General features: G+C 37.6%; 1 protein-coding gene across 1 annotated transcript; it reads left to right on the plus strand.

Annotated features, from left to right (window-relative positions):
• Positions 1-29,385: 29,385 nt before the first annotated feature.
• Positions 29,386-119,708, plus strand: SCN7A (sodium voltage-gated channel alpha subunit 7). Its single transcript, XM_070422816.1, has 25 exons — positions 29,386-29,659; positions 48,369-48,607; positions 51,804-51,915; positions 52,263-52,353; positions 55,030-55,158; positions 58,065-58,156; positions 62,848-63,054; positions 67,256-67,325; positions 69,064-69,205; positions 70,127-70,327; positions 78,461-78,557; positions 79,193-79,431; positions 80,532-80,705; positions 82,130-82,486; positions 87,433-87,870; positions 94,050-94,155; positions 96,065-96,219; positions 100,583-100,756; positions 103,838-103,942; positions 108,407-108,685; positions 109,439-109,492; positions 110,271-110,408; positions 111,457-111,561; positions 111,859-112,129; positions 116,654-119,708. Exons 1-25 carry the CDS (start codon positions 29,650-29,652, stop codon positions 117,673-117,675), a joined length of 5,007 nt encoding a protein of 1,668 aa, XP_070278917.1. The 5' UTR covers positions 29,386-29,649; the 3' UTR covers positions 117,676-119,708.
• Positions 119,709-133,489: the final 13,781 nt, after the last annotated feature.

Consider the following 133,489-nt stretch of genomic DNA (forward strand, 5'->3'; position numbering starts at 1 on the left):
GATATTTGTCCAATAATGTATTTGAAAGGTAGCAGTTTGAGATTTAAGGTCATGTCTGCGGAGTCCAAGTTCTAAGCAACTCCATAGAAATACTTGGAAGTCAGGGTGTCATACACCTGACACCAGGTTGTTTTTCCTGGTGCCGGGAGCTATTTCTCCAAGTCCATTTTCTATGAAGGCACTTCCACTCTATTTCTCAGGAACACTTCATCCCATTCTCCTTCCCACCGTGCTCCAGTATTGGGTCTTCCCCACCAGAGAAGTGGGCATTCCAATTAAGAGTGCACTGTTCCCTGAATTACATAGTCAAAAGGTTCGAGCCCAAGCCTAATTTAAGTAGCATGGACCCCGCTCTCTTTTGTCTTTTTGGAGAGAACTGTGACCAGGCAAGCAGAGTTTGCTCTTACAAACTGCATGGAGCAAGCTGAAGAATCAGCCTCCTTTTAGGAAGAGCTTGTCTATCTGCAATGTGATGGCAGGTCAGAGACCTGAGGGTCTCCATTTCTAGCTCCAGATAAACCCTTTACCAGTGAAAATTATGAGCCTACTTTAATACTTACTGGCTCCTGGTCTGACTTCAATTGGTTAATTCCCAAAGATGAGAAGAGTGATTCATTAGACTCACTCAAACCTGCTTGACTATAGGAATTACAATGCATGCCTGAGGCTACTTGAGAGCAAGTCCAGATTGTTTCTGGGACTTGATCATCTGCCTAAAGTATACCCAGAGGCAGAGCAACTCTAAAACCTGCTGAAATTCCCTCCTCTTTAAGAGAGCTTCTTAAAGGATTGCTGATAATGAAGTTAATGCAAGACTTACAAATTAACAGTCTGATCTTGATATGGGCTGGAACTGAACCTAATGAGACAATGTGAAATTGCAAAGGAATGTAGAATGAATTGCAAGAGTCAATGGTAGTCACCACTTAAATGAACTGTTTGACATGATGAAGTTCAACTACAAAGTGAGGATTGATGCAAGAACATGCACATAAAAGGGAGGATAAAAAAAACAAATGTCCCATGCACATTGTAGGCAACTGTTTATAACAATTTATGTTGGTCCCAGCTTTTAAGCAAATACTGTATTTTTTAAAGGGTATTACATATTCTAAAGTTTCCATTAAAAACCTTTAACTGTAAAAGCTGGAAAAGAAAATTATATTTTCAAATGAAAGTTATTTTTTATTTCTAAAAAAAAGGAAGGATAGTTATCAATTCTGTTTTCATTGATTTAGAATGTTTGTGTAAGAAGAATTTAATTCAAGCACAAAGATTCATTCTTTAATTGAAAAAAATGGTTGCTGACTAATATGTTACTGAGGTGAGGCAAAACCTCATTTGTCTGTATTTTAAATCAACATTTAAACTGGCTCCTTTTTTTTAGATTATAGATTCTAGAGGTCTTGCCTAAGCCTATGACTCAGGACAGTCATCAGAATTAGGTTTCCATGCAATCAGGCAGAAATAACAAATTCTCTTGGTATCATCCTAGTGAGATGACAGCCTGTTAGTTTGCGTTCTGCAGCTACTAGGAAAGCAAAACTTTGGGTTGTGGAAATTCTCCCCTAAGTGTAACAGACATGAGAGGGATGTCTTGCAGGTAGGAGTTTTTTTCTTAAGTTACTTTGAAAACAAAAACTTATTAATCACACATCATTTAACAAACACAGTCAGAAGGTGCTTTGGAATTATTTCCAGTTTATCTACATAGCATCAGTAATAATATATAAAGCATATAGGTTTTTTTCCCCCACATCAGGAGGATTTGAATATAAGATTATACTAAGGCATAAATCCTTTCCACTATTATTTAAGAATGTATTCAATCAGTCTTTGTTGACTAGTAAGATTCTGACCAGTAAGATAGATTAGCTGTACAACAGATGGGAAAGATAAACATCTATTAATTGGATACAAAGGAAAAATTAAGTATTTAGATTCTGGGTAAATCAATAGAAGACTATACTAGAGTGAAAAATATACAATTTGAAATGTAAATTTTAGCTTAGGATGTGGATAAAGGGAGTAATTAAGACAAATGAAAGTAAACATTGCTTTTAATTTGCTAGAAAAATTTGGTTGGAACAGTATAATTTCAGAATGTTTTATATGAAGTAAAGTTTGTATATTAAACTTATATATGCATGAATATATCATTATCTCTCAGGAGGTATTATTTTTCTCCTCTGATCATCTTAAACATTAGAATAAAAAATTGGTACTTTATAAATTAAGCACGCATCTAAATCAATAAGTCTACATGTATTTACATTGACATCACCTCTTCCTTCATTATCAATTACTTTTCTGGGGGTAATCCAGTTTTGAAAAACTAAGATTATTGAAGCCATTTAAAGCAATTCTGAAAAAACACACCAGGATATCTTTAACTTCAGAATGTTCCAATAATTGCTTTAATTGTTTCTGTCCTCAGCAACAGCAAAACAATTGACTCTTTGAGGTCAGCCAATACTAGTTCTTTGCTCCTTTGCCCATCTTAAAACAAAAAAAAGTAAAGTTATAGGCATGCCTTAAGGATATTAGATTCCTGTTGCTATTGTAACAAATTACCACAAATGTAGTGGCTTTAAGCAACACAAATGCATTATCTAACAATGTGGAGGTTAGAAATCCCAAAATCAAGGCATCAGAGGGCCTACATTCTTTCTGGAGGCTCTAGAACCTTTTCCAGCTTCTAAGAGGCCTCCTCCATTCTTTAGCTCCCGGCCCCTTCTCCATCTTCAAAAACAACAGCATAGCACCTTCAAAACTATCTCTGATTCTAACATCCCGACTCCCTCTTTTTTTTTCAAGTTTAATTTTTGACCATGAGTATATTAAATACTTTTAAAAATAGTTACAAAGAGACTTTATCATCAAAATATATAACAAAAAACCAAGTTGCTTTAAAATTAATAATTTGAAAGTGACCCAAAAAAGTCCACAACATTTTTTCATTCGTCAATTAGAGCAAATATACAGAGTTAAAATTATTTTTAACAACATATTGAGAAAGAAAAAAGTTGTGCAGAAATCCCAATGCTCCCCCAAAAAACTTATAGAATGTGCTTTATATATTTGTCTCCACCTGGTGATATTAAAAATGCACTTTTCAAGTAAAATAAAGTTCTGGCCACTTTCCAGTTTCTAAATCTGGAAACACAAATTCAGGCATATGAGTATAGTAAAGTCCCATAAAGTTACCAAAACCTAGTGAACTTAAATTAAAAAGCAGGGAAAATAATAGTGAAATATCACCACACAGTAATTTACTTCCAGAAGGCAGGAGATCCAATCCAGATGAAATGAATATTTGATATTGTCTAGTTGACCTGATCCTAAAGAAAATATTCTACATAAACTGATGGGCAACATCGGTCCATTTTATGCCAAGAAAAGTATGCATGCTGTAACCTGAAATATCTATTCAGACTCCTTGCAAAAAGGTGGCAAAACTCTTCCTGGTGGCTATGTGAGTTATCAGACATGTGAGTTGAAATTAGAACCTGTTTCCCTCTTATTTACTTACTAGAGGCCCAGTGCACAAAATTTGTGCAGGGGGGAGAAGGGGTCGCTCAGCCTGGCCTGCACCCTCTCCAATCCAAGCCCCCTCGGGGGTTGTCCTACTGCCGGTTTAGGCCCAATCCCGCTAAAACAGCAGTCAGACATCCCTCTCACAATCTGGGACTGCTAGCTCCTAACCACTTGCCTGCCTGCCTGCCTGCCTGATCGCCCCTAACCACCTCTGCCTGCCTGCCTGCCTGATGCCCCTAACTGCTCCCCTGCCAGCCTGATCTCCCCCTAACTGCACTTCCCTGTGGCCTGATCACCCCTAACTGCTCTCCCCTGCCGACCTGATGGCCCCGAACTGCCTCTGCCTCAGCCCCCACCACCATGGCTTTATCCAGAAGGACGTCCAGAAGATGTTGGTCTAATTAGCATATTACTTTTTTATTAGTATAGATTGTTAATCTTCACCCAAGGATATTTTTCCATTGCTTTTTTATTTGTAGTTTTTCAATATATTTTAATTGATTTCAGAGAAGAAGGGAGAGGGAGAGAGAAATAGAAACATCAATGATGAGAGAGAATCATTGATTGGCTGCCTCCTGTGCACCCCCTACTGGGGATCGAGCCTGAAACCTGGGCACATGCCCTAACCAGAAATAGAACTGTGACAGCCTGGTTCATAGGTTGATGCCTAACCACTGAGCAACACCGGCCAGGACCTGCTCTTTTAAGGACCCTTATGATTACATTGGACCCACTCAGATAATCCAGGATAGTCTCCCCATCATGCGATCCTTAGCTTAATCACATATACAAAGTCACTTTTGCTAGGTAAGGTAACATATTGATAGTTTCTGTGGATAAGGACATGGACCTCTTTGGTGGGAGGTGAGGGAGGACATTATTCTGTCTACTACTAGCACTTAGAAATTTGAGTTTAAATTTAATGAGAAAGAAAGCGATAAAGATGAGTAAAAGAGAAAGACCCATTTGGAAACAGTTTAAGTTTATTCCTTATTGCTAAAGCTATAGTGAAAGAGGTTAATATAATCCCTATTAAATATGAAGTGGGAAATACGTTCTGTTAAGGCAGAAGTCAGCCTTTTGGGGAGATTTTTTAATGTGGGCCATGAGATATTTAAACAATTTGTAAATTGCCTCCCCCTTCCTATTATTTGCCTGATCTGTCCTACAGATATGTAAATAGAAGCCACAGGAAAAAGATAGAAAAAGAACTTCACATTTAAGACATTTTCTAAAAGGTATTTATCTGACCAGCTTCATAATTATATTCTAGTTCAAACCCCACCACTTCATATGTAAATGACTATGTCTAGTTACTAGTGTTTTTTCAAGGCTATCACCTACAATCTATCCTACAGATTATTATTCTTAACACATGCTATTTATCAATCACTTTGTTGCTTCAACCCCTTAAATTATATACCTCTTGATAGATTGATTCATTGTTTAACCAATTATTTCATTAATTTGCTCACTCTACTGATATTTTATTGGTCATTTTCTATAGTTTGTGCTGGACACTGGGTGGAGTAGGGAGTGACAAGCATGATGAATACATAAATGCATGTGTTTTCACAGCCTTTCCAGGCTCACCACCACTGAGAGTGATTTTGCTGCTGTAGGGAGACACTGGGGTACGGCTTGTGATGAAGAGCATAGACAGTGGCTTCAGACTTTCTAGGCTCAGGTTTCTGTCTGCATTTAGTTTTGTTCAGGGAGATGAGCAAACATTGATTGAATACTCAGCTATGCATATGTTAAATTATTAATGTTACAATTGCTATTATTGTAAACACAGAGGAGTTTTATCTGCTCGGGATGGTCAGCAAAGCTTTCCCTGGGTTCGCAAGGATGATTAAGGGTGTTGGCATAACCCATTCTAGGAAATGAAGGGAGTGTGGCTGGGGTGAATTCGTGAGTTCTACTAGGAATGAAAGTGGCATGAGGGGTAGAAAGAGGTCAGACCGTATAGGGCCATGCAAGTTTTATTAGTGATTTTGATCTTTGGCTTTGAAGAAATGGGTTGATATAATCTATTTTATATTGTGAAAATGTTTTTTCCAAGACATCTTGGAATAGAAAAGAATATCTTGATAGACCAGTATGGTATGGGTGAAAGTATTGCATTAGTATGGCTGAGAGCTGATAGTAGCTAGGAATAGGGTAATGATATTGTAAATGAAGGTGAGTGTGTGGATTTGAAAACTGTTTAAGAGTGAATCAACAGGTTTCATTAATTATCCTATATAATAAAAGGCTAATATGCAAATTTTCCCCTCAGGAGTTCGACTGACCAGGAGTTTGACTGCTTGCTATGATGTGTGGTGACCACCAGGGGGTGGCGCGGAATGAAGGAAGGCCTCAGCCAGCAGCCTGCAGCCAGGGGAAGGAAGGCCCCAAACAGCCCTGATCACCCGCCAGGCCTACAAACCCTACCTATGCATGAATTTCGTGCACCAGGCCTCTAGTGATGGAATAAATGTGAGTATCAAGGAGAAGAAAGTGCCATGGATGACTCAGAACTTTCTGGTTTGAGTTGAACAGGTAGCAGCTATATTTGTGGGAAGACTAGAGAAGACTAGAAATTGGTATTGCATTTATTTGTTGGCTCTTTGGCAATTTTTTCCTCAACATGAAAGCACAATTTATCTAGGATTCAAATCATCACCTTTGCGATGAGCTGAGAATACTGATTAACTATGAACATATGGTATTAAAATTTACTATTGAAAGGCATGCACATTGATGAGACTGAAGTTGTGATTTTGGGGAAAAGGTTGTTTAACAAAGTAGAAGACAAAAAATACGCTGTGCAATATTTTGTTTGTTTGTTTTCATTGAACATACAAAGCCAAATTGCCAACTAAACAGTATTTTCAACCCAACCTGCAAGGAAACCCAAATTCTAAATCAGTGGAAGCTTTTCTTGGCTGAAAAGAGATGGTCAGTATTAGACATGACCGGATGAATTCAAAGCCATTATGCTGCTAGTTGAGGCTGGAGACTTGACTGCTGCTATAGAATTTGAAGGTAATAAGGGCTGTTTTCTACAAGAGATTGAAGAAATTTGTATGTAATTCTGTGCTAAGAAATTTGAGTTAAAAGAACAATAAACTTTTCTTATAGAAGAAAGATGAAAACCATGGAAGATACACAGAAATGCTGCCAATTGTGTGAAGGGCTACAGAGTCAGCCATTAGTAGATAATATTTCAGTGGAGGATGCCCTCTTTACTCTACAGATAGTACAGTAACTTGGATTCACGTGCAGAATTTATAACTTTCAATAGGAAGGGTAGAAATAATCTTCCTATGAGTTTAAAGAGAAAATACTTCTACTCTGAGTTGCAAGTCAAGAAGCCAATCAATATTTTGGAAGATCAATACTAGTTGAACCAAGATATGGAGGAATCTTTCTTCAGGGAGATATCTGCCTTAATCACATACCTAGCACACATATTGATTACTTGGCAAAATTAGTGAAGAATGAAGGAAGAGGAGAATTGAGGCAGAGTCTAGGACTAAGAAAAAAGCAGACAGATTTAGGGAACTAGATGCCATGCAGGTAAGCCTCAGTTTTTTTGTAGAAAGAATACAAGTTTCTAGTGAGCTGTTTTGCCATTCTGTGTCCCTAGGATCACCACAGCAAGCCTATGGCATAGCTGAAAAAACATTACTTACATTTTCCCCCCTGAAATAAAGGTTTATTACAAGATGGATTACTATGATTTTTAGGGACCTATGCCCTTGCTTTACACAGAAACTTTCTTAAAAAATGAATAACTTAATTGTGAATCTGCTGAGTAAACTGGCACATTTCAATACACCTATATGAGTGCTCAAAAAAGGCACACAACCACCCTAGCTGGTTTGGCTCAGTGGATAGAGTGTTGCCTGCAGACTAAAGGGCCCAGGGTTCAATTCTGGTCAAGGAGGCAGCCAATCAATGATTCTCTCTCATTATTGATGTTTCTATCTCTCTCTCCTTCTCCCTTGCTCTCTGAAATCAACAAAAAAGGTATTAAAAATAAAAATAAATATGTATATCTTTTAAAAGGCACACAATCAGTGTGGCATGAATAAAAGGGAGTGATTTACCCTCTCTGCACAACTTACAGAAGTTAGCCCAGAGGAGGTGTTAATAAACTAGATTTTTATTTTGTATCTATTAAAGATTAATATATACTTATATGATATACCTAGAGAAAAGTACATATGTAAGTGCACACCTCAATGAATTTACATTGGATATAGTCAACCAAACCACCACCATACAGACCAAAATGTACAAAATAGCCAGCACCCAAGAAATCCCATTTGTACTTCCTCTTTACCACCTTCCCCCAAAGAAATTACTATTCTGACTTTTATCACCATGAATTAGATTTATTGGTTGCAGTACTTTATAGAAAAAGAATCCTAAAACATGTGATTTTTTGTATATATCTTCTATAGCTAAATATTATGATTTAGAGATTCATACAAATTGTTGTATGTAGCAGTAATTTGACTATACCATGATTTATGTATCCATTTGTACTGACTGAAAAAGTAAAGTATTAATCTAAGGTAGACTCAATAAATTAAGGACCAATTGTGTCATCTCTAGGAAATTCATTCCTGCTTCTCCCAAAATAATAACAAAATCTATAGTTGAGATTACATAAGGAAAAATAGAAATATTTAAAAATGCATTTGATTAATTCATAATAAGTTTAATAGAAAGAAAGGGAAGCAAGAACAAAAGGGGAAAATAAAAATATACCAGTGATAACATTAAGAGATGAAGATTTTCAGTCTGAATGAGGTAGACCTATTTTCTGATTATAATAAATACACTTTAAGTGTAAGAAAGATTGAAGGTAAAAGAGTATGCCATGCAATATTAACAAAAAGAGTGTGAAGCTTTACTAAATTTGCATAAAATACCTTAAAGCAAGAATCATCTCTAGAAATAAAGATGATGTTTCATAATGACAAAAGGTTGAATATATTAGAAAATAACACAAAATCTCTGAATATACAAAGTATAGTTTTAAAATATAGAAATGAAATAATGACAAAATTGTATGAAATAACACATAAATCCACAATTAATATTAGGATATTTTGCCATATCTTGTTCAGTAACTCATAAAAGAAGGTGACAAAAAAAGGAAGCATATAAAATACTTGAACTTCACCATTAACAAAAACGACAAGCTGACATTCTACCCAAGGGCACATGGACCATGTCTTTGAGCATAAAGCCTAGGGTTTCAAAATCATACAAAATATTTATCTGACCACCATGGAACTAAACTAGTAGCAAATAACAACAACAAAAAGAAAATATCTACTTAATAATTAAATAATACATTTCTAAATAGTCCATTTGACAAACTGTACAGAAAATAAGATAATATTTTAGTTAAAATAAAAGAAACATAAATGTGTGGAATGTTGCTAAAACAGTGCTAAGTGAAACTTATAGCCTTAAATGCATATTGTGAAAAAGGAACAAAGCCTAGACAGTAATAATTAAAGAATCTGTCCTCGCCAGTTTGCTTAATGGTTAGTGCACCAGCCCATGGGCTGAAGGGTCACAGGTTTGATTCCAGTCAAGGGCAGGCACTCTGTTGCAGGCTTGATTTCTGATCAGGTCTAAGCAAGTGCGGGAGGCAACCAATTGATGTGTCTCTCTCACATCGATGTTTCTCTCTTTCTGTCTCTCCCCTCCTTTACCTCCCTTCCACTCTCTCTAAAAATTAATGGGAAAAATTTTTTAAAAAAATATTCTAGGATGAGGATTAACAAAAAAAATGAAAGAATCTATCTAAAGAAGCTGGAAAAAAAAATATTAGCAAACTAGAAGCCCATTGCACAAAGATTCACACAATAGGCCTTCTTTCCCCTGGCTTCTGGCACTGGTTTTCCTCCGGCACCTGGGACCCAGGCCTTTGGTCCAGCTGCAGTGGAGAAGCCAAGCCTCTTCAGTCTTCAGTCTTCACTCCACACCTGCATATGCAAGTTAACCGCCATCTTTGTTGGGTTAATTTGCATAGTCGCTCTGATTGGCTGGTGGGCATAGTGGAGTGACACCAATTTGCATGTTTCTCTTTTATTAGTGTAGATTAAGCCAAAATGAAAGAGAAGAAAATAAAGATAAGATACACAAGCAATGAAATATAAAACAAATGAACAATAAATGACTCGATAAAAACAAATTTAGTTCTTTTAAAAGACCAAAAAAATGTAAAAACTGATTAAGAAAAAAAGAAAATTAGCAAATCAAGAATTTACCCTGACTGGTTTGGCTCAATGGATAGAGCGTCAGCCTGCGGACTGAAGGGTCCCAGGTTCGATTCCAGTCAAGGGCATGTACCTTGGTTGCGGGCACATCAGGAGGCAGCTGATCGATGTTTCTAACTCTCTATCCCTCTCCCTTCCTCTCTGTAAAAAATCAATAAAATATATATATAAAAAAAATTTTAAATGCACATTACTACATATTATCTAGGTATAAGAAGATAAGGACAGAGCATAATGAACAACTTTATTTCAATAGGTTAAGCATTTAGATAAATGGACAAATTTCTTAACAATGTAAGTTTTCATACTTGTCATGGGAAGAAACGAAAAACATGAATAGCTCTGTAGATATTAAGACATTGAGTAAGACATTAAAATCATTATCCCAAACAAAATGCCAAAACCAGATAGTTTTATTTGTTAACTTTTCTAAACATATGCATAAAGTTTCTGAAAATAGAAAAACGACTCAAATTCTTTTATGAGGTCAACATAGCTATGCATCCACTATGTGACGAAGCTATTATAAGAAGGACAAATTACATGCAATGTCTCTCATAATCACAGATTCAAAACACTAAGAAAAATATTAGTAAATTAAACCCAGTAATATTTAAAAAAAAAAATCAAACCCAATTTTTTATTGGTGTTCTTGAAATAAGGTAAAATTGGTGTGACATTATAAAGCAGTTTATTCTAGATTCCTTTTCCAAGCCAGGATTACTTCTGTCAGCTGAATTCTGAACCCTTTGTCTCTTTAGTTTCTTGATTTTCCCAAACTTTATTTTTTATATTATCATATTTTTCTTTCCTTTGCTTTTCAGAGGTCTGCCTAGTCTTAAATTGAGGTGCCTATCAATTACAATCCCAAATCTCCTTCCCACAATACTCAAGCAGCCTTGAATAAAGAGTGGATCAATTTCTGAACTACTTAACTCAGGCTTCCCTGGTCAAGTATATGTCATGCTTCCTCTAGTGGGAGCTGAAAAAATTCTTACACCCATTGAAACTTGCATTAGGACTGAAATTATGTTATTAAACATTACCCAGCCTGCCATATTGTCTTAGATAGAATGTAAAATAGAATCTGAAGTAAAAGCTTAGGTGCCTGGTTTTTATTGGTGATCGTCACCTTATTAGTGCCAAGGTCTGAGGGACTGCAATCACCAATCTATCTATATATATAAAAGCTTAATATGCAAGTTGTCCCCTCGGGAGTTCAATCGTTCACTATGATGTGCGCTGACCACCACGGGGTGGTATGGAATGAAGGAAGGCCCTGATGAGCCCTGATCACTGGTCAGGCCTAGGGACCCTATCTGTGCATAAATTTTGTGCACCGGGCCTCTAGTAAAGCATAAGCAAATAGCTTTTGCTTCAGGTTCTGATGTCCATAAGAGAAGAGAGAACAGATTAAGTAGGGACACAAATTTGTAACAGAATGAGTTTTTTCTTTGTCTTGGTGGATACAAACATAGACGTAGGGAACTACTGCATCTCAAACAATCCAAATCAGGAGGATGTTGACAGATGATGTCTTCTGCATCACTCTGGACTCCTGTTCCTCATGGGTCAAAGTTTTCCCCCAATAAAAGATTAATTTGCCTTCATTTCCAGGTTTCTCACCTGATTGTTTCAGCTGCTGCCAGGAAACCCAATTCCTCTGCACACTGTATGGAGCTTCCTTTGAGTGAGAAGGGGTGGGAAGAATAAGCAATCACAAAATTGTGCATTATGTCATACTGCAATACTGGGACAGGGTCCACATTAAGGTGGTAGATAGAAAACCACTGGGAACAAAGAATTGGTTTAGGAAACAAGATGAGTTAGAGAAGATCTGTAGTGGCAATAAGTGATGCCAGGTGACCTCCTATAACCCGAGTCTGCCTATTAAACTCTGGAAATATTGATTTTTTACAGAGAGGAAGGGAGAGGGATAGAGAGTTAGAAACATTCATGAGAGAGAAACATTGATCAGCTGCCTCCTGCACAGCCCCACTGGGGATGTACCCGCAACCAAGGTACATGCCCTTGACCGGAATAGAATCTTGGACTCTTCAGTCCACAGGCCGATGCTCTAGCCACTGAACAAAACTGGTCAGGGCAATATAATCCATACTTTTATATTGTCTTTTTATTTTTTTAAATTTAAATATATTTTTACTAGAGGTCCGATGCACGAATTTGTGCATGGATGGGGTCCCTCTGGGTGGCCTGCAGGGATCAGGCCAAAACCCGCAGTCCAACACCGCCTGCAGCTCCTACCTGCTGCTCCCACTCATCTCGGCCCCACTGTGCCTGCTGTGGGCTCGTGCCCAATCAGTTCTGATCAGGAGAGGCTCGAGCTGCAGCGGCAGCACTCGCCAGCCATGAGCCCTGCTTCTGGCGCCCTCCCAAGGGGAGTGGCCTGTGGGATTGGGTTGCAACTGGCTCTCTGATATCCCCTGAGGGGTCCCGGATTGCAAGAGGGTGCAGGCCAGGCTGAGGGACCCCACCAGTGCACGATTAGGCCGGGGAGGGACCACGGGAGGGCTCTAGGGCATGTCTGGCCCATCTCACTCATTCCCGATCTGCTGGACCCCAGCAGCAAGCTAACCTACCGGTCAGAGCATCTGTCCCCTGGTGGTCAGTGCATGTCATAGCAACTGGTCGGCTGGTTGACTGACTGCCTCTAGTGATCAGTGCACATCATGTGAGCGATTGAGCAGCCTTAGCATATCATCAGCATATTACACTTTGATTGGTTGTTCTGCCATTCGGTCTATTTGCATACTACCCTTTTATTATATAGGATTGATTTAAGAGAGGAAGAGAGAGGGAGAGAGAGATAGAAACATCAACGATGAGAGAGAATCACTGATGGGCTGCCTCCTTCACACCCCACAATGGGGACCAAGCTCACAACCCGGGCATGTGGCCGGACTGGGAATTGCACTGTGACCTCCTGGTCCATAAGTGGACACACAACCACTGAGCCATGCCAGCTGGCCTAGTGTTGCCTTGTTAATGAATAAAATTATTTGCTGGTGTTCAACATCACTCTTTTTTAAAAATATATATTTTATTGCCGAAACCGGTTTGGCTCAGTGGATAGAGCGTCGACCTGCAGACTGAAAGGTCCCGAGTTTGATTCCGGTCAAGGGCATGTACCTTTTATTGATTTTTTACAGAGAGGAAGGGAGAGGAATAGAGAGTTAGAAACATCGATGAGAGAGAAACATCGATCAGCCGCCTCCTGCACACTCCCTACTGGGTACATGCCCTTGACCAGAATCAAACCCGGGACCCCTGAGTCTGCAGGAAGACACTCTATCCATTGAGCCAAACATGTTAGGGCTCAACATCATTCTTAAGAACACTGTTAGACTGTCTCCCAAACTGTTTGCAAAATCAGTATTACCACATTTTTTAAGGTCTGGGACAAACATCACATATCTTAGCAAAATATACCAAACTAATATACTAAAGTAATTTATCATTCAAAAAATGTAAGTCATTCATTGACATTCAGAATATATTAATAAGACCTGTGCTAATAGCAAGTTTTATCAAAATCAATAATTTTACCCAAATACATTTTTGTTTCTTATTTTTATAGGACTTCTTAGCATACACTTAGTGATTGTTATAACATTTCTTGAGTGCATAATGCAGTTCTCAGACATTATAAAACAGTGTGATGACAAAAACAGGATCACTTTTAGACAATTATAAGCAATATTCATAGTAAAATAAATTTAAAAACACATTTAGAAAACAGTGAACTGGATGGTTAGAACTAAGGAATAAAAATGGCCAATATGCTAATGGGTTTTATATCTAAGTTACAATAAAACTGAAAATTATGTTACTACCATAAGAGATGGTTACTTCCATCTTTCCATTCCTTTTAGCATATCCATTTATCGTGTTTAGAAAATGGATTTAAATTTAACTTGTCATTTATGGCTCTTAGTAAAGCTTGGAAAGAGTTGCTTTCAAGACTTTCCACTTGACAGTCCCAGTGGGCCTGAGAGGAATATTATGTTCTTCCAACTCTTGGCATTATGTTCTAAGATGCCAATGCTTAGCCAAAGCATTTACATTAGAAAAAGTGAATATCTGGAAGAAGCCAGTACTGTTCTTCCCAAGTAAACAGAGCAGACCTACCAGGGAGATTGGTTGGTGCTGGGTGGACAGTGATACACAGAGGTATGATACTGAATGAAGAAGCTGGCTCTTCCAACAGGTAGAAAGCAGATACCTGATGCTCACATGTGCAAAATGATACCATTATTGTATTTATGATCATTGCCAAACCAGTATAGCACAGTACTTTAGTGTGTCTAAATGTGTGATAGGGACTGCAGTTAAAATATAGTTCTCCAGACTCAACTCCATATCTACCAGATTTACAAAAGGTTCTTCAAGCTATTTGTATGCAAATTGAAGGCTGGGAACTAAGAGTTGGTTTAGCCAGGGGTGGGCAAACTTTTTGACTCGAGGGCCACAATGGGTTCTTAAACTGGACCGGAGGGCCGGAACAAAAGCATGGATGGAGTGTTTGTGTGAACTAATATAAATTCAAAGTAAACATCATTACATAAAAGGGTACGGTCTTTTTTTTTTTTTTTTTTAGTTTTATTCATTTCAAACGGGCTGGATCCGGCCCGCGGGCTGTAGTTTGCCCACGGCTGGTTTAGACTCTAAGGTTAAAAGTTATCCACTAGGGGTTAAGGACATGGACCTTGAAATAAGTCTATCTGCACTCATTATTTATGTTGGGGATGATAATTTTACTTCTTTATGAGCCTTTAGTTTGGCATATAATATGTGCTCAATGAATGGTGGATAAAATTATAATTTCAAAGGGAAAGATCCATATTTTCAATGCCTTTGCTCCTTGCATGTTGCTTTAAAAAACTATATATATATATATATATATATATATACACATATATATATGTGTGTATATATATATATATATATATATGAAAAAGGGAGAGAGATACAGAGATAGAAACATCAATGAAAGAGAAACATTATCGGTCAGCTGCCTCCTGCATACCCCTATGAGGATCAAGTCTGAAACCAGGGCAGGTGCCATGGCCAGAATCAAACCAGTGACCTCTTGGTTCCTGGGTTGCTGCTCAACTGCTGAGTCACATGGGCCTGGGCACACGTTGATATTAATGAATTTATTTCCCCTTTAAGAATTCTCTGAATGACAATTATTATTTCAAATCTGCATAATTACAGATGCTTTAAATTGAAAATAAAAAATATTATGAATCTTTCTGGAGTCAGGCATCTATTTATTATGGTCTAGTTACTTCTCTATACAAGAGGAAGCCTAGAGTTACCTAAATAGAAGCATCATCATTCTGCTGGGTTAAATGTCAGAGGGAAATAGGCTGAGTTGTCCCCAAATAACTGGGACCAAGGTAAGCAGTTCAGGATTTTTTGAAATTTTAAGACAAGTGAAAAATAACTAGATATTGGAAGGATAGGGAATGAAGGAACTGGGTGAGGAGTGAGGAACCCTACTCAAAGGAGAATCTAGGCTATTTTTCAAGCAAACAAATTATTGGGGCGCCCAATGTACAGCATTATTTACATACTCCATTATGCCTCAGACTTCAATAAAGAATTAATCCTCCATGAAATAAAGACCTACCATAAGTTTGTTTGAGCTGAAATATGTATTGTATTTAGTGTTATCAAAACATTTTAAACTATAAGTAATATTCTTAAAACAACTGATTTTAAGGAAAATCAAGTCATTCTATTTCAGACTCAATTGTGAGTTCTGAGATAATCACAATCTTCTTAAAGACTCAGAGCCTTGCATAAGCAGTAATACATTTTTTACATTATATTCACTCTCCAAATGCATTTTCAGTTTTCTTCCCTGCTCTTGTCCTATTGAAAATCATTACCATTGCAGCAAGACTAATTTTTGTGCTATTACAAATAATGGGGCATTTATTCTTAATGACTACAAGGGCAGAAGCCAAAAAGCAATTGCAATTGATTATATGCAGAAGGCTCTTTTAGTTACAATTATAGCATTTGTATAAGTTTTTAAATCTGCAGTTTTAGGTGTCTAAGATAGCAAATTCTCAATTGTCATTGAAATATGAAATATAATTTTCTAAAACAAGTGTTTTTCTAAAACAGTATCTGGAACTTGTAACTAATTCTGACCCTCAAAATGTTGTTCTTTTTTCCTAGTTCCCATATAAATGGTCACCTTTTTCACAACTACTCACCCCCCAACAATGGAGCAAAAATTTCCTGAAATTCTGAGTTCTTGAAACAAATTCTCTTATTAAAATAAAGTTTGAGAACTGTTTTCATACAAATTCCCTACGGTGTACCTAGAATTTCAAATGCAGTTCACTCTCTGAAGCCCTCTAGTGCTGTTATCTTTACTGAAGTAAATTTAAAACCTTCCAATATCCTTTCTACTAACTTGCTTCTCTCTTCTTCTTTCTTTAACTTTTCCCACAACTGGATTAAGGGAGGCTCAAGCATTTAATCAGGAAGTGGATGGGTTCTAAATTTGCTTCCATTTTTTTTTCATACATTAATCTCTGTTTCTAAACAACTATGGCTTTATAAATGTAAGCCCCTTACTCTTACACTTCATGACCAAATTTCTTGCAGCTACAACCAAACTCACTGTTGTAGGGATTATTGAAGTTGTTGCATAGGTCAAAGTTTAACCATCACTCCTAATGAGAAGGGTTTTTTTTTTCCATCTCTGCCATCTAAATCAAAATAATTTTTCTGGATCCTCTGTAGTACCTTCTATTTGTTCTTTTATTGCACTTAACACATTGTACTGTAAATCCTGTATTGCAATTTTACTAGACTATAATTTTCCTGAGGCAAAGAAGAGGTCTATCCCTTGTGCCTAACTCAATATCTAGCACACAGTAGGTATCCTACAAATATCTATAATAATAAAAACATAATGTGCTAATTAGACCAGATAGCCAAACAACCTTCTGGATGAAGCCAGGGCTGCCAGGGCTGAGCCCCTTGCACAAATTTCATGCACCAGGCCTCTAGTTTTTATATAAAATTAACAGTAAAAATTCCCTTTGTGTTTGTTTCTGTAGAATTAAGAAGGAAAAATGTCTGATTGGTGGGCAGGACATCTAACACTGTGTCACTGATACTCTGTTGTCCTAAATGCTGCTTATGAAATACATCTTAAATTCTAAAATGAGAAGTCAAACTAGATGCCATCTAGAGATCATTGCAAGCTATGAATATCTAATAATATATGATTTCTGATGTTCCTTACAGTTAATTTGAACAGGGGGGGCAGAAGGCAAATTAAATGAACGTGAATCCTTGAAAATATGCATGAATGTATATATAAACTGAGTAACTAATGAGAGGGAGAGAGCAGGAAATAAGCAAGGAAGGAAGAAGAGTGAGATAAAGAGAGAGCAAACGGATTCTGAAATTTAGTAGATTTGCACAGGAATTATGTCAGATATACCAATTGAATCAACTAAAAAGTACCAGGTATAATGGTTAATCTTTCAAAAATCACAGCTTGAATGAAAATGGATCTACTGGAATAAAAATTTTGCACAGCAACATATCTCCAATGAGAAAAAGCTTATTAAAATTATGGAGATGCAAGGTGGAAGTAGATTGTGTAGCAAATAAGACTTAATTTGAACACCAGGGGGCAGTAGAGTATTTTCTTATTTAAAATATAGTGCTATCAAAGTACAGCCTGTGAAATATAAGGTTCCTTGTATCACATAAAAGTGAAGTAAAATATAATGTATCAAAAAGAATTTGAAACATTTTTTAATCAGCCACATTTACTCCGTGCCCACTGTGTGCAGACTCTTGAAAAATACAGGAAGGGCAAAAGTAGATTTATAGTTGTGAGTACACAAAACACTTTATTTTTATATTGTTATTATTTATTAATTATTGTATTCTTTTCTATATGAACAACTATAAAAATACTTTGCCCAACCATGTATGTTGATGAAATTCCTGAAGAAGTAATGTACACAATTCATAGGTATTTAAAATGGAATAATTATTAAATCCATTATCCTCCAATGTTAACTTATGTAAGTCAATGCTTTCTAATTTAATTAAAACTAAAGTAGCTAGTGCATATGGCTCTTATAACAGCAAACTATAATTGCTTCTTAAAATTAAAATATAATTGACATATAACACTATAATAGTTTCAGGTTTGCAACATAGTGACATATATATATGTTGTGAAATGATAACCACAATAATATCCATCATCACACATAGCTACAATTTTTTTTTTGTTATAAGAATTTTTAAGATTTACTCTCTTAGAAACTAAAGTATAATTTCTTGAGTGGCTTTCTACCTTCTTTGCGCAAATGCTTTCTGAATAAATGCCAAAAACTGAGTGCTAATTCTCTTCTCCAATATTCAAACTGCTTCAAATCATAAAAAGGAAAATCTTTGGGGTTTATGTTTCCAGGAAATCTATTTTTTTTTCATGTGAAGAAACACAATCAAAATTTTAGAGCTAGAAGATAGAAAGAATAGTTGGGAACAACTATTCTGACTGCAATATCACACTGTTTTCTAACATGTCCAGTATTGTAGCCACTGGCTACATGTTGCTATTTGAATTTAAATCAATTAAAACAAATTAATCTTTTACAGTGCAGTTCCTCAACTTCACTAGTTATATTTCAAATGCTCAATAGCCACATATGGCTAATGGCTACTGTATTAGACAGGCAGATATGGAATGTTTCCATCGCAGCAGAAGGTTCTTTTGGATCACACTGAACTAGGAAAGAGCTGGAAGAAAACCAGATCTCTTGAGATGATGTGCCAGAGAAATTGAATCAGAAAAATGTGGTGTCAGCAAACACAAAGCAAAAGATAGTTTCAAGAAGGAAATAATAATACAACAGAGGTGTCAGGCAGATGGAAACTGAAAGGAGTCCATTGATTCTGGCATTTAGGGAATCTTTACCATAACAGTATGCAGTGCCTCCTCACCTCCCAGGCTCCTAACATAACATCATGATTTCCCAAAAAAGGAAAAACAATTGCAACAAATGAAATTACTGAATTATAAGACATATCAATTAATCAGCATTGCAACATGTCCAATTTTAATCTTTATAGTGTAAACTTTGTGAAATATTTGTGAAACTATACCCTGAAGAAAAGATAAACTAATATGGCTTCTTTGGAAGACCACCACCTGTGTGCCCTCTGGAAAGTTATTCATAGAAGATGCTCTTATTGGTGAAATGCATTTGCATTTCAGTGGGAGAGAAAGAGCCTAAAGCCAAGTTCCAAGAATGAAAGAACCAATGGGGACGATGCAAAAGCATCAAACTGTTCTTCTAAGAAGGTGACAGAGAAAAGAGAGGATGGCAGCATATGGAAGACCAGGAGTTTGTTTTACTGCACTGTCAACTTTATGATTAGTAAATGAGTTTCAGATTAGTTCATGAATCTTACAAAACTAAATGCAAAGCTTTCTAGGTTTGTGAATTTGTGTGTGTGTTTTTTTTCTGTAGATAGAATGTGCACCATATATAATCTAGGTTAGTCAGATGGGAGAATTTGAAGATACAGAAAACCAATCGAGCAAGGTCCCAGAGGACGAGGGTAAGAAAAGGAATCAGGGAGAGAGGGAGAAGTAAATCTTAGGAAAGAATACAAAAGCCTCAGTTTTGGTCATCATAGGAAGAAAGGCCCCATAAGCAGAGAGAGATAATCTTGAGTAATCGAATTGAGAAATTTTGTAACACTGTTCAAAGAGCTTCAAATTTCTTCTTGGTTTCATGCCAGCTTTCTCCAAATATTTTTGCCAAATATGACCTCTACATAGAAAGTTGTTTCTGTTAAACAATACATTTTGTGGAAAATATCTAAAAACACATATTATAAACTAATATATTGACATATACTAATTAAGCACTTAATTAAACTGATTATATTCAGTATTGTTTTAATATTCCTACATATGTTTACTTGTACCAAGACCAGAACTATGCAAAGAAAGACCTCATGCAGTATAACTTTAATATTTTTAATATATTTCATACATTTTGGACTCTTACTTTTCTCTCCTATTTCATCATACATAATTAATTTGTTTTCTGCCTTTCTTTCAGCTTGTCCAAAATCCTCATTGTACTTTACATTAAGTAGTTGCAGTACCTACTAGCCTACCTAATTGCAATGTGAAATGATTTCCTTTAATCTGTCTATATTTCACTCTAAAGTGGATGTTTAGAAATTTCATCATTGTTCTGTTATTGTTCTGATTGTTCCTTAATAATCTGTAGTAAGAAGTCCAACAACAATACAATATTTATTAAATGATATCTACATTAATGAAGCTTACATTCATTGAATCCCAATGATTTTGGACGTAGTATGTTATTATCTTGTTTTACAGATAATATTTGCAACAATTCTAAAATCTCCAGAACTCATACCGAGGCATAGTAGTAAGAACACTAAGTACTCTGACTCCTTGGATTCCAGGAAAAAGATATATAAATTAAGCAGTGACACATTAACTTAATTACAATAAGTAATATGGAAGTCCATAGCTAACTCTGTCTGGTAGGAGAAACAGCAAAAAGTTCCCTAAGGATTAAAAAAAAAAATGAATGAAAACATGTATTCACAGAGATACTAGTATATTTACCCTTACATTCATTGCAGCAGTGTTCACTGTGGTCAAGACATGGAAACAACCAAAATGTCCTTTGATAGATGATTGGATAAAGAAAATGTGGTGCCTATATACAACGTAATACTGCTCAGCCATAAGAAAAGATTAAATACTGCCATTTTGGACAACATGGATGGACCTTGAGAATATCGTGCTAAGCGAAATAAGTCAGACAAAAAAAGTTAAGAATCACATGATTTCACTTACATGTGGGACATGAAACTGAAAACAACTAATGAATAAACAAGAAAAATGAAAAAACAAAATCTCATAGACACAGACAACAGTATGGTGGTTCTCAGAGGCAGGGGGTAGGGAGATAGTAAAAGGTAAAGGGCGTCAAAAAAGGGGTTGCTGGAAGATGGGGTCTTTGGGTAGTGGGTGCACAATGCAATATACAGACCATGTATCATAAAAATGTGCACTTGAAAACTATATCATCTTATTAACCAATGTCATCCTAATAAATTTAATTTAAAAAAATGAAAAATTAAGGATAAACAATTGAAAGGAAAATAAAGCAAGACACAAAATGTCTTGAGATGCTGTTGGGGAAGAAGGTGACTCACAATAAACTGATAGTTCATTCTTCATTTTGTATCACATGCTGAAGGAAAAAAAATCTGATCCACCATTTTAAACACTTGAGAAGGCTGGCTTTAGATGAGTAGCTATTTTCCTGAGCTGATGTTTGTTGTGCAAATTGAGACACTGTTGACAGAATATGAACTCTCCTCAAGGGTTTCATTCCAAGTTCATTCAAGATTTGTTCCCTTCATCAGCTGTAATGTGGGGGTTCTGAAGGACAATTACATTGTTTCTGCAAGGGGTGGAATTACTTCTGGGAGGGAGCCGCCAATTAGAAAAGAGGTTACAAGATGGAGTCTGCAGGTAGGCTTCAGGGGATGTGGGGATGGAGTTTTGAAGGAGGTAGAGGTGAATTCCTCAGGCGATGGCTATAAATGCACGGTATTCACTTAATAAGAGAAGAGACAATTTAAGATTTGGTGGTTTTCTGGAAATTTCTCTCATATCTGGTGAAGTGAGATACCATCTCTTTGTAGAGTCATGTAGGATCATCTCTTGAATAGTTGTTTTGTGAAATCTATCACTACAAGGCTGTTTTTTCTTCTGGTGGAAAATAGGAGCAATCAAGGGGAGAGGCGGGACATTGTTGAAATCTTCATGTTGGTGTAATAACTTCCTGGGAAATTATGTATTAACTTTATTTCCAATAAATTTTATTTTATCAAGGTAAAGCATAAAGATGGTTTAAAACTATAAATATTCCTAAAAGGCTTATATCAACGTCCTCCCATCTTCTTGACTTTTCTTCACAATAGGCAATTCTTTAAATCATTTTAGCTGCTTCATCTGTAATCTACCAAATTTACAAATAATATATGGAACTGCTCTATTTTGATTCATCAATTTAGGTATTACATATTACATTTCTGCTATAGAAAATGAGTATTTTCCCTCTCTTTCATCTCCTTTCCATGCAAACATCCTGCAAATGTGGCTATATGACACTGATTAAATCCCCATTGTAGCTTTCATAATATGATTCTGGTAAGAAAGAATAGTATTGTAATTATATTTCTTTAAACGTGTGTTTTTGGCCCTAGCTGGTTTGGCTAAGTGGATAGAGTGTCAGCCTGCCAACTGAAGGGTCCCGGGTTCAATTCCAGTCAAGGGCACATGCCTGGGTTGCAGGCTCGATCCCCAGTGTGGGGCCTGCAGGAGGCAGCTGATCAATGATTCTCTCTCATTATTGTTGTTTCTATCTCTTTCTACTTCTCTGACATCAATAAAAATATATTTTTAAAAAACATGTGTTTTTGTTTTTACTAGATAATACTTTAATAACTTTTTTAGTTTCATATTTATCTTTTGACTAGGTTTACTCACACTCTTCAAACTTTCTGTAAAATACCACATGGACTTCCACCTCCAGTTTAGACTGGATGCTCTTGGGATCTATTGAGCAGCTCTCATTCTGGTCCTTTCATTTTCATCATTAGGAAATACTTCTTCTCATTTTTCATGTGTTGCAATCCTGGTATTTGGATGCCAGAAACATTTTTGTATTGCTTTCTCCTTGGATAAATCTTACATAACTTCTTATGTAAGAATGCATAGGAGTTGAAAAAAAGCATGGAAAATAAATTTTTGAGAATCTCCACATCTAAAAATTAATTATATTTTCTCTTATATTGACTGATGGCTTGGCTATATATAACATACTAAATTGGAGATAATTTTTTTACTAGAAATTTGAACATACCACTCATTGCCTTCTGGATTCCAATGATACTATTGCTGAATCCTATACCATTGTAGCCCAATCCCTTGTTGTTGTAGTTTTAAATCTACAGACTTTATTAAAATTTCACTAGTTTTCCTACCAATGTCATTTTGTTGGTTCAGAATCTAATACAAAATTCCACATTTTATCAACTTGAGATGTCTCCTTTGTCTCCTATAATTTATGACAGTTCCTTGGTTTTTCTTTGCCTTTAATGACTAACACCTTTGAAGAGTATTGACCAGTTTATCTTGTAGACTGTCCCTCAATTTGGGTTTGTCTTATGTGTCCTACTGATTAGATTAAGTTTAATACATATATGGTGAAATACCCAGAAGTAGTATGGATGTCTTCTTGGTGCATTGTATCAGGAGGAACATGATGTCTGCATGTCTTATTACTGCTAATTAGAGGCCCAGTACACGACATTGGTGCACTGGGGGGAGGGGAGTCCCCTCTGCCCGGCCGGCACCCTTTTGCAGTCCGGGAGTCCTCAGGGGATTCCAACTGATGGCTCAGGCAGGGAGCGGGCCTAAGCCATCAGTTGGACATCCTCAGCATTGCTGCAGAGGCTGGAGAGGCTCCTGCCACCACTGCTGAGCTCGCCAACCGTCAGCCCGGCTTCTGGCTGAATGGTGCTCCCCTTGTGGGAGCGCACTGACCACCAGGGGACAGCTCCTGCGTTGAGCGTCTGCCCCCTGATGGTCAGTGTGCATCATAGCAACCGGTCGTTCCACCATTTGGTCAATTTGCATATTACCCTTTTATTATATATCATGTTATCACCTTGTGGACAAGTAGTTTTATTGCTAGCTTTACCCAGTGGCCAGATAAGTTTCTATTGAACGAGTACAAAAAACATTTTACATAAATGTTAAAGGCATGCTTTAAAATTAAATACCCATTGCATTTTGAAGTTATTTATTACATGTTCTTACAAGCTAATATCTTTTTAAAGTATGATACTTTGTAAAACACTGTGTAATATGAAGCGAGAATTCTCATGATCTGTCTGCAATGTGTTAACTATGATTATTTTATTATATTGGCTTCTGCCAGGATATGTCACTGAAAAGTTGCTGTTTTCCACTTTGTAATTATTATTCTGAGGATTTGGGTGTTAGGAGGAAAATCAAAGAGGTAAATAGCCATTTTCATCCAGTCACATCAAGAGTACATACCATCAACATGACTTATGAGTGTGGATGTTGACCTTGACCACCAGGCTGAGGTAAAAATGTTTGTCAGATTTCTACACAATAGAGTTTCTCTTTTTCCTTATTTCCATATTGTACACCTTGGAAATAAGTCTCTATGTGCAGCCCGCATGTAAGAAGTGAGGAATTATGTTCCCTTTCCTTTAGTGTGGAGTAGCTACATCAATTATTTAGAATTCTTCTGCATGAAAAATGTGTCCCTTCTCCCACATTTATTAATTTATTCAATTACTTATTTATATCAGTATGGTCTCATGGATATTTTATACTTTGGGTTACAATCCAACACAACTTTATTTATTTTGTTGCTCAAATTGTTCCAGCGCTGGTCATTAGTAGCTTTTCCAGGTGGCTCCTATGCCCATTTGCTTTGCTATACCTACATTAATGTGAGGGTTTTTTGAACACTTCCTTAATTTCTGGAATTATAAGATGCTCCAGACTCTCCTTGTAAATTTCTTACCGCAATCCTAAAATCAGCCATTTCTCAAAGAAATCCTGGTTGATATTAATTGGAGAATTGCATTAGACCCAAAATTTGTGAAATAGGTATCCTCCTCATCCCTCTTTCTTTTTTTTTTAATATTTATTTATTTATATATTTTATTGATTTTTTACAGAGAGGAAAGGAGAGGGATAGAGAGTTAGAAACATCGATGAGAGAGAACATCGATCAGCTGCCTCCTGCACACTCCCCACTGGGGATGTACCTGCAACCAAGGTACATGCCCTTGATCGGAATCGAACCCGGGACCCTTTAGTCCGCAGGCCGATGCTCTATCCACTGAGCCAAACCGGTTAGGGCTCCCCATCCCTCTTTTTATCTAATCTTTTTTCTATCTGAAAGCTTTAAAATATGGTCTTTATCCCAAGATTCTAATATTTCATGATAATTTTCTTTGGTTGAGAAGCTATTTTCATTTAAACTGATTGACCTTCTGTAGGCTCATTCACTTAGGAGAATTGGGTCCTTCAATTTTGAGAAATTTTCTTGAATTATTTATTTGAGGATTTACTCTCCCTGTTCTCTGTTCTCTCTGAAATTCCTGTCAGCTGGAGGTTAAACCTTTGGAATTTATTCTCTATTCTTATCTTTACTATCCTATTGTCCATCTCTTAGTACATTCTTTGTGATTTTCACAATATTATTCTCTAAACTCTTCTCTTTCTTCCCTCCCCTCTCCCACTACGCCCCTCCCTCTCCCCTCCTTTTCGTACTCCACTTTTTCTCCTCTTCCTCCTCCTCTCCATCCTCTTCCTCCTCCTCCTCTTTCTTCTTCATAGATTAAGATTACAAAAGCTTTCATATATAGAGCATCCTACTCTTGTTCCATGGATGTATCACTCTTATTTCTTAAATTAATTCTGTTGCTCTGTCTTTACCTCCATAGAGTTACTGGTTTTGTTGGATTTGTTTCAGTTTCTCTCTGCCATAACAAAGGCATTCTCCAAATGTCCAATGGTTCTTGTTTAGTGAGTGTGGGAATTAATAAGTGAGGGGCAGTGGAGGAAAAGATCATCTATGAGGGAGGAAATCAGAAGCTTGTGTTTTATTCACAATGGTTATTGGCATTCAAATGGATAAAAAAGTCTATTCATAATTGTAATAAGAATTCGGACGAAGGGGAAGATTTTCAACCAGAAAAAAAACTCTTAATAATAATGTCCATAAAGTAAGAAGGTGGTTGTGACAGCAGAAGAAGAGAAGAGTGAGACAGCTAGAGGTCCTATCTTTGAAGGAAGAGTTTTGATTTGTTTGTATTTTGGGAGATTGTTGGTCATGTTTTACACAAGGTTTCACCAACTGAGAATATAGTGATGTGGAGTGGGAATAGAAACACTAGGCTTATCCCCACTCCTAACACTGACATCTTTGATGCTAGAATAAACAGGCCCCACTGTGGCATCCTGCAGGAAAGTAATTCCCCCAAGGGGCTTCTCTGGTTCAAGTGCAGTGTGATACAGCAGGTTTATCTTGACAAGGTAGGACATGTGGGTTGCAGCGGTTCTCAACCTGTGGGTCGCGAACAATGAAAATACATCCTGCATATCAGATATTTACATTACGATTCATAACAGTAGCAAAATTACAGTTATGAAGTAGCAACGAAAATAATTTTATGGTTGGGGGTCTCCACAACATGAGGAACTGTATTAAAGGGTCGCTGCATTAGGAAGGTTGAGAACCATTGGTAGAGCTTCCACCTTATGAATATACTAGAGTCCCAATACACAAAATTCGTGCAAGAGTAGGCCTTTCTTCCCCTGGCTGCCGGCACTGGCTTCCCTCCAGCACCCAGGACCCGGGCTTCCCTCTGGCTGCTGCTGGGCACCTGGGACCCCGGCTTCGTCCAGAAGGTCATCCAGAAGGACGTCCGGTCTAATTATCATATTACGCTTTTATTATTATAGATCCTTAGAAAACACAGCATAGAACAAGGGTGTTAAGGCAGAAGTGTGGGAAACAAATAGCAAATGACCCCTCCCACCACATACACCTCTGAGCAAATCAAAGAGATCTCATCAGCTTATTAGCAGCACGATAATTGCTAAAATTTATCAGATCCAACCTAGTAAAATGATCTAACAGCGGTGGCAAATATAATTTGCTCCAGAACAACAGAAAATGGATGTACCACTCAGAAGATACATCCAATATCATCAGTTTCCCTTCTATTTTGCCTCTTGTTTCTATTATAGCTCTGCAAAATGGTTTGAGATGAGTTGTGTGTTCATTACATATTACACAAAACCATACAGTAATCTCCCCTTATCCATGGTTATACACTCCAAGACCCCCAGTGGTTAGCATGAAACCGCAGACAGTGCTGAACCTTGTATATACTATATATTTTTCTATATGTACACATGCATGATACATTTTAATTTATAAATTAGGCAATGATTTTATAAATGTATCGAATATTAACAAAAATGCTAATAAAATTGAAAAATTATAATAATATGCTGTAACAAAATTATGTGAATGTGGTCTCTCCCCACACACACCTTGAGAATATACCCTATTGTAGTTCCTCACCCTTCTTCTTGTGATGTTGTGAGATGACAAAATACCAAACCTATTCCTCAATCTGTGTGACCACCCCTTACTTGCAGTAAACAAGAGGTGTGGTGCCACTTGTTTCCGGGTGTCCCTGGCTGAAGTTTTCTTGTAGGCTTGTTTTCTGGCATAACACGTGGTTCCCAATCAGAACAAGTTCCCATTCATGTTCTCCACCCACGAATTTAACGCCTTTTTCATTTTAACTAAGCACTTATCACACATGGTGGCCACTACTTTTGCAGTTTGAGGTGTAACAAACAGCGAAATGAACACAAATTTCTTTTCCTTCTATACAATTTTATGGGTAAAAAATTTGTTCTTACCGTCGATCTTAGAGACCTCAGGATACAATTTCTTTTTCTTTCTGATTAAGTAGAGACTATTCACCTTTCACTCAAAACTTTAAAATTTCTCTTTGGAGTATCCAAATTGCCAGCATAATGGCTTCTGCGCTTTGGGGCCATTATGAAGAACAATGGTGGTACTTGAACACGCATGAGCCTTGTGATGCCATGACAATCGCTCCAATAAGCACGATGGCTACTGATGGTCCAGGAGTGGACAAAGGGAAGATTCACAACTTGCGGAACAGAATGGGGCTCTCAAGATTTCCTAGTGCTACTTAGAATGGCACTTGAAAATGTCTGGATTGTTTATTTCTGGAATTTTCCAATTAATATTTTCAGACTGTAGTTGACAATAAGGTAACTAAAACCACAGAAAGATAATCTGCAGATAGAGGGGCCTACTCTACTTCTGTTTATGTCAAATATCTTATTTAAGCTATCAAATATTTGATATTAATAAATTTAAGTTTATATTATCTTTGAATGTACTGAGAGATGCATAGGATTTTACTAAGTGAGAAGGGATGTGTCATATTGCTCCAAGGAAAAGTTCTATGCACTGGAAAATTCACTTGTTACCACAAAGCATGCAGAAGAAAGCTGGTGATTCTTATGTTGTCTGTTAGAAAAAAATCAAGTGCATATTTGACACCACAAAACAATTATTGTTAATTTTTAGGTATGATAATGGTCTTGGGTTATATTTTTTTAAAATTCTTATCATTCAGAGACATATACTGATGTATTTTTGGATAAAATGATATGACATCTGAACCACTTTTACATTAATTTAAGGTGGGAAGGAGGATACAGAAAAACAAAATTGTCTATGTGTTCACAATAGTTGAGGCTGAGTACTAATACATAGGAGTTTATTGTACTTTCTTTGTATTTTTGTATATATTTGGAATTTTTCATAATAAATATGTAATTTAAACAAACAAAATACATGCAACAGACCCTCCCTTTCTGTGAATAGTGAATGAAATATGCTGTGCCTAAGATGGTTTTTGCACAGAAACAGTGTTAGCTGAATCCCACTTTACTCTTCTGTTCTATAACTGGCAATATACAATTTGAATCTCATAAATATACATGATTTCTTTTCCCCTTTCCTCAGTGTGTTGCAGGAATTTTTTTTTTAAGGAAACTTCACCCCTTCCAAACAAATTGGAATTATAAAATGAACGTGCTATGGCGTGGGAAAATGTCCAAACTCCCTTTGAGAAAGAAGGTTCCACAACTTTTCCCTTCACCATCCCCCAAATTTCCAAAATGCATAGTTTTTCCTGTGTCCTTGTGTTTCAAATCACCGGAGCTGGAAAGAAACCTAGAGTGAGGAGGTTGTAGCTCCAGGCCTTTGTTCCCTAGACACCTGCACACCTACACACACCTACACACACATCACACAGCCACACCACAGCCATGTCCAGATTTGAATGCCGCAGGCTCCACTGGGGCAGCAGGGCAAGGCGACAGAGAAAGCAGCTGGAGGTAAAGAACCTGTTCGCCGCCGTCCTCTCTCACTCTTCCCCGCCTCTCCCTCCCCATCACATCTCTTGGCCATCCTCTCCAACCTCCCACCTTAACTGCATCCCTGCTCTGAATCGCTGCTTCCCCATTTCTTCAAGTCCAAGTCTTCTCCCCGCTCCACCTCCTTACAGATCCCGCTCCCCTCGCCCCCTCCCTTCCCAAGGCAGCTGGGGCACAAGCCCTCGCAGCTGCCGGGGTCCTGCGGCAGCAGCAGCCTCCGCAGCCGGTTTCAGTCAACATCACCCCGCCCACGCCCGGGTGTTGAAGTCCAACACTGGCCTGGAGCGGAGGGCGGAGGAGCGGGGAGGGAGGAGTGGGAAGGACACAAAACAGCTTTCAGGCGGCGGGCGCGGCTCCACTGCGCATCTGGCTGGAGGGGTTCCCTGGGTTAGTGGCTGGGCAGCTGCCCCAGGGACTCGGGTTCTAGCTGGCAATTCAGTGGGGCCGTTTACTACCGAGCCTGGGTGGCATCAGCTGGTGAGGGCAGATGCTAATCTAGCAACACCATCTAAGCCACCGGAGCCCAGGAAGCCAGAGAGATCAGAAAGAAAGAGAAGCCCAGGAGGAGAGAAAGGGCTCCAGGGAGCCCAGCTCCAAGGGTTCCAAGGAGCCCAGGTGCTGGCGGAGACCCATCACATGGGAGCAAGTAAGTGTTTTTTCCTTGCTGTGTGCCCAGTCCCAGGAGGGTGTCATCTGCAGCCAGTCTTCCCCACCCAACCCCCACCGACCCCACCCCATACACACCCCAGGCGATTAATAGATTCTGGACATGAATGGAGAGAGCTGCTTTTGAGAGCACCAGTGGCCTGTGGGTGTTTGCTCTGCAAGGTATGTGTGGGCAGTTTGTCCATCCCACCAGGTAAGCTTCTGAAACCAAGAAGTTATGTTGGTGTAAAATATCTAGAAGCCCTACTTGTCAATGGTTTTTAGGTCACATGACACAATAATAGAAGAGAAGGAATGATACCCTATGCAGGCTGGAGCATATTTCTCCTAAGGAATCTTGTCTCACATTCTAAGTAATTTAGTGATTTCAAGATTGGTGCCTTTCATGTAAGAATGGACAGTATAAAATTAGAGGCATAGATGTGATGGGAACTGTTGTGCCTCGTTTAAACCACTAGACATTTTGGTATTGTCTGGATCAACAGGTTTTGGGTTGTGGTAGTTTTCTTTCATTGATTAGTTCTGTAAAATGCATATGTCCGGAGGTTTTCTTTTTGAAGCCATGATTATTCATTGTGACTCTGGCTATATGTTGCCTCCAACACTCAGGGTACCGTCAGAGCAGGATAAGTGATGAATGCGAGTGGGATGACAGTGACGGGCTCCCTTTACTTGTGGAAATGATGGATGCAGGTTTGGGTATTGGTCAGAAAAATCTCTTAAAATGTGAAGGAGTTTGGGTGGTGCTTTTTGTGGTTATTTTTTCTTCCTGGCTATTGTTCGGGAGAGTAGTTTATGGCAACAATAGAAGGAAGCAGGGCCCAATAAAAAAGAATCCTGGGTACCATACCTGCTAAATGGAGCCCTTATTAAAATTACAGGTCAAGCAGATAAGGCCCATAAGGAGTAATTTGTCAGTAATTACCTAGCTAGTGAATGAAGAGTTGAAGTCCAATAAAGAAGACTTTGAGGTTAAGAATAATGAAACATGATTTCCATTTTTGTGAAAAATGAAGCAAATTATTTAACTTTTGATTAAGCTTTATATTTCTTATTGTAAATCACACATCAAAAACTTATATTCTGGTAAGGACTAAATTACAGAAGGGTTTTGTGAAGGTAATGTGTTTAACTGTTGTTTGCATAAAGAGTTTTTCTGTTTTTATACATTTATTTCACTGTTCTGGCTCTCATTTTAAGTCAAGTTCAATATCTGAATAAAAGGAGCTTTCACAGGCCTCACTAGAGGAAGTGAAATTCACATGCAGGTCATGATCTCTTGCCACCTGTACAGTTTCAAGTATATTCTAACCTGTGAGCTTCCATCCTCGCAACATTTTATGTTTAAACACCTTTGAATGCTCTCAATATATGCTTTAGCCACTTTCTCTTTTTAGTTTCAAATTTTGGTTTAGTCATATGGTCTTTCTTCCTTGGGATGAAACCATCATCCCATATTGGCTATTGGTGAATGTATTTTGATCCATTAGTTACTATAGGAAAAGTCAGAGTTTAGGCATACATAATCCACTCTTGAGGGCTGGGAGTAATTAAAACCCTGCATTCAGGGGAGAAGTACTCTGAGCACCTTCTTTCCCATCAATATACTTAAAACAATAGGAGAAAATCTTAAAATTGGACGTGGGCTCAGGAAGAAGGACCACCAGATCCCAGATGATGTGGGCAGGCCCCAGGACCTGCCACTGCCCATCAGCCTCCATTGGAGAGTGGGTGGTAGAGCCAGGCACCTGGGATCTGAGTCTTGTGTCTCACAGCCTCCTGTGGGAGAAGCTCTGGGAGGGTAGTTGATATATACTCCCATAGCGTGATCAGAGAGGATAAATATAGGCCTAAAGCACACTGGAAATAAACACAACAGTATTTTGCTCAACTCCTACCTAGGGAAGAAATATCCTAATAGACCCCAACCCTAGATCTCAATATGACAGGATCTGTATCATAAATGAGGCATTCTGAGCCTGACCCAGGATCCTATCTCTACCACCATAGACTTTCTCTTGAAAGCTTATGGTGGGGGCATTAGCATAAAAAGGACATTCTTGATTTCTGGGAGTCTGGCCCCATTATTTTCACTACCAGTATCAGCATTGGTCAGTTGTGAGAGGACGTGTGTAAACCCTGCCCACCCTACTAGCTATCAGCAATGCACAGTCTCTCACTATCAAGGCCAGGTAAGCAAGGTCTCATCTTTACAACATTGAAAGAAGGAACCTTTAACACTGCAGAGAAAGTTTTCATCTGATGGCTTCTAGGGATATTTTTCCATTGGTCTATCTCTCTTGGCCCAGGTGGGATTATGATTTCCATGAATTTGTTCAATCATTGCTATTTATAAACCAGTCTTATTCTGGTTATACTCTATGCTGACGGGGGAACCCCCATTTGTCTGGCCAACAGATATCCCTGTTGTGTACACAGTATTTCTTTTTTTTTTAAAATATATTTTATTGATTTTTTACAGAGAGGAAGGGAGAGGGATAGAGAGTTAGAAACATCGATGAGAGAGACACATCGATCAGCTGCCTCCTGCACACTCCCTACTGGGGATGTGCCTGCAACCAAGGTACATGCCCTTGACCGGAATCGAACCTGGGACCTTTCAGTCCACAGGCTGACGCTCTATCCACTGAGCCAAACCGGTTAGGGCTATTTCTGACTGAATTGACTCAGACTGATGCTGGCTGAGGATTCCCACCTGTGTGGTGGCAGCCAACTGCCAAACTGACTGTATTAGCATCAAACAAGAGCTTGATTAAGTTAGGGCCTTGCCCAGGGAAATTCTGTTTTTAAAAGACTGAAATCAGGTCAGGGCATTTGGTTTTAAACTAGAACATCAGAGGATGTTGATTGGGTTGGGGGAGGGGGATGAATGTCCCTGGTTGAATCTATGGTGTTGAATGGAATATTCCTTCCTATCTGCTTTAGATGCCAGAGTGAGGCTCCCAGGCCACCAGCCTCTGACTCTCCGCGTTCTTCCCGAAGCTGCATGGTCTAAGTGCTAATTATGGGCTATAATTCTGGCTCTGGTCCATAGCTAGTTTTGTGCTAATATGTTTCAAGGCTCCTCTCTGATTTCTCTGAAATTCGAGAAGTGGTTGGGTATCTATGTGTTTGGTTCCTCACTTGAAAAGCTAGAGAGTTTGCGGAGTAGGAGTAGATCCTGGAGGAACAGACCAACATTCTGAGAGTGATCAGGAGCCGAGGTGGACAGCCAGCTTTAGGAGGCCTTCAGGGTTCCAGTGACTGTGCCAGTTATGAAATTTTTTAAAAATTTATATTCCACAGATTCAGTGGCACCTAAAACCATAGGTCAAAAGGTCTCAGGATCGCTGATGAGTATAGAAGTTACATGCATAACAAGCTCTCCTTTGTATGCCTCTAGCAGGGGCAACAACACATTCTTCCTGGTTGAGCTCTTTATTGGCCTCTGGCCAGATTTTCCTTGTCAAGGGTCTGACGAGGGTCACAGAACAGTGTGCTCTGGAAAGATTCTGGCCTTTCCCCAACACGCTTGTTTTGGTGGGCTGGACAGGCCCAGCTTGGATATTGTTGTCATATTCACAAAAACAAGGGACCCGGCTAGCGAACCATGAGGTTGCCATAGAGAAGCTCAAGTGGGCACACTTAAAGACCAAGGCGGCTTTTCTTCATGTTCCTAGAACCCCTTTGTTGCCTCACCAGCCATAATGGCTCACCCTTCTGAGACTCTGTCTCCCACAGAGACTTATTGTTCTGCATCCTCTCAAGGCATTGGGACATCCACCTAGCTTTCCTTGGGCTCATTCATGTAAGGGAATTGAGACTGGGTGCTAAGACTGTCGTATGACACTTTTATCTAGATTTATTCTCCTCAGTATAGGAGGATCACACATACTCCGAATGTGTGTGATCTGCTCTCCTCCTCCCTGGAAAGAAGACATTTGCAAAGACCTCAGGTCCTGATTATTTTAATGAACCGTCATTGGAATACAAGTTTACCAGATTTTGGGGAGCATTCAGTTCTCAAAAGTGATCTATTTGAGGAGAGATGGGACCTGTCCCTTTGAACTTTTGCTGCTGCTCATGATTTACAAGGCTGTTTTCCTAGCTTTTGAATCCAGAAGAATGCCTAGATTAAAATTCTTAAAATTTATTTTTAAAAAGACAAAACGACAGTGCATACTTGTGTTTTTGAGAGTTATTTATAATTTTCTTCTGCAAGATGACATATTGGCTGAAACTGTCAGAATGAGAGAGTTGAGACCAGAATGAAGTGGATATACTGAGGCCAAAATGGGCTGACTTGGGAATAGAAACAGCTGCAGTCAGACTCCAGGTCCAGGGACAAAGGAGGCAAAGTCAATTAGGGCAGGCGAGATAAATTGTATGCCAGGAAGAATTAAAGAGTAGGAGTCAGCTAATCAAAGTTAAACAGGAAATAAGCAGCTGAAGTGGAAAAATAATCCCAAAGCAAAAAACCAACTGGGTTGAAATCAAGGGGAACAGGCAGCTGCAAAATTCCAGGTGGATTGGTGCCTTTTTGGTCAATCTGACCTTTATTCCCAAGCCTTCAGTGTATAAGTGTCCACTTCTGGGTTTTCGTAATACGTACATGGTATATTACATTCAAGTAGTAGAGAACCATTAACCAGAAAGCAACAGAATCTCCTGACACCTTTTCAGTTCCTCTTCGTGGATATAGCAGTTTCATTTCTTCCAGAGGGGAAACATTATGCATGTGGTAGCATATATAACCCTAAGTATATAACTCTTATAAAACATTTTATTCAAAGGTAAACAAGGCAAGCCATTCCTAATGTTACATTTTTCATGAAGTAATTTATTTTGGGAATCTTCCCATATGAGCACAGACACATCTCTCTCATTCTTCATGTTTACTAAGTAGTGTCTCATGATAGCAACCTACTGGATTTAGGATATTAGCTCCTTAGGGTGGACACTTCGATTGATTTCAGTCTTTGAAATTAAAGGCCTGTTGTGACTAACATCTTTGCAAACATGACCCCTCAACTCCAGCAAGAATATTCATTGGGAAGTTTAATTTGGTGGTGGTGGTGTGGGGGTGGGGTGTGGGGCAAAGAGTACATGTAAGTATTGCCAAACAATCCTTCCAATAAAAATGCACTTATTCACATTCTCACCTGAACTGTGTGAAGGTGCCCATTGCTTTCGTATCCCAGAGGGTCAAGGGTCATATCCACTGAGAAGAGTGTCATTTACGTCTCTAGAGCTTTACTGCTAAAGCTATTGTTTTAATCTTATCCATATCTTTCAGAGTCTCATTAGTTTTAATCACCTTTCCTCATATTTTTCTGCTTCCTAAAAGACAACGATAATATTTTTGTATCTTCCATAAAAAAAGCAACGCATCTATATCATTTGAGTTCTAAACCCCCAGGGTGGAGGGGGCGGGGGAGATGATAGAGAGCTCTAAGGGCAAAGGCTCTGTCTGCATCAGAGAACTTAGTTGTGAGTCATCACAGAATGTGGGAAAGATGAAATATAAGCCATAATATATCTATGAAGTGCACTCAAGTAGTCCTGACAAACAGAAATCTCAATATAAATTGGTCTCTTCTCTAAAGCATGTGTAATTTCTACATTCTCAACAATATAGATTCCACTCAGTGATTATATTACCTGTCTCCTTCACTTATGTATGCAGTGCATTCTAGTCCCAAGTTAACTTGTTTATCAGCATTGTCATTACTTTTTTTGATTACAATTATCTGAATTTCATTGGTGCAATAGGCTTGATGCATTGTTCATGCTGATAGAAAGCTTAATTGTTTCAAAATAGTTTGGAAACTAAATGAGAAGTCATTTTTCCTTTTATTTCCTATTCCATGTTAGAATGAAATTGGCATTTGGGATATTATCCTTACTCTGTGGATCCATTATGCTATATTTTCCCCTTCATTTTTCCTAATTGACATTTTCTTGCTCTATGGCCTACACCCTTGTAAGCTACCCTAAATATTTTGGTAAATAAGTGAGGAGAATACATAATATATACTATCTAGTATAGAGTAGAACATTTTATAATTCTTTTTGGCAAAGCAAATCTAGCATCTGTTTCTCATCACGAGGATCAAATCCAGCTTCCCAGGAAGCACAGGGGTTGATTATTTGTATGTTGTTGTTTCATTCCCTAAGGAGAAAAATGAAATTGAGGAGGCTGTGACTGCCCTGGATAGTCACTTCCTACATGTGCAGAATCTGTCTCCACAGCCTGACTGCATTACTGGCAGGCTGTTCTCTGTGAATCAAACCGAGAGACAGAAGAAAGAGGAGTGGGAGGAGAGAGGAAAAACATTGACTTCTGACTTGCCCTTTCTTTGCTCTCCTTCATTATCTCTCAGAAGAGGCAGCTCCAGCTGCTGGTAGAAAATGTTATCCACACAGCCTCTTCCCTGGGAACAGAGGCAAAGCACTGGCTCACTGATTGGGTGGCCATGTCATTCGTCCTCCAACTAATTCCCAGAGGGAAAGTAGGGGAGGGTGGGGGTAAAGGGGAGAGATCAACCAAAGGACTTGTATGCTTACATATAAGCCAAACCAATGGACACGGACAACAGGGGGATGAGAGCATGAGGTGTGGGGGAGAGGTTGGAGGTTAATGGGGGGATGAGGACACGTTTGTAATACCTTAACCAATAAAGAAATTATAGATAAAAATAGAATAAAATAAAACGCCATAATTTGAAACCTAAATAGTAATAATAATAATAATAATAATAATAATTAGTTTTCAACAATTTCAGCAGACACCCAAACTGTCCCCAAAACCCGTGACTTCTAATCACACTACTTATAGATGAGATTGGACGTGTTGGGAACAAGAGGAAAGAGTGGAAAGAAAAGGAGATTTGCTATCTCAGAGGGAACTGGGAGCAATAGGGTAAGGTGGATGACCCACTTGCATTTCTTTGATTTCAAACTTTAGGACTGTTCTACCCTAGGATCTCTGTGGCAGAATGGTAGTACCTGGTAAGGTCATTGCTAAACAGGTACCCAGAGAATGAGGAAACTCTAGAGCTAAGGAAAAGAAGGCGCTCAAAGGGGTGAAAAGGATGTGGATTTTCTAGGGAAGTGATGTTCTATGTCTCACACTTAGGATATCAAACAAGAAAAAAACACACAAAGAAAATGCAGGACTGAATTGAAAGCGAACGCTGTCTCTGCTAGCTTTATAAAGGTGGTTGGATGAAGCTGGGCTATCATCCAAAGGAATCTTTCTGTCTGACAGGCTGCATTAGATTCATTTCAGGTGGCCTCAGCCCAACATATTCTGAAACTGTCTTCCTGGGTTGGGCTGTTTGCTCCTGGGTTTTCAATATTAACACCTGGAGATTTCCAATAGGTCCTCAAGAGCTAGTATGACCAGAGGCCACTCTCACCTTTGTCTTTTTGAGAGGCCCCAGGATTCAGGACCTGCGGGTTGGACACTGACATCTTGTCAGCCATCCAGAGTCTGATACATTGTTGAAGCTCTTATTCATGTCTCAAGCTAACCCCGAGCCAGACTATGTGCTAGAGGTTTATGGTTTGCCTTATGTGACAACTGGTTCCGAACTCTCTCATCTGGTTGCATATTCAGGGCATGGTTTGCGGATCTATGAGCTTAGTTCCACTGCTCAGAAGCTGGGCAACAATGAAGGTTAAGAGAATTTCAGCAGTCCCATCGCAGATTAGGAAGATGCTCAGGGAAGTCAGCTTGCTGTGAGTGGTCCCCAAGAGCTCCAGGAAGAGCTCCAGTTATGGATTTTATTAAACAGAAATTGAGAGCAGGTCTTGCATCTCTGGGGACCCAGTGGCACCAAGGACTTCAGGGTTGAAGGCAAGTTATAGAATCTGGTTGCATGACAAAACCCTCACGCATTCTATTGAGAAGTGACAAATGGTACTTTTTCTTCCACTTGCTGAGCCCTCATGTGGCCACTGGCCAGGAATTTTTGGTCAAGGATTTGACAGGCCGGATTCACCAAAAATACAATTCTAGGAAGATCCTGGCTCTTCTACAACTTGTTCATTTTGTTAGAGTAATAAGGGGCAATTCAGAAATTTTAGAGGCCAATTTTACAAAGGAGTAGAAGTTTGAAGAACATCTGGAGAAATTGGAGTCATTAGTGGTTTACAATGTTGGGTCAGACCACTTTCCCAGACTTACTAGTCAGGCACCCAAACCTGTGTTGTCTTAGAAGACTCAAATTGAACTATTTAAGCCAGAAGCAGCTTTACTTTTGTGTTCCTAGTAGCCTCACTTTCTATCATCTCTGTCACTGTCATAGAGGCATTTGTTAGTGAGTCAGGAGACCTTCATTTGGATCCTATCCCCAGTGGTGTATGTTCCTTCCTGATGTTTCAACTGCCAATAGGTTTTCTTTTATTTATTGTTCATAGCAAATTTATACTCAGATGCAGAGAGGGAGACTTTGTTATCTGACACTGGATATGGACCTCTAATCCTATTGTGTATACTGACTGTAATTCTGAAGCTTAGTATTCTAGACTGCTCTCTTCCTCAAGAAGAGAGACATTAATTGTTATCAGATTATTAGAAAATTTGGCACTCTGTAGAATCCAGGTCCACCAGTGTTGGAGATGATTTTAATTTCAGTCAATGTTGCTCTTAAAACTTAAAAATTTTCAGAGATGACCACGATGACTTGGTTCTTATTTGTGTACAAGTCTGTCTCCTATTGTCCTTAAATTCAATGATTATATTTTATTAATGTTTCTAGCACTGCTACCTGGCATAGTACTTGGCACTTAAGTGTGTTCTGCAATTGATTGCCAAATAAATTAATGCCAAAAGTAAGCACCATGGTTAAACATATTTCCCTACATGACATATTAACTGGCAAGAAGAATCTTTAAGAAAAATTGGAGCTCACTTTTTAAAACATATATAATATTAAAATGTTAAAATGTAGAATTAAAAATAAGTACAGATGAATACACACACACACACAGACACACACACACACACACACATATCTGTGTCATCTATCAAACAAGAAGTTGTTTACAACTTCTTTTTGCAAGAGAGCACATTTCAGTAATATGTTCCAAGGGTTCTGAGAGGGGTTAGGAAGGATAGAGTTGAGCAATCAGGAAATCCAAAGCCACCAAAAAAATGCAGAATGTCCATCCAGACAGCAGGTCAATCCTAGGTCAGGAACAGAGATTAGGAACCTTAGTCAAAATCGGTTGAACTCTGGGCAGACCATAACTGCAGAGAATGTAAACAAGAGCTATGTATCACCAGTCATTTTAGTCAGAAAGAGCAAAACAATCTTAGGGGCAAGAAAACGAGTTGAAATAAAAAAAAAAGTGATTAGCCACACTAGAGTAAAGAGATGCTAATACAAGAAGAATCTAAGCGTATAAATTATTATGTAATAATTAAAATGAAATCTGAGCCAGTTTTGGAGACTAGAGATTGTATACTCACAGGAGTATATGGTTATTTGCTATTAGATGTTAAGTCTGTTCAGCTAGTTGCCTGTCATTCAGTCCTCCCGCTTATAAATAGTCTACCCTCAGGACGTCAAATTATCAGGTAATAATTGTGACATTGCAATTATACTTATAATAAAAGAAATATCAGCTTTTTCTAAACATGGCTGGAATCTTGAAATCTAAAGAGACTTATGCGCTTCCCTATTTATTATTATAAAGCCATTTATTTATGCTGTAAGCTATATCTCAGGACAAAAAAATAATGGAACTTGGGTTTAGGGAGGGTGGAGAAGATTAATGAAAAGTTAAAAGTTTTACAGTATGGTTGATTTTTTCCCCCCATTGGAGATTTTGGACTGTCTCTCATGTGCCATTGTTATGGTTGTTTATCCCCAGCAAATTAGAGAGTAATTGTTAGAAGGGGAAGCCGGTAGAAGCAAGCAATGTGAAAGCAGCAAGAAAAAAAATCTAAAAGTATGGTGATGAAAGAGATACAAATAAATAAAGCAGAAAAAAATGTAAAAAGCATAACTCTTTCAAAAATTATTTAAGCATGTCACAGTATTGCAGTTGATTGTAATTGAATATTATCATTCCTTTGATTTATTGGTAAGAAATTATATTCAGCATATTCTCTTTATAAATTCTAAGAAGTATGGCAGAAGCGTTAATTTAAAGACAGTTAAACATAAAAATACAGTGCTTTAAAATAGTAACAGCTATATATATTGAGTGTGTATTACCTCTTCTGGATGCTTTGTCTTTATTAACTCATTCCATGCTCATACTATTCTAGGAGGTAAGTACTCCTATTGTTCTCATTTTTTATAATTGAGGAAACTAGACATGGAGAGGTTAAGTGCCTTGCTCAAGGTCAAAGTTAAAGAGTTCTCAACTCCAGATTGAAATCTCGGTGATCCAATAAATATTTGGTTATGGAGTTAGATATTTTCCGAATACTTTTTTACAAAATATTTCAAACATATGGAAAAGCAAACAAAACTGCACAAGAAACATCCAAACACCACTTGAATCTTCAATTGTCATTTTATAATGTTCACTTTATTATTCATATATATGTAATATAAAGATGTTATATCATAGAATTATAACCTTGAAACCTATATAATTTATTAACCAATGTCACCCCAATAAATTTAATAGAAAATACAACTTTGAACACTGTGTATATTAATTGGCTTGAGGTGTACCTATTGGGTATGCTCATATTGCTCAAATTACTGAGGTAAAATTTATATTTTTTAATTGAGAGAACTAGTGCCAGATATTTCTTTGGAAAAGATGTACCAATTCATAACACCAAAAAAGTTTATATTAGAGTATTTATTTTCTCAATCCTAGCCATCACTTTGCTTCATTAAACTAGGACCTTCATTTTAAATTTTTATAAAGCCATTTATTTATGCTTTCTTTTATAAGTTTTTTTAATACATTTTTATTGTTCAGCTTATTATAGTTGTTCCTCTTTTTTCCCCCCATAGCTCCCCTCCACCCAGTTCCCACCCCATCCTCTGCCCTTACCTCCCCACTGTCCTCATCCATAGGTGTACTATTTTTTTCCAGTTTCTCCCCACACCCCCACACCCCTTCTTCCCCACCCCCAAGAATTGTCAGTCCACTACCTTTCTATGCCCCTGATTCTATTATATTCACCAGTTTATTCTGTTCATCAGATTTTTTATTCACTTGATTTTTAGATTCACTTGTTGATAGATATGTATTTGTTGTTCATAATTTTTATCTTTACCTTTTTCTTCTTCCTCTTCTTAAAGAATATCTTTCAGCATTTCATACAATATTGGTTTGGTGGTGATGAACTCCTTTAGCTTTTTCTTATCAGTGAAGCTCTTTATCTGACCTTCAATTCTGAATGATAGCTTTGCTGGATAAAGTAATCTTGGTTGTAGGCTCTTGCTATTTCATCACTTTGAATATTTCTTGCCACTCCCTTCTGACCTGCATAGTTTCTGCTGAGAAATCAGCTGACAGTCGTATGGGTACTCCCTTGTAGGTAACTGACTTTTTTTCTCTTGCTGCTTTTAAGATTCTCTCTTGCCCTAACTAGTTTGGCTCAGTGGATAGAGCGTTGGCCTGTGGACTGAAAGGTCCCAGGTTCGATTCTGGACAAGGGCATGTACCTTGGTTGTGGGCAAATCCCCAGTGGGGGGTGTGCACAAGGCAGCTGATCAATGTTTCTCTCTCATCAATATTTCTAACTCTCTGTCCCTCTCATTTTCTCTCTGTGAAAAATCAATAAAAAAAAGTTAAAAAAATAAAAAAAGGTTCTCTCTTTGTCTTTTGCCCTTGGTATTTTAATTATGATGTGTCTTGGTGTGGTCCTCTTTGGATTCCTTTTGTTTGGGGTTCTCTGCGCTTCCTGGACTTGTAAATCTATTTCTTTCACCAGATAGAAGAAGTTTTCTGTCATTATTTCTTCAAATAGGTTTTCAATATCTTGCTCTCTCTCTTCTTCTGGCACCCCTATAATTCAGATGTTGGGACGCTTGACGTTGTCCCAGAGGCTCCTTACACTATCTTCATATTTTTGGATTCTTTTTTCTTTTTTCTTTTCCAGTTGGGTGTTTTTTACTTCTTCATAGTTCAAATCTTTGACTTGATTCTTGGGATCCTCTTGTCTGCTGTTGGATCTCTGTATATTATTCTTTATTTCAGTAAGTGTATGCTTAATTTCTAGTTGGTCCTTTTTCATATTCTTGAGGGCCTCACTAAATTTATCGGTGGTAATTCTTGAAAAACCTTAAAAGTGTGGTTTTGAACTCTATATCCAGTAGTTTGCTTTCCTCCATTTCTGTCATTTGTGATCTGTTTCTTTGTCTCTGCATTTTTTATGCTTCCCTGTGTTGATAGAGTGGCTTTCTGTGCTAGGTGTCCTATAGGGCCCAGTGGCTCAGCCTCCCCAATTACCTGGGGTGAACACGCTTGGTACACCCCTTTGTGGGCTGTGTGCACAGTCTTGTTGTAGTTAAGCCTTGATTGTTGTAGGTATCACTGGGAGGAATTGACCTCCAGGCCAATTGGCTGTGAGAATCAGCTGTGTCTACAGTGGGAGAACTTCTGTGCTGAAGACACCCTTATGGGGCAAGACTTGCTTCAGTGGGGCTTTGGTGCTCACTGAGTCTGCCCCCGAGTGTGTCCCTTATGGATCTGAGGAGTTGTAATCTGGATGGTCCCAATCTGACCACTGGGTACACAGGCTCTTGGATCTCTAAGGAGGTGCTAATTTAGCCTCTGCCTGAGGCTACCCAGCAGGAGCTATGGAGAGATCTGCAGGTTCCTCTTCCTTGTTTGGGTTTTGGCGGTGCCCAGATGAGGCCAAGCTGTGAAGCAATGCAAGCTGCTGTGGAGCCTTGGGCCTTCTTTTGGATGTTCTGAGTCTTTCTGACCCAGCCACAGTTTGTTAGGTAATTTTAGATCTCAAAGGGCCAGCCCATTCATATGCAAAAGTCTCTGCAAACAGCTTGGGTGGGGCAGGGTTTCAGGGAATCAAAAAGGCGGAGCAAACAGCTATGGCTGATCCTCAGTCCTGGTCTAAGAGGTCCAGCATCTCAGTGTCCCAGGAATTGCTGCAAGCACCTCTGAGAGAAAGCCACCCTTGAGTTCCACCCGCTGCCAGACAGTCCAGTTTCTCCCCTATGAGCCTGGGTCCCCAGAGACTTGCCCAGAACTGGAGTCAGGGCTGTCAGGAGCTTGTGCCTCCCTCCCGATTTCAAAAGACACCTGTGTCCTCCGTTGCCAGCCCCTTTCTGTGAGCACTCGATCCTCCATACCTCTGCACTTTACTTCCGCACCTCCTCTGAGTCTCAGTGTGCTTTTCTCTTTCCTTCTAGTTGTAGAATTTCCACTCAGCCAGCCTTCCTGTGGTTCTGGATGATGTATGTTTTGTCTTTTAGTTGTATTTTTGAAGTGGTTGTGCGAGGCAGCAATTTCAGGTGTTTACCTATGCCGCCATCTTGGTTTCTCCTCTTTTATAGGTTTTATTGTGTGGGTTTTTAATTTTAAATTTTGTTTAGCATTTAAATTATTCAACCATTCAAAATTTATTTGGCTTTTATAAGTGTCTGGAGCCAAGGATAATGGGAACTGCCCAACTCTGAACCTCCCCTTATGTTTCACAAACAATGAAATACAAAACAGCAACAACAACAACAACAATTAAAATGACATAAAACCCACACCATCAGCAAAACTAGAAGTCAGAGAAAGCCCAAATTTTAAAATTCCCATGAATAAAAAGTAAAATTCAACCCATATCCACTCTCTCTCATGCTTTATAGAGAATGTGGTCTAAATTTAAGTTGAAATGACTGACAGAAAGAGAACACTCCAACTAATGGTGAAAATACTTGGGAGAAAAGCATTCCCCACTAAGTTTTTGTATCAATTATTGAATAGCCTCTACTTTGCCACTCTGCTTTGAAATAAACTACAAAGTATATTCTATATGATGCCAATGCTTCAAGTTATGCTTAATGACAACATATTAGCCTGGGAGAAATGAAATCATTGATAGAATTAAACTCAGCTCTCAATAATCCTCAATCTGGGCATCTACTGAAGAAAATGGAGGGACGGGGAGAAAAGGGGAGGACTAAGTCAAAGCCAAGATCACAGCCAATATCATATGGCAGAAGCATTCCAGTAAACATCAATGATACTTCAGCTCAAACCACCATAAATATTTCACTGGGCACACCTGAGTTAGCATATATTTTCACCACTCAACTAGCTATTCAATGATGGAGAAGTCATGAAGCTCATCAATGTCTGTTTCCTTATTTATAAATGGTGATCACAAGGATAACATGTGAGAACATGAGATAATAGAAACATCTAGTCCAGTGCCTCACAAATGGTAGTCACTCAGTAAGTGTGACCAAAATTATAATTGCCTTAATTATGACAAATATTGGCTCATTTTCAAATGCTTGAAAATTGATATAAGGAGAATATTTTTCTATCATAATGCATCTCTTTTTCTCATATTGATGCTGGTTGTGCTTCTTTCAACTGATATCCAAGATACATGGCTTGCACTTTAATCAATATAAAATATTAGTGCAACTAGAATATGTTAGAGTCCAAACTTGAGTTTAATTTGATACAATTCTTGCCAAAAGTGTACTTTAGCTTTCGATTTTTTAGAAAGGCAGTCTAATGGACAGATTAACTATTAATCTTTCTATATTTTTCAGGCTTTAGTGTGCTGTATTAAGATCACTCACTGGAAAGCATAGTGCCTGAACCATATTTTATAAATTCCCCACAGAAATGCTTTTACCTAAGTGTGACTTAATTATAAATAATTCATAATCTTTTCTTAGCCATCTAGAAGTCAGATGCAAGTCAGTTCCATTTGATAAGTACTTGCATTTTTTTTACATACTATAGAAGCCAATGCTCACTATCAATTCATTTACGTAGTCAACCACCCAGAGTACTTTCGTTCAACATCAAAATTATCATTAAGGAGCCTGGCCTGTATGGCTCAGTAGTTGAGTGTAGACCCAAGAACCAGGATGTCAGGGTTCAATTCCAGGTCAGGGCTTTCTCAGGTTGCTCGATTCACATTAGGGGGCAGGAGGCAGCCGATGGATGGTTCTTATCATTGATGTTTCTATCTCTCTCTCCCTCTTCCTTCCTCTCTGAAATCAATAAAAACATTTAAAAAAATTTTAAAAATATCACTAAGGAAGTCTTCTGGGATAACTGAATTGGGGGAGAGAATTAGCACGGACAGTTAGTACTGTACTGCAGGCTTTCTGTATGTGGTCTGTTTAACCCTTATGACCTTGTGTAATGCATGAGGGATTCTGGTTTACATGTGAAGAAACATGACTCAGGCAATGTTATGATACTTTGAAAAGAAAATGTTTTACTTGAGTCTTTTCTACTTCAACTAATGTAGCCTCTATTCTTTTAAGTAGTCTATAGATGCTGTGATTTGAGGCTAATCAATATTCTGATTCTATCTGAAGACCCTTCAGTTTACCTACATGCCTTTTGGGTGTGGTTATGGATTACAGCAGAATAGAGAAGATCTGCCTCCTACATCTTCCTTTAATACAGATCAGTTATATACCTTTTTTGGCAGATACAAGGTAGTATTGATTTACATTGCAATTACTATTAAGTAAAATCCCTTGGCAGTTTTCTCTGTTACAAAAAAAAGTATCTTCACTGTACTTGTGCAGATGGGATTTTTTGGTCCAACTTTCATAACCATACACATATTCCCATTATATATTATTTTATTAGGTTTGGCCCATCATTCTAAGATATAAAAATCTTATCACAATTAAAATTTATATTTACTTCCCACTTATTAGGTGCCAGTCAATGTACTAGGCATTGTCAATGTACTAGGCATTTGACTTTATATGGGGAATTGATGCATAAAATTATATTTCATAATATTATTTTATTTTATTCTTATTTAACCCAAAGAAAAACACCAATTTTATGACCGAAGGTTCAAGAATATTGAGTAACTTGACTGAGACCTCTCAAAACACTAGTAACAGAATTTAGCTTTTGAATGCATGTCTATCTAATTTCAAAGTTCATGATTTTATTTGTTTATACTAACCTATAATCATGAGTCATTAAGAAACCTTTTAATTTATACTCAAGGGATTCCATGTAAGGAGTTTAATTTTGAAAGCCCACTTAATATATTAAAGAAATAAGATTTCATATGTAAGAACAAACTTCAGTATCTGTAGCCTATGTTTATAAATTGTGAGTTGTTGCTGTAGATGTGTTTGTATGTACATATGGTAAATATAAATGATTCTTAACCAACTTTCAATGTGTTAGTTTTGTGCATGATATTGAGCAAGGTACTTGGAAAATAAGTAAATTTTAAGATGAACAATTGTTAGTTTTTTTAAACCATTAATCTAGAAAGAGAGATCCAAGTAGATACATTCCATTATGCATACTTCGTATTTATCTCTGAAATTTCTTCACACCCCATCCTTATAACATGCCTTGAGGGAAGTAGACATAAGAAGCTGTTGCTATTGTGAAAATGTTTCTCGCTCTGGTCTATAGTGACTATACCAAGGGGAAATAAATCCATAGGCTGGGCTAGACCAATTTAGAGTATCTTTTTACAGTTTTTGAGACATAGGCATATGGGGGAAATTAAACTGAAAAATCAAATAAAATTGAAGCTGGGATGGCATTGTTTAATGCGCATTCTGAGAAGTAAGCAAAGGAAGCTATTCTTGAGATAGAATGAAAAGAAAAGCCCAGAAGATGGTGATCCCATGAGAGGAATAGGAGTCATCCCAGTTCTTGATTTTCCATTTTTATTTCCCAGGAGACAAAAATGTACTGTGTGTTCTTTGCTTGGATGTCTATGAGATTACCATTTGTATACTTAAGTGTCTGCCTCACACCATTTATTTAAGCTAGCATTTAGAGTCTGATTTTTACAATGACTGTTATTCCATTAAGATTAACTAACACCTTTTCTTTCTTAATATATAAGTAATGAACTAAACTATTAAGCAACTCAGTTTCATTAAACAGTGTGGAATATATGTGTGTGTACACATGTGTGTGATTTCTGTTTTAGGAAAACCTTATAGAAGGAATTCAGCCAAGGCCAGCACTGTAAGAGACAAAATATACATGTACAAAATGCCACCATTATCAAGTACAAAATTTCTTATCCTTGATTGCAGTAATAAAATTACAAAGAGGGTTAAGGGGAATGAATAAAGAATAATCAGTCAGTTGTCACTGAATAGGATCACTTGAGTAGGTTTTGACAAGAATCAGACTGGAGAAAATCAGCAAAAGAACATATTTTTATGTGAGAGGAAGTAACAAGGTTTATGAATGGGGAATTGATGCATAAAATTATATTTCATGAAGACAAATTTGAGTGGCCTGTAGGATGATTTGAAGTAAAGACTAGAACAGAGGGAAACCTGTACAGACTACTATAGCAACCCAGATATAGATGACTTACCTCACTGTAGATACGTAAACAATGGATCATATTTAAATACATAATGAAAAATAATTGAAAGAACATTATTTTCTTTAGAGAAATTGATGACAAAAACAAATTTCATGAGTAATATTTAAGATAATTAGTTTATATTTGTGCTTTTTTATATAATGAGTAGGAAACTTAAAGATTGATTATAGTCATGGGGAAAAACAATAAATTTTGTTTTTACTTGTTAAGTTGCTCTCATTGGTGGGTTTGCTACATAAATAACAGAAGACAGATATTATTTTGGGAAATGTGCTCGGTAAGTATCCATGTATAGTATTTAAAACTGTGTTTGCCTATGCAGTCACCAAAAAGAAGGACATAACAGAAGGGAAAGGCATAACTTTAAGGGATATCAGAGTTAAAATTTGAAAGGAAGAACTGAGTCAAAGGGAGTATTCAGAGCCATAAGAAAAGTGGATAATGCTGCCATGAACATAGGATTGCATATATCTTTGTAAATAAATGTTTTCATTTTTCATGCAGATATAACCAAAACAAACAAACAAACAAAAACTCTTAGATGGACTCAACAGTATGGTGGTTACCAGAGAAAAATGGGAGGGGAGTGGGGTAGGGAAGGGTAGAGAGGGTTGAATGTGTGGTGATGGAAGGAATTTTGACTTTACACAACACAGTGTTCAGATTATGTATCATAGAATTGTACACTTGAAACCTATACAATTTCATTAACTAATGCCACCCTAATAAATTTAATTTTAAGGAAAAGAAGAGAAGAGTAGGGTTAACAGGCAATGAAGACTGCCTTTAGGAAAGGAAAGCCTAGTCAATAGTTTAATGCAGATGAGAGTGAAATAATTGGATTCTCCACCCCCCCACCGCCAAATCTTTAGAACTCTTATGACAAAGGAGAACTGGAAAGGAATATTTCAGTAAGAGGGAAAGGATTCAGTGGAGAGGTAAAGAAAACAGAATGAGTTACACATGAACTTACAAATTAAGTCTAATATTAAGTATAACAGGACCTAATTTAACAGCTCAGTTTTCTACAAAACTCGGGACTTTTCTTTAAATAAATGCAGTTATCTGTTACCTTTTATTTATAAATGTCCTAAACTTTTTTAATTTAATTTTTTTCCCTACGGTATATTCAAATTTAATAGAGAGCTAAAAAATACATTTCTTGCAGGTGCAAAATTGAAAATGGCTTCCCCAGAACCTAAGGGCCTTGTCCCCTTCACGAGGGAGTCTCTTGAACTTATGGAACAGCGTATTGCTAAAAAACACAATGAGGAACATGAAGAAGATTTAAAGCCAAACTCTGACTTGGAAGCTGGAAAAGAGCTTCCATTTGTTTATGGAAATCTTCCTCAAGGAATGGTGTCAGAGCCCTTGGAAGACGTGGACCCATACTACCAGAATAAAAATGTAAGGATCAATTGAACTTATTATGATCACATTTGTTTTTCAGACATGCAAAAATGTAATTGAGATAGAATGTAAAAAGATAATTAAGAATAAATTAATAAGTAATTTTAAATTATACAAAACTACGTAAGAAATCTAACACATATTTGAGAATTTTATAAAAAGTCACTGTTTGCCTGGTTGGCTAGTTTGTTTGGGGTTACTTTACTTGGTAATAGGCTATACTGTTATACCTTTTTTATTTTTTCTCCCCATCTGTGAACGTGAGATGTCTTTATATTTATTTAGATCTTCTTTATTTCAACAATGTTTTGTAGTTTTCAATGTACAAGTGTTTGTTTTTATTAAATGTATTCCTAAGTATTGTATTTTTTATGGTCATATTATACATGGAACTAGAGGCCTGATGCATGATATTTGTCACTGGTTGTGGGGGGAGGTCCCTCAGTACAGCCTGCGCCCTCTTGCAGTCTGGGACCCCTCAGGGGATGTCCGCCAAGGGGTCCTTAACACTGCCCTAGTGGCACTCCCCCTGTGGAAGCGCACTGACCACCAGGGGGCAGCTCCTGCATTGAGCATCTTCCCCCTGGTGGTCAGTGCGCTTCATAGCGACCAGTCGTTCTAATGTTTGGTCGATTTGCATATTAGGGTTTTATATATAGGATTGTTTCCTTAATTCATTTTTTGCTCCTTTATTGCTACAGTATAGAATACAATTGATTTTTAAATATTAATCTTACATCCTGAAACCTCACTAAAATATTTTTTTAAATTGTTGACACTATTACAGATGTCCCTTATTTTCCTCTCTTTGCCCACTCCCCACCCTGGGCCTTCACCACACTCTTGTCTGCGAACATGGGCTATACCTATATGTTCTTTGGCTAATCTCTTCACTTTCTTTTATCTAGACCAGGGGTCCTCAAACTTTTTAAACAGGGGGCCAGTTCACTGTCCCTCAGACCATTGGAGGGCCGGACTATAGTTAAAAAAACAACTATGAACAAATTCCTATGCACACTGCACATATCTTATTTTGAAGTAAAAAAACAAATGTTTTTGGCGGGCCGCATATGGCCCGCGGGCCATAGTTTGAGAACCCCTGATCTAGACCCTCTCACTCCCTCCCCCCTGTTATGCATTCATATAATGATTTGTTTTATTGGCATATGATGATCAGCTACTTAAGGTTATCAATTTTAAAGCACTATAATATAAAAGTTATATAATATCTACACAATTTCACATGTTCAACTTGATAAGTGCTCACTCAATAGTTAGGAAAATAAAGTCAACCTATATTTTATTTATCATTTTTATTCATTCATAAATCATATCCTATCTTATCTCCAGAATAATTTGAAGAACCCTCTAAATATTTGAAAAATTGAAAAACAAGCACAAAATGATAAAAATAAGAAATATTTTTTTAAAAAAGGCAGAGATCTGTGTGTCTTGGTAGCTGGAAGAGTCTTCATTAAAGAAATAGAATGTGAGTTATAGTTTAGAGGACATTTCAAATTTTAACAAGGCAAAGGGAAGATCTATGAACAAGCAAGAGCAGAGATTAATTCTGGAATAGGGAAGAAACAGTGCTGTAAATTGTAGGAAATAGATGAAATAAGGGAGATTTCAACATGGATTTAATGTGACGACCAAAAAACTGATGTGATGAATACAATATTTAAGTAAGGTTAACATGAAGATTTCTAAATTATTATTGCATGAAAGAGGTAGGGTCAGGAAAATGAAATAGGAGAGAAAGAGTAATCCAGCCTGATGGTGTCTCAGAGGAGAGAGAGAGAGGTAACAAATCCGAGAAGAATCAGCAAGATTTGAAGACTGACTAATAATGCCAAGGTCTTCAGCCTGAAAGAATGGTGGTGCTGCTGACAAAAATGCAATAACTATAAAAAAGATCAAGTTTGGGGGACAAAAAGATTAGCTCCATTGTGGACAAATGTAATTTGATATTCTTGTAGAGCAAGCATGTCAAACTCGCAGCCCATGGGCCCCATGTGGCCCACAACGAATATTTTTGCGGCCCAGCCAATATCTGGTATAACGGTATGTAAGAAACGTTTTAGTAAAAATTTCATAACTTAATTTTTACAATATCCTGTTATACATAATTATTAATAGCAAACTACAATGTTTGCTAATGACTGATCACTATAATTGTGTTGCATTCATTTCCCTTACGTGCCTTACGCACAGGCGCACCATTTCTCTCCACTAATACTAGCAGTGAATATTTTAGCAGCCGATTTCCACGTCATTAGTCTTGGACTGACTTGTTTGGTCCTGAAGGTCATCCGGAAGGATGTCGGTCTAATTAGCACATTATGCTTTTATTATTATAGATTGTATTACATTGCATTATATGCTATATATTATATCCTGTTATATAACATATATAATATTCAATATAAAATATGTTTGTGCACATATCACAATAAATGAATTTTCCAATTGGATATGTATTATACTAAGGGTGTGTATTCAGAAACATACACACTCACACGCTTTCACTGTGTGTAAGTGTATATGTATATATGTATATATTGTAGCTACACACATATATACATATATATAAACATCTATATATATATGACTCATTTTTAGGATATTTTTGATCTTTCATTTGTTTTGGTTTCATGTTCCAACATAGTATATTTACATGATTTAAATGTATGTTATGAAAATGATAATAAACAAGTGGGGTTTTATTCCATGGATAATTACTAATGATTGGGGTAACATTGAGATATTTTTGGGTCAATTTTACTATTGTAATCCCACACCTCATTGGCTTTGAAATAAAATTAATGGTTTTTTTTTACATTTATTGAATTCAGGTATGTTTAAATGAATCTCCATGAACCATTAATATATACCTTTCTTCCTATTATTTTAATTTTACCGGAAACCCTGAGGACTGGTGTGTGGCAAATGGTTTTCTCAATAGAATCCTAGCTTCTCCCCCCGCAAAAAAAAGTGGTAGATAAGCTTAAATATCAATTAAAAGTTACAAAAAACACTTTCCCCTTGCTTTTGTTTGTAAAAGAATATCAAAATATAAGAAAAATATAATTGTTAGAACTCATGATGGAAATGACCATTGTCAATATGTTGCATAACTGGTTAGATTATATAGTTCATGTTCTAATTTCACATGATCTTTTTTGCCTTACAGACTTTCATGATACTAAACAAGAAAAGAACAATTTTCAGATTTAATGCCACGTGGTGTACATTGTCTCCTTTCAATTCAATTAGAAGAGCAACTGTTAAGATTTTGGTACATCCATATCCTTTTCTACTGGCTTTAGAATGTACAAATATCAAATGTAACCATTCTATTCAAATATTGCTACAGTCATTTCCTCTTTTGAATTGATTTCTCATTTTAGGTCATATTGAAATTTGGATTATAACTGCACTAAGTGTTTCATCTTTGAAAATGCATTTAAATATATTTTCAAGTTAGTAAACATTAACAAATCTTAATCTTCATCATTTATCAATATGACTAATATATATTTCTGATAATTTAAGAAACTATTTATCTCATATGTGTACATACATATAAACAGATTTAGAAACATATAATTCCAATATTATTTATTATATACTATTCCTTGACTGCAATCTACCTTTTTTCGACTATTAATTTTGATTAGCATCCTGATTGACTGCATATTTATGTCCCTGACTGAGGGGCCAAAATGGGGGACAGAATTACAGTAAGTTATATAATTTCATTGTATGTAATCTCATATAAGATTATATTTAATATTTACATGTGGCATTATAGTACATTGCATACTAAGTATTATAGCTTTGCATAATTTAATATTTATAATATAATATAATAAAAGAAAAACAAGCAAATTGACCGCACCTCCGCTATGCCCAAGCCACGCCCACAAGCCAATCAGAGCGACTATATGCAAATTAACCTAACCAAGATGGTGGCCGGCAACCACGGAGCTGGAGCAAGCAGGAGGCTTGGTTGCCCCGGCGATGAAGGAAGTCAAGCTTCCTGCCTGCCCTGGCTGGCTGTGGCCTCCGCTCAAGGCAACAAAGTTTCAATCATAGAAGACAAATAAATCCCAGATACCTGCTACCAGCCAGCCTCCACTGGGAGCTTGGGTGGGTGAGGGCTGTGGCCAGCCTGCAAACAACCATCAGCCCCACACCCAGGCTGGTCAGGCACCCCAGTGGGGACCCCTACACTGAAGGGGCTGTGGCCAGCCTGCAAACAGCCATCAGCCCCTCACCGCGGCTCGCCAGGCACCCCAGCAGGACCCCCCTCCCTGAAAGGGGGGTGGCCAGCCTGAAAACTGCCCTCAGCCCCTCAGCCCCTCACCCAAGCTTGCCAGGCACTCCAGCTGGAACCCCCACCCTGAAGGGGGCATGGCCAGTCTGAAAATGGCCCTCAGCCCCTCACCTAGGCTGCCCAGGCATCCCAGAGGGACCCCCACCCTGATCTGGGACACCTTCAGGGCAAACCAGCTGGCCTCCACCTATGCACCAGGCCTCTATCCTATATAATAAAAGGGTAATATGCAAATTGACCCTAACAGCAGAATGACTGGGAATGACTGGTCACTATGACACACACTGACCACCAGGGGGCAGACGCTCAATGCAGAAGCTGCCCCCTGGTGGTCAGTGTGCTCCCACAGGGGGAGCTCTGCTCAGCCACAAGCCAGGCTGATGGCTGACAGTTCAGTGGTGGTGGTGGGAGCCTCTCCTACCTCTTCAGTAGTGCTAAAGATGTCCGACTGCAGCGTAGGGCTCCTGGGCTGCCAGAGTGATGCCTCACTGCCAGTTTAGGCCCAATCCCTCGGGGAGCAGGCCTAAGCCAGCAGGTGGTCATCCCCTGAGGGTTCCCAGACTGCAAGAGAGCACAGGCCGGGCTGAGGGCCTCCCCCCCCCGAGTGCACAAATTTTTGTGCACTGGGCCTCTAATGTATATATAATATTCATTATACATAATATTTATACATATACCATGATTAATGAATTTGCCAAATAGAAATCTACATATATGTCAAGTAAACAATTTTAATTTTTTTCTACCCTTTCTTTATTTCCGAACCTGTTCTGTTAACATTGTGTAAATGTTTGAGTCTTTAGCTATATGTTTATGTCTATGGTATCATTTTAAAGTTAATCACTAAGAATTAATATAATATTTCAGTGCCTCGGATTTTCTTTACTGTTGCAATCCCATACCCGATTTGCTTCAAACTCAAATAACTATTTCTTTTTATTCTTTAAGAAAGTTATTTTTCTTTCTTTCTATTCTATCTCTTTTCTCTTTCCTAAGAGATGTGAGTAGATTGACTTGCATTAGCCTATAATGATGGAAAGGCCCATTACATTTTCTAGAGATGAAGGCTTTTTTTTATGCTACCTCTTAAGTTTAATTCTGTTCTTAAAACTAGTTGACTTTGGAAGATAAATGTAGTACTGATTCATTATAAAAATCCTTATTTAAACATATGATAAAATTAATTCTTTAGACCCTTTTACAATTCAGTGTGATCCCCAATATGGAATAACGTTGATATTTTATATTTTCACCATTTACCTAAATATATAGACAGACTATAACCTTGAGCTAGGACTTGTTGAAAAAACTGGTAATCAAATTGTATGGTTAATGCCATGAGACATAGGCCACCCTAGAAGCCCTATCTAAAGCCTGCCTATGGTTCAAAGGGCACTTGCTTTTTTTAATTGCCTGGTTGATTGCTTGGTTCATTAGTTGATTATTTGCCAGATAGTTATCATAAACACTAGTGGCCCAGTGCACAAAATTCATGGACGGGGGCAGGGGGTGTCCCTCAGCCCGGCCTGCATCCTCTCCAATGTGGGACCCCTTGGGGGATGTCCGACTACCGGTTTAGGCCCGATACCTGTGGTTCCTCTCACAATCTGGGACTGCTGACTCCTAACCGCTCACCTGCCTGCCTGCCTGATTGCCTCTAATCACTCTGCCTGCCAGCCTGCTTGTCCCCAATCGCCACCCCCCACCAGCCTGCTCGCTCCCAACCCCCCCCCCCCCCCGTTGGCATGCTTGCTTCCAACTGTCCCCCCTGCCGGCCTGCTCACCCCCAATGCCCCCCACCAGCCTGATCACCCCAAACTGCCCTCCCCTCCTGGCCTGATCACCCCTAACTGCCTCTGCCTCGGCCCCGCCACCATGGCTTTGTCTGGAAGGATGTCCAGAAGGTCTCCCAGAAGGTGTCCTGGTCTAATTAGCATATTACCCTTTTATTAGTATAGATTGTATTTCAGAACTGACAATGTATTATTTTCACTTTAAATATATATATATATTTGTGTGTATGTGTGTGTGTGTGTATATATATATATATAAACTTTTTAATATATAAATTTTTCTGCAGGATCGCTTTGCTTGCAATTTACACACTTGAAATACTTGTAAAACTCATTGCAAGAGGCATCTGGACAGGATCTTTTTATTTCTTTGGTGACCCGTGGAACTGGCTTGACTTCAGTGTAACTTTGTTTGAGTAAGTATTATTTAAGTTGTGAACGTCTTAATACCTTGCTAAGCAAATGCTTTTCATAAAAACATTGAAGTTGGCAAAATTTTCTGCCTGAAAAATTTTTGAAAATATAGAATATTTCATAAATTCTAATCATAGTGAGTTCTCTCAGACAGCTCCAACTGAACTAGGTCATAGAATATGGAATACAAATGAAAGGAATGGGATATTATCTATATTTTCTATATGAAATAAAGAAAATAGAGGTTGAATTTTTGCTTTTTAAGTTAGTTTTAAGGAGCAGAAAATCTTCCGGAGACTTAGCAGAGGATACTAGCATATTTGGTTCTGTCTCCCATTTACGTTTTTTTTTAGCTACATTTCTTAACACCAGTAAATATATTAGATATTTGAATAAGATATTTTAAAAACACACACACATACATTTTCTACATTTCCTAGAGTGTTGTGACATTAAATTCTAATGATTTACATATGTATTTATTTTTTTAATGCATCTGTTTAATATACTCTGCTTTGTAGCTGAGTGATCAATGGTGTTGAACCTCTATTAAAGAAATTAAAAATAATATTCTATTTCTAGATTTTGGGTCAAGAATTTTTCTTCAAAAAATCTTTATAAAGGTTAATAATTATTGTCTGCCATATGGTAAGCAATAAAAAAATAGTAGCTAAAATTATTGCAATTATCACTACTACTTATGCTATTGCTATCATTATTTCTGCTGTTGTGTTAGCAAACACTTAGCTAATAGCTAACATTTAGATATCTTATAGCATGTGCCAGTTGCTTTTCTATGCACTTTACATATATTAGCTGATCTACTAGGTGTACCAGTTAATAATGCGGATTTTTTTCAACAGATGGAGTTACACATACTAGTATGTTGATATCACTTGGGTTGCGGGTGAATTTCCCGCCAAAATATAAGATGGCGCGTTAAAATGCCTATATCTTTTGAAGTATGGGTTCGATTGAAATGAAATATTTGGTAATACGCAGTTACAATCGGCCCGAGTTTACACGTTTTCCGCACTCCACCGCAAATCTATATGAACCGAGTTTAAGACGGCTCCCGCGGAGTACGCGCAATTCACGCGAGCCGACTTAACTCGTTTCCCGCAACCCAAGTGATATATATGCCATTTGATATGTATGCTATTTTGTTGTATTGATAGCAAGCTTCGAAACTTCATATGTCAAATTTTCTGAAGGTGTTAACATCATAGATATTTTTAAACTTAAAAATATAGAATTTCGTGCCAAAAAAAGAGGGTTTGCGGAAAGTTTTAATTCGTTACTTTATTTTAAAAATAAGTTATTGTATATTTTGGGAAGCTTATGGTGAACAAGCTCCATCTCAAGATACTTGTGAATGCTGATTTAAATGCTTTAAAAGTGATGATTTCGATGTGAAAGACAAAGAACGTCCAGATCAACTGAAAACATTTGAAGACCAACAATTTTAAGCATTATTGGATGAAGATGCGTGTCAAACTCAAAAACAACTTGCAGAAATGTTAAATGTTGCTCAGCAAACAATTTCTGATTGTTTACAAGCAATTGGAAAGATTTTAAAGGAAGGAAAATGGGCACCACGTCAACTGAATGGAAAACCGCAAAGTCATCAGTAAAATGTTGCTTCACCAGCACGAAAGAAAGTCTTTTTTTGCATTGAATTGTGACTGGCGATGAAAAGTGGATTTATTTTGAGAATCCCAAATGCACAAAATCATGGGTTGATCCAGGTCAACCATCAACATCGACTGCAAGGCCAAATCGCTTCGGAAAGAAGACAATGCTCTGGGTTTGGTGGGATCAGGAAGGTGTGGTGTATTATGAGCTTCTAAAACCAGGTGAACCATTAGTACAGATTGCTACCAACAACAAATAATCATTTTGAACCAACCTCTGATCGTGAAATGACCAGGATGTTCCAGAAGACACAGCAACGTAATTTTGCTTCATGATGACGCACCATCACACACTTCAAAACCAGTTAAAGACACATTAAAAGATCTTGCCTGGGAAGTATTAATCCATGTGCTGTATTCACCAGACCTTGATCCTTCAGATTACCACTTGTTCTGATCGATGGCACATGCACTTTCTGAGCAGCACTTCAAAACGTACGAAGAAGTGGAAAATTGGGTCTTTGAATGGTTTGCATCAAAACAAGAAAAGTTCTATTGGAACGGTATCCATAAATTACTTGAAAGATGGGGGAAATGTGTAGTTAGCGATGGACATTACTTTGAACAAAGCACTTTTGATGTTTCTCTTGAAATTATCGTGTTCTTTTTTATTACAAGATCCACCATTATTAACTGGTACATCTAGTAGTCCCAACCCTCTGAAAAAGAAAGTATTGCCCCCACCTTACTTCTGAGGAAACTGAGGCAAGAAAGTTTAAGATTTTCTCTGTCACACAGCTAGTAAAGATTGGAACCTGGATTTCTACACAGGCAGTCTGGCTCCAGAGTCTGTGCTCTGGACCAGTATGTACCCTGCCTTCTGCTATCACCACCATTACCACTCTCATCACCAAAATCACCTTAAACCCTTGAAGCTCATTCCTTTAAAAGACTGTGGTTTTTTATTTTAAATAATCGTTTTGTTAGTTAGATAACAAAATATTTATGAAGATGATATCAATATGGACTTAAAAGTACTCACAATGTCAAAATTTATAAATTCTCATAATTTGTTTGTGGATTAATATTAACCCGGCTACTTTGCACATTGTAGCAATCTTTGTCTTCCAATCAGTAATAAAACTATTTGCAAAATGGAGTAATGAGAGCAAGGGAAATGTTTGGATACATGGCTTTTAAAATAAGTTTTAAAGAACATAAGGAGCCAAAGATACGTAGCATAACCTCTATATAACTCTAACTTAATTCCACAGGCACATAACAATATATTCACCTCTAAACTTCACACCAATATTTAGAGTTGCAAGAAGTTTGAGAATTTTGAAAATTATTCCCTTAAACCAAGGTAAGAAATTCTTGACATTGAGTTCCTTTTCTTCATTTTGTTTTATGTATTTCCATATATTCATTTGAATTCCTCTGTTATTGTTTGGAGAAATATTAAATTGAATACTGCTTCAGCTTGTTCAATTAATGAATTATCTGATCTTTAAATCTGTTTCAGTCACTACAGGAAAGGCAAAAAAAAATTACACATTTGACTGTTATTTATTTGAGGTGGGTTCATTAATTATAAAATATAGCGATCAATTGAAAAGATAATTTTTCTATTTTTTAATATTTATTTATTTATTCTTATATCTTAAATATGATCTTATAAAATTGTCTTTAGATTTCTTTTTAAAAAAATATATCTTATTGATTTTTTACAGAGAGGAAGAGAGAGGGATAGAGAGTTAGAAACATCGATCAGCTGCCTCCTGCACACCCCCCACTGGGGCTGTGCCCAACCAAGGTACATGCCCTTGACCAGAATTGAACCCGGGACCCTTCAGTCCGCAGGCCGACGCTCTATCCACTGAGCCAAACCGTTCAGGGCGTCTTTAGATTTCTTAGAGAGACAGCAGCCTAGACAGATATCCAATATAACTTCTTTTTCTAATTGCATCTAACAATCAGATGAAATGAATAAAGTAATATAAAATAGAACAAATTCCCTTTTGTTCTGAGTGCTTGGATAGGGTGCATTCCATATGCCACAAAATTCAAGGAGTTCCTGCTAAGTAAGGCTGTGACCACATTGATGGAAGATGCTGAGGACTAATTTTAGCCCCCATTCTTGAAGATACCTTAAAACCTTCTAATTTGTTATTCAGAATGAATAAAAACAATAAAATAGGAAAACTCCAGTCAGAGAGTTGTGGGGTTTTTTTGGGTTTTTTTTTTACTGCTATGATTCATAGGAGTATGAAATAGATCAATAAGCCCTGAGGCAAGTGTGGTAATACCAAAAGTAAGAACTACAGGCAACTTTTGTGCACTGGTACACCATGAAGAGTGCCAAACACATGCATACTATGTATCAATCCAACCAAATTCCAGGTTGGCAAAACAGCAAAAAGATTGGGGGAGTGTGGTGATGGATGCATAACCATGTGGCCATACTGAAACATTAAATTGTACACATCAAATGGGTGAATTGTATGGTTTGTGAATTATATCTCAGTAAAGGTGTATAATAAATATGATTTGTGGCATAGCAGTTTTGCCAAACCCAGTGAAGAAACCAGTGAGACTTGCCCTGGTAGGGATAGTCACAGTCTGAACTTCCTTACTAGTCTCTACAAATCACTAGAACATAAAATTACATCAACTGCATCTTCATCTTGGCAAGGATTATAGAAGAAATCAGGTGGATCCCAGTTAATACCAGAGGAATACACACACTAGAGTTGAGAGGACACAGTCCTCTTTACAAGGGAGAAAATAATGAAGGCACGTAGCAGCAATATAAAATGTATAAAAATATTTTGCAACATAGAAAGAGAAACATACTATTTGAGATAATGAAAATAATTCTCTTTTTCATAAAAACAGTGCTCTAAAAAATAGGAGCAAGCATAAAAAAAATCATATTTTGTAGTCCCAATAGAAGAAAATCGAGACTCTTTGAAGCAAAAGAGGAACAAGATTATAAAATGACAAATAAAAATACTGTTAAAACTAAAATATGATAAAATTATAATAACTTTGGTTAGCCGAAACCGGTTTGGCTCAGTGGATAGAGTGTCAGCCTGCGGACTGAGAGGTCCCGGGTTCGATTCCGGTCAGGGGCATGTACCTGGGTTGCGGGCACATCCCCGGTGGGGGATGTGGAGGAGGCAGCTGGTTGATGTTTCTAACTCTCTCTATCTCTCTCCCTTCCTCTCTGTGAAAAAATCAATAAAATATATTTTTAAAAAATAACTTTGGTTAATATCTGATGGCAGTAGAATATAGTATCATCTGTATAGTATTATGGTAAAGCAAAACCTATTGTACAGAAAAATTAGAGACATTCTATATTAATATAGTAGAACCAAAAATTGGATGGATTAATAAAGGAGAGAAAACTTAAGTTTCATTTTATGGATAATAGGTAATACTAAAAAAGAGACAGAATAATGTAAAAGACAAATTATTAAAAAATGCACTAGAATTTTTTTAATCACTTAAATCAAGACCTTAGTCACAAATGGAAAAAGCTCATCTTATACTAGAGAAAGAAAGGAAGAAAGAAAGAAAGAAAGAAAGAAAGAAAGAAAGAAAGAAAGAAAGAAAGAAGCAAATAAAATAAATAAAGGATACACTTATAAAAGTATTATAAAACCCCTACAAGCAAAAAAGCAAAGGAAAAGAGCCTATGGAAAGGTAATCCTTAGACCTCGTGAGTGGGCAGTAGAGTGTCAGAACTTGGAGGGCTGTCGGCAGGGAGGTTATGACACCAGAACTTCATACCTGTTTGTCATTTATGTGTGAAGTCAACAGAAAATAATCTCAGCCATCCCCAGAGTTCTTGAATTTTACATGTGTATCTTTCCTGAATATCTGCTGAAAAACAAAAATATAAAAATAAAATATTCCACAATAAGAAGATTTACTATCAAAAGTAATCGCAATGAAGTACTAAATCATTTCAACAGAGAATGAATTCCAAATTATGTTGTTAGTGGGTTGAAAAACAGAATACAAATATTATAAATTATAAATTCTAGCATGGACATCTTTGGGTCATTCTTGAACTAGAAACATATGTTGTCTGTGCTCTTAAAAACTTTGGAATAGATACCAACCTTATAAAAATCTGGTGATTTTAACATTAAAATCTAAATTAATTTGGATAAATTGTCAGCATCAATCCAGCCAAATTCCTGGATGCAACTACCACCTGTAATTGTAGAGCAGCTTACCTTTAGGTCAGGCACATTCATCCAAGTCTCCTCCACTCCCTACTTGCACAAATTTTATTTTCTGACAAGCCTTTGTATGAATATCAATGTTATCTTTCCTACAAGTCATGAAAGATAATATATAATGCAAAATACATAAAATTCAACTATTATAATTAGGTCAGAGGTTCAAAATTATATTAACAAAAATGAGAACTAGAAATTGAGAAATGTGAGAAAGCAAATATTATTATGTTCTTATATGAGAAGACTATAGTAGATACAGTTTTATTTTTTATGTAGAGAGTATGTTTGTTCAAAATAAGAATTTAAGTTTGATACAGGTGCTCAAAATAGACATACTAGAAGAAAAAAATATTAAAATTTATTTAATAAAGATAAAACACATAGAAATCATAAGGGAAACATAAAAATAAAAAAACAAAATGGTAAAGGCCAATCCAAATAAAGGCAATTTATGAAAATAAAAATAATTGGGTTAAATTTTTCTGTCAAGATGTAGAGACTTTAATATTAAATCAGAAATAAATTGAACTCTCCCAGAGATACCTAAACTAAAACAAAATAAAAGTTTAAAGTAAAATGAAGGGAAGGTAATACCAAGAAATCAAAGTCAAAGTTGGCATGTGGTAGGTAGCAATAAATGGTAGATAACAAAGAAAATTATTAATAAGTTTGATTCTGTAAAATTGGATGGTGACTTTTTTACCTTCAAACAAAATGTTAGCAATAGATTAAAACTCACAAAAACTTGGTATATATGTAGTATATACATATATATATATATATATATATATACATATACATATATACACATATACACACATACATGTGTTCTTATTTAAGAGCTACTCCAATAAAACAATATGAAACATTTTTCAGTAAAATAATATACAGAGGACTCGGGACATTGCCAAACAGAAGTACATTGCAAATGTACATGTTTTAAAAGTTCATTATGGTAATCAAAGAAATTACATTAGAGTAAAGTTATCCCATTTTTCTTCTAATAAAATGGAAATACTTTTTAAATATTATATTTTTAATGAAGACTTGATTATATACATATGTAGTGTTTAGTTTATGCATTAGTTTAACATCTCTTATTTAAACAGCTCCAAAAAAATGAATTCTTAATAATTAATGAAAGAATATTATAGAATACTGCTGTTTCAAACTAGTTTTTGTTTCAACATTTTCAACCCATTTTGATTAATAACTCTATACCTTTACTTATGCTTACAAACAATAGTGATTGGTATGAAAATCAGTAATCAAGAGAGATAGCCTGTCCTTTATGTAGTATAGAGAAACAAACAAATGACTAATTTTAAAATATGTTGTGACTACATTATTTTGTTAAGTATAAAAAATTAGCAATTATACAAAAACCTTAAAGTTTGGTGTTTTATTCATTTTATTTATTAGACCTAGATCAGTGATGGCGAACCTTTTGAGCTTGGCATGTCAGCATTTTGAAAACCCTAACTTAACTCTGGTTCCGTGTCATATATAGAAATTTTTTGATATTTGCAAGCATAGTAAAACAAAGGCTTACATTTTTGATATTTATTTTATATATTTAAATGCCATTTAACAAAGAAAAATCAACCAAAAAATGAGTTCGCGTGTCACTTCTGACACCCGTGTCATAGGTTCGCCATCACTGACCTAGATGATGGTAAATTAGATTATGAAACACAAAGCTGCCAATTTCAATGGATATGTATTTGCCATGGAAGAAGTTTGCTAATGCTGCTTTACTAAAGTACTTTACTTTATTGAAAACAAACTTGTCTCTTTTCAGGTGTGAAATCTTATGTAGGGATCCTGCTCCAATGCTTGAAGAAACTTACTGGTGTCATTATCCTTACTCTATTTTTTCTGATCATATTTTCTCTAATTGGGATGGGGTTCTTCATGGGCAAACTAAAGCATAAATGTTTCCGATGGCCCCAAGAAAATGAAACTGAAACCCTGCACAACAGAACCAGAAACCCATGTTATAGTCGAGGTAAGAATCACTTGCCATCTATGTCAAACAATTTAAATGTTCGTTGGGGGGGGTGGGTGAGGGATATTTTTAGTTCTATTTTTTTAAATTGCAGTATAATTTACGTACCGTAATAGTCACAGTTTTAGTTTGTTCACAAGGTTGTATAACCATCACCGCTATCTAATTCCAGGACATTTTCATCACCCTAAACAGAAACTCCTATCCATTAGCAATCACTTCTCATTCCCCTTGCACCAGACCCTGGCAACCACTAATCTACTCTTTGTGTCTATATACTTTTCTATTCTGGACATCTACACTAATAAAGACAAAGATGGTAATTGACCGTACCTTCGCTATGCCCAACCCATGCCCACCAGCCCATCAGAGTGACTATATGCAAATTAACCCAACCAAGATGGCAGCCAGCAGCCATGGAGCTGGAGCAAGTAGGAGGCTTGGTTGCCCCAGCGATGGAGGAAGCCAAGCTTCCCGCCTGCTCTGGCTGGCAGTGGGCTCTGCTCAAGGCAACAAAGTTTCAATAATAGAAGACAAATAAATCCCAGATACCTGCTTCCAGCCAGCCTCCACTGGGAGCTTGGGTGGCTGGGGGCTGTGGCCAGCCTGCAAACAGCCATCAGCCTCTCACCCAGACTGGCCAGGGACTCCAGCAGGACCCTCTACCATGAAGGGGCTGTGGCCAGCCTGCAAACAGCCATCAGCCCCTCACCCCAGCTGGACAGGCAACCCAGCAAGACCTCCCTCCCTGAAGGGGGTGTGACCAGCCTGAAAATGGCCCTCAGCCCCTCATCCAGGCGGCTGGCCAGGCCCCCCAGCGGGATCCCCACCCTGATCCAGGACACCCTTCAGGGCAAACCAGCTGGCCCCCGCCCATGCACCAGGCCTCTATCCTATATAATAAGAGGCTAATATGCAAATTGACCCTAACAGCAGAGTGACTTGGAATCACTGGTCACTATGACATACACTGACCACCAGGGGGCAGACGCTCAATGCAGGAGCTGCCTTCTGGTGGTCAGTGTGCTCCCACAGGGGGAGCTCTTCACAGCCACAAGCCTGGCTGACGGCTGCCAGTACAGCGGTGGTAGTGAGAGCCTCTCCCACCTCCTCAGCATCACTAAAGATGTCCGACTGCAGCTTGGCATTCTCCCTGCTTGCAAGTGGACATCCCCCAAGGGCTCCCGGGCTGCCAGAGGGATGTCTGACTGCCAGCTTAGGCACAATTCTCCGGGGTGTGGGCCTAAGCCAGCAGGTGATCATTCCCTGAGGGGTCCCAGACTGTGAGAGGGCAAAGGCTGGGCTGAGGGACCTTCCCAAGTGCACAAATTTTTGTGCACCAGGCCTCTAGTTTCATTTAAATGGAATCAAGCAGTGTATGGTCTTTTGTGACTAACTTCTTTCACTTTCTTCTTTGGAGAAATGTCTATTCAAATCCATTTATCTGGGTTATTTGCCTATTTATTATTGAATCATAATAAGGTTTTGTATATCCTGGATTCTAATCTTTACCACAACCTTGCAGAGGAGACATGAATAACCCCTGTTACAAAGAAGGAAATGAAGTTCAGAGAAATTTAGTGAATGCTCCAGAGTACTGTAACTACATGGGGATAAAATCAGGATTCTCTCCAAGCAAAATTCGGGTTTAATACCCCTTCCCTTTACACAAACCATACTCTTACTGGATTTTTTTTTTCTCACATTAAAATTATCAGGTCTTTCTGACAGCATTTAGAAAAAAATAAAAGCATATTTTTCAACTAATAAAAAACAAATATTGATTAATCTTATGTAGTCCTTCTACATTAATTTATACTTTGGATTTAATAAGTTCTAAAACAAATCTTAATAAATTTTACTCTCTAGTTTTCCCCATGAAATGATAATGATGCAAGTAATACAGAATTATTAGTATATGAGTATGTGGAATGTTTCCTTATGGTATGTGTCTATTTCAAGGCCCTAATTTTAGTGGTGAGGACATCAGGAGATAGATTAGTAAATGTTAGATTCCAATTGAAATACCCTTTGGTTCCTTTGACAATGTAACAAAATATGCTAATTACTTAAAAATAATTTTTGCTACTTCATTAATTATTGCTAAGGAAACAGGTTATTTTCATCTTTGTTAAAATATATTAAGAACAAATCACTTTTAAAGATTACCTCTTTAAAATAGTCAAATAGCATGCTAGGACCCGCTGAAAATATAATATTATTAACCTAATTGCCATGTCATAGTCCTTGTTCATAGAATAGTATTTGGGACTGTCCAGTTTCACTAATGTCAAAGTTCAATTGTTTTTTTAAAATTTACCTTTATTATTGAATCTATTACTGATGTCCCCTTTTTCCCCCTTGACTCCCACCTTCTCACTCCCCTCCCCTCCCCTGGCTTTCACCTCACTATTGTCTGTGTCCTTGGGTTATGCAGATATGCACATAAGTTCTTTGATTGTCTTTTCCTTTTTAACTGCTATTCAAGAGGTTGATCAATGGTTTCTAATTATGTATGATTTAAAAATTCTTCTAAAATTATTTTAGATGACAAATTTAAGTGACATTATTTGAGATTGGAGTAATTTAATTTTGTATATATAACATATACAATTTTGTGTACATATATATTTTTGCATGTACATACTCTCTCTCTCACACACACACATACACATGCTCAGAACTGCTCTCATGGGTTTGATTTCTGTGATTTGAATTTAGAATCTAAAAATCAATGGTTCTAGGGATGCATGTTCCCAACCTTGGTAACTATATTTATAAATATCCAGTTTACATTTTTTTTTTTTAATATATTTTATTGATTTTTTTACAGAGAGGAAGGGAGAGAGATAGATAGTTAGAAACATCGATGGGAGAGAAACATCGACCAGCTGCCTCCTGCACATCTCCCACGAGGGATGTGCCTGCAACCCAGGTACATGCCCTTGACCGGAATTGAACCCGGGACCTTTCAGTCCTCAGGCCGACGCTCTATCCACTGAGCCAAACCGGTTTTGGCCCAGTTTACATTTTAATTGACAAGTAAGGATATCTAGATAAATTCTATGGGCTGTAATTCAGATCAGTTTAGGTTGTGGTCAAAATAGGTGACACCATGGAAATAATTGGCGCTGGATGCTCAATGAAGAAAAATAAGCTTCGAAGTGAGAAAAGAATGGAAATTAAACCCAAAGACAGAAAATCTGGTCTTCTGCTCAGGAAGAGCATCAGGAATAAATCCTGGAGATAAAGGCCCGTGGCTTTCCAACATATTAGTTTTAGGAATTTTTCCTTCAGGGGTCTGGACGTACCTGGCTGGTTATATTCATTTTCTTGAACTCTAATTTTGAAAGGGATTCTTCTCTTTCAATACTGAGTTTATCACTTTCAGGTCAGTGAAGTAGGTGGATTGCCAGAGGACTTTTTGCCTGTGCATCAGATGCTGAGACAGCTTTCTTGATAAAAGTATGGAGTTTCCTCAAAAAGTTAAAAATGGAACTCCCACTTGACCCAGTAATGCCACTTCTAGGACTATATCCCAAGAAAGCAAAAACACCAGTCAGAAAGGATATATGCACCCCTTTGGTCATAGCAGCACAATTTACAATAGCTAAGATTTGGAAACAGCCTAAGTGCCCATCAGCAGATGAGTGGATTAAAAAACTGTGGTACATCTACACAATGGAATACTATGCTGCTATAAAAAAGAAGGGAAAAAAAAAAAGAAAGAACTTTTACCATTTGCAACAGCATGGATGGAACTGGAGAGCATTTTGCTAAGCAAAATAAGTCAGTTGGAGAAAGATAAATATCACATGATCTAATTCATATGTGGGATATAATGATTAACATAATTTGATGAACAAAAATAGATCCAGAGACAAATGGCAGTGGAGGTGGTGGTGGGGGGGCGTTAGAGAGCAACCAAAGGACTTGTATGCATGCATATTAGCATAACCAATGGACACAGACACTGGGGTGGTGGGGGCTTGCCTGGGGTGGGAATGGCTTGCGGGGGGGGCGGGGAGATGTCAATGGGGAAAAAGGAGACATATGTAAAACTTTAGACAATAAAAAAATTAAAAAAAACAAGCTATATGCTAATTCCTTCTCACTATAGAGGTTTAAATGGCTTTCAGATATGCTGTTCACTCAAGCTTAGAAAATTAGATATAGAATATAATTTCTTTCTTATTTTCAGAAACAGAAAACTTTTATTATTTGGAAGGAGAAAGATATGCTCTCCTTTGTGGCAACAGATCAGATGCCAGGTAAGTGAGGTTAAAGTTTTCTTCTGTCAAGTCAGTATCACCAATCAATTGTACTTATTGGATAATTATTATCTTTACTTATGGTTCCGGTTTGATTAGATAATCTCTTATTTGTTTTGTTTGTTTTGTTTTGTTTTGTTTTTCATTGAAACCATGCTGAGAATGAATAGTATGGAATGCTATTAAACCAATTCTATTTTTTTTTTTTAGAAAACAATAGTCAAGCTAGCTAAATAATTTGTTTAAGGTCATTAGTAAACAGCAGAACTGGGGCTTAAACAAGATCTGATTTTTTTCTGTTTTTAGTGTGCCTCAGAGCTAGTGGAAATTACCAAAAAAGACAATAAAATCTTTTCTTTGTCCCCAAGCCTTTGATGAAAGAAATACTAAAGATTTGCTGTTATTTCACTTATTTATGGCTTATCTATCTTTTATGACTGTAATTTTAATTAAGAAAAAGCTTATTGTTCTTGAAAACAATATTTATAAGTAATTCTTCAGTGGGAACACAACTCTCATGTCTTGTCCTAATTTCAGAAAGTAGAAATAAAGTGCTTCTTGACAGTGCAATGCCTTACAGAGTTCCTTATGCTACTTCCCTCAGCTGATGACTTGATGCCCATCTGTAGGCTTACTTTTTCTTAGGCTCACGGGCCCAGGTTGACAAATGGCACATGATGGGGAGAGGAACCTAAATTATGCAGTTTTGTTCTATTTGATTGATTTAGATATTTGTCGCTTGCTCAACTCTTTGCCCAGCTACTTCTGTGTTTACACTCTATTCTCAAGTCCAAATTGTGAGCTCATCCCATTGTGTCTGTCGTATTCAACACCAGCTAACCCTCTTTGTGGACATTCCTAACACATATTGAAGATATCTGGTTATAGATATCCAGAATCACAATGATATATTTCAAGGCCAGAAAGTCATGCAATACTTCACCTGTAGCCATCATACTTTGCTGCAGAGTAAATGATCCCAAAAGTTAGTGCCTTAAGATAAGAACAAATATTCATTTGTTCAGATTATGTGGATCAACAGTTCAGCAAGCCTCGATGCATAATTACTTTTTATACCTCTGTTTGTATCACATTTATTAACCATTAACCAATGTTCAAAATAAGACACATGGCCAAAGTCAAAATAATGTCTGAGGCAACTAGGAATGCACATGGATAGAGGGAAGCATCACTTATTGGGCCACTACTGTAATAACTGACCACAACACTCGAGCCCCCAGTAGATAAAAGTATGAAGACTCCATAAAAGGAAATGAAATAGTATTTGTTCTTTCCATGGTAGTGCAAGTACTGCTTGTAATTATTGATGTAATAAATATTTTCTTACCCTTAAATATAAGGATCTAAGGATTTGAGGTGAGACCAATTGAAAATTAAACCCTTAACTCATGCAGTTTGTTTTTATTATGTTATATTTCATCATTTATACTTTCACTTTGATATTGGGTACTAAAGAAAACTTTAACAAAGGCTTGGCAAAAAGGACTTGTCAGGCCTCTTTTCCTTTTAGCTTAATTAACACTCTTCACTTATACCAACTTAAAAATCTACCTCATTTGCAGCATTCCACTGGAAATTGTTTGGGAGAAGATTGCTCCCTATGGAAACAAGAGCCCTTTATTATTTATGGGCAAATGTTCTATATTTATGATTTGACCATAATCTAGAAGTCACCTAAAAGTAAGCAGTTGCTCTTTTCTTTGTATTCTTTATTTAGTCAGTGTCCTGAAGGATATGAGTGTATAAAAGCTGGCATGAATCCTGATAATGGCTACACAAATTTTGACAACTTTGGCTGGGCCTTGTTAGCCCTATTCCGGTTGATGACGCAGGATTACCCTGAAGCACTGTATCATCAGGTAAGAACAGAGAGAATCTGCCATGCACATGAGAATGGTACCATGCCCCTCCCTGCCAAGACAATGTTCAAATGTAACATAGTTTATTACATTTTGATGTGAAGTATTTGAAGACAGAAGGAAAGAGAACAAGAATTATTATGGGTCAAACTATACCCTAACACTGTGTTGTGGTCTGTACTCTTATGTGTGACATCTCATTTAACCTTTACAACAATCCTATATTTTATGGGCAGACGGAGGCGATATATATATGATTTTTATATGAAGACACTAAGATCACAGTGGCTGGGTAACCTCTCCAAAGTTACAACACAGGTATATATAGGATCACTGGCCTGCTCTGTGATATGAAATAAGTTAAGAAGATTTCTAGGTACCAATTCTTCAGTCACAAATTTGAACCTATGAGATTACCAAGTATTACATAATTATTTATTGAATACCTACAATGGGCTATTTCTTTTCAATTCTCGTATTCTCATTTCTCTTTAATATCCAATCATGCCTCAGTTGTAACAGAAGGCTTGCTGTTATCAGACTTGAAATCCAAATTCTGAAAGTCTGTCTTCATCACTGATGATTTGTGTGCCATAGTTTCTCAAGAAGATATAATATTAATTAAAACAAAGATTCAGTTTTTTTATTCAGAGAAGTTTTGCACAGCAGAATATGCAATGCTATTTTAGTAGCATAGTTAATATAAAAGGATATTAGATATATTTTATACCTTAGATAAATCTAAAGTTAAATTTCATTTTGCTTATTTTTTCAATAGAGCCAGTACTTGAACTGTCTTGTGATTACATTTCACTTATGACTAAATTATTTTCATAAAAACTTCATTTTTATTTAAAAAAAGAAGATTACAGGAAGAAAAATAACATCTTCTTTTTTGTCCTGTTTTCCACCTCTCCTTAGATCCTTTATGCTTCTGGAAAGGCCTACATGATATTTTTTATTATAATAAGTTTTTGGTTTGCCTTTTACATGGCAAGTTTGTTCTTGGGCATACTTGCAATGTCCTATGAAGAAGAAAAACAGACAGCTGCTGAAAAAACTAAGAAGATTGAAACAGAATTTCAGCACACTTTACTTCAAGAAGAAAATGAAGCAGCTGAGGTATAATTTTTAAAATGCTTCTTAGAATCACAGAATTTGAGTTATCTTCTCAAGATCTTAGAGTATATTGCTAGATCCTCAATAGGTGTGTGGTGCATGATAAGAAGATTGAAAGTGATTTTGATAAGAGCATTTGTTTTTGTTACATAACATTCTTTCCTGAGTGCACTATGGTAAGAAAAGCCAATACCATTAATATTTCATTAATATATATATTTTGTTCCAAAACATGTATTACTGCTGCTGATAAACTATCTATACAAATAAAAGGGTAATATGCTAATTAGACTGGATAGACCAGACATCTTCCGGTCCTCCTTCCGGACAAAGCCACGGTGGCAGGGGCCAAGGCAGAGGTGGTTAGGGGTAATCAGGCTGGCAGCAGAGGGCAGTTAGGGGTGATCAGGCCAGCAGGGAAGGGCAGTTAGGGATGATCAGGCCCACAGGGATCGGGCCTAAACCGGCAGTTGGACATCCCCCAAGGGGTCCTGTATTAGAGAGGGTGCAGGCCAGGCTGAGGGACCCTCCCATGCATGAATTTTGTGCACCAGGCCTCTAGTATACATATATATTTAAACTTGACCTCCCACAATGCAGTTATAGTTTATTAATTCAGACTTGCTTCAGATAGCACATCATAATTTGGAAAATTTTGGTGATCAATTCAAAGTGATAATGCTTTCCATAATTTAGAAATCACAAAGTACTAAAAGCATGGATAAAAGTACAGGACTGAATTTTTAAAAAGAGAAAAAAAATTTCTTTATTGGCTTTCTAGCTCCTTTAAGAGGAAATGCACTATGCACCATGATATAGGAATTATTTTATTCATGGAATAATTAAATCCATGATTAGTAACACTTCACAAGAGTAATTTTAGATGATTTTAGTGTTGTGTTTGAATACATTTTCAGATTTTTAGCTTCCTAGCAAAATATTTGGTTTATGAATCAAAACAAATGACAGAAGTGGCATTAAAGAAATTGTAGAAATTTATTTTTTAAAATCTAAATAGTGCTGGTAAAGTTGGCTAAATGGGAGAATAGGACCCAGGAAAACAACCAGAAGTAGCTGGCTCAAATCCCACAGGAGCTGGTAACCTCACACCTCTGCCTTGGTTTGGAGAGGGATAGTTTTAGCCAGTCTCCTAACACCCCTACCTGGAGTTGTTGAGCTGTGTGGGAAGCAGAGGCCAAGCAGCCCATGATGTACCCAGCCCAGGCCTCTCCAGCAGTGTTGCTCCTTTCCCTCTGGGATCTTGTTTGAAGACTGCTGGGTCCAAAGTGGTCACAGGTCACAGTCAAGAGCTTCTGCTCCACTGGTCTTGTTACAGGCCCTCAGCTGGGGGAAGGGAGCCATGTCCTATCTCCTTTGGATTCCTCTGGAATATTTACTAGTTTGTACTATTGACACCTGCTAATAAAGATTGTGTACACTGGAGGGAAAAATCCTCAAACTACATTCTCTATTAGATGGAAAAAGGATAGACTGAGCGAGCTGACAAATGATAGAAAGGCCCTATACCAGAGACTCTGTCATATTGATGCCAAATTTTCTGTTCTGGTCTGAGTCTGTTGTCTCACAAAAGCGAAGAATGGATTCACGGACAAAAATGGTTAAGAGAGGCAACGTTTATTGAGTGATAGATGGACTTCTCGCCACAGGTGGCAGCAGGAAAGGGGCCCAAAGCAGGTTACTGGTGAAGCTGCTTTGTCTCAGGTTCCAAAGCTCCATGCACCCCAAGCCAGTCCTGGAAAAGGTGCAGCTGGGGTTCAAAAAATAGGCCAGTTCCCAGAGCTTCCGTTCCATGTTGTAGCCAAGTGTAGTTCCGCATCCAAGCTAATTAAAGTCCATTAGTCCATGTGTGGAGTCCCCCCACACAGTCATAAGCCACAAGGGTACAGGGGAGCCTATCCCCTGCCATAGAAGCTAGAGAGAGAAGAGAAGAGTGTGTTCTTCTTTGTGTAGGGTAAATACATGCTTTGCTAGCTCCCAATTGGTGCTTTCAAATAATCCTGCCTTAGCAACATCCCTGTGATTGCTTATCTGCAAGCTGCCTGTCTTAGCAACATCCATACATTTTAAAGCTCATGTCTCCCATGTGCCCTTCTTTCCCCACCCAGCTGGGTTGCCTTAGCAATTCCTCCTAGCGAGGGTCAATTCTAAATCTTTTTGTTATTCTCTGTGCTACAGTCAGAAAGCTGTATCATGTTCACATCTGCAAGGTCATGTTATTCAAGGACTTCCCCATTCTTCTTCCTCTCCCAAGGTCCTGTCCCTGACTGCTTAGCCCTTCTATCTCCTCAATATAGGAGAGATGGGGAGAAGTAAAGGGTCAAGATATATGCTCTGACACTAATTGGAAAGTGTAGTAAAGCTGGCTAGGAGGTTCATGGTACTAAAGTTTCCTTCTGAGTCATAAAGGGGAAAATGTTAACTTACCTACATATGTAATCCTTTTTATCAAGTCATCTATGTATATAAAAGGCTAATATGCAAAGTGTTCCCTTGGGAGTTCTACTGGGAGACTGGGAGTTTGGTTGCTTGTTATGACATGTGCTGACCAGCAGGGGGTGGGGCAGCAGCCTGTAGCCAGGGAAGGAAAGCCCTGGCTGGCAGCCAGAAGGCCCAGATCAGCCCTGATTGTGTCCCAGGCCTAGGGACCCTACCTACGCATGAATTTTATGCACTAGGCCTGGAGTTATCAATAAAGAAGCTCTAGGAAAGTCATTCTTCCAAAAGTGGGGCCTGGATGACATGATGCAGGATCATACTGAATGACAACTTATTGATAGACTAGAGGCCCGATGCACGAAATTCTTGCAAGGGGCTCGGCCCTCGCAGCCCTGGCTGCCTCGGCCCGCCCAGCCCTGGCTTCGTCCGGAAGGTCGCCTGAAAGGTCATTCTGCTATTTGGTCGAATTAGCATATTAGTTCTTTATTATATAGGATACTTATGTCTACATGGTCTATAACACACATACCATTGAAACAAGAAGCAATTATACACCATATGAAGAAAACATGTATAACAAGAGGCTATTGAGTATGGCCATTATATCACCCATGAGGAAGTCACAGAAAAGCAAATTACAAAAGCTTTCTGTTTCTAGAAATGAGTCTTGGGTCCTTAAGATTGAATGATTACAGTCTGAATGATATGTTAAATGTGTAATTTCTTTTGAAGTGACATTTCAAATGTCAAGGGCAACACACAAATGTATCCAAGAACACAATACTGCTCTTATCCCAGGATGAGATGCCCTATTAACTCTGCTTAAGAACTTGGATTATTTCCTAATTTTCCAATATTCTCATTCATTTGGCTGCTCTGGATCACACAAAGCCTTTCTGATTTTCATTAAAATTCTCAATTGTAAAAGATTTCTTTTCTTGGAAGAATACTAGAACATTTTGTCATGCAAAGGTTTTCCAGGAAGTGAGAGTGAAAAACATTTTCACAAGATTTCTTTTCTTTTTTGATTGATACATAAGAAAACACTGGAGGGAGAACTTAACATGGAACATACTGAGGACACTTTAGGTGACCCATCTGAATGAAGACAAGTCAGATTCCAATGTTGGTATTATCGGGAGAGTGTTTAGATGCTTCATATTCTCACGTTATAGAAAAGCAATAGATCATATTGGCTAACAGCTCAGTTTTTTTGGTCAGTTTTAGTCACTTAATGGATGTATTGCCAATTCTGTTAATTTTTCTAAACTTCAGATTCTTTATTTGTAATATGTAAAAATCTATAGTATGCATCTGTCTCATAGGTTGTTATAAGATTCAAATGAAATAAATTCATGTTAAGTGCTTGGCATTTCTCCCAATATACTGAGCAACTGAAAAATGTTAATGACTAATTATAGGGAGCACAAGAAGACAAATGCAAAAAGGCATAGCAGTTCATATGGAGAATACTTCATCAACATAAAATTCTAAGTCTCTGACTATATCCCATTTTAGGGAAATTTAAAATAATAATAACAATAATAGCAAATAATGTTTATTGATCATAAGATATGTACCGACACATGAGTGCCTTCATGAATCCTCAAATGTAATCCTCATTGAGGAGTTCCAGTTGCAATAAATATGTATTTATTAGTATTTGATTTCTCAATACATAGGAAAAGAACCTAGTGTTCACCACTTTACTTAATTGTTTCAATGCTGAAACAGTATTATTCCATCAATTGCACAATTTGCAAGTAAAGCTTTTCTATAAGTTGTCAGTTACTGACAAAACCTCAGGGAAAGAATCAGATATATACAACTGCAGGATTATAAATATTTTCAAATTATTTGCCCATCTAAACTGACATTTCTAACTAATTTATCCAGTTAAATAACACTTTGTCAATCTGCTACGTGCTAGGCATTGTACAAAACACTGCAGATTAAAAATAAACTTGAATAGATACAAATATAGTACCCATCTTCATGAAGCTAACGAACTAGTGGGGAGATAGACTATAAACTTATCATGACACAAAATGGCAACTCTAGGACCACTAGTCATTATGTCTTTCCTGATGTTATGAAATAAGAAACATAAAACACCACATACAATAAATTATTTTCCAAAATTTGAGCTAAGTCTAATAAGCCTCTAGATCTATCTTTTTCCAGGGACAGTAGGAGAGAGAAGAACAGATTAAATTACACTAAATGGACATAATCTGTCAAACAAAGAATGTGGAGAATTCTACAGTATAAGTGAACAAGTATCATCAACAAATAAATCACATAAGAAAAAATAAATTAAAATCTCAAGATATTCAATGGAAATCAACAAAGTTCAATATGTAGATCTTATTTGTATTTTTATTGGAACAAACCAACTACAATAGAATGTTTCTGATCAATGAAAGAAAATTGAGCATGATCTGGGTATTGGATAATATTAAGGAATTACTAATTTTGCTGCTGATGATAATGGTGTTGTGATAATGTTTTTTAAAAAGCTTATTCTGTCAGACAGAGAAAGACAAATGCTTTGTCACATGATTTAACTTATATGTGAAATCTAAAGAACAAAACAAATGAACAAACAAAACAGAAACAGATGTAGCCAGATGGGAGGGGTATTGGAGGGCTGGGTAAAAAAGGTGAAAGGACTAAGTACAAATTGGTAGTTACAAAATAGTCATGGGGATGTAAAGTACAGCACAGGAAGTATAGTCAATAATATTGTAATAACTATGGTGCCAGGTGGGTACAAGATTTAAAAAGTGATCACTTTGTAAATTATGTAAATGTCTAACCACTAAGCTGTGTACCTGAAACTAATAGAATATATTATTGAATGTCAACTGTAATTGAAAAATAAGAAAAATGTTTAAAATTTGATTTTAAATCTTTCAGAAAGAAACTTGGATGAATAATATATTATAAATGAAGGGTATGATGTTGTTAATTGTTGAAGCTGAATATTGGGTTCCTGGTGGTTGACTTTATTATTCTCTACTAAAAAAAAAACCCCTGTAACTATAAAGAGAGTAATATGCTGTTTTGAAAGATTAATAAAGTATTTCTCTGAGTCAGAAAAGGTTTTTATGAGGAACTGTTACTTGAGTTGAGATCTGAGGAATGATCATGCTACATAGGGAGAGAAAACAGGGTCAGTGTGGCTGCAGTAAAGAGAGAAAGTCTGAGTCCAAGATGAACACTTCAGGTATTTGTTGCTTAATGCCAGAAATATGACTGTGTTCTTTCTTCCTTATTCACACCTCCCTCCAGAGAAAATGTAAACCTGTTATGAGAAACGTAGTCCCTTTTCCCAGTCTAATTTTGACATTGAATTGTCTGAAATTCAGGCATATGCCCTGATTAACTCTTAAACTTCCAAAAAGGAGTTACTGTTATGATCCTCTCAATTTGCATTGTAAATAGCTGTATCCTTAAGAGTTGGCCCACACATGGGTGTTCATTTAATATTTTTAGCTCAATTTGTTCATTTTGTATTCTAAAATACATCCATATTCAACCCAAATTAGTAGAAAATTGGCATTGACTATATCAACAATAACATTATTATTCTCCCTACTCCATCCATCCATTCCGCACGCAGAAGACTGTCTTTACTGACTTGCTCTTTGGTGTGATTCCATGAATCATTGTCACTGTCAGAAATAGCTCTATGGGAAGTAATTTCTCTATATTAAGAGCATAGTGAAAGATAGTATTCCCGATATCACCAAAGTGTCATCATCATAAAGATACACTTGGGAAATCCTCATCAGATCTTAATAACAGGAAAAAAGTATGCTTATGTATTTTTTTATCTCATGGAAATTTGGACTTGTATAATTTATAACTTATATTTTATGTAATTTTATGTGAGCTAAAATAATTTCTTAAATAATACATTAACTTGACATGCTCAGGTTTTAGCTTCCTTTTTGAGTTAAAAAAGGGAGGCGGGGAGGAAACTAAGATTTGTAGACCTACAGAATCTGCCAGTGGAACTCAGTATGAAATATAACTGGGTTTCACCACTATTTGTGAAATTAGAGGGGATTTGACTGGTACTGAGTGAGATGAATATGATTTCTTTCATATCTATTATGCCTCTTCAGATAGACCACAGCAGAACTTGCCAACCTGAGTGTATTGTGTATGGGTTATTGGTGAGCCTCATCTACTAAATCCCTCAGTGTTAAGGTGGGAGTATTCCAAGCTGTGTGTATGTAATTACATATATATAGGTATTACATAATATATATACTATATAATACATATATATGTAATTAATATATTAAGGTCCTCTCTATAAGATTGACTCTGCTATTTATTTATTTATTTATTTATTTATTTATTTTTTAAAGTAGGTTTTTTGTTTTTGTTTTTAAATATACTTTATTGATTTTTTACAGAGAGGAAGGGAGAGAGATAAAGAGTTAGAAATATCGATGAGAGAGAAACATCGACCAGCTGCCTCCTGCACATCTCCCACGGGGGATGTGCCAGCAACCCAGGTACATGCCCTTGACCGGAATCGAACCTGGGACCTTTCAGTCCGCAGGCCGACGCTCTATCCACTGAGCCAAACCGGTTTCGGCTGACTCTGCTTTTTAAACATCGATAGTTATTTCTATCTAAGAGTAGGTTCACCTATTTATCCCAAGTTAACAAATAGATAAATATTATTCTTTGTGTGTGCCAAATGTGAAAACTCTTGGGAAATCTATGGTGTAATATCATTACCCATTATGAATTTCTTACAGTCTAAATCAAATTACAAAGTTTATGCATGGTCACTAGGAACATCTTGAACTATATTTGTAACACTGAATGTGTAGAAGTTATAATCTTGACATCAAAGTTAGGAGTTGTGAGTGCCTTTTCAATGCAAGGATTCTTTTTAACCCTATGTAGCCACATCAGCAAAGCAGAGGGTATCTAAAACTGTTATTCAAGAGATATGAGAGACAGAAAGAAGTGATTCCTTTATGGAATTATCACATATGTTCTAACAACACAATTTAAAAAAATTATCTATTACTTGATATTCTTCCAGACTTATTTCATTTGCATTGTATTTTTATTTTGTCAAGAGAATTTGCAAAGTTATATTGTTAACATAGTCTCAAGGAAAGAAATTTAAGATGTTAGAGCAGGGGTGGGGAACCTTTTTTCTGCTAAGGACCATTTGGATATTTATAACATCATTTGCGGGTCATACAAAATTATCAACTTAAAAATTAGCCTGCTATATTTTGTCAAACATTTAATTAACTCACTCCTAATGCCGTGGCAGGGCCAGATCAAATAATTTCATGGGCCTTATACCCAGGGGCCAGACATTCCCCATCCCTGTGTTAGAGAAATACTGTTGCTATTCAATAGCATGCTTACCAACTGGATATTTCACAATAATCTTAATCTATACATTGAATTCTTTGTCAAATATGGGTAATACCACTATAATTCTGATTTACTCCTTTTATAGTTGACCTCATGGGATACAATTATTTTGTCAAGTTGCAAGTTATACACATTTCCCAAAAGAAAAAGAAAAAGCTTCTGGAAGTAAAAATCAGCATATTTAAAGAGGTTATAAACCTTCTTATAGTTATAATCTTGGGAAGATGCCATTATTATACTCATCAAATTTCTTTTTAGGCCAAGACCACACAAATAGAAATGAAGAAAAGATCACCAACTTCTATGATCACTTCTTTGGATATGTTGGATGATGCTACTATCAGACATAAAGAAGGTAAAGTAAAAAATATTTAGATAATATTTTTAGTAAAAAATATTTTAGATAAAATATTTAGTAAAAAATACTATGAAAGGTACTATTCATAAGATTCACTTTTAAAGAAATTTTATAATGACTTCGGAATTTTATATGATAACTAAAATTTAAGGAATAACTAGAATATTAGGATAAACAATTTAGAAAAATTCCATAAATATAGTGTTTTAAGATTGGAAAGTGTTAATATATTAAGGTCCTCTCTATATTGACTCTGCTTTTTAAACATACAACCAGTAACTCATTATTATGCCAGTATTAAGGGGCATTATTTTGTAAAGTATATAAATCTAGGAATTATAAATTTTAATGTTCTCAGCTATATTCCATATTTGTTATTTTGACAGATACTCCTATGTTTTTCTTCCACTAGACAGTTTGTCTCATTTTCATTTGTCTTATTCAGCTTCCATGAAAAAATAGAGGAAATTTACTTTTCTCTGCTTATTAGTATAAAATATTCCTCTTTTTTGCTAATTCCAAATCAGAAGTCTAGTTTCAAACCTCTCTTTACTAGTATATGCAAAAGTCATTTCTTATTAGTAATCTTTGGCAATTTTCTAAAGTTTCACTTTACTATTCTTTCATTGCAGAGCATAAAAAATCTCAGAAGAGATGTCCATTGTGTTGGTATAAATTTGCTAAAATTTTTTTGATTTGGAATTGTTCTCCCTGTTGGTTAAAGTTGAAAGAGTTTGTCCATGCGATTATAATGCATCCATTTTCTGATCTTTTTCTCACTATATGCATAATTCTAAACATATGTTTTTTGGCCATGGAATGTTATCCAATGAGTGCAACAACATCCAGTGTTCTCAGCATTGGAAACCTGGTAAGGCTCTTATTCTATGTTACTTTCATTTGCAATTTCAATCTTTTTTAGTTGTCATTATCCCATTATTTTATTTCATAACTTGAATATGTTGCAAATGCATTATATAAGCACAAGATAAAGTATTGTGTTCATGCTTTCCCACTTCACCATCCCCAGCCCTGCTTTGTAAATGTTCTTATCACTGAATAGGTTTATACCTAGAGTTTAAAAATCAGCCATTGAAATTTGGGATTCCTCGCCAGCTGCTTAGCAGTCATGAAATTATTCCTTTCCTCTCCTTTCCCAAGTATACACTCTCTTGGGCATCACATCCCCATAGATCAGAATAGGGTAGAAGTCAAATAGCAGACACACGTTCTTCGCTGACATCTGATTGTGAATCCTGACTACAACTGCACCTGACCCTTTCTGCTCTCACCACCTGTCTTTGCCTTAGTTTGGAGCTTATCCTTTGCAAGGTGTTGTTGGGATTCACCTATCTTTTTCATCCCATACAATGCAAAAGACAAAACAGATTTGTATGAATTTAAAAACAAGTCACATTCAAGCAAATATATAGTGTTTAATTTTTCCCCCTTTTATTAAGTTGTTATTGGTTAGTTGATTGGTGTTCATACAAACAGCCATGTTGCTACTAATTTTGAATTATACATTTACTTGATACCAAAACCATAATTTGGTAGAAATTACTTCTTCCAATATAGTTTTCAAAAGTCAGTTTTCATAGCTTCATCCTGTTTATTTCTGGATCATATATGTACTTCTTTTATTCTTTTGCATGTTGAAAAATTAAATATCTTAACAAATATTCCATATACCAAAAGAAACTATTCAAAATGAAAAGATTTTCTACCCTCCAACATTCTTTTATTTTCTTCCAGATTGGCTTTAAAAAGTAATTGATGATTTTGTATACAGTGTTTAATATTAGATTTTTAAATAAAATGTATGAGTCTGTTGTAATAGACTCCAAAACTAATCAGATATTGACAGAAGAACTGTGAGGATTGTGGCTTTAAAAAGTTAGTTTCTGTGCATGAGGGTTCCAAAGAGCCATTGCAATCATATTCTCATCCATGTGTTTTGTTTTTATTTAGGTTTTTATTGGAATTTTCACAACAGAAATGATTTTTAAAATAATTGCCATGCATCCATATGGGTATTTCCAAGTAGGCTGGAATATTTATGATAGCATAATTGTGTTCCTTGGTTTAGCAGAAATTTTTCTAGCGAATGTTCTTGGACTGGATGTTTTTCGATCATTCAGGGCGGTAAGTAGAATCCAAGACCTAGATTTTATTTTATGAAAATTTATCTCAGTTTTCTCAAACATAAAATGAAAGAATAGTAATAGAAATACCATTGGGACATTTGGAGTATTACATGAGTTAATACTGCCCCGGGAAAAAGTATGCAGTCTCTAATGCTATTATTTAACCAAAGCATTAAAAAAAAAATAAGCCATATATTTCGCAAATTTGAGATGTAGTTCTAGGAAGCAGGGCCAGGGGTCCTGGGCCAGTTTTAAGGAGCAAGGTAATGAAGGGCCCCAGAAGCTGAATGTCTATGTGTAACTAAGGAATTGGAACCAGTTATTTTTAAATGCAGGGCAGAAAACGTTATATAACAGCAGTCAGGCCAGCACAATGTTGTTATAAAAATTACTGCCAGAATCAGTATGTCCGCAAAGAAGGTTGATGGTAAGAATAAGAAAACTAGATAAGATAATAATGTTATTAGAATGATATTTATGAAAATATTAAGCATTTGATAAGTAATATATTGTCACATTCTGGCAATAAGTTGAAGGAATGAAGCAGGAATCAAGAGCAACCTGTTTTAATCCTTGTCCATAAGCTTTTCTAATGACTGAATGACTGAGAGAAATATGTACAAGATGTAGTTATCAAGTTTATGTTAGAAACAAGACTGGGAAATGCAGAAAATGTGATCAAAGATTGGATCAAAATATCTGAAAGGCTAGTAACAGAATGAATAAAAGATGATTAAGTTTTATTTGGATAAATGTAAAGTCCTACTCTTGAATCCAGAAAGCCAAATATATACTAGGAAAGTTAAGGACAGTAGATAATGCACATAAAAATGATGTGTGGATTTTAGATGACCAAGTTCATTTATGTGGCTAAAATGTTAAGGTAATCTGTGCTATACCAATTAAAAAAGCATTAGTAAAAAGAAGGAAAATATTCAAACTAAACCTGGAATGTTGTGTTTGGTCTTTAATGTATTTTTTTTTAAAGGAAAACACACAATAGAACCTTTAATGGAATTCAGTGGAAAATAACAGGTTTTTTTCCCATATCATCTACATGTCAGAATGTGGGAAAATGCCCCATACAGTGTGAAAAGCAACACAGAAGGGACAGTTGCCCTACCAGATATTAAAACATATAGCTAGAGTAATTGTAACATAATATTGAATGGGCATTGACAGATCAATATGTATGAATTGTGTGTAAAAAGTTATAGAATATGTATGCTTTATATTAGAATTGTCCATAAAATGAATTGTTAGTGGTTAATATTAAAATGTTCAAAACTGAATATTACATTAAATACTATATATTTGAATATGTATAATGCTGATACAGATTTTAAATGTATATCATAATGAATAATAACCAAGTTTTTTGGATTTTGTTTCTTATTCCTGTGTTTTACATTGCTCTATTAGTTGCGAATTTTCAAGTTGGGGAAATACTGGCCAACATTTGAGATTCTGAAGCTGACTCTTATAAAGTCACTGGGGGCCCTGAAAGACTTGACCCTGCTGTTGTCCACATTCCTGTTCTTTTCTGCTGTGGTCGGCACAAAGCTGTTTGGTTGGAGTTACAAAGCATATGTCTACAACTTAGACAAAGACTGTCAACTTCCACGCTGGCACATGGGTGACTTCTTCCACTCCTTTCTGAATGTGTTCCGGATTCTCTGTGGAGAGTGGGTAGAGACTCTATGGGATTGCTTTGACACAGCAGGCCAATTCAGTTGTGTTCCTTTTTACATGATGGTCATTTTAATTGGAAACCTTTTGGTAAGTAACCCATGGTTTAAAATTTTCCTTAGGAAGCTGATGTAGTATAGTCTAATATTTTAATTCATGGACTCCAGTGGTCTATAACTGTACTGCCCAATGTGGTGCCCCCTAGCCACATGTGGCTACTGGTCAGTTGAAATATGAGTGGTCTAATTTGAGCTATGCCCCAAGTGTAAAACTATCCACTGGATTTTAAGTCTTACCCAAAAAAGTAGGTAAGTTACTTTATTAGTAACTAGGGGCCTGGTGCACGAATTCTTACACCTTGAAAGTAACTGTGGGCCATGAGGCTGTAGTGGGCACAGGGGCAGGTCTCAGCCCTCCTCCGTGCCCCCACCCAGCCCCTCCCTTTGCGGTCCCCAGCCCCTTGTCTGCCAGCAGCCCCACCCCCGCCTCCACAGCTCCCATGGTTTGATGGCTCCAGCCCTGCTCGCGCCTATTGATGGCACAGAGCGATTGGGGCTAATACCAGCAGCAGGTGCAAGCAGGGCAGCACCATCAGTGGGTGCAAGCAGCAGCTCTGGCACCAGCTGCAGGTGAGAGGGGGTCGGCACCAGCAGTGGGTGAGAGCAGCAGGTGCGAGTAGCAGCTGCCAACCCTGAACACCCCTCAGGAGCAAGGGTAGGTAGAGAAGCCCTGAAGGGCAATTGAGCCAGCAGCAGCCACTCGCACCCGCTGATGGTGCCAAATGATCAGGACCAGTGTTGGGCACAGGCAGTGGGTGCGGGCGGGGCCAGCACCGGCAGCAGGTATAAGTGCCAGGCAGGACTGCGGCGCACATGAGCAAAGAATTTTCAGTAACCACCAGAGGCTTGCCCCTATGACAGCGATTGGTGCCTTGTCTTAGTCTGGTGCCCCTGCTCACCTGCTCTACCATCCTGCTGCGACTGACGCCCCCCATGTTCTGCAAGCGCGCCATGGTGGTCAGTGCATGTCATAGCGACCGGTTGTTCGGTTGTTCCACCATTCGGTCTATTTGCATATTAGGGTCATATATAGACATATATATGATTTTTATTGAATTGCATTTTAAAATGATATTTTTATATATTTTGTTAAATTAAATGTTAGTATATTAATTTTAACTCTTTTTGTTTATGCTTTGAATGTGGCTACTGAAAAATGTGACGTGCATCATATTTCTATTGGATAGCAGTGGTTTATAACCTTGCTACTCAAAGTAGCATTGGCATCATGTGGGGGATAGTTATCAAAGCAGACTCTCAGAACCCATCCAGACCTATGGGAGCAGAATCTATAGTTTAACAATATCCACAGGTGATTTGTATGCACATTAGATTTTAAGAACCACTTATGCATAACACTAATTGTCAAACATGAATGTACGTTGGAATTACTTGTAGAATTAATAAAAATATAATGCCTTGGATCCATTCCCAAAGATCCTGATTTTATTGATACATGGACATCAGGATTTTTTAGGAATCTTTATTTGATTAAATTGTGCAGCAAAATTTGAAAACCAATGTTCTATAAAACTGTTATGCATTAATTACCTAAGAGAGAAAGCTTTCACCTTTAAATATCCAGTCATTGACATGGTGCTACATGAATTGAGTAAGTAGCTTTTACTTTTTCTAAGATAAAGGAATGGCTTATAAAAGAAAAATTTATTACGGGAGAAAAATAGGACTCAAATATTTGCTTTTTCCTCATAGATAGAGATTAAGTACATTTCCCAAAAGACTAAAAAAATAATAATAACATGATAAGTTAGACCCCACTGTTTTGTTTTATATATATTACTTCACCTTTCATCTCTTAACCCAAAAGCAATAAATATATGGTTTGACTTTCATTATAACACTGTGACTGAAAAAAAGTAACCCTAAGATTATAATATAATTTATGTTTTTTCCCCTTCCTTCTTTATTACTCCTCAAATTAGGAGAGGTCATGAATCCTCCATAGCTTTGGTCATTTACACATCCTGTTTTTCGTTTTTAATCCTTCAAATGACCAGGCTATTTTAAGTTCAGTGCACACTTGAACAAAGCAGAAGCACTCTACAGTGTAAAAGTTCTTCATTTGTCCCAAAGTTCCAGTGTATTTTGAATTTTATTTTCATATGTGACATTCCTAGTACATATACATATATGTATGCATGTATATGTGTGTGTGGGTAATTGTGTGTGTGTGTATGTGTGTATCCATGATATAAAAAATTTCAGATTGTAAGCTCTTAAACATATAATTGTTGTAGCATAATTTTCCTTGTCCAAATTCTGGCACAAAATCTCTTCTTTTATTTATTCTACAATTAATTCATTTTCAACATGTATTTGTTTATCACTAAGGTTGTGCTTCACATTGTGCTCATTGTCTACTTAAGAGAAAATGTGGTTCCTGCTCTTATGAAGCTTATAGTCATGAAATTCTTACCTAACACCCTTTTCTTATTTGTCACCATGCCTAATACTTAACCAAACGAAGAGGGGAGGTGGCAGGGAAAAAGAAACAACCAACTACCTTAAATTATATTTGGTCTTGCTCTTTTACATCCTGAACTTATTGTCCTTTGAGAATGACAGAGAGGCTAATAGAGAAGTTCCTATAAGGGTTATTGAGCTTGTCAAGGGAGGCACTCGTGTGAGAAAAATCACATGAATCTCAGGGGATATTGGCATTTGATCTTGTATTTTCAGTTATGTGTTGTTTTTCATTTTCAGTTTGCCCTCAGAGACTCTGTCATTGGAGGTTCTAGAATATATTATCAGTTGTTCAGATATTATCACCTGTAAGAAATTTCCAATTTTGAGCCATCCACATTTTATCGCTCCACCAAAATATTGCAAAGATTATGATTATCTATGTGATGGCAATATTTGCAGTAATATTTTAATTTTCCATATGAGTCTTACTTGAACTTTATTCATATATATATATATATATATATATATATATATATAGATAGATAGATATATGGAGATATGTGAAGATATAGGTACAAGCAGTCCATTAGGACTGAACACTATATGGTGGGCAGTTCATGTTTTCTCAGGTGTGTAAATGCATGAGAAGGACAGTAATTAGAGTATCTGAGAACTTCATCTCTTCACATAGATACAGAATTCTGAGAGAAGTTTTAACAAATGAGTGTTTGGAGGTCTTCATAGACTTGTTTTATTTTATATACACACTAGAGGCCCAGTGCACGAAATTCGTGCAGCGGGGGGTGTCCTTCAGCCTGGTCTGCACCCTCTCCAATCTGGGACCCCTTGGGGGATGTCTGACTGCCGGCAGTTGGACATCCCTCTCACAATCAGGGACCACTGTCTCCTAACCACTTGCCTGCCTGCCTGCCTGATTGCCTCTAATTGCCTCTGCCTGCCTGCCTGGTCACCCCTAACAACCTCTGCCTGCCTGCCTGATTGCCCCCAACTGCCCTCCCTTGCCAGCCTGATCGCTCCCAACTGCCTTCCCCTGCTGGCCTGATCTTGCCCCTAACTGCTTGCTCCTGTGCCGGCCTGATTGCTCCTAACTGCTTGCTCCCCTGCCAGCCTGATCACCCCTAACTGCCTCTGCCTCAGCCCCTGCCACTGTGGCTTTGTCCAGAAGGAAGTCAGACATCCGGAAGATGTCCAGTTGACCCGGTCTCATTAGCATATTACCCTTTTATTAGTATAGATTAATTGTCAGTATACTTTTTTAAGAGTAGATCTTAATGTTTGAAAAAATCAGAAACACTGGCAGAAAAACGTTATGTAAGTTTATATACAGTAGTTCCTTCAATAATGTCATTCACATAATGTTGTTTCAGCCACCCACCCATGACCCTGAAGTAGAATAAGCAGATTGGAAAATAATTTTCTTGTTTTTATTAATGTTTTTTACATGTGTGTATAGCTCACATTTATTTTATTGTTTACTGGTAGAAATGTTTTGGATCTTTACTTAGAAGTTTGGTGATGTTTTGTGACCAGAAATATGCTGTAAGAACTTAGCTCTTATTTATACCTATTAGCCTATGTTAACATTGGTTTTATGTTATTTTACTTAAAGTCACAGTTTTCAAGGTCCTATGAATGATGTTAAATGCGGACTTACTACATATACATATTCTTACACATGATGCATGCCATTTGAACTTTGTGCTCTAAAATAATATGTAAAGCGTAAAATGAACTAACTCTTAAGCTCTTATATCTGAAGATAGAAGAGGAGACTTCCATAACAGACAATTATGTTCAAATTATTACTTTAAGTCTAAGAGAATAATTGATGTTAACCTTCAACACTAGAATCCAAAAACAGCACCTATACCTTATAACTATAAACAAGATAAAAATCTGATTCTCTGGAAACTGAAGATACATAGATCATATTTCTTAGTGATAGTAAAATCAAAATATATATAGAGTTTGAATAACTTGCAAGTATTATTAATAATAATTTTTCTATTATTTCTCTTATTTGGCCAAAATTATTACTAAAAGTAATTGATTAACTTATCCAATCCCTATGCTTGCATGGGTCCAGAAATATTAGATGTGGGCCACTGAACCAGGAGTAGATGCCTCCCAGTGAGATTCCTTATGGGTTTGCAGAGTCCAAGAAGATATCATTCCACATCTGGGCTAGAACTGAAGTCAGCCACTTTGAGTAGCAATTCATTTTCTCACCTTGCCAGAGGGAGCTTGGCTCAGTAAAAGAAAACAAGCTTTGAAATAAAACAGACTTGAATTCAATCTGTGTGACCTTTGATATTTAACATCTATAAAACTTGCCTGTTTTCCTCTAGAAAAGAGAAACAAATATTTCATAGACTGTTGTGACCTTCAGTTGAGTTCTAGCTATACAAATCTCTAGCACAGCACCTGACCCATTCTAGATGAGTAAGAACTGAATAGTATTGTAGTTAATACTACAAATCTCAGGTGGAAAAATGAGATTCACTTAACTTCATTTACTTCTTCTTTTAGATACTTTACCTGTTTGTGGCTTTGGTGCTCTCCTTTAGCTCATGCAATGCTGCAACGCATGCAGAGAGTGAAGAAGCCAAAAATCTCCAGTGTGCAATGGCAAGAGTTAAAAAAGGGATATGCTATGTGCTTTCTAAAATATTATGTAAAAGACTAAATGTTCCCAAGGACACAGTGGACAATGTAAATGACACACATGTTAAAGAGAATATTTCTGGCCATGCTCTTTCTGAATTGAGCAACGCTGAAGATGTCCTCAAGGACAAGGGGAAAAGCAGTGGCACAGAGAAAACCACAGTGACTGAAAATGAGAGTGAGTCACTTATCCCCAGTCCTAGTGCCTCCGAAACTGTACCAATTGCTTCCGGAGAATCTGATATAGAAAATCTGGATAATAAGGAGATTCAGAGCAAGTCAGGTTATGGCAGCAGCAAAGAGGTAAGATATTTCAATATCTTTATTGCTTATTATTAATTTAGGGCATTGTTGATATGAAGGTGAATCAGCACTGAAGTTCCAGAGTTACATTGCCCATTCAATCCTAGCAATAGCACTCTTTACTCCTGATCTTATGATCCTGATCAAGCTGCTTAAACTTTATAAACTTCAGTTTATGGATGAGTATAAAATTGTATCTATTTCTAATAGAAAGAAAGATTTCCCAGCCAGACTGGCTCAGTGGTTGAGCGTTGACCTATGAACCAAAAGGTCACTGTTCTATTCCCAGGTCCCGGTCCATGCAGGTGTTGCAGACTTGATCCCTAGTGTGGGGCATGCAGGAGGCAGCCAATCAATGATTCTCTCTCATCATTGATGTTTCTATCTCTCTCCCTCTCTCTTCCTCACTGAAATCAATAAAATATATTAAAAAAGAAAAAATAATAAAAGATAGAAAGATTAAGAACAGTAGTGCATATAACAATGCCCATAATATAGTAAGCACTTCACAAAAATTGGATAATATCATGATAAAATAATATATATATTAATAAACAGGCAGTGTGGGGTGATGTTAAGCATACTGAAGAAAACTAAATTTTCAAAATCAATTTGTACTACTGGAGAAATCATTAAACTCTTCTAGGCATCTTTAAATTGTGAGATTGGACTACAACACGCTAAGATACATTTTTGCTTGCTAAAATTGTAAGATTCTTGTCAGTTCATTTCTGCAACATATTTTATAACATATGTAATTAAATTGGACTGATGAATAGAGAGAAACCAACGGTTTGATTTGGGAACAGTTGTAGCTTTATAAACTCCTGGACCAAAAAAAAGGGGGGGGAAACTTTAAAAGAAGGGTAGATATTGCTGTTCACTTGCTTTTCACATGTGTACATACATCGTACTGGATACAGTTTTACTGTCTTCATTTGAAAGCAGCATAATGTCTTAGCAGGAGATACAGTTTAATAGAAAGCTACAATCTACCTAGATCACAATGGCACTGTGGGCTTTTTGCATTGAAACTCACGAAGAACTCCTCTCAGATTACTCATAGACACCAGGGAGAGAGAGGCAACGGATGTCTCTTTACAGGGCCCCAAACTCTCCAGCACCATCTTATCTTCCAAACCTCTTCTGGCTTGGCAGCCACTATGGGCAATAACTTCTGAAACTGGCCTTATAGAAGGGGTTGAATTTCAATTATTCAGAGGGTTTCTAGCTTTTAGTAAAGGCATCTTTGTTTTAAAGAAACTTTCGCTCTTTAGCATACTCAATCTCAGATTCCCTTTTTATTTTTATTTTTATTGATTTCATCGAGGAAGGGAGAGGGAGAGAGAGAGATGAAAACATCAAAGATGAGATAAAATCATTGATCGGCTGCTTCTTGCATGCCCCACCCTGGGGATCAAGCCCACAACCCAGGCATGTGCCCTGACTGGGTATTGAATCGTGACCTCCTGGTTCATAGGTCAATGCTCAAGCACTGAGCCAAGCCGGCTGGGCTCATAGATTCCTTTTTTTTAAGTATGCTTTTATTTATTTCAGAGAGAAGAAGGGAGAGGGAGAGAGGGAGATAGAAACATCAATGATGAGAGAGAATCACTGATCAGCTGCCTCCTGCATGCCCCCTAGTGGGGATCAAGCCCGAAAAACCTGCATGGGCCTTGACCTCCTGGTTCATGGGTCAATGTTCAACCACTAAACCACACCAGCCAGGCTCAGGTTCTTCTTCTTTTTTAAAAAAAATAATATCATTATGAGAACCAGAGAAAATTCCTCTCCAGCACAATTCTATATCTTTACTTAAGACTTTGACTATCATCCATCTCTGTAAAATTTCTATTTATCACAGCACATCATATAAAGATGTTCTTGGAAACTCCTTTCCAAATCTCATTAAAAAGTCCATGAAATAAAAAGTAAAGGAAGGAATAAATGAAATATAATTGGATATGTTGAGGTTGCAGAAGTTTGTAACTTATGCTGCATACTTATTTGGATCTATTGATTGGTTAGCTACTCATAGATTTGTTCACATATTTGTATGTTTTTAGTTACATATTTAATTTAATTAGACACTTTCCAGATTACATAGCTCATGAGTACCTAGGATGTTGATATACCAGGTGCCAAAGAATAAAATATAAAAATCCCATGTGGTAATTCAGAGATATATACTCTCATTTCTTTGGTATTTAAACTTTCAGCCTTTTACATTACAAATATGTAACTAAATTTTATAACAATAACATCAAACTTTAAATTGGGTTTTATAACTTTTCACTATGTAGCAATATATCATGGCTATTTTTTCATGCCATTAAATCTTCTACTAAAATAAGTTATATATAATTTTGAATCTTAATTGATTTATTTGTAAATTTAAAATAATACATACTAAAAGGAGTTTGGAAAAAATCACATCAAAGTGTGTAGGTGCAATGGTTTTAAGAACTCTAAAAAAAATAAATAAAATATTAATTTGTTTGTTGTCTTCATCTAAATCAGTGCATGGCTATAGCCTTTAGTTAATCAGAAATAAAGGAAATTTAAGAGAAATTAAATTATAAAAATGATTTATTTAAGAGGAATATTCAGTTGGACATATTTTTTAAATTGAGCACCAGACTGTCTTACTGACAATTGCCATTAAGGTTTAAGCAAACAAAGCTTCCTGATTATATTGATTAACATTTTTTGTGCATAAGAGGAAGAAGTAGGACAAAATATTTATAATTTCCTTTTTTACACAATCTACTAGAGCTTTCCTTAATTTTTAAGAAACGATTGATTTTCTTCCACATGTTTTAAACACGTATTTTAATTTTTAAAATTAGAAAATGATTTGATATGCTATTAACTTTGGGATCTTGGTCATTTTAAAAGATGATATGTTGTATGTCCACTTTTCAGTCAGGTGCAAGAAAGCACTGTGGGAAAATCATTTTCAGTAGAGGACAAGCATGGCACGTGCATTGTTACCACATGTACAAAGTCATGACTGTCTTATCCTAGCCAGTCTTGGGCTTCAGTCAAGAATAGAGTGGGGGGAAATGTCAATCTCTGCAACTAGCCTCTTTACATAGTCCTGGTACCACTTTCCCAGGTCTATTATTGACCCTATTCCTTGTGCCATTTCGTCATTTTGCTTCAGGATAACCTCCATCAGTCTCACTGTATGATGACATACATAAGAATGTCTGGACTGGATTTTATAGTAAATACTTAGTACACCCTTGTCTGCTCATCTTTAGCATCAAGGGGTGATTTATTCTGATGTTATTCATCTAATTGAAATAGCATACTGGAAAATTTGTGAATAACTTCAAGAAAACTTTGGAACTCAAATCCTTTTGGAAATTGGAGATAGCCTATACATCATTTGGGAGAACAGTGTTATTAACTAAATGTCAATTTTAATGTAAAATGCATTTTATCTTTTTTTTTCTTTTTGAAGTGGTGAAGGAAAAAATAAAATAAAAAATAAAAGTCAATTAAATTCTAAAAATTATTTTATCTTAAATTAATTTTTAAAATAATTTTAACACCATCAATCACAGAGATATATACACATTTTAATATTAATCATGAACTTGGCCTAAAATCTTTTAAACCTGATAATGGTATTCATGTGCATAATTTTCTTATTTCTTTCTTTCTTTCTTTCTTTATTTATTTTATTTTTCACTAAAAGTATTACAAAGGGTATTACATAAGTGTCCTTTTTTCCCCCCCACCCTTGACAAACCCCTGCCCTCCCTTACCCCCCAGTGTCTTATGTCCATTAGTTATGCTTATATGGATGCATACAAGTCCTTCGGTTGATCTCTTGCTCCCCTCCCTCCTGTCCCCCACCCCTCCCTGGCCTTCCCACTGCAGTTTGACAATCAGTTTGAGGCAGCTCTGCCTCTGTATCTATTATTGTTCAAAAGATTGTAATGGTCTTTATTATCCATGAATGAGTGAGATCATGTGGTGTTTTTCCTTCATTGACTGGCTTGTTTCACTTAGCATAATGCTCTTCAGTTCCATCCATGCTGTTGCAAAAGGTAAGAGTTCCTTCTTTTTTACAGCAGCATAATATTCCATCGTGTAGATGTACCACAGTTTTCTAATCCATTCATCTACTGATGGGCACTTAGGCTGTTTCCAGATCTTAGCTATGGTGAATTGTGCTGCTATGAACATCTGGGTACATATATCCTTTCTGATTGGTGTTTCTGGTTTCTTGGGATATATTCCTAGGAGTGGGATCACAGGGTCAAATGGGAGTTCCATTTCCAATTTTTTGAGGAACCTCCATACTGCCTTCCATAGTGGCTGCACCAGTCTACATTCCCACCAGCAGTGCACAAGTGTTCCTTTTTCTCCACATCCTCTCCAGCACTTGTCGTTTGTTGATTTGTTGATGATGGCCCTTCTGACAGGTGTGAGATGGTACCTCATTGTTGTTTTAATTTGCATCTCTCGGATGATTAGTGACTTTGAGCATGTTTTCATATGTCTCTTGGCTTTCTGAATGTCCTCTTTTGAAAGGTGTCTATTTAGATCCTTTGCCCATTTTTTGATTGGATTGTTTATCTTTTTGTTAAGTTGTATGAGTTCCCTATAAATTTTGGAGATTAAGCCCTTATCAGATATGACGTTGGCAAATATGTTTTCCCACGAGGTGGGTTTTCTTGTTGTTTTGTTGATGGTTTCTTTTGCTGTGCAGAAGCTTTTTATTTTGATGTAGTCCCATTTGTTCATTTTCTCTTTAGTTTCAACTGCCCTAGGAGCTGTATCAGTGAAGAAATTGCTTTGGCATATGTCTGAGATTTTGTTGCCTTTGTATTCTTCTAGAATTTTTATGGTTTCCTGTCGTACATTTAAGTCCTTTATCCATTTTGAGTTTATTCTTGTGTATGGTGTAAGTTGGTGGTCTAGTTTCATTTTCTTGCATATATCTGTCCAATTTTCCCAACACCATTTATTGAAGAGACTATCTTGGCTCCATTGTATATTCATGCCTCCTTTGTCAAAAATTAATTGAGCATATTGGTTCGGGCTAATTTCTGGACTCTCTATTCTATTCCACTGATCTATGTGTCTGTTCTTGTGCCAGTACCAGGCAGTTTTGAGAACAGTGGCTTTGTAATACAGCTTGATATCTGGCATTGAGATCCCACCTACTTTGTTTTTTCTCAGAATCGCTGCAGCTATTCGGGGTCTTTTTTTATTCCAGATGAATTTTTGGAGAGTTCGTTCTAGATCTTTGAAGAAGGCCATTGGTATTTTAATGGGAAGTGCGTTGAATGTATAGATTGCTTTGGGTAGTATGGACATTTTAATGATGTTGATTCTACCAATCCAAGAACATGGTATGTTCTTCCATCTCTTTATGTCTTCCTCTATCTCTTTTTTCAACGTCCTGTAGTTTTCTGAGTAGAGGTCTTTAACCTCTTTAGTTAAGTTTATTCCTAGGTATCTTAATTTTTTTGGTGCGATGGTAAATGGGATTGTTTTTATAATCTCTCTTTCTGAAAGTTCACTATTGGTGTATAGAAATGCCTCAGATTTCTTGGGGTTAATTTTGTATCCTGCTACATTGCCAAATTCATGTATTAAGTCTAGTAGTTTTTTGATGGAGTCTCTAGGGTTTTGTATGTATAATATCATGTCGTCTGCAAATAAGGACAGTTTTACTTCCTCTTTTCCAATTTGGATGCCTTTTATTTCTTCTTCTTGCCTAATTGCAATGGCTAATACTTCCAGGACTATGTTGAACAGGAATGGTGAGAGTGGGCATCCCTGTCTTGTTCCTGTTCTTAGGGGAAATGGTGTTAGTTTTTGTCCATTGAGTATGATGTTGGCTGTGGGCCTGTCATATATGGCTTTTATTATGTTGAGGTATGATCCTTCTATTCCCACCTTGCTGAGAGTTTTTATCAAAAATGGGTGTTGGATTTTGTCGAATGCTTTTTCTGCATCAATTGATATGACCATGTGGTTTTTTTCTTTCAATTTGTTTATGTGATGTATCACGTTTATTGATTTACGGATGTTGTACCTTCCTTGCATCCCTGGGATAAATCCTTAATTTTCTTATTTCTAAAAATGAGATGAACTGTAACTACAGTGAGTGAATGAAACTTTATTAACATTTTTGGTGGGACTTTCCTTTTCAGAAGGTAAAGCCATCTAGCTCATCTGAATGCAGTACAGTTGATATTGCTATCTCTGAAGAAGAAGAAATGATCAATGAACATGAGAAGCCAAAGCATCCTAAAAACAGTAAGAAAAATTTCCTTTGGATATTATACTGCAACTAGTAGCCCGGTGTATGAAGTTCGTGCATTGGCAGCGGGAGGGGGGAAGGGGAGTTGTCCCTCAGCCTGGTCTGCACCCTCTCCAATCTGGGACCCCTCAGGGGATGTCCGACTGCTGGTTTAAACCTCTCACAATCCGGGACTATTAGTATAGATTAGACTAAGTTTCTCTTAACCTAAATAATACTATTGGATATATTTTTAATTGTAGAAAACTTATTAATTTGGCTAAGGAATACACACAGTGTGTTTGCACACACATGTGTGCACATACCCATCTGAATCCTGATAGAAAACTAAAATAAATATCAAGAAAAAAGTCAACATTTGGAAAAAAGGAAATGGGGCTACTTTCTAGGGAATCTAATGCAGTAGTTAGGAGTGTGGGCTGTTGCCTTTGGCTCAGTGGATAGAACGTCAGCCTGCCTACTGAAGGGTCCCAGTTTCAATTCTGGTCAAGGGCACATGCCAGGGTTTCGGGCACAGTCCCTAGTGGTGGAGGAGGCAGCCAGTCAATAATTCTCTCATCATTGATGTTTCTGTCTCTCTCTCCCTCTCCCTTCCTCTTTGAAATCAATAAAAATTAAAAATAATTATTAAAAAAAGAGTGTGGGCTCTGGAATCAGAAAGCCTGAATTTAAATCCCAGGGCTCTACTTTTACCCTCTCTCAGACTCATTTCCTTATATGTAAAATGAAGGTAATAACAAAATTTACTTTATAGGATTGTTAAAAAAAATTGAATTAGGGTTATGTGTATATGTATTTTTATGCTTTGTGGAATGGAGTCAACATTTAAATATTCATATGAAAGCATCAACTTTCATAGAAAAACAAATCATGTAATAGTGATATATTTTTACATTCCACATGAATATTAAGAAAAATATAAGGCTTCAGTTGGTTGACTCACAAGATATGTAACATACATCTCTTAATGACTTATAATTAAAAGTAGTCTCCTAGGAAGATTAACAAATGGCTACAGGTTCTAGTCCTTTGAAATGACTGGACATCATCAAAATGGAAACCGCTAAATGCTCAAATTTCTATACTCAAAATAAGCATCTGCTCTTAGTAGCTGAGTTGTAGGACTTGTTTCATCCAAAAGAAGGGAAGAATTATTTCCTTTTTTAAAATTTGACCAAAGACATATACATTGATATTAGGTAAAATTCTAAAATAGTAAGTGTTGATTTAAACTCCACCCATCACCATTTCCTCATTTTTTTTACAGGTTAATCACTCTCTTCGCCTTAGGTTTTCTTATGCTAACTCTCTTGACCAGAAAATAGAGTTCAAAAGCCATGCACATGTACCCTACTCACAAAGTATTCCATCATCTAGGTTAGCTCCTCAACTAATCTTAAACAAAATTCCCATTTGCATACCATCTAAGAATTGAAATCAATTTAACCGATATTAATACCTCTTGACATTTAATAAATATTTGCAAATTTAAATGGGAATACTTGTTATGCCATAGAAATCTCCAGAGAATGCCTTTTCAGGTGTTATATCAATGTGATATTCAGAAGATGTTATATGTGTGTGATTAAAAGAAAATTTTTTTTTGTACAAGTAGTAGTACTAGTAGGGGATAAATTCTACTCTCAGACTTTGTCCTGCAGGTTTAGGGAATGTGCTGAGTCATCTCTGCCTTTCATAATTTCTTTTAATTACCAAATCGCAAGTTAAGTTTTTGTGTTTTTTCCTCAGTGATTGCAGTGTTCAGTACAGCAGGGGTAAAAATCAAATGCTTTTAAGTCAGAGACCACCTATATTAGATTCTGTAAAGCACATGGTAGAAACTTTGAGATGTTTATTTATTTCATGAATTGTCAAGATTTTTTTTAACAGTTTTATTCTTGACAGGTTATGAACGAAGATCTTCACCAGGTCAAATTAGTAGAGAATCCAAGAGAGGAAAAATTTGGCGAAACATAAGGAAAACCTGCTGCAAGATTGTAGAAAACAGTTTTTTTAAGTGTTTCATTGGCCTTGTCACTTTGCTCAGCACAGGTGCTCTGGTAAGTGAGGGTATGTGAGACTTTTACGGGAAAAGTATATCAGAAGTCTGTTAATTTGTAAAGTCACCACAACAAATTATTTCCCCCCCTAATACTTATTATTATGCCACCATAGTTCATAATCTGTGATTTTAGTTTTTAAAGACATACATTATAATTTCTTTAAAATCTGTATAGGCATCATTTAATATTAAATAAATAATACAATTCCAAATATATGAATGACAGTGGGAAAAAGGAGTGTTAAAAGATACTTAATTCTTCTTATTTAATGAAGTTTCATATAAGAAACAAAGTTTAGGCTTCCTGTCAAGATGGTGGCACAGGTAAACTTGGTGCTTGCATCCTCCCACAACCACATCAAAATTACAACTAAACTACAGAACAACCATCATTCAGAATTGCCTGAAATGTAGCTAAACAGAAGTCCTACAGCTAACGCTATAAAGAAGAAGACATATTGAGATTGGTAGGAGGGATGAAGATGCTGAATGGGCTGGTTCCACACCCAAGTGTGGCAGATAAAAACTGGGAGGGAAATTGTGGCTTGTGGAGGGACCCCCTGAGGAACCAGGGTTCCAAGCTCCACATCAGGCCCTCAGCCCAGGGTTCCAGTGCCAGGAAGAGAAGTTCCCATAACTTCTGGCTATAAAAACCAGTGGGGATTTTGGCTGGGTGAGGAAGAAGACTGCCGAAGTCCCTGGGGTATCTCTTAAAGCAGCAGTCACCAACTGGTGGTCCACAGACCGCCGGTGGTCTGTGAGGTCCAAAGGTTGGCGACCACTGTCTTAAAGGGTCCATGCATGGACTTATATCAGTGGTGGCGAACCTATGACACGCGTGTCAGAGGTGACATGCGAACTCATTTTGTTGGTTGATTTTTCTTTGTTAAATGGCATCTACACTAATAAAAGAGAAACATGGTAATTGGCGTACGACCGCTACCCTTCCCATTGGCTAATCAGCATATCCTTATGCAAATTAACTGTCAGCCAAGATGGCGGCCGGCAGCCAGGCAGCTGGAAGCGAACAGGAGGCTTGCTTGCTGCAGGGACTGCAGACTCCAACTCTCAGCCGACAGTTTGAAACTTTGTAACAAATATAGCCAGCTGGGATCTCAGAGCTGAAGTTATACATTGTTTCGATTATAGAACAGCAAACAAACCAGCAGCGGAGGCCTCAGAGCTAGAGCCAGAGCTAAAGCTGGCCCAGAATTAAAAAAAAGAAAAAAAGGAGTGGTTGGGAGATTCGGTCAATTGCCAGCCTTAAGGCAGCCCTCAGCCCCTCACCCAGACTGGCCAGGCACCCCAGTGGGGACCCCCACCCTGATCCAGGACACCCTTCAGGGCAAACCAGCCGGCCCCCAGGCCTCTATCCTATATAGTAAAAGGGTAATATGCCTCCCAGCACAGGGATCAGCGGAGCCGAGAGGCCTCCTGGCACCGGATCAGCGTGACAGGGGGCAGCGCCCCAACCCCCTGATCGCCCTGCGGCTCTGTGTGTGACAGGGGGCGGCGTCCCAACCCCCTGATCAGTCCTGCTCTGTGTGTGACAGTGGCGGCGCCCCAACCCCCTGATCCGCCCTGCTCTGTGTGTGACAGGGGGCAGTGCCCTAACTCCCCTATCGGCCCTACTCTGTGCGTGACAGGGGGGAGCTCCCCAACCTCTTAATGGGCCCTACTCTGTGCGTGACAGGGGGGAGCTCCCCAATCCCCTGATGGGCCCTGCTCTGTGCGTGACAGGGTACGGAGCCCCAACCCCCCTGATGGGCCCTGCTCTGTGCATGACAGGGGGCAGCACCCCAACCCCCTGATTGGCCCTGCTCTGTGCATGACAGTGGGTGGCACCGCAACCTCCCCATCAACCCTGCCTTGAGTGTGACAGGGGGCGGTGCCCCAACCCCCTATCGGTCCTACCCTGAGCGTGACCAGGGGCTGCACCTAGGGATTGGGCCTGCCCTCTGCCACCCGGGGGCAGGCCTAAGCCAGCAGGTCGTTATCTCCTGAGGGGTCCCAGACTGTGAGAGGGCACAGGCCTGGCTGAGGGACCCCCCTTCCCCCCCAAGTGCACAAATTTTTGTGCACCGGGCCTCTAGTTTAAATATATAAAATAAATATAAAAAATATAAATCTTTGTTTTACTATGGTTGCAAATATCAAAAAATTTCTATTTGTGACACGGCACCAGAGTTAAGTTAGGGTTTTTTAAAATGCTGACACGCCGAGCTCAAAAGGTTCGCCATCACTGACTTATACTCATTTATTCTGAGCTCCTGCACTGTGGGAGCACCTTCAAAGTCATCAGGAACATACAGGGAGGAACTGAATCGTCCAGCATCAGGGCAAGAGCTGGGGGGACAGCTTTTTCCCAGCCAGAAGTACTGGAAGAGGCCATTGTTCCTTTTCAGAGCCTCCCCCTGACAGAGCCAGGTGGCAGGGACTATATCTGAGTCTCCATCAACCTGGCCCCACCCTGGTGATTCCCTGAGACTTCACCTCACCCAACGCATTTCCAGTGGCTTTACCATATGAATGGTTTGTCTTGGTTCATGCTTCAGACTTTCCTAAAATCTCTCAGACAAGCAGTATCTGGACCCTGTGTGTCCTGTACCTCTAGCTATTCACAGGATAATTCTTTAATAGTAGCAAAGGATTGAAAAGCAAAAATAGTCTATAATATGTGTTTATGGGATTATCATCCAGTGGGATACTGTGCAGCTATTTAAAAAGTGCAGGAGCTATGTGCATGCTGATATTGCAAAATATGGTAAAAAGTTAAAAAAAGATCTAGAATAAAGTGTATGACATGCTACATTTTAGGTAGGAAAACAAGAGAAATAGAATGTATATTATTTGCTTTGTTTGATTGAAGAAGATCAGAGAAGAATGCATAAGAAACAGTTAACTGTGAGAGGCACAGGATAGAGAAGATAAAGTCATGGTTGGGAACCATACTTTGTAGTGCGTATGTTTTTAAGTAGACTTTATATTGACATTTATTACACATTCTGAAAACCATACAAATTATAACTGTACAGTATAAAGGATTTTCAAAGTAAATGCACCTGTGTTATTGTCACTTGGCTTGAGAAACAGAACATTACCAGGAATTCAGAACCACATTCTGATCCTCCACAGTCACTTCCCCACTCCATATGAGTAGCCAGTATGTGCAATTTAACTGCCATTGATTAGCTTTGCCTGTTTTTTTAAATTTTTAAATTAAAGTGGAGACTTCTGTACATTTTATCATATTATTTTGCATTATATGCCTACTCAAAAAATAAATACACATCTATATATATAAAAGCCAAGCGATTGGTTGACCAGAACAACCGGTTGCTATGATGCACACTATGGCTGGCCAACCTGCCCGATTGGGGTTGTGGCCAGCCAGCCAACCTCCTGTGCCCCCTCTCCCCAGCTGGCTTGCCCCAATCAGCCCCGACTGGGGCAGGCTGGCCAGACCCCACCCATGCACGAATTTGTGTACCAGGCCTCTAGTAATAAAGTCCTTTAAAATAATTTTAGATGATACTTATAATAATTTGCTTTTATAGACACTTTTACTCTGTAATTAGTTCAATTAAGTCAGTAATTCTATTGTCATTTTATATTTACTTTTAACAGTAGGTTTATGAAAATCACACCATTCTTTGAATAAGATTATTTTAATCCTTGTTTACTTTTTAACCTTGAATATACTTTGACACAAGTCTACCTGAGATTATTAGAACTTTGTTGCCTTTTGTCAGTGCTATGAAATTGCTTTAAATGTCATTATTAAACTTTGCATCCTCCATAGAAAAACCAAGGTTGACCTGTTAAAACTGAGAAGCTTTAGAGAGACTATTATAGTTCCACTTCATATTTGTGTGTTTTAACTGGTATACCTGATTATCCCTGCAGTGAAACAAGCTTTGTGATGTTTTCTTATAATAGCACTATAGATTTCTAAAAACATTTAAAAACAATATCTGCTTTGTTATTAGCAAGTGCATATATCTGTGCATTGGCCGCATGGAATTAGAGATAAGAGCCACATCGGATGTGACTGAAAATACTGCCTTTTATATTAAGGTTGATTAACTGATTTGGTCACTATTTAGAACAATTATGAGGCCAAGTTCAATCTCTATAAGAACTGGTTCTAAGATCAATTAATGATGTCTGTTACAGGCATTGGATCAGAAAATGATACTTACGGGTTATGTGAATAAATGCAAGAAAAGTGAACCAGCCCTTAAGACTACAATCTATGAGTTTGCTCACCATCTGCTTCGTGGAGATGGCATTCCATTCCCCTCATGCAAAAAGTGTTTTAGAAATTACATGCATGCTAATCCGTAATTTTTTCCCAATAGGCTTTTGAAGATATATATATCAATCAAAGAAAAACTATTAAAATCTTATTAGAATATGCTGACATGATCTTCACTTACATCTTTATTCTGGAAATGCTTCTGAAGTGGATGGCCTATGGTTTTAAAGCCTATTTCACTAATGGCTGGCACAGGCTGGACTTCATGGTTGTTATTGTACGTATGTAAAACAAACTTTTAAAGCTATTTGGTTTGCTGTTGCTTCTTTACTCTTACTCTTTTACTGTTCCATTTACTTGCATCTTCCTTTATCTATCTATATACATTTTTAGTCACCAACACCCCGTATTTCTTCATTTGTAATGTTTAATATTTATCCTTTTCTTCTCATTCTTAAACTTAAAATTCAGCACTTCATTTCTTGATTATTCTAACAGTCACCTATGTACTCACTGTTAACAAAATAGGCTTATTGCATAATATTTTGAAATTATCAGCATCCTAAAATAATTAAATTCTATTTGCTCAACTTTTAAATTATATTTTCAGAATGAGACTACATATCAATTCCTTCACCAGTACCACACTGATGCCAGCAGCCAAAAATTGTCGTTTGGATCACTGCAATAGCTTCCAAACTGATATTCTTGCTTCCACATTTTTCATTTATGTTGCCTTGTAATTACAGAAAATATGAAGGCACAATAAAAGTTAATCACAACTCTTCCACCTTGCTCAATCTCCATTAACATTTATTAACCTCTAATCATTTTTATGCAAATATGTTTACTTTGAAAAATAACCTTACCATATTTCTATTCTTTGTGCTTATATCTTTCTTGATGCCTTTCCTCTAGAATCTAATTCTGTAAATTGTCTTAACTATATTTATATACAGATAAATATGTAAATATATTCAAAATTTTATTTCAACAAATAAATTGTATACTATAATTATATTGAAATAATCATGAAACTGATTTTTAATCTAATTACAAACTAAAAAATGGATATAAGTATTAATCCTTAATTATAATAAAGGATAAACTATCTACACTAATAAAAGAGAAACATGGTAATTAGCATACAACCGCTACCCTTTTCATTGGCTAATCAGTGAGTATATGCAAATTAACTGTCAGCCAAGATGGCGGCCGGCAGCCAGGCAGCTGGAAGCGAACATGAGGCTTGCTTGCTTCAGTGACTGCAGACTCCAACGTTCCCTGCCTCACTGCCGGCCTCTGAGCTGCAACTCTAAGCAACTATGTACAATGTTGCAAATAGGAAACTAAAAAAAACCCCAGAAACCGGCTGTCAGTCAGCCCCGGACCGCAACATTGTATCGATGTTTTCAGCAGCGAGGCCTCAGAGCTAAAGCTGGCCCAGAATAAAAAAAAAAAAGAAAAGAAAACAAGGAGTGGTTGGGAGCTTTTAGTCATCTGCCAGCCGGAAAACAGCCCTCAGCCACTCACCCAGACTGGCCAGGCACCCCAGTGGGGACCCCCACCCTGATCCAGGACACCCTTCAGGGCAAACCAGCCGGCCCCTACCCATGCACCAGGCCTCTATCCTATATAGTAAAAGGGTAATATGCCTCCCAGCACCGGGATCAGCGTGACAGGGGGTAGCGCCCAAACCCTCTGATCGCCCTGCGGCTCTGTGTGTGACAGGGGGCAGGGCCACAACCTCCCTATCCGCCCTGCTCTGTTTGTGACAGGGGAAGGCACCCCAACTCCCTGATCAGCCCTGCTCTGTGCCTTATAGGGGGGAGCTCCCCAACCCCCTGATTGCCCTGCTCTGTGTGTGACAGGGTAGAGCCATAACCTCTCCATCGGCCCTGCCCCAAGTGTGACAGTGGCGACGCCCCAACCCCCTGTTCAGCCCTGCTCTGTGGGTGATAGAGGGTGGTGCCCCAACCCCCCTCCACGGGCCTTGCTCTGTGTGTGACAGGGTAGAGCCATAACCTCCCCATTGGCCCTGCCCTGAGTGTGACAGGGTGCAGCACCCCAACTCCCCTATTGGCCCTGCTCTGTGAGTGACAGAGGGGAGCTCCTCAACCCCCTGATCAGCCCTGCTCTGTGCCTGATAGGGGGAAGCTCCCCAATCCCCTGATTGCCCTGCCTATCTGTGTTTGACAGGGTGCAGCGCACCAACCCCCTGATCGGCCCTGCTCTGTGTGTGACAGGGTGAGGCACCCCAACCCCCCCCCCCCCCACGGGCCCTGCTCTGTGTGTGACAGGGTAGAGCCATAACCTCTCCATCGGCCCTGCCCCGAGTGTGACAGTGGCGGCGCCCCAACCCCCTGTTCAGCCCTGCTCTGTGCCTGATAGGGGGGAGCTCCCCAATCCCCTGATTGCCCTGTGGCTCTGTGTTTGACAGGGTGCAGCGCACCAACCCCCTTATCCGCCCTGCTCTGTGTGTGACAGGGGGCGGTGCCCCAACTCCCCTATCAGCCCTGCTCTGTGAGTGACGGGGGGAGCTCCTGAACCCCCTGATTGGCGCTGCTCTGTGCGTGACAGGGGGGAGCTCCCCAACCCCCTGATCGACCCTGCTCTGTGTGTGACAGGGTACGGAGCCCCAACCCCCCTGATGGGCCCTGCTCTGTGAGTGACAGGCGGCAGCGCCCCAACCCCCTGATTGGCCCTGCTCTGTGCATGACAGGGGTTGGCGCCACAACCTCCCCATCAACCCTGCCTTGAGTGTGACAGGGGGCGGTGCCCCAATCCCCCAATCGGCCTTACCCTGAGCATGACTGAGGGTGGCATCGCAACCTCCCGATCCGCCCTGCTCTGTGCATGACAGGGCGGCGCCCCAACTCCCCAATCGGCCCTGCTCTGAGCCTGACCAGGGGCTGCACATAGGGATTGGGCCTGCCCTCTGCCACCGAGAAGCAGGCCTAAGCCAGCAGGTCGTTATCTCCCGAGGGGTCCCAGACTGCGAGAGGGCACAGGCTGGGTTGGAGACCCCCCTCCCCCCGCCCCCCGAGTGCACAAATTTTTGTGCACCGGGCCTCTAGTAATAAATAATAAACAATATGTATTATTTATTTTAGTAACATGTACTATTACCAGAAGATATCTTTAAATCCTTTAAGTGATTTTAACACAAAATGATATTCTTACACCTTTCTATAAGTCATTGTCAAGATGTATTGAAATATATAGTAAAGCTTTTGCATATTTATTGGTAGGCTTTGACTAGGTATCTTTTTGTTATAAGTGAAAAGTTTATTTTATAGATTGTTTTTGTTAAAGTTAAAACTAAATCCCATTAATTACTTATTTTTCATATATCTAGGTATTTTGCCTGAACTTAATAGGCAAATCTCAGGAACTAAAACTACTTACGTCCATTAAATTCCTTCGGGCACTTAGAGTTCTATCTCAGTTTGAAAGAATGAAGGTAAGAGTAACGTTCCTAAACTAATCTATAACTTGTAATTTAAAATTAGTAAATTTCCACAGAGGTAAAGTTTTGTAATCTCATTTATATCCTTAACAATATTAATACAAAAACCCTATATTTGACTAAAAGTATAGAAGAGTATATTAGCTTTGCTTACTAGGATTTTAGGTCTTTATTGTTCCTAAGATGAAAACTAATAAAAATAAGCAAATAGTTGAGATAAAATATTTTCGGCAGAAATCTACTAGCCTTGTTCCGAGTTTCCTTTGCTTGTCAAACAAACCTGTGTGAGGGGGACAGTTTTGAAATCAACCCGGGGGACGCCAAAGGTTGTGAACCAACACTTCCTGGATCAAATGCCCAACCTATGCTACTCCCAGACGGAGTGTCTGGAGTCCGGAGGCCGGCAGAGGAGAGCAGGGGTCCACCCTGCGTCGCAGGGTCCCATTTGCTCCCCCGCGGGAAAGGGGTCCCCTGCTGCTGCAGGAGCAGGCGGGGTGATGCCTCCTAACAGATGCTCCTGGGACTCAGCTCCCTCTTACTCCTGGCATCCTCTTCCTTGTCCTCCTTGCCCCGGCACTCCAGAGGCGGGGACCGTGCCCCAGATGCTGCTGCAGGGAGTATGGGCCTGGTGTCACACTGGTGCCTGGAGCAGAGCCCCCTCACAGCCCTGCGGAGCCGGGACCCCGAGAAGGGCGAGGAGCTGGACAGCACAGAGAAGTTGACCATAGGTAGCTGTAGATTCCCTGGGTCCCTGGGAGGAGCGTTTCCCTCTTCTTGGGGGATGAGAGCCAGAAGTCACACAACATGTACTGGGGTCTGAGCTGTAGTTGAAGAGCTGAAAAATTTTGAATTTGAGAACTTACATGTTGACAAGGCAAGAATGAATCTTGGAAGTTCTTTTGGTTTTACCAAGAAGATGACTAGAAGACTAACTCCCATCTTTGAGGGGCATGAGGAGCTGATGTACAACATAGAAACCTTATTCCAGGCAGGAATGGCTCACCTCCCTTCAGCCTTGCAGTTACTTGGTTATTCTGGGACCCTCTGTGTTTGGAGACTGAAATTTCATAACATGCTCTTTACAGTATTTGCCACTTATTTCACCAGAACCATTGCCATTTCCCGTGTTACTAAAGATCAGAGTTTCCTCTATTTTCACTGAATGTATTTCTGCAAGTTTCAAATATGATTTCCTGCTATGCAGGTATATTTCTTAGAAATCTTTTCATTGTTTACTATGAACTGAGCCTAGAAAAAGATGTCTCTATGCAAACTGATCATAAATGTTTGGTATGATCTTTAAAAACATACAGATACATGGTTTTTAATAAAATACAGGTCATGACTTAGGGACTTGAGAATTGAATTTTAGACTTAGGCTCAAGTTGACTTTGAAGAGGAACTATAATTGTCTCCTGTTAAACCTGAAGAAAATCACCTTGAGTTTTGTAGAATTTGATATTTCTTTCATGTAAGTCACCTATTTAATTTTTCTGAGGTTAGGCTTTGTATTAGTGCAGTATTTTTTTTCAGTTTCTACGAATATGCAAAGAAGAATTATGGGATCATCATTAATAATTAAATAATAACTAATACAATTATTCATGTCCCTGGTTAACTTATGAAACATTTCATTAACAGCATTATAGAGGCCCATAAGGTGGTATTATCCCCAATGGTTTGCTTTTAAACCAAAATAAGGAGGAAAATAAGCTGAAAAGTAAAATGTGGTTAAAGAGGTCTATAAGCTTGAGGTCAAAATAACAAGACAACTAAATTTCCAGCATAAACATAGGCATAGAAAATGTTTATAGAATATGCTAGGGCTGTAAACTACACATGACCTGTTAAATCAGATTACTGTGGAGTGGGGATTTGGTCAAGGGCACAAACTTTCATTTATAAGATGAATAAGGTCTGGGGATTTCATGTACAGCGTGGAGACTATATACAGTTGATAATATTATTCTGTGTACTTGAAATTTTCCAAGAGTAGATCTAAAGTGTTTCCACTACTGCCACCACAAACAAAAAAGAACTAGATGTGGTTAATTAGCTTGATTGTGGAATCATTTTATAATGTATGCATATACCAAATCATGACTTTGTACACCTTAAATATATACAACTTTCATTTGTCTATTATACCTCCATGAAGCTGGGAAACACACAGAGAGATGTTAATTAATGTAACTAAAATAAACTTTGTTACTGTAAGAAATGTTATGGGATAATACCAGGGTTATTTTTTTTTCTCTAAAAAATTTAGATTCACGGGATGAAGAGTGCCTTTATTAGCAAATTGCCTGCACCTAATTTAGAGAAAAGTAGGAAGATATTTGCCATGGAAGTTCCTTCTGCTTGTTGTAAATTAAACACTCTTCTATTTGTTGTCAAACATTCACTAGGATGGCAGTGAGATTGTAGCCATGGACAATTCAAGGACAGATATATACTAGTAGTAGCCATTCTTAGATCAAGGTCAGTTCTAGATCTTAAGCTTCATTGAAACGTCTGGAAATTCTGTAGTTGAATGATCTCTAAAGATATATCACTGAGTATGTAAGGAAGCTACATGATTACAAAATTAATATTTTATGTATTTAATGAATTTCGGGTCTTGATGCTCCCCCTGTTGGAATATTTGGGTCAACCATATCCATGGCTTTTATTCCTACATATGTGCAATTACTAACAGGCATAGCGTTTTTTCATCAGAGGCAACAGTGGACCTATCAAAATACCTAAAGTGTCAACAAAGGATTTGTGACTTAGTTTTAGAAATAAAGTCTTTTTGAAAATATAATTAAAAGTCAAGATATTAATTCAAGCCCAGAAAACTAAGGAATATAAGCAAGAAAGTACAGGCAAATGTATATGTATCCAGTAATGACTGAGGGAAGGAAAGGTTAGACTGGTAGAAAAGAAAATCAATGGTGACTCAGAAAATAAGTGATTTTGAGGGAAGGGAGTCAAAAGTGTAAATGGCAACTGAAAGATAAATAGCAAAGATTGTACTGACTGAGTTGTTCAGTTGGTTGAGCATCATCCTGTGCACCAAAGAGTTGCAGGTTTGATCCCTGGTCAGAGTGAGTATGGGTGGCAACCCATTGATATGTCTCTTTCACATTGATGTTTCTCTCTATAGCAAAGATTGAAAATATTCTATTGGATATAACAACTGGTTTTACATTTGCCATACCAGCATTAGTGGACTGATTAAGAATAAATACAATGCTGATTGTAATATTAAAGAATGAAGGGAGTTGAGGAAATGAAGGCCAGGATTATAGGCTATTTTTGTTATTTAAGTTTAGGTAGTGAATTCACTTCCCAAACTTTCCACTCTGGAGTATCTCACCAGTGACATAGAGTGATTCTGTGAAGTGATTTGTGAATTTGTGAGACTAACTGCTTATTCATGTTTCTTGGAACAGTCTTTTGACTTGACTTCATTGAGCTACAATCTCTTGGTCTTCTTTTATGGCCTCTGCCACTTCTTTACTTTCTCCTAGATAGGCTGTTCCTCCTGAAGGTTAGAATCCCCAACAATTATGTCTGGTCCTATTTTACTCTCATTTTAGATGCTTGAGAGAGAGAGAGAGAGAGAGAGAGAGAGAGAGAGGAGAAAGAGAAACATCGATTTGTTGTTCCACTTATTTATGCATTCATTGATTGATTCTTATATGTGCCTTGACTGAGGATTGACCCCACAACCTGGTGTCAGCCTTGGTTTCCTCCTTGGCATCAACCTTGGCATATCAAGATGATGCTCTATCCCTAGCTGGTTGGCTCAGTAGATAGAGAGTCAGCCTGTGGAACCAAAGGGTTCCTGGTTCGAGTCCGGTCAGGGGCATGTATTTTGGTTGCAGGCTCCTTCCCAGCCTGGGCCCTGTTCAGGGCACATGCAGGAGGCAACCAATCGATGTGTTTCTCTCACATTGATGTTTCTCTCTGTCTTTCCCTCTCTCTTCCACTCTTTTTAAAAGATCAATTGAGAAATATCCTGAGGTAAGTATTAACAACAACAACAACAACAACAAAAAGATGATGCTCTAACAAACTGAGCTACCCAGCCAGAGCCTCATATGCTTTCTGGATAATCTTATACATGTATACAGGTTCACTCATCTGACCCATTTCTCACACAATAGTTGATACACGTGTGTTAAATTAGTAAAATAATTCTTTATTCTAGCATTTATACTAAATAGTGCTGTTGTTCTTTTAATGATTATTTTTACTAAAAAACATTTTGAGAATATCTGGATTTTTCATGTATATTTTTAATTGACATTTTTTATGTTGGTTACTCATGTGTGTGGCCTATTAAATCTTTAAAGATAGCTCTTTTTTTGTTATTTCAATATGACATTACATTATTTAGCATTTCCAATTTAATCAAAATAGTTTCACATTTGTTACCTAAAGTTTACATGTTTGCTTTTCATATGCCAGGTGGTTGTGAGAGCTTTGATGAAAACAACTTTACCAGCTTTGAATGTGTTTCTGGTCTGCCTTATGATCTGGCTGGCTTATAGCATCTTAGGAGTACACTTATTTGCTGGCACATTCTATGAATGCATTGACCCAACAAGTGGAGAAAGATTTCCTATATATGAAGTCAGGAATAAGAGTGAATGTGAAAGTCTTGTATTCAATGAATCCATGCCATGGGAGAATGCAAAAATGAACTTTGATAATGTTGGAAATGGTTTCCTTTCATTGCTTCAAGTAGTAAGTATGCTTTTGATTTTATTATCTTTTACATGTGCATCCATATTGTAGGTAAACATAAGGACAAAATGTGGATGATTAACAGAATTGGTTAGAAATTATGTTAGCTATTATTTGTTTATAGATACATGTTATAAACAAATAAGTTCATTTGGGAAAACAAAAGTGAAACAGTGCCTGTACTTTTTGGAGAAGGCAGGGGAGATGAAGGCAGGACTGACTGGGGAAATGGCAGGTACTGGCCAAATCTGCTTCCATCACTGATCATGTACTAGGGTCACAATTTTTGGTCCAACTCAGGTTACTACAGTTTTATTTCTACTTAGTGCTTTGAAGAATGGCTGCTCAGTCACCCAACATCTAGCAGATGTGAGGAGGTGAACCATTCCTGTCTTGGCTCCCCCACAGAAAAGCACGTGTAATAGCAGTTACAAGTAACTATGATACCTGAGCAGCATGTATTTATTTACTATTTACCTATCTCTTTACCTATATCTCTGCCTTTCCATTTATACTATCTTAAAATATTTTAAGTTACCAACTACAGTTACACTAAGTAGTTTTAAATATTTATTGACAGACAACATAAATATAATAATGAAAATGGTAGGAATCTCTGTTACACAGTATATTGAAGTGTGGTCAGTCTTACTAAGCAAATGTTTTACTATATTAGTAACAAATTGAGTTTTAATTTAATTTGCCATGAAGCATAAAATTTCCCTAAGAATTAAACACATGCCGTTTTTACAGGCAACATTTAATGGATGGATTGATATTATGAATTCAGCTGTTGATTCTACTGGTGTAAGTACAATAAAATCCTAAAGTCATTGTTATAGTTCAAGCAAAGTCATTTTTCTAATTTAAGAACAGGGCACCAGCAAGAACAATAATTAACAGTTAAAAGCAAATACTTATGCTAGACAAAAGTTAAATACTGTTCAGATTGAGTATTGCATGGACAATGAAATCCTTTCAGGATTATATACAATGGTAGAGGCTCAATAGGCCCACTTGAAGGATTATCAGACTTCATAAAAATTATTAAACCAATACAATACACTTTAAAACCCAGTAAACAAAGCAATGATATCTCTTCACCGATGATCAAAGAGGAAACATACCTCAAGTAGCATTGTTGGGTTTTCTTGTCAGAAATTATTTTATAAATCTAATGTTTTAAAAAGTCAGCATCTATATTTTCCTTATTTTTTCACTTTTTATACATTTTTACTTTTAAAGAATTTTTTTAGTGCAGTTCTAGGTTTACAACACAATTGGGAGGGAAGTACAAATATTTCCCACATACCCCCTTCCTCCACACATGCATGGCCTTCTTATTGTTAACATCGTTCACCAGTATAGTATATTTTTTACCAAGAATGAATCTATATTGACATGTCATAATCAATCAAAGTTGATAATTTACCCTGGGGTTCACTCGGTGTTGTACATCCTATGGGTTTGGACAAATGCATGGTGACATGTATCCATTATTACAATATCATATAGAGTATTTTCACTGCTCTAAAAATCTTCTTTGCTCTTTCTCATCTTGTTTATTTTTTAACTTCACTTTTAGGTACATATACAGCCTGATTTTGAAGTGAATATCTACATGTATTGTTACTTTATTGGTTTTATTATCATTGGATTATTTCTTCCTCTGACTATGCTGGTCGGTGTTATTCTTGCTAATTTCAACAAGCATAAAATAAAGATAAGTATAAATATCAAATGCATTTATAAAAATGTCCTGCTTCAAATGATTCATTTTGAATTCAACTTAATGTCATTTCTATTTGGTACTCACCTAAGAAAAATATTGATGTTCCTGCATATTGACAAACATTGCTAAAATATTCAGTCTGTACATTGTTTTCTATATTCAAATATGTACAGACAAGTTTAAAAGGTAAAGATTCCAAGTGTTTCTGTATGTATATTCATAAATAATGGCATGCTAAGAAATAAAAAAACATTGTGCATTTGTGCAAATATGTGAAGACTGCACTTTCTTCCTCTCTGAAACTTTCAGTCTTCAGAGTCATAGCCAGCATAGACATCTTCTCGGTTAGGGTAGCTTTCATGATAGAAGTAGAGAGTCATACATTTGAATTGGGTGGCTTAAATAGGAGTGCTTAATTGGAAAGAATTCAGAGGCAGAATTGAACCACTTCTTTGGTGCCATTTTCATGTAAATGCTTCTACAAATTGCAAAAGCTTCAGAATTCATCTACGTCTACTTATTCTAACCACAGGGACCTGCTTTTTATTGGTGGAGAAAAGCCTTCTAACAAATTGAAGAAAAGAATCATCTAATTTTAAAAGTACAGGTTAGCCATGTCAGCAAAGTTTAGCTATGTGCAGATTATGGTAAACAAACAACTCTGAATATCTACTAATCAGATGGGATTAGAGAGGTCAGTGGTCAAATATCTAGAAAGAAGCCTTTCTAGGATTCCCTTTCTCCTTTGTCTCGGTCTAACAAGAGGTAGCTCAGTGAACTAAAAATTTAAAATAGGTTGACCACCCACAGTAAGGTGCACCAAAAGATAAATGAATATCAATCACTACTAATATGTATTCCATATATGTTTTATATGGGTTTTTGTGCAGAAAATGAGACATGTTTAAACATGATTTATTTAACTGCAGTTAAGGCTTTATTTAAATCAGTCATTACCAAGCTTTCCAAAATGCATATTAATATAAAATGAAATTTGGATTAAATACGATTTTAATATATTTTTCTTTCATTTCTTTACCAGGGAGGCTCCAATATTTTTATAACAGAAAAACAGGAGAAACAATATCTAACACTGAAGAAGCTGATGTATGAGGACTCTCGAAAAACAATACCTTGCCCAGGAGTAAGAAAACATCTAGATATTTTTAAGTTTCTAAAAAAGTTTCCTTGATATATTCATCTTTAAAATAAATGTGTTTTTAAAATTCTTAACAAAATATGCTTTTGACAAAAATTTTTCTAAATGTGTTCCTTGACAAAGCTTTTGATGGTCTTGTTTGCTTTGACTGTGTGCTATAATTCTAGTTTGGTACAACTTATTCTCCTATTTATGCTGGGAGGAAAGATATAAATTTAAAGCCTATGTGTGTGTATAGATATCCTATTAATATGATTATTACACCTTTTTCTTCACCCACAGAGCAAGTTCCGAAGATTCATCTTTGACTTGGTAACAAGTCAAGCTTTTAACATCATCATTATGGTTCTTATCTGTTTCCAAGCAATAACCCTTATGATACAAAGTGATGAACAGAGTAGACAAATGGATACTGCTGTCCTCTGGCTTCAGACACTTTTCATTATTCTCTACACTGGAGAATGTGTGCTGAAGCTCATCGCTTTCCGTTGTAACTATTTCATGAGTGGATGGAACATTTTAGATTTTATAGTGGTCATTTTCTCTATTACAGGTAAGATTTTATGTAGTCAGACTTTCATTTGTAGTAACATTCATTCAGGCAAGTTCTTATAGTTATTTCCAACAGAAATGCTTTACATTTTTGCATTTTATATAAAAACTAGAGGCCTGGTGAACAAAAATTTGTGCACTGGGTGGGGGGGGGTCCCCCATCCCGGCCTGTGCCCTCTTGCAGTCTGGGACCCCTCGAGAGATAAAGACCTGCTGGCTTAGGCCTGCTTCCGGGTGGCAGAGGGCAGGCCCAATCCCTAGGTGCAGCCCCTGGTCAGGCTCAGAGCAGGGCCGATTGTGGAGTTGGGGCGCCGCCCCGTCATGCACAGAGCAGGGCGGATTGGAAGGTTGCGATGCCACCCTCAGTCACCCTCAGGGTAGGGCTGATTGGAGGGTTGGGGCACCACCCCCTGTCACACTCAAGGTAGGGTCGATGGGGAGGTTGCGGCGCCACACCCTGTCATGCACAGAGCAGGGCCAATAGGGGAGCTGGGGCACCGCCCCCTGTCATACACAAAGCATGGCGGATCAGGAGGTTGGGGCGCTGCACCCTGTCACACTCAGGGCAGGGCCAATGGGGAGGTTATGGCTCTACCCTGTCACACACAGAGCAAGGCCCGTGGATGGGGGATGGGGTGCTACCCTCTATCACCCACAGAGCAGGGCCGATCAGGGGGTTGGGGCGCCACCACTGTCACACTCGGGGCAGGGCCGATGGAGAGGTTATGGATCTACCCTGTCACACGCAAAGCAGGGCCCGTGGGGGGGGGAGGGGGGTTGGGGCGCCGCACCCTGTCACACACAGAGCAGGGCCGATCAGGGGGTTTGGGCGCTGCCCCCTGTCACGCTGATCCCGGTGCCGAGAGCCTCACTGCTCCACTGATCCCAGTGCTGGGAGCCTCGCTGCTCCGCTGATCCCGGTGCCAGGAGGCATATTACCCTTTTACTATATAGGATAGAGGCCTGGTGCACGGCTGGGAGCCGGCTGGTTTGCCCTGAAGGGTGTCCTGGATCAGGGTGGGGGTCCCCACTGGGGTGCCTGGCCAGTCTGGGTGAGGGGCTGAGGGCTGTTTTCCTGAAGCGAGTGACTGAAGCTCCCAACTGCTCCTTGTTTTCTTTTTTTTTTTTTATTCTGGGCCAGCTTTAGCTCTGAGGCCTCGCTGCTGAAAACATCGATACAATGTTGCTAAAGCCAGGCTGAATGAAAGCCGGTTTCTGGGGTTTTGTTTATCTTCTTATTTGCAACATAGTACATAGTTGCTTAGAGTTGTAGCTCAGAGGCCAGCAGCGCAGGCGGGGAACGTTGGAGTCCTCCTTTACTGCAGCAAGCAAGCCTCATGTTCGCTTCCAGCTGCCTGGCTGCCGGCCGCCATCTTGGCTGACAGTTAATTTGCATATACTCACTGATTAGCCAATGAAAAGGGTAGCAGTCGTACGCTAATTACCATGTTTCTCTTTTATTAGTGTAGATATCTGTACACATACCTGACATATATAAAATATTCAAAAATACTGTTTGAATTAGTGCACAGACTTTACTTCACAGACCACCAGGTAAATATTTAATTACCCCTTCAGCATATCAACTACATTATTTTTTAGGATGACACTAAATATCTATACATCCTAGTATAATATAAACTTTCAAGCTCACTATTTTCCCTTTCTCCTAATCGCTAAAACTACTTACAGCTTTCACAACAGTAGAGTTTAATGCTCTAGGTCACTAGTTTTACTCCAGAGATCTCAGTCTTTGATTTAACCAATATATTTGATTATCCTCTTTGTGAATAGATATTGCACTATATTCAAAGAACTCATTAGTAAACAAATTAGTCATAATTCCTGTATGCCCATAATTTATAATCCTATATAATAAAAGCCTAAAATGCAAATTGTCCCCTTGGGCAGTCATTAGACCGGGAGTTTGTCCAGGAGTTCGACCGCTCGCTATGACATACGCTGATCCCCAGGGGCGGTGTAAAACATAGTGGGCATCAGTGATGCGGCGCTGGCAAGGGGTGCTCAGGTGCTGGGTGTCTGTGAGGAGCCGGCCCCGCACCCGCGCAGACACTTCCGGGTGAGCTAGGCTGCAGCCACTGGGACCTCAGGGTCTGGTTGTGCTCACCATGGGTTCATGCAGAAGCCAGTCTGCGAGGCTGGCCTGGAGAGAGCACGTTGCCTGCCCAGCTTCTGTGCAGCAACACTGGGTGGCCCAGAGGCCCACACTGTGCCCTGGCCCACGGCATTTGGTCTCACTCTCCACATCTCCATGTGGGGACTTGGGCGCTGTGGTGGAGGGGGACAGGTGGGGGCCTGGGAGCCCAGGTGCTACCCAGGGCCCAGAGGTCACCTGGTATCTGCCCTTCCATGCCAGATGCTTGTGCTTCCATTGCCGGCCAGGCCTAGGGACCGCACCCATGCATGAACTTTGTGCACCAGGCCTCTAGTCTATTATCATCTATTAATGGATACAGATAATTAACAGTGCATTTTACTGTGCTATTAAGGATATGAAAAGGTTATATAAGGGATGTTACAGCAGCACACCTAATCAGTAAGTAGAGGTCAGAGAAAACTTCATGGAAAAAGCAAAAGTTAACTATTGGATAAGGAGGTAGCCAAGAAATAATCTAGGAGAAAAGGATTTTAAGCAGAGAAAGGTTTGTTTCTTGTCTGCCTCCTATAAGACACATACTAGAATGTGAGCTCCATGAAAATAGAGACAATATTTGATATTTATTGTCAATTACTATTGTGTGTAGTCAGCAGTAAAAAAAAAAATGTAGATGAACTGTCAGCCCAGCTGTGCTTCCAGAAAATCCACTCATTCACCTGGTAGTGGAAACAGTGCAACTACTGTTGACAGACAAGTACAAGAAGTTTGACTGAAAGTGCATAAAGGCAGGAGGGAGCGGGTAGGAAGGTAACAGGAATATGGCATTAAAGAGCCCTATGAGACTCAAGTGAGAATTACTGAATCAGAAAGAGAGGAAACTGTGGTCAGAGCGAAGCTGTTTGGAGTTGAGATCTTGGAAGGCAGGTATCCTGCGTGGGTCCAGAATGTGGCCATTGATGTAAAATTGTTAAAATTAAAAAAGCCGAAGACTGAAAGACTGGCCTTTGACTGGGTTGTTGATGGTAGATGCTGAGATGGGAAGGATGACATGAGCCAACTAAAGAGTCCAGTTGAATATAAATGAGGAGGAATGACTAGATCACAGAGTCAGGAATGGTAGAAGATGGTATTGTTAAATGACATGACCCACAAGGAGTTGAAATTAATTTTTTCTAAAAATGATGGAAAAGAAAGGTGTCTGGAAATCACTTTGTAAAGAAAAAAAGGTGCCTGCTTTTTCCATCTTTCTACCAGGAGAAATATGGAGTGGGGAAGAATGAGCTGTCTGTAGTTTAGAGGATGTGGAAAAATATGTCTATATTAAAGGGGGATACCTCCTGCATAATGGAAGAGTTTGGACAATTGAGGAGAAATGAAAAATTTACACAGAGTAGAAAGTTCATTAAAACACTGTGAAGATGAGGGTATATATAAGACAGAACATCAGAGAGAATGCCAGCATTAATAGTGACAAAGTTCAACAGAAACGTGAGACCTGAGTCTACCAGATGCTGCATGCCATCTCAGTTAAAAGCTTCATGATTCTCCCCTCCCCCACCTTTTCAACTCAAAATGAACCACATCCCCTCCAGTACTTCCAGAGAACATCCTTATGCTTTTTTATGGCGATTATAATTTCACCTTGTTTCATAGTTCTGTCTTCACTTTCATAGTTCCCTCACTCACCCACTACTGCCAGAAAATCGTTCCAGGCAAAGACTCAGCTATTCAATTCACATTGAAAGCTCCCAAGGGCTCCCATACTGTTTATGAAATAAATAAATTAAATTATAATCTGTGAGTCACTGGATACAGTGAACAGATGATGTGTTGTGGAATTGTCCACCTGAAATCTGTATAATTTTGTTAGCCAATGTCACCCCAATAAATTCAATAAAAAACATGTTTTGTAATTATACTTATCAACCAGATTTTTCTGCTTTGCATTATAATTAATTTAAATGTCTACCTCTAAAGATTACAAAGTCTTTGAGGACAGAGCCACATTGATCATCTTTGCATATGTGGACAACACCTTTATTAAGTATCCAATAAAGGTTGCATTGAATTAAATTTCTTGATTCAACTACAATCAGAAAAAAAATTACTACTGTCCTATATTATAGATTCATGCTCTCTGTTATTCCAGGAGTATTTGATACATAATCCTCTTAAGGCGATGATGCAAAGAATTCTCTTCCAAATTTTACTAGATACTCTGAGCATTGCCACAATTATTATTGGGCTAACCCAAACTTTCAATGTGTGCTAAATGCTATATAGGGAGGATGAATAAAATAATCTTAACTTATAGAAAAAGGTGAAATGTAAAATAAGTTTATAGTCCTCTAAATACCATGAAATTTAAATAATTTGATTGCCTGCTTTGTCTTTCCCCACATCAAGGACTACTTCTGCCTCTGATAGGAGAATACTACCTTGTACCTCCTTCCTTCCTGCAACTGATAGTTCTCTCCAGGATCATCCACATCCTGCGACCTGGGAAAGGACCGAAGGTGTTCCGTGATCTGCTGCTTCCTCTGGTGCTATTCCTCCCGGCACTGTTGAACATCAGTCTGCTCATCTTCCTTGTCATGTTCATCTATGCCATCTTTGGCATGTACAATTTTGCCTATGTGAAAAAGGAAGCTGGAATTAATGATGTGTCCAACTTTGAAACCTTTGGCAGCAGTATGCTCTGTCTTTTCCAGGTTACAATATTTGCTGGTTGGGATGGGATGCTCAATGCTATTTTTAACAGTAAATGGTCTGACTGTGATCCTGATAAAATTAACCCTGGGACCCAGGTTAGAGGAGATTGTGGTAACCCCATTGTCGGAATTATTTATTTTGTCAGTTACATTGTCATAGCATGGCTGATCATTGTAAACATGTACATTGTTCTTGTAATGGAGTTTGTAAATATTGCTTCTAAAAAAACAGCCAAGACCTTGAGTGAAGATGACTTTAGGAAATTCTTTCAGGTCTGGAAGAGGTTTGACCCTGATGGGACCCAGTACATAGATTCTAGCAAGCTTTCAGATTTTGCAGCTGCTCTGGATGCTCCACTTTTCATGGCAAAACCAAACAAGGGCCAGCTTGTGGCCATGGATCTTCCAATGGCTGTTGGGGACAGAATTCATTGCCTAGACATCTTACTTGCTTTTACAAAGCGAGTTGTGGGTAAAGATGTGAGGATGGAGAAACTTCTTTCAGAGATGGAATCGGGGTTTATCTTGGCTAACCCTTTTAAGATCACATATGAGCCAATTACAACTACCCTGAAACGAAAACAAGAGGCAGTCTCAGCAACCATCATTCAGCGTGCTTATAAAAGTTACCGTTTGAGGCAAAGTGACAAAAAAACATCAGATATCCATATGATAGATGATGACAGGGAAGTTCAAGCTACCAAAGAAGATGCCTAATTTGATAGAGCTTAGGAAAATCAACTATTCAAAGCCAGATCTAGTTCCATTTACCACCTTTTCACCTTCTTTACATATCTCAAAAATGTTAAAAGTTTAAGACAGAAATAAAAGCAAAGATTAGAGATAGTAAAGATTTCACTTAATCATCAGTTGTTTACAACTCATGGAAGTTAAGCTTGTTTTCACAAGATTCCATATTAAATTCACTTTTTTACCCTTCTGTGTTCAATGTAACCAAGACAACACTTTAAATCACTGTAGTAAATTAAAGTGGTTTAAACTTCCCATTTGATAACCCAATGCTTGGGTTCTATATATGATTTATATAGTGTGTGCTTCCTCTGGAGAATGGGATGGAGGTGGTAGAGATTACTAACAAAAGGGTCTTACTTGTATATTTTATGCATATTTTAATTTGATGGGATTTAAGTCCCCTCTTTCTTAGTGTAGGATAGTGTTTAAAAACAGTACAATGCACAGGCCATTAAATCATGAACTCAGCTATACAGATGCCAATTGGGGAAGAGGAAGGGCAGTTCTTAGAAAGTGCCTTCAAGATCAATCACAAAGACCTTGGGCTGAATCAAACCACATTTGAAAAAGATTGATTGGAGCTCTGTTTTTGTTTTCTTTTCTTTTTGGTATGAGGAAGGGGAATTCATGTTTTTCATTGTTCTTGGATTCCTGGTTTCTCATCTCTGGCTAGTTCCACCTAAGCTCAGCTCTCCAAAAGAATGATTCTTAGAACGAGAAAAATAAAGGGAACACATTTTTTTAAAGTATACATTTATTAAAATGATATAATAGGCAATATGTTAATAGATTCAACTCTTATATTATCATAGACCTGATGTATTTTACTATTTATCCATAATGTAACATTGAGTATATAAGATCTGGCAAATGCATATAATAAATGAATTAGAAGAGTCAAGGGCTACCATTGTGTCTAGGGATTTTCACAGTGTCTTGATCCTGGGAAACTGGGAAACTGGCCAATTTCACTGGGAAACTGGCCAATTTAAAGTATGTTTTGCTGTATTTTATGGTTCTTTATACTTTAGATAAAGAAAATGATCAAAGAAACTGTGAAAACTCTGAATTAGGAGATCAAAGTGTAGGTTTGTTGTTGGTGGGATTTTATAACATTAATGTATGCAAGTTAGTTTTCACTTACTCATTTATCTTTTCAAGTTCTTTGCTGTTCCTATCTCATCACATACATAACTACTCTGTAAAATGTTTTATGTCTGAAACACTTTAAAACCCTAAACATTAATTTTAAGTATTAAAATTATTTTTAAAAGATAGGCACAAAATTGTTTTTCGATATATTCATAAAAATGCAGTCACATCCATGTAGTTCGAGATCCTGAAATTTATTAATTTTGTATAAAACTTGCTATCAATGTGCCTATAAAGTCCTAAAGGATTCAAAATGAAAATATCTATACTGTAAGCTTAAATGACAAGTTTTCAATATGTTGTATGACATTCAATGCCATTTCAATATCAGCAATTGTATTTTATTATGAATGCATGATCTTGAGCCTTAACTATTATAATCTAACTATATTTGCTCCTCAGAAATGTATTAACCTGACCAAGATGCCTTTGGGAATCTGATCCCCTAAGCAAATGTAACTTCAGGGTTCTGTTTTTTTCTATGTGCTCCTTCCCTTTCTCCTCCTGTTCTCCATCAGGTATGTGATGGGGACCATAAGAGATCAGTGTTAACTTGGTAACCTGTTGACCTGGTGCTTTATCTAAGCTTATCAGTTTTCTGTGTCTTGGAAGTGCTTTAATGCAGATACCGCTTCCAATATTTAAACTGAATCTTAACTTGCTTCTGTAAATTCCATAAAGACCACAAACTGATTTTAGTTTGAAAATTATATCTTTTACTTGTAAACTGTGTTTGCCATTAACCTACCAATATTGTATAAAGAATTATTTTTAACAAAGTCATACAATATATTCTACTTTTTAGATACTTTAGAGAAAATAATAAATACAACCTGTTAACCACACTAAGTTTTGTTTCTTTTCTTTGGCAAGTCAGTTTGGCAACTTCCTAAAATAATAATTAAAAAAATCTTTATAAATTAATCTTACATGATAGTTTATTCATTCAGTCTCAAAATTCAAAACTGGGAAAATTTGTGCATTCTTTTTATTCACTTAAGTTAGTAAAATTAATTTTAGTGAGCTTACCAGAGACCCCTAAATTTAACAAAATGTTAAAAACATTTTTTCATTGAAATCATAATAACTTCATTATATTTATTTCAGTATTATTAGAATCTGAATGTTGAAATTAGAAAAGAATGTTGAAATTAAATTTATTGGTATGCTATTATTTCCCAACTAGAGGCCCGGTGCACAAAAATTTGTGCACTTGGTGGGGGGAGGGGGGTCCCCCAGCCCGGCCTGTGCCCTCTCACAGTCTGGGACCCCTCGGGAGATAATGACCTGCTGGCTTAGGCCTGCTCCCGGGTGGCAGAGGGCACACCCAATCCCTAGGTGCAGCCCCTGGTCAGGCTCAGAGCAAGGCCAATTGGGGAGTTGGGGCACCGCCCCCTGTCATGCACAGAGCAGGGCGGATCGGGAGGTTGTGATGCCACCCTCAGTCATGCTCAGGGTAGGGCCGATTGGGGGGTTAGGGCACCGCCCCCTGTCACACTCAAGGCAGGGTCAATAGGGAAGTTGCAGCGCCACCCCCTGTCACGCACAGAGCAGGGCCGATCAGGGGGTTGGGGCACTGCCCCCTGTCACTCACAGAGCAGGGCCCATCAGGGGGGTTGGGGCTCCGTACCCTGTCACACACAGAGCTGGGTCGATCAGGGGGTTGGGGAGCTCCCCCCGTCACACACAGAGCAGGGCCCATCAGGGGGTTGGGGAGCTCCCCCCTGTCATGCACAGAGCAGGGCCCATCAGGGGGTTGAGGAGCTCCCCCCTGTCATGCACAGAGCAGGGCCGATCAGGGGGTTGAGGAGCTCCCCCCTGTCACTCACAGAGTAGGGCCGATAGGGGAGTTGGGGCACCGCCCCCTGTCACACACAGAGCAGGGCGGATCAGGGGGTTGGGGCGCTGCACCCTGTCACACTCAGGGCAGGGCCGATAGGGAGGTTATGGCTCTACCCTGTCACATACAGAGCAGGGCCTGTGTGTGTGTGGCGGGGGGGTTTGGGGCGCCGCACTCTGTCACACACAGAGCAGGGCCGATCAGGGGGTTGGTGCTCCGCACCCTGTCAAACACAGAGCCGCAGGGCGATCAGGGGATTGGGGAGCTCCCCCTATCAGGCACAGAGCATGGCTGAACAGGGGGTTGGGGCGCCGCCACTGTCACACTCGGGGCAGGGCCGATGGAGAGGTTATGGCTCTACCCTGTCACACACAGAGCAGGGCCCGTGGGGGGGGGGGGGGGTTGGGGCGCCTTCCCCTGTCATGAACAGAGCAGGGCAGATAGGGAGGTTGTGGCCCCGCCCCCTGTCACACACAGAGCCGCAGGGCGATCAGGGGGTTTGGGCGCTGCCTCCTGTCATGCTGATCCTGGTGCCGGGAGGCATATTACCCTTTTACTATATAGAATAGAGGCCTGGTGCATGGGTGGGGGCTTGTTGGTTTGCCCTGAAGGGTGTCCTGGATCATGGTGGGGGTCCCTACTGGAGTGCCTGGCCAGTCTGGGTGAGGGGCTGAGGGCCATTTTCAGGCTGGTGGGTGACTGAAGCTCCCAACTGCTCCTTTTTTTTTTTTTTCTATTCTGGGCCAGCTTTAGCTCTGAGGCCTCGGTTGCTGAAAGCCGGTTTCTGGCCTTTACCTTCTGTATTTGATACAATGTTGTGGTCCGGCTGGCTAAAGCCTGGCTGACTGAAAGCCAGTTTCTAGGGTTTTGTTTAGCTTCTATATTTGCAACATAGTTGCTTAGAGTTGCAGCTGAGAGGCCGGCAAGTCAGGCGGGGAACGTTGGAGTCCGCAGTCACTGGAGCAAGCAAGCCTCCCTGCTCGCTTCAGTGCATGGCTGCCAGATGCCATCTTGGCTGACAGTTAATTTGCATAAGGATATGCTGATTAGCCAATGGGAAGGGTAGCGGTCGTACGCTAATTACCATGTTTCTCTTTTATTAGTGCAGATATCTGCTTCTTTAAAAATTGTTTCTAGTCTTCTAATAAATATAATTACTGAAATAATTATAATGACTTGGAAATGACTACCATTTGTTAAGCAGACTGTTATGTCCAGCCTCATGCTAAATATTTATCATGCATAAGCTTAGCATTCACAGCACTCATGAAGTAATGATAATTCTCATTTTATAGATGAAAAATATTTAAGATTAGGAAGTTATAAGAACTTTTATCTAACATAGAACTTGTAAATGACAGGCCAGGACTCTAAACCAGGTCTAGTCTTAGAGCCTTAATATTTAATCACTCTGTACAATAACTGTCTAGTAATAAATGACCTCGGAAGAGACAAAGAAGTTTAAGATTAATGAAATTGCTGTATAGAGATAAGGAGTATCTCCCTATCTCTATGTTTATCTTAGTCTCTAATGCTATGTACATCACCATGCCCTCTTCTATGGAGGAAATTTAAAAGTAGAGACAATCCTACAGGTAAACCCAGAACCTGGGTAGGTATACATACATACATACATACATACATACATACAAAGACAAATCTGAGACAAAATAACTTACTGACTACTGTGGAGAACACATAACTATATAGCTGATTATAATATGTGGTAATTTGTATGCCACTGTTATAAATTATAATATGTATACAGAAAAAAATTATGAGCTCCGAGTGGAAATTAGTAGAGCACAGGTGGTTAGTAAAGCACACCTCTGAAGGAAAACAAAAATTTTATCAATTAGAAAAGAAGGTAAATATCTTGATTTATTGATGGTGTTGTTGAGTGTATCTCCTTGTATATTTTAGGTAGTGATTGTTCTAAGAATTACTATCAACCTAACAATCTATCTACCTATGAATTACACAGTCTAATAATTTCAACATTTTACCACTTTGAATGAAGTGTGGAAGCCCCAGTAAGGTCCCTTTCTCTTCTTTGTTTTAAAATAGCTTTGTCATGGGAATCAAATGGTGCTATAGTTTTTGTTACAATCATCAAATGTAGTTTTAAAACTAATGAGGAAAAGAAAGTTTTTTTTTAATGTACCCATATTTATTCTCTTCCCCTTATTCCTTCTTCCATTCTGATGCTCCATTATTCCTTCCTTTATCAATTCCTTTTTGTTGGGAAAAAGATCTGTTCAGCCAATCTATTGAGTAAGTGGTTTCTTTCTTTGTAATATTTTAATATTTATTTCATGTTGAAATGATAATATTTTTTATATATTGGGTTAAACTGAATTCTTGAAAACAACATCTGCTAGTAATATTTTTTAGCTCTTCTTCCTCTGAGAAAATTTTAATTTCTCTTTCATTCCTAAAGGATAAATTTATAGATTATAGAATTTGCACTTGGCAGTTCTTTTCTTTTAGCACTTGGAAAGTATTGTGCCACTTCTTTCTGGTTTCCATTACTGCAAATAAGAAATCCATTATCATTTGCATTGGTATTCTGGATAGGTGCCATGTTATCTCCCTCCAGCTGCTTTCAAGATTTTTTTTGGTTTTCATTTTCAAAATTTTTAATTTGGTATATCTTTAACATAGATTTCTTTGTGTTTATTCTGTTTAGCATGCACTCAAGTTTTTGGAATTGTAGATTCGTGTCTTTTACCAAATTTATGACTTCTTTAGTCAATACTTTTTCAAACAACTTTTTAACCACTCTTTTCTACTTTCCTTCTGGGAGTGTAATGACATAAATGATGATTCTTTAGTTGTTGTCCCACAGGTCCCTGAGTCTCATTTTTTTTTCCAGTCTATGCTTTCTCTCTGTTGTTCATTTTGTGTGAATTCTATTGTTCTGTACTCAAAGACACTGATTTTTCTTCTCTGTCATTTCTACTCTACTATTGACCCCTTCTATTGAGATTTTTACTTCTATTGTCATATTCTTTTAGTTTAATAATTCCAATCTTTCTTATAAAATCAATTGCTTTGGAAGTTTTCTATTTTTTAGATTTCTTTCAAAAGAATTTTAATTGCCCTAACCAGTTTGGCTCAGTGGATAGAGCGTTGGCCTGCGGACTGAAGGGTCCCAGGTTTGATTCCGGTCAAGGGCATGTACCTTGGTTGTGGGCACATCCTCAGTAGGGGGTGTGCAAAAGGCAGCTGATCGATGTTTCTCTCTCATCGATGTTTCTAACTCTCTATCCCTCTCCCTTCCTCTCTGTAAAAAATCAATAAAATATATTTAAAAACAAGAATTTTATTTGATGAATGCTTTAAAATACTTCTTAGACAATTCCAACACCTGATTTACCTAATATGTAGTGCCACAAATTGTCTTTTCCCCTTCAAGGTATGGTTTTCTTAATTCTTGCTATGCTGGGTGATATTTTTTTCCTCTGAAATTTTGTCTATGTCTTGTCTAACACACTTTAGATCCAGATCAAGAATAAGCCTACCTGGGCTGCCCTCTACTTTTAGATCCAAGGTGAGTAGTCTTCTGCTGTTGGGTGTTGGGATAAAAGATGCCCTTCATTATGGTGTCTCCATTCTCCTATGATAATAGTATTCCTGTTTCTTAGCTAGTCACATGGCCTTCTGAAATAAACAGTGCATTGCATAGTCTCTTTTTTCAGTCTAGGCTGACCATGTAAATAAGTTATATCCTTTTTAGCTTCTTTCTACTGATTGAAATATGGATGAAGGTGGGCAATCTGTTATGAAACAAGTGAAGCCATCAATCAATGAATGACAACCAATATGATAGAACAACTTGGTTCATATAATCATAAAGTAGCAGGGAATAGCCACATCATATTTTATGTTTTTTAAGCTATCAGGAAAAATAAGAACCTTTGAGGGACCCTTAGGTGATCGCAAGCCTTTTCCCAAAACTTCCAGGCAAAGATCCAAATCATTAAAAAAGAAATACACACCATGTAGCAGTATTATATTCTTTAGAGTTGAAACCTGGATAATTGTTATATAACAGTGCAATAGAGAACACAGCAGGGGGTGGGTAAGGCCCATTATTACCCAGCAGTCTAATATAGCCCATCCAATCCTACAATGACTTTCATTTCTTTCTCAGTACAAATCTCTCCAAGATTCCTAAACAACTGAATTGGAAGGGAACTATCATGAGTCCACAATATAGTGCAATGTGAAGCAGGAGTACATTTTAATCTTTGGGTACATCATGTTGTCTCAGTGTGTGAAAGAGCTATCTTTGCTGAATAAATATCACCTTTCCCTTGTCTATCCATCATGCGTGATAGTCTGGGGAAGAAATGTATTTGTTCTCTCAACTGAGTGAACCTTCTTTAGATTAAGGCAAAGCACTGACATATTTGGGGCAAGCAAGACTGCAATACCAGCTCCAGTTTGATTAAAGACTTGTTGATTTATTTTCTTTTACATCACAGAAATGACTTAGAATCATCTCCAGGATGTCTGCTTTTCTCCTGAATCTTAAATGAAATATATATATTTTGTTCTCACATTGCTGTCTGCAGAAGAAAACACTGCATCCTTCCAATGCACACAAAGATCCCACCGCAGTGCAAGCCAAGCAAAACCAGCCAAGGTCTGCCGGAGACCTCTGCTGCTGCAGCGTTTGATGCTCACAGGAAAGGTCTCATGAATAATGCACAGTTATAAACAGGTGGCCATGTCAGGATCTCTTCACTTAATGCTATTCCCAAACACACTCTGAGGAAAGTAATTGGATGCCTTCATTACCGATTGATCTGTACAGGAAGAAAGTGTGATTAAAAGCTTTGCAAGGCATTGATTGCATGTGCATTAGCTTGCATTTACCTGCATTATTTTCTACTGAAAACCCACGTAAATTGTAGCAATAACCAGAATTGTGAGGCTTAACAGAAATATAAACTATTTTAAAGCCACAAGTATGAGAATCCAGAGCAATCCTTCCACTGCAAAGTATGTAAAAAACAAAGGCAGCTTATCATGTGGCCACCTTATAATTGGGTAAGTGCTTGTAAGGCAGTGTCAACTGCTGATGTATTACTGATGGAACATCTTGTAAAATATGAATCCACTCCAGTCCATTTTCTTAACACCAGTGACAAGAACCGTCAGGAGGCTCCAAGCATCTTCCTGGAACAGCCATCATCAATCTCCAATATGATCACATTACCTTTTTATTATTTTACAAAAAATAATGGGCCTTACCCACCCCCCAAATCACATACTATTTGTTAAACCTACAAGCCTTTGTGCGTCCAACCAGTCAGAATGATCGACACAATTGTGAAAGTTAACTACTCTTGGTGGTGAGGGGGAGGAGGTAGATGTCCCTTATGACCAAGTCATACACTACAGATATGAGCTTCTTGACTCCTTTATACAAATCTTCTTTAACAAGAAGATTGAAATGTGGTATACAATTTCAACTATACCATGAATTATTATTATTATTATTGTAAGTATCTATGGACATTTGTAAGGGAAGACAGCATTACAATGATTTCTGCATGCTTTTTTGTTTTATATTATTTCATCTTAGTGGTTATTATGTTAGCAATAAGTTCTCTATAATATTAACTGTATCTGATTAACTTTTTCTCTCTGAGATTATAGAGTTATTTATCTAGGTGCTCTGGAGATCCTATAATGCTCATTGTCTATAGAAAGTTTTATTTATATTACTAGTGGCCCAGTGCACATATTTGTGCACATTGAAAGGAAATTAATTAGAATAAATATTTTAATATCGCTATTCACCTTTTCTCTATAATAGAAGTGTCAAAGATGAAAGAAAATTAGTAAAATGTATATAAAAATAATATATAAATTGATTAATAAATAAACAATAACAACAAAGACATGATATAAAAACAACAAAAACATGATATAGAAACATTGATAAAAACAATAACTGATAAATTTATTAAATTTATTCTAATATTTCCCTAGATACCATATTAAGAGTAAAAACACTTTCAGAGTGCTTGACTAATTTCCCTTGTGATGAAGTATTTACAACTTTAACTTTAACGTCACATGCTCTTCGAACTCGAGAGAAAGCAACATATACCATAACTGACCATGTTTGAAAATGGGCTCAGGTAGGAATATTCCTACTTTGTCTAAATTGGCGCCAGCAAGAGCTTTATATGTATCACACATGCGAGAGTTTGTTTTTACATTGCCAGTGCGCGTCATATTTACCAGCTGGTCCGCTGGTCGGAAGGTTGGATGAATGGATGGTCAGTCACTTAGCCTTTTATATATAGAGATTACTCTGTTCAGTTATGTTCTTCATATCGTAGTTATTACTCCTTATCTTTTTTGATTGAATGCATAAAATTAAATATGCTAGTGTGAAAGAAAATAAATTCTAAACTGTCATTTACTGTGAGGTTCAATCATTGGGAAAGAGGAATTGATTTTAGGTTATTTAAAATTAAAGCTAAGATCTGCTTCCATTTATGAAAGATTAACTGTAGTGGGAATTGCCATAACACTGTAAACAATGAGAAAACTTGACAAAAATGTATGAAACACATATTTTTAGACATTGGACAATAGGGAGCACAGAATTGTGATATCAGACAGAGGGGGTCCTGAGACAACTACGTTTCAGAATCCCTGCTCTAATATGAAAAGGCTGCTCCAGACCTGACTTAAATACACTTTAACACAAGCCTCAAAAAGGCTAAACTAACCTGAAAGTCATTGAATATGTGCCATATTTAAGGACTACAATAAAATGCATCACTTGGTAATGTACAATTCACAATGTCTAGTGAATTCAGTAGACATTGTGAATTTTACATTACCGAGTGACAAGGTAAAAAGTAGGAAAATATGACTCTTAAGCAGAAGCAAAAACAAATAGGCTCAGTTATGATATTAATTATAAAACAGGCAGACTATAATATTAAAATGGCTATTCTAAATAGTATAGCTATGAGCAGGAGATAAAAGAACACATGAATTGTCCAGCTGGTGTGGCTCTTGGTTGAGCATCGACCTATGAACCAGGAGGTCATGGTTTGATTCCCTGTCGGGCACATGCCCTGGTTGCAGGCTCAATTCCCCAGTAAGGAGGTGTGCAGGAGGCAGCCTATCGATGATTCTCATCATTGATGTTTCTCTGTCTTTCCCTCTGTGGAATTAATAATAATAATAATAATAATAATAACAATAAAACACATGAATTAATAAGGAGAGAATAAAAAATGTTTTAAAAATCCAAATGGCCTGACCGGCGTGGCTCAGTGGATAGAGCATCGGCCTGCGGACTGAAGGGTCCCAGGTTTGATTCCGGTCAAGGGCATGTACCTTGGTTGCGGGCACATTCCCAGTAGGGAGTGTGCAGGAGGCAGCTGATCGGTATTTCTCTCTCATCGATGTTTCTAACTCTCTATTCCTCTCCTTTCCTCTCTGTCAGAAATCAATAAAATATATTTTAAAAAAAATCCAAATGGATATCCCAGAGATTTAAAACCATCATTTGAAATGAAAAACTGATTGGTTTAAGCTGGAGTTTAGAAACTGGAGAAGACATCTGTGAATTTGAAGATATAGGAATACAAACTATCCAAATTTAATAGAGAAAAATAAAACCTAAAAGTAAAGAACAGAACCTGAGTGACCTGAGGGCAATACCTAGCAATCTTACATATATGTAATATTTCCAAAATGAAGATAAATAAATATTTTAAGGCAAATAAAAAATTTTAATAAAATTGTCACTAGTAGTGCAGCACTACAAGAAAGGTGAAAGGAAGTTCTTTAGGTGGAAAGCAAATGATATCAGATTGAAATGTGGATTTAAACAATGGAATAAAAGCACTAAAAATTATAAATGTGTGAGAAAATGTAAAAAAGACACATTTTCTCATTTTTAATATATTTTCCAATTGTATAAAGCAAAGATAATAACCATGTGTGTCATTTATAATGTTTGTAATGTATGTAAGAAAAGTTCATAACAACATAGCGCAAAGAACAAGATTGGAAAAATGAAATTCTGTTGAAATAAGGTTTTACTTAGTATATGAGAAGTGGTATAATATTATTTGAAGCCAGACTGTGACAAGTTAAAGGAGCACATTCTAAATTTTGGCTAACCACTAAAAATATAAAACAAAGAGAAAGCTAATAAGCCAAAAGATGGGATATAATGGAAGCCCAAGAAGTACTAAAATAATTTGTAAAAATGAGAAAAACTTTTTAAAAAGGACAAATAGAAAACAAAAAGTAAGATAGCAAGATTTGAATTCAACTATATAAATAATTACATAAAGTGTAAATGATCTGAATACTCCAAAAGACAAAAATGTCAAATAGAATAAAAAGAATATCAAACCCACTTTTTTCCTTTATATTGAATTTATTGGAGTGACATTGGTTAACAAAATTATACAGGTTTCAGGTACACAATTCTACAACAAATCATCTGTATACTATATAGTGTGTACACCACCCCAAGTCAAGTTCAAGACCACTTTAAATATGAGATACAAATAGATTAAAGTACAAAGATGGGATAAAATATACAATGAAAACACTAATCCAAAGAAAGCTGGCCTGGCTGTATTAAAATAAAGAATAAGTATATTTAAGATAAATATTACTAGAAATAAACTTGTACGTTTTCTAATAATAACTGAGTCAAGTTATCAAAAAGAAATATCAACCCTAAATAGATATGCATATAATAGTAGAATTTTAAAGCACATACAACAAAACTAATGAAACTAAAAAGAAGAACAGCCAGTCACAATACACTCAGAGATTCCAACACTCTTCTTTCAGTATTGACAGAACAAGTAGATAGATAATCAGAAATGATGTAGGAAATGTGAACAACCAGCTTGATTTTATTGACATTTTAGAATTCTCTGCCAACAACAGCAAAATATGAATTGTTTTTAAGTACAAATGAATTATCCATCCAGATACAATAAGCTGAGACATAAAACAAATTTGAAAGGAATGAAGTTAGACCAATATGTTCTTTGCATCAAAATTAAATAAAAATCAATAAATAAAAGGTATATGAAAAATCCTCCAAATTTTTAAAAATGAAAGCCTCAGCTAAATAACCCATGGGCCAAAGGAGAAATAGAAATGAAAGGATGGACTTAATCTGTTTTTATCTCGAGACAAAAACATTGTGTACATAGAAAATCCCATGGACTTTTTAAAAAATATATATTTTATTGATTTTTTACAGAGAGGAAAGGAGAGGGATAGAGAGTTAGAAACATTGATGAGAGAGAAACATCGATCAGCTGCCTCCTGCACACTCCCCACTGGGGATGTGCCCGTAACCAAGGTACATGCCCTTGACTGGAATCGAACCCGGGACCCTTCAGTCCGCAGGCCGACACTCCCATGGACATTTTTATAAATAACTAGAGGCCCAATGCACAAAATTCATGCAAGAATAGGCCTTCCTTCTCCTGGTTGCCAGCACTGGCTTCCCTCTGGCACCCCGGACCTGGGCTTCCCTTGCAGCTCTGGCTTTGGCTTCAGCAGGAAGGACTTCCTATCTAATTAGCATATTATGCTTTTATTATTATAGATTTTTGAAAAAGCTATGACACAGCATAGAATTTAGAAAGATGCAAGGTCGGTAAACAAAATTAGAGAGTGTTTCTCTATAATATTAGATAATTATTGGAATGTTGATGTTAAGTAAATAATACTATAAACAAGAGCATAAAAATATAAAGTATGTAGGGATAAATTTGACAAATTATGTACAATAACTGTACTTTAAATATTGTAAGAACATTTCTGAGAGAAGTTAAGGAAAATGTAAATAAATGAAAAGAGATACACTGTTCATTGACTGGAAAATTTAATATTGTTAAAGATGTAAATTTTTTTTAAAGATGTAAATTTTTACCCAATTAATCTGTAGATCAACACAATCCCAAACAATGTCACAGTAGAAATCATCAAACCAATGATAAATTTGGAAATACAAAGACCCTAGAGGAGCCAAAATAACTTTGACAAAGAATACAAAGTTTGATGACTTACATGATTTGATTTGAAAAGCTACGATAAAGCTACAGTAATCAAGATAGCGTGGTATTGGAATAATAATAGGTATACATAAATCTGGAACACAATAGAGTTCCGAAATAAATCCACAATTATGATCAATTGGTGTTCAACAATGTTACCAAGATAATAAAATGGAGAAAGAAAAATTTTCAACAAATTATTCTGGAGGAGTAGCAAAGCCACATTCAAAATAAAAATCTTAACTATACCTCCCATCAGTTAAACAAAAAATTTCCTTTGAACAGATTTTATATCTAAACATAAAGGCTAAAACCATTAAAAATTTACAGGAAAACAGAGGAGATAACCATTATAATATTGGGTTAACCAAGGATTTCTGAAACAAGATATAAAAAGCAGGAACCACTACAAAAAAAATTTGATTACTTGGACTGCATAAATAAAAAACCATTTGCTCATTAAATACACTGCAAATAAAATGAAGCCCATTATGGTCTGGAGGAAATATTTCAATATACGTATCTCACAAGAAACTTTGCTCCATAATATATAAATAACTGTTATACACCAATATCAAAAGATAAAAAATGGAAAAAATTTGGATATTTCACGAAAGGAAGGTATAAGTGACATATATGAGAGATACAAGTAACAAATAAACTCAAGGTAACTAGTCACAAGGGAAATGCAAAAACTACAATGATATAGTAGAACATACCACTAGAATAGAAAACGTTTTTTTTAACTTTATTTTTTATTGTTGACACTATTAAAGATGTCCCCATCCCCCCCTCCACCTTTCCCCATCTCCACCCAGGTCCCGCCACCCCTTCCCTCAGACCATAATCACACTGTTGTCTGTGTCCATGGGTTATACATACCCATTCTTTAGCTAATCTTCTTTTTTCCTGTCTCTGTTACAGCCCCACCCCGCAAAAGCTATCCCTCTGTTCCATGTACCCATGCCTCTGGTTTTATTTTGTTCATCAGGTTATTTTGTTCATTAGATTCCACATGAAAGTGAGACCCTATGGTATTTGTCTTTCTCTGACTGGCTTATTTCACTTAGCATAATAATCTACAGGTCCACCCACTGCTGTTGCAAAAGGGAAGAGTTCCTTCTTTTTTATGGCCACATAGTATCCCCTTCTGTAAATGTACCACAGCATTTTTGTCCACTCATCTATTGATGAACACTTAGGCTGTTTCCAGATCTTGGCTATTATAAATAATGCTTCTATGAATATAGGGGTGCATATATATTTTCTGATTGGTGTTTCAGGATCCTTAGGATATAGTCCAAGAGTGGAATCCCTAAAATTCACATGAAAAATAAATTGTTCAAGCATAGCGAAGACAATTATAAACAAACAAACAAATAAATAAAGCAATTACATATCCAGACATAAAAAATAGCAACAATTTATTTCCTCCCTTCTTCCCTCCCTCCCACCTTTTCCTTTCTTTTTTAACAACTTTCTTCTTTCCTTTCTAGCTTCCCTGAAATCCTCCTGCTCTCTCTGTTTCTTCCTCCCTCCCTCCTTTCTTTCCTTTTTACTTATTTATGTAACCTAATCCCATAATGGAAAAGAGTAACTTCAGCCAAGGTATTGGAAAACAATGTTCTGACTAGTGACTTCTCACACACTCCTACTACCTTACATCACAATTTCAGGAACACTTTATCTTTAGAAATAGTCATTTTTGGCTGAGCCATCAAATGTATCCAAACCAAGGAGTGACTTTTCAGAAAACAAGATTGGTCCTAAGTTGGACTCTAGTAAAATTAGTGATTTAAGGAAATAGTACTAACCAGGGGATTTTAATAGATTAATAATTTATATATAATTTTAATAAATCACAGGATATCTCACTTTATTGAAGCAAAGACTAGTTTTATTTTTAATTCTCATCATGGTTTCCCTTAATTCAATCTACAGTATAAATAATAGATATACTGGCAGCAGTTGATACTTGGAGGTATTTTTTTTTATCAATCAAATTACCCACATGCAAATTTAAGGAAAAAATGTTTCAAATAAATCTACATTGAATACTTTAGTGGTAGTGAATGACAATAGCTAATAATAGTGGCTATCATTTATTGAATGCTTATTATAAGCTGAGCACTATGCTAAACATTTTATTTGTGTTATATCCTTACAAAGAAATCTATTGGATGGGTATTATTATTATCCCCATTTTACGGATGATTCTTAGGATAGGATATGATAGAGATAAGATTCAAGCCTACGTGGTCACACTCGACTATACATCAGTACTTCTAACTAAAAACATGTTCAGTGCCTGCCACTCTATAGTTTATATAAATTAAGAGAAATTTATATTTGTATTGATATTTATTATACCTCATCTTTTTTCTAGAATGGAATTAAAGTACCACTCAAAAATACCTATGTAGTAGATTGTATTTATGGTACAAAGTTGTCACTCTTCCCTGTATCCATGCCCTTTGCTATGTGGTGTTACTCTTTATCTCACTAAAGAGTGAAATAAATTCATTTCCCACCCTCGAACCTGAGCTTGGCCATGTGTCTTGCTTTGGCGATTAGAATGTGGCAAAAGGCTCTGCATACCAATTGTGAGGCAAGGCTAAAAGAGAGCAGGCAGGTCTCCACTTCGTGTCTTGTGCCTGAAAACATGAAAACATGCCTAGGCTAGCCTCCTGGATGCTGAGCCCTCTGT

Source organism: Myotis yumanensis, unplaced genomic scaffold (genome assembly GCF_028538775.1).
Source record: "Myotis yumanensis isolate MYYU_CA2020_CCGP unplaced genomic scaffold, mMyoYum1.0.hap1 SCAF_8, whole genome shotgun sequence".
In the NCBI taxonomy this organism is placed as follows: Eukaryota; Metazoa; Chordata; class Mammalia; order Chiroptera; family Vespertilionidae; genus Myotis; species Myotis yumanensis.

What these genes read in the sequence shown, in the direction of transcription:
- SCN7A (XM_070422816.1), top strand. An exon ending in TTCTCAGCATTGGAAACCTG is followed by an intron (nt 79,432 to 80,531) that starts GTAAGGCTCTTA and finishes GTTTTTATTTAG; the next exon opens with GTTTTTATTGGAATTTTCAC. An exon ending in TGGACTTCATGGTTGTTATT is followed by an intron (nt 100,757 to 103,837) that starts GTACGTATGTAA and finishes TCATATATCTAG; the next exon opens with GTATTTTGCCTGAACTTAAT.